The 144,179-nt window shown below is 43.8% G+C and overlaps 2 protein-coding genes and 1 pseudogene across 14 annotated transcripts; all 3 read left to right on the top strand.

Annotated features, from left to right (window-relative positions):
• Positions 1-23,683: 23,683 nt before the first annotated feature.
• Positions 23,684-95,224, top strand: IL1R1 (interleukin 1 receptor type 1). Of its 13 annotated transcripts, none has more exons than XM_026488343.4 (14): positions 23,684-24,162; positions 27,180-27,278; positions 46,418-46,507; positions 71,683-71,837; positions 74,501-74,567; positions 77,306-77,540; positions 77,649-77,838; positions 79,196-79,364; positions 81,513-81,578; positions 86,644-86,761; positions 87,743-87,894; positions 90,107-90,247; positions 91,036-91,203; positions 91,952-95,224. In XM_026488343.4, the coding sequence occupies exons 5-14, from the start codon at positions 74,507-74,509 to the stop codon at positions 92,368-92,370; spliced, it is 1,719 nt and encodes a 572-aa protein (XP_026344128.1). In that variant the 5' UTR covers positions 23,684-24,162; positions 27,180-27,278; positions 46,418-46,507; positions 71,683-71,837; positions 74,501-74,506; the 3' UTR covers positions 92,371-95,224. The 13 variants fall into 13 exon arrangements, with proteins under 13 accessions (XP_026344128.1, XP_057164954.1, XP_057164959.1 ...); XM_044378954.3 differs by lacking the exon at positions 46,418-46,507 and adding an exon at positions 28,821-28,971 and having other exon boundaries at positions 23,809-24,162; XM_057308971.1 differs by lacking the exon at positions 46,418-46,507 and having other exon boundaries at positions 23,690-24,162; positions 27,180-27,282; positions 71,687-71,837.
• On the top strand, positions 83,446-85,527 carry LOC123000300 (small ubiquitin-related modifier 1-like; annotated as a pseudogene).
• Positions 95,225-106,728: 11,504 nt separating the features above from the next.
• Positions 106,729-141,242, top strand: IL1RL2 (interleukin 1 receptor like 2). The gene is given in 10 exon segments (XM_026488431.4): positions 106,729-106,914; positions 107,750-107,984; positions 110,445-110,640; positions 116,486-116,645; positions 120,525-120,599; positions 127,624-127,753; positions 128,523-128,659; positions 130,360-130,503; positions 139,163-139,324; positions 140,857-141,242. Coding segments are annotated over 10 exon segments (1,683 nt in total). The 5' UTR covers positions 106,729-106,856.
• The last annotated feature ends 2,937 nt before the right edge of the window (positions 141,243-144,179 follow it).

Genomic DNA, 144,179 nt, shown 5'->3' with positions numbered 1-144,179 from the left:
GGATGAGTGCCGGTGAGAGAGCCCAGAAAGCTCCCTGATTCTTCTACCATGTGAAGATACGATGAGAAGTCTGCAACTCAGGAGAGAGCCCTCATCTGATCGTACGGACACTCTGACCTCAGACTTAGAGCCTCTAGAACTGTGAGAAATAAATTTCTGTCATTCATAAGCCACCCAGTTGGTGGTTTTCATAAAATTTTTTTTTTATTTGAGAGAGAGAGGAAGAGAGAGCACAGAGGGAGAGTGAGAAGGTGAAGCAGACTTCCCGCTGAGCAGGGGGCCTGATGCGGGGCACAATCCCAGGACCCTGAGATCATGACCTGAGCTGAAGGCAGACGCTTAACTGACGAGCCCCCCAGGCGCCCCCAGTTTGTGGCGTTTTGTTACAGCGGCCTGGACAGACTGAGACATTCATTGCACAGATATTTCATGAGTGTTTAGAGCACTGTTCTAGGGACCATGGTTAAAATATGGTGAACATAGACAGGTTTCTGTTCTCCTGTAGCTGACATCCTGGTGGGGGAGATAGTTCATAAGCAAATAAAGAAACAAAAACTCACCTGGGGACCGGAAGTGTCCGTTAGGCAACATGGTTCTGAAAATGTTGGCGTGGAAAGAGGGGCTGTGGCCGCCAGTAATTGGAACAGAAACAAAAATTCAATCACTGAAAAATTTCTGCTATTCGTTCCTTCCCTCCGCCCCACCCAGGTATTGACAGTTTAGAGCAGACTGGTAATGATGAAAAGGGAAGTGTGGTGGATTTCTCAGAAGTCCATGGTGTGACTCCTCCACTGCTCTTGTCACCCCTTACTGGGAATTTTCACAAAACATCAGTGAAATGGCTTATAATTCTGAGCACGTACGAACCACCCTCAGAACTCTTTCTTGGATGTCAGATGGATAAAATATTGCCTCTTTTATAGCCTAGATCTCACATCCTCTTGCCATTCCAAGGCAGGAGATCACAGTGCTCCCCTTTTGAAAAGCCGTGGTTTGTGGTCAACAAATCTCTACGCTCAAAGAAAAAAGGAGAGGCAAAATGCAATCCTACCTTATCCAGTAAAAAACTTTTTATATGGTTTCATTCAGCCTTCCTCAGAACCCCCTAAAGTCGGTGTTAACTGTATGGTGAGAAGATGAAGGAGCAAAAGGTCAAGTTGACTTGCCAAGGTCAAACAGCTTATAAGTAGCTCAGTCAATTCTCAACCTAGCTGTCCCACTTTCAGCCCCATGCTCTTTTTATTTGATCAGTGATGACCAGCACATGGTCCCCAACTTCACCATGAGACTTGAGGTTTGGTTTTTGAATTTAGTTTTGGAAATGTTCAAAGAGGTTCACACATTAAGAATTTCACTGGCCATCTTAATTACCTACTGCTGCGTAATTGCACTCCCTGCCCAGTCCAGTGAAACCACCCCCAGTTTGTTTTCTCCCCTGATGTTGTGGGTGGGCTGGGGTCAGTCAGGCAGTTCTGCTTCACGTGACGTCAGCTGGGGCTGCAGTCGTTGTGGGAGCTTACTTTTGCTGATGGGGGTTCAGTGTGGTTCCCTCACACGGTTGGCATCTTGGTGAGGACAGTGATTGACAGGGCATCGCTTCCCACGTCGTCTGAGTGTCTCTCTGCATGGTCTTCCATGTAATTGCTCCCTTGGCATAGACTATCTCTTACACAGTAACTCAGGACTCTTGAAAGTACAGAACTAGAAGCTGCTGGGTGTTTGTGAGGTGTTGGCCCGCAGCTGGCACAACACTTTCCCTGCTTCCTATGGGTAAAGCATTCACACCAGATGCAAGCAGAAGGAAAACAAACCACCCCCTCAAAGGAGAGGGTGACAAAGATCTGCAGCCTTCCTTCGTCCACTGCCATGTCTCGTCAGGAGTGCCCATTTTCTCACTGACAGGCTGCTAAGTGAAAAGGTGGGAATTTTTTTCACAATGGCATTCAATAACTCAGAGTCTGTAAAGTTCCTTCAATGGAAAATTATATGGAAATTGAAGAAGAAACTTCTCTAAAGCAGGCCCTGAAATAGATGACTCCAAGATGACCCAAGTAGGTGTTCCGGTATCGTTGGTTCAAAGGCAATGCGAGGATTCTGCCAGGTAGGAGAAGCTCTTTGCCATCCACAGAAGGGTTTAAACCTTCCTGGGTCTCCTCCCACGTGACTGTTGGCGACTCACGACATGTCTACACACTCACCAGGTGCAAATTTTCAGTACAAAACCACCCCACACATTCCTAATTGTCTACTACAGTTTCCAGAAGTGTCCCAAGGAGGCCCAGAGGCCATAGATCGATTTCTTCACATCTTGATAGGCAAGAATGGAAAGATAGGTTTTAGCCTTCAGAATTTATTGGGGGAGATTATCAGAGCCATTTACATTTTTACCAGTAAAGTGTTGACACGATTGGCTTTAAGAAGCTCAATCCTGGCACTATGGGTAGCGGATGACAGGTGCCCAATCGTGTCAATTACAATTAAGCAGGCCCTATAAACTTATTACAGCCTAATATCAAGAGACGTTATACCATTTCATGTATAGTATAAGAATCTGATAACACTTTCATTTCTCTCTACCCAGCTTTTCTGTGGTTAGTATCACAGATTTTTTTCCACATATTACAAGCCCCACAGTACATTGCTGTTATTTTGGTTCAAACAATTGTTTTTTAAATAGATTTAAATACTAAAACAATCTTAGGTATATTCCTATGGAGTTGTCATTTCTGTTGCTTTTCTCTCCTCTGTGTAGACCCAGGTTTCTATTTGATATAATTTTCCTTCTGCCTGGAGGACTTCCTTTAACGTTTCGTGTACCGTAGGTCTGCTGGTGATGAATTCTGGCAGCTTTCATGTGTTTGAACACAGCCTCATTTCCCCTTCATTTTCAAAAACAATTGTAGGTTGACCGTTGTTATTTCTTTTAGTGCTTTAAAGATATTCGTCCAAGGTCTTCCCCTTTGCATCATTTTTGATAAGAAATCTACTGTCATTTTTATCTTTGTTCCTCTGGCAGCTTTTAGTTTCCTCTTTATCACAGATTTTAAACAATTTGATTATGACATGACTTGGTGTAGTCTTTTTTAGGCTTCTTGTGCTAGGGGTTTATTGCATTTCTTGGATCTGTGGGTTTATAGCTTCCATCATATGCAGAAAATTTGGGACCATTATTTCTTCAGATATTTTTTTCTATCACCGCATTCTGCCTCACTTCTGGGCTACCTGCTCTGGGGACTACAATTACATGTGTATTTGGATACTTCCAGTTGTTCCACAATTTATCAATGCTCTGTTCATTTTTTAAAAAAAGATTTTATTTATTTGTTTGACAGAGAGAGAGATTGCACAAGGAGGGGGAGCAGCAGGCAGAGGGAGGGGGAGAAGCAGTCTCCCTGCTGAGCAGAGAGCCCAACGTGGGGTTTGATTCCAGGACTCTAAGATCGTGACCTAAGCTGAAGGCAGATGCTTAACAGACTGAGCCAGCCAGGTACCCCTATTTTTTTCTTTTTTTTTTACAATTTTTTAAAGAATTTATTTATTTTTGAGAGAGAGAGAGAGACAGAGAGAGAGAGAGCATGAGTGGGGGGAGGGGTGGAGGGAAAGGGAGAAGCAGACTCCTCACTGAGTAGGGAGCCCGACATGAGGCTCAGTCCCAGGCCCCTGAGATCATGACCTGAGCCAAAGGCAGACACTTAACTGACTGAGCCACACAGGTGTCCCACTCTGGCCATTTTAACCCAATTTTTTTCTCCCTGTTTTATTTTGGATAATTTTTATTCCTATGTCTTGAAGTTTATTAAATATTTCTTTTGCAATATCGAATCTGCTGTTAATCCTACTCATTAAAAAAATTCAGACATGATAGTTTTCGTTTCATTAAGTATGATTTGGATCTTTAAAAATCTCTTTCATGTTTCTACTCAATATGTTGGATCTTTAGCGTCTCGAACATGTGGAATACAGTCATAATAACTGTTTTAATGTCCTTGCTTATTAATTCTATAATCTGTGTTGTTTCTGGTAGTTTTGATTGATTGACCTATCTTCTCATTGTGGGTTATATTCTCCTGCTTCTTTGCATGCTTGGTAGGTACAAACATTTTTTTTATTTAAGTAGAATTGACACATGATGTTACATTAGTTTCAGGGGTACAAAATAGTGATTCGACTTCTCTATACGGATGCTATGCTCACCACAAGTGTAGCTATCATCCGTCACCATACAGTGCTATTAAAATATTGACTACATCCCCTATGCTTGGTAGTTTTTGATTGGATGGTAGACAGTGTGAATTTTCCATTGGTGGGTTATACCTAACAGACATATACAAAATACTCTACCCAACAACAGCAAAATATGCATTCTTCTCAACTGGACATGGAACATTCTCCAGGATAGAATATACATTAGGTCATAAAGTAATCTTTTATACATTTAGAAGAATCAAGATAACACAAAGTATGTTCTCCAATCACAACAGGATAAAATTAAAAACAAATAAGAGAAATTTAGAAAGTCCCAGAAGTGTGGAAATTAAACAACACAATCCTAAATAATGAATCAAAGGAGAAATTGGAAAATTCTTAAAGATGCCAGAAACTGAAAACACAACATACCAAAATTAAGAGATAAAACTAAAGCAATACACAGAGAGAAATGTAGGAATGTAAATGACTACATTTTAAAAAATCTTAAATAAATAATCAATTTCCCACCCTAAGAAACTAGAAAATGAAGAGAACATAGAATCCAAAGCAAGCAGAAGGAAGTACATAGTAAAGGTTAGAATGGAAACAGATGAAATAGAAAATTGAAAATGAAATAGAGAATATCAACAAGACCAAAAGTTGGTTTTCTGAAAAGTGGGCAAAACTTTGGTTAGGAACTTCACATCAAAAACTAGGGAGGTACTGTATGGTGACTAACATAATACAATGAAAAAATATTAATTAAAAAAAAAAACTTTGGTTAGGATGACCAAGACAAAAAAAAAAAAAGACTTCAATTATTAAAATCAGGAATGAAAGAGGTCACTTTACTAGTGCCCTCACAGACAGAAAAGGTATTATAAGGAAACACTTTGAACAGTTGTATGCCAATAAATTAAAGAACCTAGATTAAATGGGCAAATTCCTAGGAAGGCGTTACCAAAACTGACTCAACAAAAAAGACAATACAACTAGACTTCCCGCAAAGAAAAACCTGCAAAAAAAAAACTTCCTGCAAAGAAAACTCCTGGCCCACATGGTTTACTGGTGTTCCAGTGAATATTCATTTTTACCAAATATTTGAAGAAGAATTAATGCCAATCCTTCAAAAAACTGCCAAAGAACAGATGAGGAAGAAACACTTGACAACTCATTCTATTAAGCCCATATTCCCGTAATACCAACACAAAGACATGATAAGAAAAGTAAAATGAAGATCGGTATTATTTATACGTACAGACAGCAAAATACCAGAAAACCAAATAGAGCAACATTTAAAGGCCTGTATACCACGACTAAAGGCGATTTATTCTAAGAATGCAAGGTTGTGTCAACATCCAAAAATCAATCGGCGTAATACACCGTATTAATGGAATAAAGGATAAAACCACGTGATCATCTCAGTAGATGCAGACAAAACAGTGAACAAAATACAGCACCCTTTCATGATAAAAAGAAAAATCAACAGGCTAGGAATAGAAGGGGATGTCCTTAGGTTGGGAATGTGCAACCTTGAAAAACTCACGACTGACATTATACTTTTTCTTTATTAAGATTTTATTTATTTATTGGACAGAGAGAGACACAACGAGAGAGGGAACACCAGCAGGGGGAGTGGGAGAGGGAGAAGCAGACTTCCCGCTGAGCAGGGATCATGACCGAGCGGAAGGCAGACGCTTAACAACTGAGCCTCCCAGGCGCCCCACGACTGACATTATACTTAATGGTAAAAGACAGTTTCCTCCCTGAGATCAGGAACAGAAGGATATCTGTTTTTACTGCTTCTATTCAACATTGTACTGGAAATGCTAGCCAGACCAATTTGATCAGAAAAACAAACCATTCATATGGGAAAGGAAGAAGTATCTTTATTTGCAGATAATTTTAAAGAATCCACAGAAAACTGTTGGAACTAATAACCAAGGTCAGCAAGTTTACAAGATACAAGATAGATATACAAAATAATAGTATTTTATACAGTAACACTGAAAAGTCTGAAAATGAAATTAGAAAACAATTCCATTTCTAATAGCATAAAAAGGAAAAAAATACTCAGTAACATTTAAAAGAAGTATAAGACCTGTATACTAAAAATACAAAACATCGTTGAAAAAAGTAAAAGGAGACCTAAATAAATCGAAAGACATCCTATATTCACAGATCAGAAGACTTAATATTTTTAAGATGGATATAATTCCCAAATTGATCTGCAGATTTATCATAATCTGTATGAAAATCCAAGCTGCCTTTATTGCAGAAATCGAGAGGCTGATCATAAAATCCATATGGAAATGCAAGGGATTCAGAACATCCAAAACAATCTTGAAAATGAAACAAAAACAAAGTTCAGTGACTTACACTTCCCAATTTCAAAAGTTAGTACAAAGTTACAGTATTCAGTGTGGTGCTCTCAGAAGTCTAAACATAAAAATTAATGAAAGAGAATTGAGAGTCCAGAAATAAGCTCTTACATTTATGATCAACTGACTTCAACAAGGGAGCCAAGACAATTCAGTGGGGAAAGAACAGTCATCTCAAAAAATGGCCCTGGGACATGTGGATATCCACAGACAAAGAAAGAAGTTGGCACCGCTACCTCACACCATATACAAAAATTAACTCAAAAGTGATCATAGACCGAAATGTACAAGTAAGAATGATCAAACTCGTAGAAGAAACCACAGGTGTAAATCTTTATGATGTTGGATTGGACAATAGTTTCTAAGTTATGACACCAAAAGCGCAAGTAATAAAAGGAAAATAGAAAAGTTGCACTTCATCATAATAAAACCTACTGTTTCTTCGGAAAGTGAAAATATAATCCATGGACAGGAATAAAATATTTGCAAATTATATATCTGATAAGAAACTTGTATCCATACATAGAAAAAAAAAACTTTTACAAGTTAACATAGAAGGACAAACAACCCAGTTAAACAAAGGGCCCAGGATTTGAACAACCATTAAACAACCATTTGAATAAGCCGATGAGCACTTGAAAACATGCTCAACAGCAGTCATTAAGGACTGTAAATCAAAATATAATGAGATGCCAACCCACATCCACTAGGATGACTAAATTGTAAAAGAGAGGTAATAATAAAATGTTGGTAAGGATGTGGAGAAATTGGAACACTCATTCATTGCTGGCCAGAGTTCACTGAGATACCTAAAATAGTTTGGCAGCACTCCAAAATGTTCAACATAGAGTTACCATGTGACTCACTAGTTCCACTCCTAGATATATACCTAACATAACTAGCAACACAAGAACCCGTTCATCAATATTCACTAATGTTCACTAACCTGTAACCTGCTCACTAGTGTTCATAGGAACGTGATTCATTACAGCTAAGACGCAGAAACAATCCAAATGTCCGTTCACTGGTGACTAGACAGACACAGTGGGCTATATCCACACAACGAGTACTCTTTGGCCATGATAAGGAATGAAGTCCAGACTTGCCCCACTCTTCATAAGTAGAGTGTTCCTAAGAAACCTTCTGTAAGCTGCAGTGATGTAAGGGACAGAAGTTACCATATCATTACAGTGAAACATCTCATCGGATATCTTTTGCTTAGTGAAAACAGGTATTAATGTCTTTTGTAAAAGCCAGTAGTATTAAGTGAACTTTCAGATAGCAAGGGAAATTTATAGTATGGTACGTACTACGCCGTGGATGAACTTTGAAATCATTATGCTAAGTGAAAGAAGCCAGTCACAAAAGGCCACATATTGTTCGATTCCATTTATATGGAAAGTCTGGAATAAGCAATTCAGGGAAACAGAAAGTCGTTCTGCAATTGCCAGGGGTGGGTGCAATTTTAAAAGGGAGAATTTCATGGTATGCAAATTATATCTCAATAAAGCTTTGCTGGACAGATGAGTATCTGAGAATACCTATTTCTAAATGCAGAGGTTTTTAAAAAAATCCTGTAGAAATACGCTGCATTAGTTGAAACTGGTTGGGAGAATTGGAACCACACCCAATGGCCTATCTGGCACTCTCCCAAGAACCAGAAATAAAAATCTGTCCTACAACCTACCAGAGCATCAGTCAGTCAGTCTGGCTCCACCATACTTTCAGCCACTGCCCGACACGTGATCAAGTTTTTCATAGTAGAATACAAATGAAGATTGAGTTAGACTCATTGTACCCAGGGACAGGAAATAACACTCCTTCCCCAATCTTGGGTCAGAGGTTTGGGAAGCACCTCAGCTGCCCCTGAGTAATCCAGCTTCCTGCCAAGGAAGAAAGCCAGAGATCTTGCCACCCCTGATTAGAAGGCCAGGGCTCATTAGACATGAATACCACCTTGATTGTCTGGTGAAAACGAGAGTGGACGTGCCGGCAGGTTACAGCTACCCCAGAAGTCGTAGTAAGGGGGTCAGGTGGCTGGTGGATTTGGGCTCACTGGACAAGGGTGGTTCCAGGGGCTCCTCTCTTGGTTATCTCAGGGACTGTACTAGGAACTGCCCATCCAGTCACTCATGGTTATTAATAGCCCATTTCCCTCGGACACTGTGGGAATGCACGAGACAGAGAAAATGCAGTCTGGCCCTTAAAGAAGTGAAAATGTGGGTCACAGAATGTTCCAGTTCAGTGTGTTTCAGACTTCAGCCTATCTCAGAATCACTGGAAAGCACAGATTGTTAGGTTCCCCCCCCACCCCCTTACAGAATTTCTGAATCAGCAGATGTGGGCCAGATAGCCCACCACCCTGCCATTCACACACACAGTTTCTTCTTTCCCCCCTCCTTTGGTTTCTTCTTCAAATTTTCTTCTATTTCTTTTTGGTTTTATAATTATCTTTGTTCTTATTTACCTCTCCTGTAATGTTATTTCTGGAAAATTTCCTTTCACACGGTCCATTCTGGCTGAACACATGAGAGAAGAAAATACTAATTGTATCTTCTCAAAAATGGTTGCCATGTTTGTCCTGGAGCAAGGATGTTTAGTGCATCTGGAACGCTTTGGATCAAAGTGCATTCTCCAGGTTTTCAGACGTCATTGATTCACTTGATGCACAACTTTGGAATCAGGGTAGACTAAGCAGCTTCCTGGAAACGGTGCCATGTTGATCCCACGCTCTCCGCCATAGGCAGGTGATAACAGAGGTGTTGGTTTTCCTGCTTTTTCCTCTTCACCCTGACCAAAAGAGCCCCTGGAGACAGAGTCCTAGTCTCCCTCGCAATTCCATTTCTATTTCTCTCTCTTGACCTGCTTCGAGTGAGCGTGCCATCAGTTGGGCTGTCTGTCAGAGAGATTTAGTGTGGGGGGCTGTTTGGTCAGTGCAAGGGAAAGCTAACGGTCCGGCCTCTAACACTGTCTGGCTTTCAGAGATTGTTAGGGTTTTCCAATGTCTTTCCTAACTAACCCTGTGCTGAACATGGAGCTTTCCATGTGCAGAATGACTTCCACCCAGGAGCTGCAGTCAGGGGTGGGGTTTGGACCAGGGTCCGTTTCATGAGAGAACTGGAATGATGTCAGAAGCATCGTGAGGCTTCGCAGGGGCCGCTCCCGTGGGACCAGGGGCTTCTGTGGGGCAGGCTCATGAGTTAGCACAGCGGTAACTGCTGACTGGTTTCTGAGGACACGCAGTCCTGCCCTGGACTCCGAGAAGTTCTGCCGCTGCATCAGGACAGTAAGCTTCGTGTGCTGACTCATTTCCACAAGTTAGAGAGCACTTTCTTTCAGTGGGTGTTTGGAAAGAAAATGCAAAGTAGATATAACTTTCCTACCTGTCAGCTGCTGACTTATACTGAGGGTGCCTAGAATAGAATCTTTTTTTTCTTTTGGGTAGCCACCTTCTCCTCAGCTGCTTTGGTCCCCAAAGTGCTGCGGTCTGGAGTGATAGCATCTCCTTGTGTGTAATCCTACCAGTGCCTTTTTTGATCAAAGACATGGAAGTTCTGAGCGGTCGAGGGTAGTCCCTGAGCTGGTCTCGGCCCAAGCATACGGGCTCTTCCATCTCAGGCTACTCGGGTCCAGTGCCTGAGGGAAATATCAGAACAGTTGAATAGATCTGAGCACTACTGATGATTCATTTTTTAACTATTTTCCTCAAGTACCTGAAACCATAGTTACCAGTTATTTAAAAACAATGGTATGTAGGCTAGTGCTTGAGGTTTGAGCATGGCCATATAAAAAACCCTGACCAGGAAAGCCTATTTAAATGAAGACCAATTAAATTAAACACAGCCCATTGATGTTACAGGAGAGTGTCTAGAAGAGTGAACTTGCTCAGCCGCATGAATATGAGGTTCAACAATTTCAAAAACTTTGGAGCCATTACTGTAACCAATCTGAAGGGTTCACCACTTGGGGTATGTCAAATTGAACCCAAGGAAACGAGGAAAACAAAGAACTCTTCATTACATGTTCTATAAGTAAGGAGACCTATAAGTAAGACTCCCTGTGGGACAGGTAGCGTATTCTGTGTTTCTAGGGGGCGGAGGTGGGGGTGCTTGCATGGAACTTTTGGCTCAGTCGCCCGTGTCTCCCATGTCAACACGCTAGTGCATGCATCGCATGTTCTAAAAATGGCGGACAGCTCCACCCGTAGGAGATCTCCGTGTTACAGCGAACTGCAGGCTCACCTCCGGGGGCTTCTGCGCAGGCCCCATCTCCAGTCTGGCTGAAACTGGCGCGCATGGGAGCTGTCCGCTGAGACAGCTGGTTGGGCTGCCCCTCGGCCGGGACGCGTGATGCCGCAAAACAGCACATGCCTTCCCTGCTTTTGTCCCTTCCCGTCCTCCCTTCTGCTGGCAGCATCCAGCCCTCTCACTTGAATAACTTTCTGCTCTATCTTAGCTAACGTTATCTCTTCAAAATCTGCTTCTGACTTGCTCTTTCTCTCTTCCCCTTCTACGATTAATTATATGTTAGACCCTTTAAGTATGTCGCACATGTCTCTTGTGCTTTTTAAAAAATTATTCTTTTTTCCTATTCGTGCATTAGTTTAGACATCTTCTGATAAATTGTCTCTCAATTCACTGACTCTGTGTGTAATTAGTTGTTAACCCATCAATTGCCTTTTTTTAAAAAGTTTTTTAAAAGTTTATTTATTTATTTGAAGGAGGGTAGGGGAGAGCGGCAGAGGCCGACTGCGCGCTGAGCCTGACGCGGGGCTCGATCTCAGGACCCTGATCTCAGGACCTGAGCCGACAGCAAGAGTCTGACGCTTAACCGATTGTGCCACCCACGCACCCCATCATTAATTTCTTTCTTATTTCAAATATTAAAGTTTTTAGTTTCAGACTGTCTATTGGATTACTTTTTATAGATTCCCCTTTGTTGATATTATTATCCTTTTACCTACTTCGGTCATATTTTTCTCCATCTTCTTAAATTGTATTAATTGTGGTTATTTCACAATCCTCATCTGTTAACCATCGTTTCTTGGTCATCTGTAAATAATTCTGTTGTCTGTTTTTTTCTCTCTTGATCATTGGTCATCTTTTCTTGCCTCTTCAGTAAGTTTTAATTTTGCCAGACAACGTGAGCAAGAGCAGCGTAGATACTTCAGATGTTATTATTTCTCTGAAAGAGCTTCCTTTTTTGTTAGGCAGCTGAAATGAGGTGATGGTTATCTCAAACCAATCAGGATTTGCAGCTTTAAAGCGACACGTTAGCCCCTGGCTTACCTAGGGGTGTCATGATTGAGGCTTTTCTGGGCTTTTCATAAAGAGCCTTGTGAGTCTCTGTTTCCTTAGCCCTGAAGAATTGGGAGATCCAGATATGCACTCGAGAGTCATAGCCCTATTCTCCAATGTTCGGTACCATACAGAGTAAAAATCTGGCAAACACCTTGAGAAGAAAACAGGTGACTCTAGCAGGTTTTGATTTGGAATTACTTCAAAACTCCAATAGATTTCCCTCTGCAGTTGAAAAGTTTTCAGACCCTGTCCCCAGCTGCCTGCCTTACTCAGGCCTCTGCAAATGTTCCATTTTGCACACCAGTCATGTGTTTGAGATCCCTCATTTCTAAACTGGCAGAGCTGTCCCACACAACCACTAGAAGCTTTGCTGGTTTCTCTTTTCCCCAGCGGTGTCCTCTTCCTGGGCCAAGCTCAATTCTCTGCTTGCAGATAGAATTGGTAAATGTCATTAGAGAAAAAAGTGGTTGGCAATCATAAGCTCATATTCTAATTGTTCTCCACTCCCTGAAAAAATTTTCCAACTCCTTATTGCTTTCTCAGCTCTCTGATGTTTTCGAAAATACAGCTACTTAATTATCTCCGTATTTGCCCAAATACTGTGGCAAGATCCCTTGTATCTCTTATCTAGCACATCAGAAGTTCTTGACAATGTTATCTTGATATCCATTTCCAACTGATTATATAAACCCTGTGTTTCTCGATGTTCTTTAAAACAATTTTTTTGGGCCTTCCTTATTCATTTCCTCATTAATGAGTTCAATAACATTTTGGCCTGTGCTAAAAATGGCATTGGAAATTCTACTTTGCACACCACATATGAACTCAGAGAACGGAGCACAGGGAAGCACACTTGCAAGATGAGTTCCTCTAGAAGCGGAGAGCTCACTCTCGAAATCTGGGATTTCTCCGCATAATGGGACACATAGGAGGAAAGCAAGAGGAGGCTGAAGTCAAAGCTGACGTCTGAGACAACGGGGGTTGGAATGGCGCCCAAGGCAAGGTGTGTTTCCACATTCCGGTTCCAGGACTAGGCCTTTGGCAGACAGACTAGACTATCTTGTCAATATGAATTTATTCAGGATCAAGTGAAGTTTTCCTAAGATGCCCTTGGAAAACTCGGAGTCCAGAAAGGGAGATGACTCTACCCCTGAACCAAAGGTACATAGAGATGTCTCTCTGTGACACATCTTAGCCTGAGAGCCTTTTGGAATGACGGGCTGAATGGTAATTGGTTTCTACCTTTTATGAAGAGGTTGATGAGAAAATAATATTGGGTATGACGGACTTGTTTGTGATTCCAGTAATGCAACGTAGCACCTATGTAGGGATTTAGGGTTCTGTGGCCCCAACTGCCCGGGTGGGTGGTAGTTAAAGGGGGTCAGGGAAGGGAAGAGTTGAAGACCAAATGAAAAAAAAAAAAGAGCATTTATTCTAAGGGACAAAAAGGAAAACGCTCCTAATTTAATTCATTTTATTGAGAAGGCTAGCAAAACCCTATAAAACTCTTGTGTGAAACAAAACAAAACAAAAAACTGAATAAAGCAAAGCCCCCTTTTTTTCTTTCCAAGTTTTTATTTAAATTCCAGTTAATTAACATACAGGGTAATATTAGTTTCAGGTGTAGAATATAGTGATTTATCACTTCCATACACCACCGGGTGCTCCTCCAAGTGCTCGCCTTAACCCCATCGCCTATCTCACCCATCCCCCTGCCTCACCTCCCGTCTGGGAACCACCAGGTTGTTGTCTCTAGTTAAGAATCTGTTTCTTGGTTTTCCTCTCTTCCCACCTCCCCCATGATCATTTGTTTTGTTTCTTAAATTCCACATATGATCATACAAATCATATGGTATATGTCTTTCTCTGACTGACTTATTTTGCTTAGCACAATACTTTCCAGTTCCATCCGTGTCATTGCAAGTGGCAAAGTTTCTTTCTTTTTTATGGCTGATATATATATATATATATATATACATACATACATACACACACACACATACACATACACACACACATATACATACACCTTATCTTCTTATCTATTCATCAGTCAGTGGACATTTGGGCTCTTTCCATAACTCGGCTATTGTTGATAACGCTGCTGTAAACATCGGGGTACATGTATCCCTTTGAATTAGTTTTTGTATTCTTCGGGTAAATACCTAGTAGTGCAATTACTGGGTCATAGAGTAGTTCTATTTTTAACTTTTTGAGGAACCTCCATACTGTTTTCCAGAGTGGCTGCCCCAGTTTGCATTGCCACCAACAGTGCAAGAGTGTTCCCCTTTCTCCACATCCTCACCAACACCTGTTGTTTCTTGTGGTTTTGATTTTAGCCATCCTGACAGGTGTGAGGTGATACCTCATTGTACTTTTGATTTGCATTTCCCTGATGATGAGTGATGTTGAGCATCTTTTCATGTGTCTGGATATCTTCTTTGGAAAAATGTCTATTCATGTCTTCTCCCCATTTATTTTTTTTTCTTTTTTTAAAAAATGAAACCACATGGCACTCAACATTTTACTCATTTGACAGAGAAAGAGAGAGAGAGAGAGAGCACAAGCAGGTGGAACGGCAGGCAGAGGGAGAGGAAGAGGGAGAAGCAGGCTCCCCGCCGAGCAGAGAGCTCGACAGGAAGCTCCATCCCAGGACCCTGGGACCCTGACCTGAGCCGAAGGCAGACGCTTAACAGACTGAGCCACCCAGATGCCCCTCTTCTGCCCATTTCTTAACTGGATTATTGTTTTTTGGGTGTTGAATTTGAGAAGTTCTTTATATATTTTGGATACTAACCCTTTATCAGATATGTCATTTGCAAACAAACAAAAATCTTTATGCAAGATAAGGCACGCTCTATGGCTAGAGCAATTGGTCAACGAGGCCTCCATGATTACCCCAGAAAAGCTATTATCCCATTCCTACCAAACTTTGAATGTTCATTGTTACTGGATAGTCAATCTAGGAAATGGCTGCATGCGGTACTACATTCAGAGAGAACAATCTAGGACCCGGATCCATGAATGCAGGTCAGTGTATGTGTGTGAGGACATGCGGCATTTACACTTAAACAAGTGATGAAGGTGACTTAACCAAGGTCCACTTTGCAGCATTTCCCAAGAGTTTAACCTTTAGACTTGACCTCCCTGCTCTACGATAGTGTCCTTTCGCACTGCCACATCATTGCACCGGACATTTCCTCTGAGAGTCACATACGTCCAATTCCTGCATGGCCAGCAGTGATGTTGCCAGTTTTTTGGTAGTAATGATGGGGGAAAATAAAATTTCTGTTGTGGTAAAAAGAGGTTGCAGTAATGATAAAGAATGAAGGAAAAGGGGGCGCCTGGGTGGCACAGCGGTTAAGCGTCTGCCTTCGGCTCAGGGCGTGATCCCGGCGTTATGGGATCGAGCCCTACATCAGGCTCCTCCACTATGAGCCTGCTTCTTCCTCTCCTACTCCCCCTGCTTGTGTTCCCTCTCTCGCTGGCTGTCTCTATCCTGTCGAATAAATAAATAAAATCTTAAAAAAAAAAAAAAAGAATGCAGGAAAGGACACCGATGAATCCATGAGGAAGAAAAATTCTGCTTGTTTATAAATTCTGTTTTATCTGATGAAGTTTTACTCCAACATTGTTTTCTTTAAAAGGAGGAGTCAAGGGGTGCCTGGGTGGCCGAGTTGGTTAAGCGTCTGCTTTTGGCTCAGGTCATGATCCCAGGGTCCTGGGATGGAGCTCCATGTTGATCGGGCTCCCTGCTCAGTGGGGAGCCTGCTTCTCCCTCTCTTGCTCCCCGTGCTTGTGCTGTCTCTCTCTCTCTGTGTCAAGTAAATAAATAAAATCTTAAAAAAAAAAAAGCAAGAAGGCAAGAAAGGGGCATTGATTATTTTTAAATTACAAAATACTCAAAGTTTACAAAGGGATAAATGTAATGAATAAGGCCTTAAATTAAAAAACCTGCCCCCATGAACCCACCAAGTAATCTGAGAAATAGAACATTATCGATGTCTTTAAGGTTTTCTGCATGCCCTTGCCCCTTCCCACTTTAAGACTGCAGTTAGAACCCGAATTTCTCATCCCAAGTAGGGTCTTTTCTCCCTTGGCAATAGGTAGGGGAGAATATCATAAATATCTTAATAAGAATCATCCCTTTAGACACATAGCTCTCAAGTTTCTTAGAGAGGAAGTTTGAGGGGAAGTGGAAATAACACTTCTAAAGGAAGAATTACTTAAAGTAACTTTAGGGAACACGATTAGTCAAGATTCCTCCACATTGAGGGAATTGGAGATGAAGTAATGAAACCGAACTGATTTTTTAAGGAGAACTACTTGTTACAAAGAATAACAGGGCTTGAAATTGAGTCAAGAACTGAGTATAGTCCCCACAGCGTTTTGTTAACCAATAGGTCCGTTTGCACCTTTTTATTTTTGTGATTTCTAGGACTAAAACCATGTTGGCGGTAAGCTGGAAAATAAATGTGTTTTTGCTCATGAATTCTTCATCTATGAGGATTATAGGCATAGTAAACATGGAAAATGATATTTTCCGGCTACACACAGACCCCCTCCCAAGGCACTTCATAATGGCTTCTGATGTTAAGTGAATGAAAATAACACACGAGCTACTGACTTCCTTGCACTGAATGCAGTGGTGTCTGTGATTCCTGTAAGTATGAGCTACACGAGTGCTCCATTGGTGGTGACTAAGCCTTTAATGTCATACTCTATAGATTTTTAAAGTTTTTATTAGAAGTAACACAGACTTTGGGTAAGGTATCTGCAACATACAGAAAAATCTGAAAAGGAAAACAATCCTAGATTATTGACAATTCCTTCTTTCCCAAATACCCACTGTGAAGCCATGGAGGTGTCCATCCGTCCAGACTTTTAAAATGCAATGTGTGAATAAGATCTGTTTCATTTTTAAATGTAAAACAAAGAGTTGTAAAGGGAGCTAAGACTTCAAAGAAGGGGAAATGTGTCAGAATAGGAGGTGGTATGCATTACGTGATAATTTTGTACTAAAAATGATAATTATGGAAGCCATGTAATAACACAAAAAACTGCTTGTGATGTAATGTTAGATCAAACAAGATTACGAAGAGGGGCACCTGGCTGGCTCAGCTGGCAGAACATGACTCTTGATCTCAGGGTCATGAGTCAAGCTCCATGTTGGGCACAGGTTACTTAAAGAAAGAGAGAGAGAGAAAGAGAGTACAAAGACACAGGTGCATAGAAAAAAGAGCAGACGGAGATATTCCAAAATGCTAATAGTGATTGGGAACTAGGTGGCAAGATCATGAAGGACTTCTTATTTTTATTTATTTATTTATTTATTTATTTATTTATTTATTTATTATTTTTAAAAAAGATTTTATTTATTTATTTGACAGAGAGAGAGACGGCCGGCAAGAGAGGAACACACGCAGGGGGAGTGGGAGAGGAAGAAGCAGGCTCCCAGCGGAAGAGCCTGATGAGGGACTCGATTCCAGAACGCCGGGATCACGCCCTGAGCCGAAGGCAGACGCTTAAAGACTGAGCCACCCAGGCGCCCCAAAGACAGTGAATGTTTTATTCACTGGAAGAACTGGAAACTGTACTTAAAGTTCACACAAATGTACAGCTAGAGAGAAAATGAGGAAAGGAGTTAAAGTTTGTAGATCTAAATTCTAGACTTGGGGGGCACCCGGTGGCTCAGTCAGTTAAGCGTTCAACTCGTGATTTTGGCTCAGGTCATGATCTGCCCTGTGTTGGGCTCTGTGCTGAGCTGGGAGTCTGCCTTTCTCACTCTCTCTCTCTTCCCCTTCCCCCACTCGTGTACTCTCTCTCTAAAATAAATAAGTAAATCTTAAAAAAAAAAATAAATCCTAGACTTGGATTTGCCCTTACTAGCCCCTGTTTCCTATTTCAGTGTGTGAGTGATGAGAAAATGTCCTGCCTAACAGGGATTTGCCATTAGAGCAAACCAAACCAAACCAAAACAATCCACAAACTGAAAGAAAAATCAGAGGGCCAAGAAGAGATGGTGGAAGGGAGTCCTGTTAGATAGTCATGCCCACCTTTGTTTGAGTACTTCAGGGATGGGGCACACACATCATCTTTGGATTTGGCCCATTTCATTGCTGAGAGCTCTATTGTTACAAAGGTCTTTCTTATATCGGCCTCCAGAACTTTCTGCCCCATTGTCCTGGTTCCATCTCTGGGGATACCTTGGCCCTTGGCATGGCCTGATGGTTTCCAGGTGTGTAGCTATCAATCCCCTTGGTTTATGGGCCAAACAGGGGAGCCTGGATGGCCTTCTCAGGCCAGGAAAGCCCTCGTTATCATTTCGTCAGCGTGCCATGATGGGAACATGTTTAGAAAACACTGTTCTGGAGATTGATCTTGGGAGTGACCACCTTCCGTTGTGTTAGAAGTCATGCTTCTACCAGGGCAGCTAAGCATGCAGTCTCTGATCGCACTCAGGATTCATGGAGGACGTCTCAGTCAATCAAAATCCCCCACAGTCGTTTGGTTTTGTTTTCCACCAGTGCTTCTGCTTTTTGTGTGTCCTGGCCTGTACTTACAAAATTAGGTTTGGGAAGAAAGAATAGAATTTTACATTTGTCTCTGTTAAATTTTGTTTTGTTAGATTGGCCCTGTGGTTCCCTCCTAATGGGATCTTTTGGGTTCCTGATTTACTCACTCAGTGAATTTTCAGTCCATTCTACCTTGGGGTTCCCCATCTTGTAAACATGCCAGCTTTGCCCTTAGGCTGCAGGAACTTGCACTGGGCCTGCCAGCTCTGCCTCCAGCCTCTAACTTGGCTTTGTGACCTTCTCTTCTCTTCCATACATGGCCTCTGGAAATATTACCAGGGTCCACCTCTACAATTTCTAGATCTTTTTGCCAATGCTCACTGGCTAAATTTTTGGCTTCAGATTCTTCCAGTCTGCTTTCTAATCTTGAATTTGCTTTTTTGGGGGGGAGATATATTCCTCCCAATCCTCCCTCCACCCATTCTCCTCTACTCTTGACTTACAACCGGTGGGTCACCCATGACCATGTGTACACCCAGCCTGGCTGCCATTTTCCTAGGAGGGACCAAAGAGGGCACCTGAGGTTTTCCACTGGAGCCCACTCTTCAGGTTGACCCATTTGTCATGGAGCATGGGTGTTTATGAAAGTATCCAGTTCTACCAACTGTATTCTTCATTTTGCTCACAAGGAAGAGGTTTGCAAATGCTTTCATGAGCTCTCGGTTCGTTGAGTCTGCAGAGCTCTGCATAATCTCCCCATCTATCACCCCATCGAACAGATCGAATGAGCCTCAACATGTTTGGCTCATTCTTTGTCAATTCATGTTTTCTCTTAGTGATGATGGTTTCATTAAGTGCTAAAAGACTAGCTCTGTAGTAATTCATCTAAAATCTTTCCTGGTCACTAATTTGTACTTGCAAAATCCCTCCGACCCAGTGATAGATGAGGAAACTCTCTGGACATATGAAGCAGTAAAGGATGGCATTCTCCTAAGAGGTTTGGTAGGAAGCTGGAAGACACCATGTGACTTGGTGGTCTGGAGGGGTCATGGGGACAATCTGATTGTTTATACGTCGGTTGCCTGGAGCAGGAGTGAAATCAACATGCAAGTATCAAACCAGATTCTCCCAGGGCTTAACCACAAAGGTTACAAGGCGGCCATTTGGCATGATGTGTTAATTTTCCTGTTTAAAGGAACAAAGGTTAAATTAACAGAATGTGTCACTGGAAGGTAGTTCCGAGATCAGGCAGACCAGCGCTCCTCAAACTGAAATATGCACATGAGTCACCGGGCACTTTTATTAAAAATGCAGATTCTGATTTAGTAGTTCTGGGGTAAGGGCCTGAGAGTCTGTATTTCTGACCTGCTCCCTGGTAATGCTCTTGGCCTATGGCTACACTTTATGTCACAAGGACTTCAATTACAATGCTTTTTTTTTTTTCTTCCAGATGTAGAAACTGAGGTCTAGAGAGGTGTTTTCCCCAAAGCCGCAATGATGAAGTTAAAGCAGTTTCTTTCATTCAGGTCTCCTGGGGCCCAGGTCAGTGTCCATTTAATTGCAAAATTACTGGACTGTAAAACAGAGGTTTACCCTTTCTTAAGGACTCACAACCTACGGCCAGAGAGCCAAGGTTAGATTCCAGGTATAGCCATGCTTGCACACAGACACACACCCACATGCACACACACACACACGTGCTCACACTCAAAGATAATGCATCTCTCATCAGTTGTGATGTGTAGGAAACACATGAAATACAAACACATTAAAGATATTCTTGAATGCAAGTCAATTCTGAAGGTGTAAACTTTTTCTTAAGAATATTCTGGGAAAATACATGAGTTGTTTCTGACTTCTTAAGTATAAATACAGAACATTCTGGGGTTCTACAGAGACCGTGTTACTGATAAAAATGTGTCATAATGACGTTTTCTATAGTTTGAATAGTAAAAGCTCTGGCTCAGTGAGTTCTATGCTCTAACATTTATAATGGACCCTGGAGTTTGGAGATTTTCCATTAACTTCTGGTATTGAATTTTTGTTGCCAACTATGACTATTTGTTTTTTTGAACTCCGCGGAGGAACTAAGCAACTGAGAAATCCCAGGCAGAAGCGTGTGTGTGTGTGTGTGTGTGTGTGTGTGTGCTTGTGTGCACACATGTTAACTAAACATTGCAGATTCCTGACATTTTTTTTCTCCTTCCTGAGAAGTGAAAAGAGGAAGGGAGAAGAAATTGTCTGGAGTGGAAAAGAGGGTCAGAAAAATCCTTGAAATGAAATCTCTCCCCTTTACTGGAGGTTTAGATAAGATGATAAACTAAACCAAGTAAAGGAAAATTGGCGTCACAAACTCCTATTTTGGGAGGCAAGTACCTATGGTGGGTTAAGCCCCTTGTTGCATCTGCAGCCAACTATCTACGGGATAGGAAGCTTCTTGAGGTCAAGGCTGGGTCTTTTTTTATTGATTCCAAAATGCTTAGAAGAGGGTCTTGCATCCAGTGGGAGGCCAGAAGCATCTTTGGAATGAAATATCATTCATCTTCCAGCATCAATCACTCCTGGCCAACAGCCCTGGAAGCTGCTAGTGTGTTTTAAAGAGCATAACAGCCATGTCTGGGAGCTCATGAGTTGGTGTTTGTCTGGAAGTTGCAAACCACAGCTGACTGTGGCTTCTCCTCTCCTAATTGGCCTCTTCTTGTCCACCCGGAGTCTCTCTGATGGCATTCTCTCTTTCTTTATGGGAGGAAAGAGTGGGAGGAGAAGGAGGAGAGTAAAGAGGAGGAAGAAGGAGTCCAAGGAGGAGGAGGGAGAGGAGCAAGGGGAGGAGAGGAGGGGAAGAGGGATGGAGAAGATGGAGGAGTGGGGCAGAACTGAAGGCAGAAAGATGGCAAGCTGCTTGTGCCGAGGAAAAGGGGTCAGCCTCCTTCCCCTGAAATGCCCCTCTTCTAGCTCCCCAGCCACCACTGATCTCCGGGAGTCCGTGTTAGGACACTTTGAAAACCCAACTTGGCTAACCCGGCAACACCAAAAGATAGATGTTGGCTCTCATCACTGAACATTCCAGAGATAATATGGGTTGGATCAGTTTTTAGCACTTTCTTTGTAGTTCTCTGGAAACGTGTCCCTTGAGCGTGGGCTTCATTCTCAAGCTCATTTCTGTCATCTTTTTTTTTTTTTTTTAAGAATTTATTTATTTATTCGACAGAGATAGAGACAGCCAGCGAGAGAGGGAACACAAGCAGGGGGAGTGGGAGAGGAAGAAGCAGGCTCATAGCGAAGGAGCCTGATGTGGGGCTCGATCCCATAACGCCAGGATCACGCCCTAAGCCGAAGGCAGACGCTTAACCGCTGTGCCACCCAGGTGCCCCTCATTTCTGTCATCTTAAGAAGGGTTTACCTATCAGCCTTAAGTGGATGCTTCCTACCATTGTCAGCCTTGCTCTCACCGGGCTGTCCCCGAGGCCTTGCTAGGGCCAGGAGGATGCCGTGCACCCACACACGTGCTCACGCTCAAAGATATTGCATCTCTCATCAGTTGTGATGTGTAGGAAACACATGAATTACAAACACATTAAAGATATTCTTAAATGCCCTGTTGTGCCCATCTCACGATCTCTCTGGAAGGAATGGTGGGATGACCCTGGTTGGCACAGACCAGTGGGGCCAACCCCAGAGTTGGGGATGGAGTTAGTCCCTCCAGGCTCATGTCTACTCCACATGGGAGGGAGGGTGGCAAGTTCACTCTGTGCTTTGAGGGTCTTCTCAGCTTTCTCACTGGGGTTATGTCTTTAACGATCTGTTGATTTACCAGATGGCCTAGACCTGAACACTCACAGTTGAGATAGGTTTTAAAAATGTCAGCAAAACTATTGCAGGAATGTTGCCTTAAACCCCAGGACCGTTCTGCTTACTCTTAATGTTAAAATCCCTGCCCGTGGCTAACGTAGAACATTTGGTCTGTCAATTAAACCTCATTAATCTGCCAATTAATCATGGCTGCTTGGTAGTCACCAGAATGGGAAGGCATTCCGGACACCCTCTAGAGAGAATACCAAAGAGTGTGAGGAGCATACGTTCCCTTGTCCCTGAGTACATACGTTCCCAAACAGACAGCACTGATCCGGGTAAGACGTGAAGAGCAATGCCAGAGGGGCTCATCTGGGCTCCACCCTGTCTGGGTAAGGGATCTGGAGGAAGGTGTTGACTTTTTCTACACGTTTCCTAAGATGGGATAGGCTGGTGATGGGTAGTAAGGAGGGCACGTATTGCACAGTGCACTGGGTGTTATACGCAACTAATGAATCATCGAACTTTACATCAGAAAATAAATAAATAAAAATAAAAAATTATAAAAAAATAAAATAAAATGGGTCTAAAAAATTTAAATGTGCTAGAAAAATGTCTGACACCTAATAAGCGGCCACTCTTCTGTCTGTTGTTATCACCGAGGCACGACGCAGGTGCGGAGCGGGAAGAGTCACCCCGGGATGCAGTAAGGGGCGTAGGCTGCAGTAATGGTGGTCACGATCAGAAGTATGGGGAGTGGGGCCGCGAGGAGGGGGATGCTCGTGGGGGCGCTGTCACATGCGCGAGGACAGGAGAGGTAGCGGGAGGCTGGTAGCACAGAGCATGTGCAGACGTGAGTTGGAGCAGCATCTTCTGGAGTCCGTGGGTGGCCCTCCAGAGGGGCACAGCCCAAGGGGATCCTGGGAAGGGCAGTGGGAACAAGGCAGAAAGGCATGTTGAGGCCAGCTCGTGGAGGAACCTGAAGGCCAAGAAGGGAGGTTTGGTCCTGCTGCAGATGTTCGAGCAGCACTGTGAAAAGCTGGACACCCCGTGTTGTGTGGAGAACATGAATCTGAATTCGGGGCATAGGAGGGGCCCACAGAGAGCAAGTAAAGAAGCAGAGCGGGACAGTACCATCTCTGGCTCGCTCTCTCCAGAGGCTCTGGCTACAGCCCTCCCCGCCCCTCCTGCCTGCCACTGATCATTAGCCCGAGCCCAGGGGTAATCAGTGGGTCTCCCACCTCCAGGACACTGACAAGAGACCCTGGCAGTGTCCCAGGGCCTGTGGCAGGCGAATGGGCACATCACAAAGGGGCCCGGGGGCTGCAAGGGAAAAGGAACTGAAAGGTCCTCCAGGCTCTTGTCTGTGGCTATCGTTACAAGAAGGATCGGGAGGTTGGCAGCCGAGGGAGAGGGTGGGAGTCCCCAGTCCTGGCCTTGACCCATCGGACAGTGGGACCCCTGCCAGGCTGGACATGCTGGCAAGCCTTGCCTGGGTCTAACACAAAGTCACATGGGGATAGAGACACAGGCTTGTGAAGCATACGATGCGAGTGTGCGGTAAAGCGTGTTGGTATTTCGTAAGGGTTTGGCACGTTTTCGGAATGATTCTGGCTGTCTGCCCAGCTTTGAGTTTCCTGTTCATAGCTCCCCACATGTGTCACGGCTGAGGATTAAAGCCCCCATAGGTCTGACACAGACGTCACTCAGAGTCTCCTTTCTTTCAGCCTCCGTAAAACTGGGTGGGCTGACAAGATGTGAGGGACACTCTCGTGCTGCACGGACCAGACCCAAAGCTCTTTGGAAAAAGAAAAGAGGAATTAGCAAGTCTCTCCAGGACTGACTTCAGAATGCACTTTTGTTTTTAAGAACCAACGTCGAGTCAGCTGACTTATTTGGGGGAAGAAACGCTGTGGGCTTACCCTCAGAGTCACCGCCTTCTGCAAGACCAGCCATCCCCGAATGTCCCCACGATGAAGAAAGGAGATGGTAAGATGATTAATTGCCCTTCTGGTTTTTGTTCCCGTATTTCCCCCTCGTTTTCTCGTTGCTTACTTCTCCACGGATGAAAGATTTAGCAGCCACGAATGGACTTCGAGAAAACTGAGCATGTTATGCTGTTTGTTGAAAACAAGATTTTAAGGATTTCTTGGACTTCTGTGGCTCTGTAGGCATATTTCACCTCAAGATGTGTCTGTGAGTCATATTAAAAAATCGCCTGTGATAATGTATGTTTTACTCTATGGAATATTAACTAGGAATGATATGGGAATATACTACTTATAAGCCACAAATAGTTGCATGACTTTTGGTAAATTGTGCGGTCTAAGTGAAGGGTATTATGAATGAGAATCTCTTAAAAACATTGTTGCTGATGTTAGAATTCAGACTGATTTGAGCACTTCCCATTAAGCTTTGCCGGTTTGAGAGGGGCACAATCTGGCCCGATGTTTGGCTGAAGGCATTGCATTTCTATTAACAGACACCCATGGGTTGCATTCAAAGTTAGAATGTGTTGTCCTAGCAAGGCTTATATGTGCTTCCTCCAGTACAGCTTAAAATGTCATCTTAGAAGCACAAGCATTTTTTTTCCCCCCGAGGCTTGACAAATGTTACACCCAGAGCTGTAAGGAAAACTCTCAGAGGAGATGATAAACATTGTCCGGTATTTCTCTATTGGACATGCTTGACTTCCATAATCCTGTCAGTAGCATTGCTGTGGGAAAGAATCAGAAAATGGGACAGAATCTGGAAGATTAAAGATAGGAAGTGAGAACACAAAAAGGAGAGCAAAATGAGGTTTACTGTTCAATTCGGTTCAATTCAATTGACAACTCCTGACTTTTATGCAAAATGCTGGTTGGTGCTGTAGTGAGGAGGGCATGGGGAGCTGGGTTCGGGAAGGATGTCTCAGATGGTGCAGCCGGTTTGTGAATCCTGTTACCTGCCCACGGGCAGCTGGAGACCACCGCGCGTGCTAGAGGCCAAGGGAGGGTTTATGCTCCCTGGAAGCGTGTGGATCTGTTGGGGAAGGGAAGGAGATAATGCTGCCCACAAGGAGCAGGGAGCACTTCTTGAGATGAATTTAATCTTCCTAATTCTGGTGATGAATGAAGAGAGATGCTTATGGCCTTTCTCAAGTCAGCACGGGGTTGCTAATCTTCTAACCCACAACACCTTCTGGGCACACGCCTGCTTACTCACTTAGGAGAAAACCTTGCTGGGCATGGTCGAGGAACGGCTGAAATTCACTTCTAAAATATCCCTTGCAAAACTAACAGGACTAGCACATCCTCATTGTCAGAAACAAAATAAAGGACATATAGATCAGTAAATAAGATGAAAGATAAAAATCTATCACTGTGGGATCAGTGCTAATTTCTTTCTACAGAAGATATTTGATCACATTATACAGAGAATTTATTAAGTCATGTTGGTAGATGTTTTCTATTATCAACATTACAAAACTAACATACTTATAATGAAACCTTTGCGCCTCTTCTCGATTATTTCCTTGGACTATATTCCCAGAGGAAAAACCGTAGGGTCAAACGGCATAGCATTTTTGAAGCTCTCGATCCCTGCCACTAAATTTAATCTAGGAAAGTGCTATTAATTTACACTCCCTCCAGCACTGTATGAATACCATCTTACCACACTTTCATCAACATCGGGTTTTTGTTTTTTGTTTTTTGTTTTTTTAATAAATGTGCTAATCTGATAACTGGCAAAGATTATTTTGTTGTCTTGATTTGCTTTAAGGGAACACTTTGTAAAACCTTTCTACTTCCTATTCTGCCCCTTTGGGTTCAGTTTCTTGTCTTTTTTGGTTACTCATATCAAAGCAATCATTTCTTACAGTAACTTATGCCAACCTAATTTCTGGGGACTTTGACCTCATTTGATGTCTCTCACCAGGCCTGCGGAGAGCGTGGGGAATAGGCTTTTGCTCTTTCTACCATTTGAACAACGCCGGGCAAAACTCAGTCTTTATGATTTTTATTTCCTTTTTGTCTATAAAATGCAAAGATAAGGACTGACTTTTCATCCCACCACATGACTGTACTGGGAGCAGAGATGAGACAGAGAAAATTTCTTTGAATAGAAAAACAGTGAAAAATATGAAACGGTACAGTTACGATTGCTGTCATTATGAAGTTTATATTCTCACCTTATAAAGTATTTATGTTTGGAGAGTTACATGCTGAGATTTTGGCAATGTGTTCTAATTCTAGACTTGGAAAGTGTGTGTGTGTGTGTGTGTGTGTGTGTGTGTTGCAACATATTTCTTGGTTCTTGGAGTCAGCACTAGCATTCAGTGTGTTCTAGGGGCACATGGAGATACTGGAGATTGAAGACGGTTTCTATTCTGTTGCTTACTAATCTCATTTGCATGCAGGACCGCATGCTTCTTCTTATATTGCATTGTTGTTGACCACTTGCTTTGCTCAGTTCCCCTTCTCAAAGGCGGGACTTGTTTCATGTGTATTTCTCTCTCTAGGGCCTGGTCTGGGATCTGATACTGAGCGGGGGCTCAATGAATGTCTCCTGACTGAGTCCACAGAAGGGAGCTAGGAACATTGTTACCTAACTCTGCAGGGAAAGGAATATCTTAAGAAGGAATCACGGAAGATTTTGAAAATGGAGATTTTCTGGGGCAGATTGATGATTTTGTTTAATTTTGTTTGGGTTGATTTCTGTTTTTATTGAATACAAACCAAAGGTAGAACCAGGAAAATGGAGATCACAGACTTGTAAGTGCAAGTCTCATGAACTTGGTGTGAGTATGAAATGCTTTACAGGGGGGTACAGGGTTTCATTCTGACCCCCAGTTCAGTGCTAGGCTGTTAGAATCAGAACCAAACTGATGCTTAGCAATGGCTTGAACTTGGTACCGAATAAATAACAGTGATGGCTAATACTTAATCGAGCACTTGACTATATGCGAGATCCGCTTCGAAGTGCCTCGGGTATGACGTAGCCATTGTTATGGTCTTATTTTGCAGAGTAAGAAGCTGACGTACAGAGAAGTGATTTTCCCGAAGTCACAGCGGCAGTCAGTGCACAGCTGGGAGTCACGACGCAGTCTTACTTAGAGTGCACAGGTTGGTGAGGGTAGGGTTGACTGAACTCTAGAGACAATGGCACATAGGTTTGGGACCATTGATGATGTTTGTACTGTTCACTCGGGTATATAGTCACCATTTATTGAGTTCCCACTAAGGAACACTGATCTGGGTTCTTACCTCATTATGTCTCATCTGTTCACAACCTTGCAAGATTGGTATCATTACACCTGCTCAAGGACCAAACCCACTGAGACTCTGAGCGGCTCAGTAAGTGGCCCAGAGGTGATGAGCTAGTGATGAGAGATGCCCATCAATCTATACCAAGTCTGTTCAACTTCCTAGCCTATGTGCTGCACTGGTCCGCACAGCTGAGTGCTGATGCGCTTGGTTCTTCATCCAAAAGTGCTAAGTCCAGTTCTACATTTGGAGGTACTGGGCCTAGAAACTCAACCAATGCATCCCCTCACTTGGGGATTGGGGGAGGTGGGGTGCTCTGCCTTTGTTTCTCTGAATCTGTGTAAGCCATTGTGAAATGGTACCTGATTTTCAGGCCAACATTCCCTGGCAGGATTATCCAATTTATCATCTCATCCTAGACACGTTAAGTGTTTAATATTTGGGGACCATCCTTATATATTTTAACCATCGAGCCCCCAATTCTGTACCAAGAATGTCCAAAGAACATCTCCAGGGAGGATGGGACAGAGTAAGGCAAGTTCTAGCTTGGGAGAGGGGGCTGGTTCTCTTTTCTCCCAGGAAACTTACCTATCTTCTCTTCGATTAGTTGTTCCAGTTAGAAGATGGGTATAAGAATATAATTTAAAATAGCATTTTACACAATTTGCTATTAAACTTTTCAGTAAGATTTTGGAATTTTAAAATATTTTTTAACAAGGGGCGCCTGGGTGGCTCAATTGGTTAAGCATCCGACTCTTGATCGCAGCTCAGGTCTTGATCTCAGGGTGGTGAGTTCGAGGCCCATGTTGGGCTCCACACTGGCCATGGAGCCTACTTAAAAATTTTTTTTTTCAACAAAAAACATATAGTTTGTGTACATTTGAATAGATCACACACAATTTAAAAGACTATTCAGTGAAGTTCTTCCTCTCCTTTTTTCTCAGACACCTCTTTCCTTCTCTCTCACCAACAAGTAGCTAAGTAACCGTTAATAATTTTTTCCATATTTCCACACTGTATTAGGGTTCTCCAGAGAAACAGGACCAACGAGAGATAGATACATCAATATCCTATTGGTTTTATATGTAAAATCAGGCATATCATTGGGATATTTTGAGAGAGAGAGAGAGAGATAAAGAGAGAGAGAAAAGAGATTATAAAGTATTGTCTCGTTTGGAGGCTGAGAAGTTCCATTATCTGTTGTCTGCAAGGTTGGACCCAGGAGAGCAGGTGGCACAGTTCCAAGGCCCGAGAGCTGTAGGGCCAAACGTGTAGACTCTAGTCCAGGTCTGAAGGCATGAGAACCAGAAGCACGTAGAGAAAATAGATGTCTGAGCTCAAGTAGTCCTGCGGCGTCAGTTCAACCTTTCTCTGCCTCTTTGTTCTATTTCAACCCTCAAGGAATTGGGGGATGCCCACCTGCACTGGGGAAAGCCATCTGCTTAATGCAGTTCAAAGGCCTGTCTCTTCCAGAAACCCCTTCGCAGACACACACCAGCTACGTGGGCTCAGTCAAATCGACACATGAAATTAGCCATCATACACACTAAAGGTGCGTGCGTGTGATCTTCCGCGCCCTGTTCCATATCTGCGTCTAACGAGGTGCATTTTTAACCTTTCAGTGGACTCGTAAGTTGTTTGCAATCTTTCGCTATTACAGCCAGTGTTGCAATGAGTAACAGCCTCGCCTGTGTCATTTTGCAGGAGTGCAAACAAACGGGTTGATTGGCTAAATTCCTAGAAGTGGAATTGCGAGTCAAAGACTTGGGCATTTGTGATTTTGATATGTATTTCAAAACTGCCCATCCATCTCCCACCCGGTTATACTAAATAATACTTCTGGGAATGTTTGAGAGCATGTTTCCCCATGCACTTGCCAACATAGTATGCTAGCCAACTGGTTTTTATTCAACTCTTGAGGTCCTTCGGGGGACGAGGTTAACTCAGTGTGTTTTTAAAATTTTCATATCTCATTTCATGGTGGAGGTGTCTTTATTTAGACTTTATTTTTTGATAGCAGTTTTAGGTTCACCGTGGAATTGAGGGGAAGGTATAGAAATTTCCCTCTATGTTCACTCCCCCATTATCAATATGCTCCCCCACCCCAGAGCAGCTCATTAGTTACAACGGATGAACCAACACCGAGGCATCATTATCACTAAAGTCCATGGTTGATAGTAGGCTTCTCTCTCAGGGTTGTGCCTTTCACGGGCTTAGACAAGCATATAATGACGTACATACATCATTATGGTATCATAGAGCGTTTTACTGCCCTAAATGTCCTCTGTGCTCTATCTGTTCGTTCTCCCCACTCCAGCGGACAAGCCCTGACAACTGCTGGTCTTTTTACTGTCTTCCTCGTTTTGCCTTATCCAGAATGCCATATACTTGGAATCAAGCGGTGTATGGCCTTTTCAGACAGCTTCTTTTATTCAGTAGTATGCATTTAAGTTTCCTCCATGTCTTTTCATGGCTTGATGGTTCATTTCTTTTAAGCGCTAAAGAATATTCCACTGTCTGGATGTGCCCCAGTTATTTATCCGTGCATCCACTTAACAGTATGTTGGCTGCTTCCAAGTTTGGGCAATTGTGAAGAAAGGTCCCATAAATAACGATGTTCGGGTCCTTGTGTGGATGTAAATTTTCAACTCTTTTATGTAAATGCCAAGGGGCACAGTTTCCAGATTGTGTGGTAAGTCTGTTTTTGGTTGTGTAAGAAACTAACTGTCTTCCAAAGTGGCTGTGCCATGTTGCATTCCCGCCAGCGATGAATGAGTTCCTGGTGCTCCACATCCTCGCCAGCATTTGGTGTTGTCGGTGTTCTGGATTTTGGCCATTCTCATAGGTGCGTAGCGGTATGGAGATTGTTTAAAAAACCGCTTGTGATCATAACTTTTGGTTCGCTCAGTAATTGTGTTTTGAGGCCTTGCTGGGGGTCTAGCCATGGGATGCCATAGTGGGTGAGGGTGATCTGGCTGCTGCCTGCAAAGGCCGCACAAAGCAGCTGGGCGGTAGCGTGTATTACATCCATAGCGATTAACACCAGGAGCAAGACAGGCTGGTGCTAAGCTGGTGATGACGAGCGAGATCTGTCTTCGCCTGGTGGCGGGAGTCCTGGTGGAGGAGGAGGGTGGGTTCTGAGGCACACAGGTGGAAGGCGGAGGGAACAGTGGTGCAGAGCCCTGTTGGAGGAGCAGAAGATACGTACAGGGCTGGCCAAGTGTGTGGGAGGGGGGTTGGAGGTGAGCTTGGAGACAGGGCAGGGAGCAGACCACCATGGGCATTTGGAGCCACTGTCAAGACATTGGATTTTATTCTGGATTTCAGGTAGTTAGTCATGGGCTGGAAAGAGGATGTCAGAGTCTTTAAAGTCTTACCCACATAGACGGTAAATGCTCACCTGGATGATGGACGTCATGGGGAGAAGTCATTGTATTTGCCACAAGAGATAGTGACATGGGTGACATCTGGTAGAGGGCTGGCTGGCACCCAGGGTACCTCATTTTCTTGTCCAGCCCTGAATTCTTGTGTGTGTGACAAGTGACAAAAGCTCAGTCTAAACATGGCCATTGAGACATTTCACAAAAAACACATCTTACCTCTCCCAGAGATAAAATTCAGCTTACAAAAGCCTTTCTCGTTTGTTATCTCACACCTTACTAAATTAACTGATCGTTTGGACAAATCGTTATTACGCGTCCAGTTTGGGCTAAGCCCTATGCACGGTGCCCCTGAGAAGAAGAGGAAGAGGAGGTGGGAGAGAAAATAGAAAGATTTAGAAAATGAACAGCAGCTTATGGTTTAGTTTCAAGACCGAAACAAATGTCAACCACCACAAGGAAGGCAGGAAAGAAACAGCAAAAAAGCCCTGCCACTTCTGGGTTCTAGATGAGAACTCTGGCCTTGCAGTGTGGGCCGTTCGCGTGCCCTGAAGGTCTGCTTAGCGCTGGGGAGCCCTCCGGGGACTGGAGCTTCTCCTATATCCTTCCCTGGAGGTACAGGTAGGGTTACTATTCTAACTTTAGAGGTGAAGAATCAAGAGCTTTCCTCAAGACCACTGAGTGGGTAAGGGGCAGAGTGAGATTATCCCCTCAGCATTAATGCCCTGGCTTTCTGTGGGACAGAATAGAGCAAATTCCTAAGTTTTATTCCCTGGGGAAGGCCCTGGGAAGAGGGTTTTTCTCTAGTATGTATCCTCTTTCACTCTGGTCCCTCTGGTTCCATTCGTATGGGGCTGTTTAGCTGATAGGTCTGCAGTACTGGCAGGGCCCTGCAGAAGGGGTGTGGATGGACCACAGCCTCAGGAAAGGCCTGATGGTAAGGCTTGAAGCCAAGAAGTGCTTCCATCTTGTGAAGAAACACAGGGGACCAAGACAGAGATTGATGATTGAATGGGCGTTCAGGTAAATCTCCATGGCACAACTGGTCATTTGTAGCCAGAGCAGAGTGGGGATTAGTGTGTGTGTGTGTGTGTGTGTGTGCGTGTGTGTGTGTGGCATCTGGGATGAAGGCTCCAGGAACAGTTGGCCCTGAAGAGGAGTGAAGTGATGGATGCAGGTTTCTGTTGACATAGGAACATGGAGGCAGGAAGCAGGAAGGCTATGAGGTCAGTTTCTTAACTCAAGCTCAGGAAGCTTCTCCTCCTGGTCCAGAGAAAAGAGGGCAGGGTTTGCTTCTGAGAAGAAGAACTCCTCAGGTGAGTTCTAGGCACTCAACCCAGATAGAATTGTCCAATCGGAGGCAACGTGGGGTAGGGGATTGTTAAGTGAGAACGATGGGTAAGAAAGACAGCAAAAGGAATATTCAGGAAAAAAAAAAGTCAGAAACATATTTGTAAAACTTGAAATGTGTCTGTGCTAATTGTGATTGAAATAAATATTTTAGGATTCCTAGATGTTTAGGCTTTTGGTTTTCTTACATCTATGTTCAGTCAGTCCATCACAATGGCATGGTTGGCTTTAAAGACTAAAATTTCAGAAAGGATTTTAGCAAGTTTGATGTCTGAAGCCGTCAGGCATTCCTGGAATGAATGGATGAACGAACGAATGAGCGAATGAATGAATGAATGACATTGCTCTAGGACTAAGTGATGGCATGTTTGTGTCTTTTGTAGAAGTCCTTCTCTTTTTATAGTTTGAGGGGGATTATTGGACGTGAATGTGCTTATAAATTGTCCCGTCTTGTTTCTAAAGATGCCGAACCTCTTGACAATGGGTCCCTTCTTGGCTGAAGTCAGCAGCGTTGCTTCGGATGACTGTAGCTGCTCAGTCATGCTTGCCAACAGCCTATGCCAACATGGGCCACAAAACCAACACATTCCAAAGCCATGAGTGCACCCCCCAAAACTGATGTGGCTTCCCTAATTCTATTCCCGGAGTTAGTGAGAGGGTAGCACTTGACTGGAAATCCTGGGACAACTTTTCATAGATCTTTTATTATCTGCAACTTCATTTGCCGGCCTCTTGATCTCTTTGCTGTAGGCTGACTAGCAGCCCGTCTGTCCTGGAAGTACCAACAACGTCGCACCCTGCCGCCCCGCCCCGATCCGTCTCCTCCTCATGATTGTTGGGTGCTCTTTAGACGTTAGCTGTGTTCCTTACACAGGTTTGGACCGAGGGAGACAGAGACCCAGACACAGCAAGTGGTTTCTCAAGATGGTAGTGGGTGATTAATGGAATCAGGATATGAACACTTGTCTGTTGGACTCCCAAACTTCTTTGTATTTCATTGTGCTGAACCAATAGGAGAACTTGAAGAAGGGAAACATGAGTTTATGGAATCGTTCTTTTTAGATGTAGTTGAAGTTTAGTCATATTTTTATGAGTATTGACATTTTTCAGAGTTTGTTCACAGGAAGCATGTGATTAAGGCTCCCTCCTTCTACCTCCAATGGGAATTTATCATCCAAACTGGCACATGCTATCTGTAAACTGGTTTTTTAAAAAGGTATTATGTGCTAGGTTTATTTTCTACCTTCTGAAATGATCAGTGGATAATATTTAAACTAAAATCAATACAAATGAAATATATATATAATAGTAAAGTACAAATTAACTTGATAGCTATTTCTCTGGAATGATTCAACAGATGCTGCCCGAAGTAGGTGGGAGAAACCTGGTTTTACAAATAGTATCATCTGTCCATTAAAGAAAAATCTGTATATCAAAAAGGCAACTGATAACAGGTATTGGCAAGATTGTAGAGAAAAGGGAAGCCTTGTGCCCTATTGGAGGGAATGTAAAGTGGTATAGTTACTACTGAAAATAGTACAGAGGTTCCTCAAAAAGATTAAAGGCAGAACTACCAAATGATCCAGCAGTCCCACTTCTGGGTATATATTCAACGGAAAGAGAAACAGGATCTTGAGGAGATATCTTCACTGCCGTGTTTATTGCAGCCTTATTCACAATAGCGAGGGTATGGACGTGACCTAAGTCTCCGTCAACAGGTGAATGGATAAAGAAGATGTGGTATAAATATGCAACGGGATATTATTCAGCCACGAGAAAGAAGGAAATCCTGCCACATACAACAGCACAGATGAAGCTTTAGGGCACGAGGCTAAAGTAAAATAAGCCAGACAGAGAAAGACAAATACTGTATGAGGTCACTTGTACGTGAAGTCTAAAAAAGTTGAACTCAGAGCAACAGAGTAGAGCGGTGTTACCCAGGGCGGAGGGGAAATTCGAGGGAAGTGGAGAGATTTTGATCAAAGGATAACTTCCGGTTATGAGATTGACAATTTTGGGGATCTGAGGTACAGCATGGTGATTATGGCTAATATACTGGATTACATACTTGAAAGTTGTTAGGAGAGTGGATCTTAAATGTTCTCACGGCAAAAAAGAAGTGGTAACTATGTGTTGGGTCGGAGGTGTTAGCTCATGCTACGGGCGGTGATCATTTTGCAGTATATGAATGTATCGCATGAACACCTTGTACACCTTCAACTTACGCAATGTTGTATTGACATACATATTCATTATTCAGTTATATTGATCTACATACACATCTACGTATAATGTAGCTGGGAAGGCAAAGATACATGGGATTTCTTTCCTAGAAGAAAAATACATGATTATAATCAGTGGTGGTAGAACGTGTGCTTGGATTTCGTTGATTTAAAAAAGCTCATGTGAACTTGCCATGATACCTTTTTTGAATACATTTCCCTCAAGGATTAAGCATTTCTCTAGATTAACACCATGGGTTACTGAGCTGACTCACAAGGAGAAAGGGAGATTACAGTTTTGCTATTGTAATAATGTGGGGAATTACACCCAACATCACTCACCATGCTTGAGTATTTATCATTAACCTCAAATTCTGAGATTTATTTAACTGCAAGATCAGAGTTCTAAACTTCTTTTTCCACATTGAAATTGTTAAGAACCTTGGTAAGACAATGTGACGAGTGTACAGAGACTACGTTTACGGGACAGTGAAAAATGCTGGGGGTGGGTGGGTGGTGGAGACAGGTGCTTCCTTAGGTCTGGAACTGATGTCCAAATTATATATTATTGTTTTAGGGAAACCTGTTGTGTGTCCCTGAGGCCGAACTCTCTCTTCTTTGCCTGGCCACAGTCTGCTGGGCCCTGTAGAAAATGGGTTTTGCTGCTGGGGTTGGTCTGGGGATACAAAAAAGTCACCAGGTGGTTATGCCATGCAGCTGGTATAACGTGGGTTGAGAACCACTGACCTGGGAAGTAGACAGCCATAAATTCAGTAAATTACCCGAGTAAACAAGAAGCCGGCTAGAACAAGGCTGTCCAGAGCGATTGCCAAATCTTCCCTGCTGGGGGAATTTAGGTCCATTTTCCAGAAAACCTTGTCCCCAGAAGTTAGCAAAGCCTCTCTCTGTCCCGTCTGTGTGGTTCGAATTTGCTAAGGCATGGTGGGCATTAGTCGTGTAAATGTAGCCACTGACATTTATTTGGCAAAGATGTAAATGTCTACTCGGTTCAAGCTATAATCAGTCAGAGAAAGAACCTACCTTTAAGCATTTGAGTATCGGTAGTGAAGAGCTCATGTAAGACGAAATTGGGGGTTGCCAGTGCCATCAGAGGCAGGGAGGTGAAGCCAAGGGTTTGGGGGGAGTGGGAGAGAGTCCCCCATTTCCCCTGGTCGGAGGGGTGGGGAAACCCTAGAAGGCTCCTTTGGAAGGAGTGCGCAGTATTTGGTGAGGACCTGGAAGGGTGGGGAGGAGCACCTGAGCTGGAGGAGGAAGGGTGACATTCTCCAGGGAGGGAAAGAGGGAGCCCCTGGGGAAGCTGGCAAGGAGGCAAATGTCTGCAAAGAGATAGAGTCAGGGCAGAGCAAGGTGGCTCTAGGACCTGAAACCGAGGGATATGGCTTCATCCCAGGGGCAGTGGGGGACCCAGCACGGCAGGCTTTGACCGCCAATGTTGAAGCAAAGGGCAAGTAGGGGCTTGCCTAGTATTACTTATTCAGCTAACATGGATCGTTCAGAAGAGAAGTGTGTTTTGGTCGTTACAACCATCCGTTTTGATGAGGTGAGAAAGAGCCCATGTAGGTTACACAGGCCGGTTTTGCATTGACAAGTGGGCGTATTGCATTCAGATGGTTCAGACTTTTCTTTTATCTCCTTTTCTCTAACTTCTACGGCTTCCTTTGTTCCTCCCCAGTCCTCCGGAGGAAGAAATTTAAGAACTTCCTCCTTCCCACCCCCCCAGCCCACCCCACCCACACGATCTTGTCTAAAGTAGTAACAGTGAAACTCTGACTATAAAAAGATTAGGTATGTTTCCCTTGAGATTCTTTGGAGTGTATTGCTTCTTGGGAAAAAAAAAAAAGAGAGAGAGAAAGAACAGGGGCATATGACTCGTGAAGGTGACTGGGTAGACGATTTTCTGTGATTCGTCCCAACTTTGAAAGTGTAAACCACAATTTGTAAAGTCATGAACAAGAGTCGTCTCTCTATAAAATTTAATATTAGCATTCCATCCAATTACACCTTGTTCTTGAAGGGATAAACTTTAAGCTCGTTGTCATTTCTGGGAATATGAATCCGAACTTCTACACTAATCAAGAATAATGAATCATGGAATTTTACTTCAAAAACTAGGAATGTACTGTATGGTGACTAACATAATATAATAAAAAATTATTATAAAAAAAGAAATATTTCATTCCTCAGTAGTGAAAAAAAAAAGAAAAGATTAGGTATGGCCATTAAGAAGTTTGATCGTTAGGATGGTATTTACTTAACAAATTGGGGCCACACTGACTGTTAAGTAAATACAGCGACTGCTTTTTTTTCTTCTTTTCAAAATACAAAAATAAAATGTAAAGGTAACCTAGATTTTGGAATAAATGGTCAACACACTTCTGCAAACGATGTTTCTGTATTAATTTTATTGCATCCGAATGCTCTTCAGTGTATTTTGGGAATTTTATTTGTAAGGAAGTCTGTAAGAGCGGCTCGTGACTCAGCCTAAGAGGGGAGTAGACATCACTCTCCCTACAGTTGAGATCACTTTGTCTAAATCTGACTTTAAGGTTTCAAAAAGTATTTACTGAGTGCTTTGCATGGGGTTAGACACATTGGAGGATATAAATAAGTGAGTAAGTAAATAAATAAATAAAATGGTCATTGTCCCGAAACCTCTTGAGTTTGCTTTTTTCTCCCTTTCTCCCATTGGAAGAAAAGGAGGAAATCAGGAAATCATATTAACAGACTTTCTATACTTGATCCTAGTGTGTTTATGACCAGGCTACATTTATTTTGTTTGTTTCAAATTTTTATTTAAATTCTAGTTAGTTAACGTAATGGTGTGATCTTGGTTTCAGGAGCAGTATTGAGTGATTCCTCACTTACCTGTAACACCCAGTGCTCATCTTAACAAGTGCCCTCCTTAATCCCCATCACCCATGTAGCCCACCCCCCCACCTCCCTTCAGCAACCCTCAGTTTGTTCTCTGTAGTTAAGAGTCTCTTATGTTTGCTTCTCTCTCTTTTTTCTTTCCCATATGTTCATCTACTTTGTTTCTTAAATTCCACATATGAGTGAACTCGTACGATATTTGTCTTTTTCTGCGTGACTTATTTTGCTTAGCATAATACTCTCTGGCTCCATCCATGTCGTTGCAAATGGCAAGACTTCATTCTTTTTTACGGCTGAGTAGTATTCCACTACACACACACACACACACACACACACACACACACCCCACATCTTCTTTATCCATTCATCAGTTGATAGACATTTGGGCTTTTTCCATAATTTGGCTATTGTTGATAATGCTGCTATAAACACCAGGGTGCACATGCCTTTATTATCCTTTGGGTAAATACCTAGTAGTGCAATTGCTGGGTCATAGGGTAGCTCTATTTTTAACTTTTTGAGGAACTTCCATACTGTTTTCCAGAGGGGCTGCACCAGTCTGCATTCCCACCAACAGTGTAAGAGGTTCCCCTTTCTCTATATCCTCGCCAACATCTGTTGTTTCCTGTGTTGTTGATTTTAGCCCTTCTGACAGGTGTGAGGTGCTATCTCATTGTGGTTGTGATTTGTATTTCCTGATGATGAGTGAGGGTGAGCATCTTTTCATCTGTTGGCCATCTGTACGTGTTCTTTGGAAAAATGTCTATTCATGTCTTCTGCCCATTTTTAAACTGGATTATTTGGTTTTTGGGTGTTGAGTTTGATAAGTTCTTTATAAGTTTTGGATAGTAGCCCTTTATTAGCTGTGTCATTTGCAAATAACATCGCCCATTCTGTAGGCTGCAAAGGTTTTGTCGACTGTTTCCTTTGCTGTTCAGAAGCTTTATATTTTGATGACGTCCCAATAGTTCATTTTTACTTTTGTTTCCCTTGCCTCCGGAGACATGTCTAGGAAGAAGTTGCTACGGCTGAGGTCAAAGAGGTGGCCGCCTATGTTTTCCTCTAGGATTTTGAAGGTTTCCTCGCTCATATTTAGGTCTTTGCTCCATTTTGAATTTATGTGTATGGTGTAAGAAAGTGGTCCAGTTTCACTCTTCTGCATGTGGCTGTCCAGTTCTCTGAGCACCGTTTGTTGAAGAGACTGTCTTTTTTCCATTGGATATTCTTTCCTTCTTTGCTGAAGATTAGTGGACCTTAGCGTTATGGGTCCATTTCTGGGTTTTCCATTCTGTTCCATTGATCTATGTGTCTATTTTTTATGCCAGTACTATACTGTCTCGATGACTACACAGACTACATTTTTCTAGATAAAATTTGCATATCTCTATTTTCTTATTGTTCTGCTTCTTATTGTTCTCATGTTAATTTGTTATCCCGTTGCAATAAGCGTTTGACCCAGTTTGAAAGAATCTAGTGATAAATAGGGAAGGGGAAAAAAACCACTTTAACAAGATAATGCTTATTTCCACATGAATCTTAGATACATGACACAGTAAATACTGTAAAGTCGTAGTTTTAACATCTTGGTTTTAAATATTGGGCAGTAATGTCCATATCTCATCAAACCGCACATCCAGTTTAGGACGGGGAAGACATCTTGACTCCACACTTGAAATCGTAGCACCATCTCCACTTATCTCTGGGGGACCAAAAATAACGACGCAAAGCACCTACATGTGCCAACCACCACAATAAACACTTTACCTGTGCTTTCACCATCCTGGCAAGGTGACAGAGGGGCACTCGAGCTGCTGTAGCACATCTGGAAAGAGTAGACCTGGCGGCATCTTGGCCTCTCTTATTGGTGGGTTAATGCTGTTTGCGGCATCCCCATGCATGGTCGGTCCTTGCTTGGCTCTCTTGTTGACGTCACAAAATCAAGTGGGTGCATGTATTACTGTGAGTTACCTCTGACCTCCCAGACTATTAAACAGCCACCGACATTTCTCTTCAGTTACTTCTGTACTCAAAAAACTGTCTTTGAGTCTCCATCCTAACTTTCTTCTGGCATGTTCCCCGCTTACTTGTTTATGTAGGTGAGTCTCACCTTGTGACTCAGGCACTTGAGGCAGCTTACTGTGTGTTTAAATGTGTGTCCCAGTCTGTATGGCCTCTCGGGGGTGTGTAACACGGGCTTCTCGGAAATGACCTTTGTGGGTGGGGGACACTGCTGGGCACAAAACATTTACTCTGTTCTGGACACTTGAGTTTCAAGGGTTATCCTCACTTATTAAGACTTTGGAAAAGCGCCAAAGCTGCTACTTCCTGGGAGTTTCCCATCAAATTCAGTCCTCTGGCATAGGAAAGAATGTTTTGCAATGTATCAAGAAAATATATATATACACATTGCTCCAAATAAGAGTACAACTCTGGAAGCAAAGAAGAAATTTGCCAGAAGATAATGGTAAAAACCGTCACGTCGTGCTGAAGTTAGGTTGGACCTTTTTTTCAATAACTCAAGCATACCTAATTACAATATAAGCTCCTTACTGCGTTTCAGAACCATGCCTTTGTCCAAGGAGGGTTTCCCTTTGTACTCTCATGTGAAGTTGGAATATTTATCATGGAAACCACACTGAACTTCCTTTGGTCTACCAAAAATTAGAAAACAAATTGTATGCAGTTAGTAGGTTATTGTTTCAAACATGACTGCATCCCATGAACTTCTAGAACTGAAATCCGGGTGACACAGCTTCACAATGCAATCGTAACATTCGTTTAAGCCCCAGGTGTTGAGGAAGATGTCAGGTACCCCCGGTGTAGATGTCCTTCTCAGTCCGGCAGGGACAGAGTTTGGCGTATTGGTGGGAATGACATAGTAAGTGTTGACCATTCGCTCTTAGCTGTGCAGGTGGATTTTAGTTGGAAATCACTCTCATGGCATAAATCCCTTCACAGTGCTCTGTAATGGCTCCTTTGGCAATTCAGGTGACAAATGGTTTTGTCTGAACGAGCTCAATCGGAGTTTCCCCTGAGGTCTCAAATCCGTCAGTTATCAGCTCAGTATAACCAGCTTTCACATGCTTATTCGACTAGATCGACCTTCCTCTCTATCATGTGGGCCTTCATGTGAAAATACGTCAGCACAGAGACTTTGATGTGTGTGTGATGTGAGCGTGTGAATATTGTGTGTGTTTTATGGGTTTGGGGTGTGTGTTGTATGAATGTGTTTGTGTGTTGTGTGTATATTGTATGTTGTATGGCTGTGTTGTGTGACTATTTTTCATGTGTCATGTGTGTTGGTGAGTGTTGTGTGTGAGTGTATATATTATGTGTGTGTTGTGTTTGTCATGTGTGTGTTGTGAATGTTTTGTGTGTTGTGAAAGTTTCATGTGTTGTGAATGTTTTCTGTGTTGTGCCTGTGTGCGTTGTGGGAGTCCCCAGTGCCTGGCATGTATTTTAGAGGGCCTTGGTAAATATTTGTTCCATGAAGGAAGGACATAATTCCTTCATAATTCCCATGAAGCTCACTGTATAAGCTCACAGTTTGGACTGTCAGTTCTTTGAGGAGAAGGTCTATCTCCTGTTCATTTTTCTGTCCTTCAGTGTTATTCTGAGGGAGGCAATGCTGGTGTAAGATAAGGAAGTGTAGGGGCTCAAGTGGGAAATACATACAGTGTAGCTGGCGACAGTCTTGCTCTCAAGCTCAGTCTTCCTGAGGCAGACACATTTTTCACATTCACTTTCTCATATACTATGTAGTTTCCTTCTTTATTACGTTTACTCTCTATTGTCTGTCTGCAGCCTAGAGAATGTAAGCTCCATGTGGGTAGGGGTTTTGTCTGATTTCCTCCCAGATATATCCCAAGTACCTAGAACACTGCCTGGTGTGTAGCCTGGGCAAAATAACTATTTACTGAATGAATAAATGTAAGAATAGATGAGTTCCAGCACGTTGGGTCCAAGTCAAGGTTTTTAGCCAACACAGGTGCTGTCCCAGTTACAACTTAATTTCAATCTCAGTAAGTCTTGGTAGATGCCTTTGAGGGTTTCTCCCTCTTGCTTTTTTCTGGTCTTCTCCCTAAGGTTGATCTAACACCAATGGCGATTGCTTCCCATGCTGGCATTGTGGAGGGGACCCCAACCCAAGCCGGCCCTGGCGAGATGTCTCATTCTGCTTGGTTGATGGTGGCAGCCCTGTCCTTGGGTCCCTGCTGCATTTTGTCTACCGTGTGTCTGTTGTGGTGTGACAGGTGTCACCTGAGTATGAGCCATCAAGCCACCCAGTGCTGATAACTCTGAGCCTTGCCATTGCTGTAGATGTGAGGCCCCTAGACTCCATCCAGCCTCCTGGCGTCAGGAACGCTCAGTGGCTTGGCTCCACCCACTCTGCTAGTGGCAGCTCGCTCCTTGGCTAGCCGGAAGCCGGGTCTCACTCTGCACCCACCTTCTCTGAGGGAATTGCCATCTATCTAGGCTACCTCAAGGGGAAGAGGCCACCTGCCCTCCGACCATAGGGTTCTGCTCCCCTTCCAGTTGTGACTGTAGGCGCTGAGCTCTTGCTTTCGCCTTTTTCTGTTTCTGTGGGCTCCTCCCAGCAGCTTCATCCCCTGCCCAGCTGTGTGGTAGGAAGTCTCCACCGCCCCAATCTAGCCCTGCTTATTAGTCTTTGGTGTATGGGTCCAGTCCTCCTCCCTGACTTGTAAGATGCGAAGTCCAGTTTGTGGAGTTCCAAATAAATCCCTTTTGTCTCTCAACAAAGCCTGGCACGTTTTTTCATCACATTTTAAGGTGCACCTTGCAATAGATGATAGGTCATAGTTAATTGGCAGCATTTTTTTTTCCCTTTCTATTACACATATTACAATGAATGACATTTTAGCTTAGGCTGTTGCCTGGTCATGGCCTTAGACTCTATTCTGGAGTTCAAAGATGAGCAATACCTTCTTTGTTGTAGCCTCCGTCTTCCTCTTCCCAAGGTAATGGGTGCCTCTTCTTCAGAGGTATGAAGCCACTGGACAAGCAGACGCGAGGAGTGAACCGGAAAGAATATGGGTCGAGAGCTATGAGGATGGCCACTCTACCATCTCCTGTGTTACCCTTGTCAGACCTTTCCCTGGCTCAAGAGTGAGGGTAGCAGCTGAGTGTTCCACTGAGATAAGCTCACTCAAAAACCTTCCATATGGTCAAGAAATATAAATCCCAGTACTTAGGATCACTCTCCGAGTTAATATAAATGGGACTGGAGCAACTTAATGCAATAGATTGACTTCCATGCTATACCCAGGAATGCAGCAAAAGAAAATATGCGTCCATCTCAAAGAAGCCCAGTCTGCCATAGAGCAAAGATATAAGGACTCCCAGACAAATGGGGCAATGCCCACCCAGGCCATGGGCCAGTCACAGCCCCTGAGAGGTCCTGGTGTGGGAGCATGAAGGCCCCCAAAACAGATGCCATTAAATACTAGAATAACCCCCCTGTCTGATTTCTTGATCATTCAGAACACTTCTGATTGTATCTTGGTTTCTCAGTGTGCCCTTCCTGGAAGAAGAGAATGTGTTATCAGTAAACATTGCCTTGTCCCTTTGGCAGTCCTTCTCTCTCTGTCTCTCTGTCGCTCTCTGTCCAGAGTCCCCTCTCAACAGCGAATGAGTGGACACGAAATAGGGAAGAGCTTAATCTTGCAAAAACAACCAAATCTAAGACTCTATAAAAAAAAATCTGGTAAGAATGAGGGCTGCCAGCTAGATGTTGATTACAGGCAATAGGAGTTGGCAACGGCAAGAGCCCTTGGCATGTTTAAATGAGTTAAACTTGCTCAAGCAGAAAGGAAGAAATTTAGTCAACATTCATAAGTGCCTCTGGGAACCCAAGGTCAGGGAAGCCTCCTGGCTCCTAGAAGGGCCGAACCAGCCTGGGGGTGGGGGTTGTCTGTCAGCGTCTGAAGGAGTCCCTTTTCATTTTGTCTCCACTTCTCGCTGGTCTCTTTCTCTGAAAACTGGCTTTCTTTGCTTCTCTGATTCATATGGAGGAAACCGTGGCCACCCTGCATCTCCCAAAGGCGTCAAAAGGAGAATAAAACCTTTGTTTTGACTCCATCCTATGACATTTATAGAAATTAGCGCTGTGTATTTCAGGCTTGATGCAAAATTCTTGGGAGAGAGCGTGTGCGTCTTCCAGCTTTGGGTCTGCTGAATATGCTCGGCCCAGCCATCTGTGGCTAAGAGCATCTCCCGAGGCCCATACCTATGGACTGGCAGCGGGCGTCAGGGAAGTTGGTTTACTTTCCTGAGAAATAGGGGTATGTTATGCACTGAGTAGACACCAACCCAAAGACATCTATATAAGTACAGGAAGACTGAATGCACCCTTGAGTTAAATATGCAAGTACGTTTAGTCTATTTCCTTAAGGTGACATTGCGTCCCACTCTGAGGTGTGGTGATTCAAAGGATGATATGATGTAATGTCAGAATGTCATCAGAGACATTTAACCACGGATATACCAATGCCAGGCTACCCTTGTTACATTTGAAGTTGTGTTTTTTATCTTGTTGGGAAAAGCATTATGAAGCCCCCTTTCAGAAGCAAGCTGAGTTTTCTCGTAAATACATGTAGCTTCTTTAGAATGAAGTATTCCCAGAATTTCATGCTGAAAGCTAATATGAGTACATCAAAAGCATTTACCACAGTTAATGGCAAACAAAAGGGCCAGGGGAGATATCTCACATGTGTGCTTTACATATATGCAACAATAAAATGTTATGGTTGAAAATAATCTGCACTAATACAATTCCAAGAAAATCTAGAAATACGAGTAGACTGTCTTCTGTGGATTGCTCTTGGTTGATGGAGAGCAAGGAAGGGGACTTGGAAGAAACTGTAGTAGGAGAGGAATCAGGGAGAGGATGGAAAGGGGGAGAAGGAGGGGAGAGTGAGGCGAGGTTTTGAGTGAGGTTATCTCAGTGGAGCCCTAGATGCTACCCTCACTACTGAGCCAGGGAAAGGTTTGACGAGGGTAACGCAGGGGATGGCAGAGTGGCCATCCTCATAGCTCTCGAGGCTGATGGCTGGGAGGATCTCCTGGAGGCTCTTTCTCAGCTCCTCCCCAACTATCTAGAACCCGCTGGTCACTTAGCATGTGCTGTGTTCTCCCTGCAGAGCGACGTGGCAGGAAAACCACAACAGAGGATTTACTCTTGCAACTTCATCGTCTCCACGTGCGAGAATAATTCTGAGCTGAGACTTAGTTTGGCACAGACAATGGTTTTTTTCCCCCCTCGGTTGTAAGTCTCAGTAACCTTATTATGGTTACTTGGACTGAGGGCTTCCTGAGAAAGTCAGGGGAAGAGTTTCTGACATGGGTTGAGGGCAGTCACAAAGGTGAGTTCAGAATTAAGTCACATTTAGCAGCCAGAACCCACCTGGGGGCACACAGGTGAGAAACGAGAATAAGGGAGATGTTTAAAAAGGCGAAGCACAAAATGTTAAGAACTTTCAGCCTCCCTGCGGCACTTAGGGCTCCGGAGTGTCAGCCAGCCTGGTTGGGTCAAGCCTTTCTCATGGTTTGGGGTGTAATATTTCAAAGCAGGCTCACAAGGAAAGCTGAGAGGGTCTCTCACGGGTGGGGTGGGGGGCTGCCCGTGAAAAAAAGACCTCTTTTGTGATGCTTTGGATGCTCCAAAACTTGGAATTTGAAATGGTTTTCCTAGAAGACTTGTCATTGAATAGGCCACCAAGTGGGCTGAAGTCAAGGGTGAACAAGTAGACAACAAGGACGAGTCAAAGATAGTAGTGATGTCGTTTCCAACCAGTAGCTTTGTTTCGAGGGATGAATTAGATGGTTTTGATCAGTAGTTCTTAACTTCAATGGACTTAATGCTGTTTTTCTTAAAAAATATTTTATAAATGCCCTCTACTATTCTATAACGACAGATAATATATCCTACCTACATATGATATTAAAAATTTAACTATGGGGCACCTGGGCGCCTCAGTCAGTTAAGTGCCCGACTCTTGATTTTGGCTCAGGTCAAAATCAGGGTTGTGGGATCGAGACCCCCATAAGCCTCCATGCTCAGCATGGAGTTTGTTTGAGATTCTCTCTGCCGCTCTGCCTCGGGCCCTCCCTCCCCCATTCTCTCTCTCTAAAATAAATAAAATCTTAAAAAAAAAATTTAACTGTATTACCCTAACCATGACGTGAAGGAGAAATGAAAGTTATTCCACATTCAGTTCCATATGTGCGGACATGGGTCTGACCGAACCAGAAGACACAAAGTAGCTGTCCGATGCATGCAGGGATGCACAGAGATGTCTGTAATGTGGCAGCTGAGAACACAGATGGAAACAGTCTGTGTCTCCCTGGAGATGCCTTCGATGATGTGATTTTCCCCAGTGATGAACAAATCTTTCTTAAAGTTCCAGAAAAAATAAAGTTCTACTTCCCCTCAATTTTTGTGGTAGCTGCATCTCCAGAAAATTGAGTATATCTTAAAATGGCACAAAAATTACTCACTGCTTCTATGGAAAACAGAGTTAGGCTCCAGGCTCAGGTTTTACCCACATTCTGGTCTGGTGGGATATTTGAAAGTTTTGGAGGATGGAGGACATTTTGTTGTACAGGGCTGTCCTCGGTATTACAGAACCTCTAGTATCCCCCACTTCTGTCCACGAAATGAAGCAGCCGTCCAAAGAGACAACCAAAGTATTTCCACGGCGACTTCAGACTCCCCTAGGGCATGCTCCGCCCCTCCGAGGACCCATTATCTCATAATCACGGGTTGGAAGAGCCCTTGCGGGGATTATTGGCTAACAGGTGTTGATCTGTGGAGCAGTTGGTAGCCCTTTAGTCATACGGATTTCCAGGCACCATCTGTGGTGAGATTTTGCTCAGAAGTAGGGCTCTAGAACATGCATGAGACTCTGGTACACAGCCAGATGTGGGGCCCACTGACTCAGCTGTCTCTCTATCTGATTCATGTGGCCCCTTTCCCATATCTAGGGCCAGTGGCTATCTAGTCTGTGTTTGAAGGAGGAGGGTTTGAACATCAGTTCTCTTTCCAGCCCACTTATTAGTCCAAATGCAAGCCATGAATTGGAACAGTGGTCCAAGTTCCTATGTAAATCCCTTTTCTGGGTCCTTTCTTGTATAGGCAGCCTGGGAGATGGTTGATTGGTGATTCGGACTTCAGCCTTCTCTGCTCTGCTCATTCCCATGTTCAGACCCCCGGACTTCATCAAGGGTGAGAAACACTTTGCTCCGGGTCTCCATATTGTGAAGTTCCATTGGCTGAGTCCACTCCCCACCTCCCTTAGAAGGATCGAGGACAGATAAGTTGTTTTCATGCTAACAACCGGCATATTCATGGCTGGTGCCTGGTGAGACTAAACAAAAATGGTGAGAGAACTAGAACTGGTTGTGGAAGAGTTGGGGCAAAGAAGATAAAACATTGTTAAATGGAAGGGATGAAAAATACCAGAATCAAGCATGCAAGAGCCTTCAATGTGCAGTTAGGTGATTCATTCATTCAGTAAATAATTGAAAATGCACCCACTACATGTCAGGCTTTCTTCTGGACAACGGCAGTACCACAGTGAACAAAACAGACCCAAGCCCTACCCTCATGGTGCTTACATGCTTGGAGGCATAGACAGTTAAGACACAAGGTCGCAAGGTAATAGAGACCGTGAGTGAGATGATTGATATGTGCTCTGAAGCACCAGGAGGGACCTCACATAGGGTACAGGTGTGTGTGCACACTCGTGTGTGCACGTGTACATGGGACATCCGAGGGCTTCAGCTACCTCTTCGGCAATGAGGTGGGGAATTTCTTTGGCAATAGTGATTTGTTGAGTAGTGGAGAAAGAACAGGAAAAAGATATTGCAGTTGTCAAGACAGGAAATGATTCAAGTTTTGGTAGAACTTTTTAACAATGAAAAATGAAGAGAAACAGAGCAACTTTGGCATGGCTCTAATTGAATTTCTGAGTTTACGTAAGGAATGTTGAGAAACTTCTGGTTGCAAACTGACCTTTTGTTTGTTTTAAGTGCTTCATTATCTTTGAGGACTGCTTAGATTTCAGTGCCCGATATCTCCTCACGATATTGACAAAATGCATTGTCCTATCGCCCAGAGACCAAGTTCTTTTACATTTCGCGCTTGGTTACTTGAGGCTTGCGTGTTTGTGCAGAAATATCCGGCTTTTAAAATGTGGTTTTGGTTAGTGTTTTTGGAATGAAGAATTTATCAGCGGTGGTGACAAGTACATATTCTTTCAGCGAGAAATACTGATGTACTCTTTACCAGAAACTCCCTATTCGAAAAAATGACATCACATTAGGAGTTTATGCCAAATAAAGCTTCTGTAATGTTTGCTTGTTTGCATATTATTCAGTTAAAAATCTTGTCAGGTATATTCATTATTTGTGATTTTCTCAATAACTCTCTCGTGTAACTGGGCAGGTATTTAATACCCATTTCACAGGTTCAAAGATCCTGACTAAGTTACCCAAAGTTAACTAATGCATGGCAAATAATGATCATTTCTATTATTGACTATGTATTAGACCATGCGTAAATGCTCTTTACATATTAACTTATTCAGTCCTCACAATAACCCAATAAAGCAGGTCCTATTAATAACATTATTTTACCGTCAAGGAAACAGAGAAGTTTAGTGACTGGCTCAGCACCACACAGCTAGTACATGAGAGAGTTGGGATCCAAGCTACGGCAAGCCAGCTCCATTGTCTACACTTGTAACCACTAGGCTATTCTCCCTCTAGTTGTGGAAAGCAAACTTCCCATATTTTAGGATGTTTTTTTACTTTACAAACAATAACACCACAATAGTGATAAATGGCAGGGCAGTGGAAGTTCGCAGTGTGGATGGCAAAGACCATTAGCTTTGGAGAGTCAGCTGAGTCCACATGGGGTTATTCCACTCCCTGGATTATCTTAGGCAAGTTCCTTAAGCTTTCTGTTTCTGTCTCTAAAGCAAGGGGATAGTGACACTGTTCATAGTGTGGTGAGAAGAAATGTGATGTCCTAGTAAAGCACCTAATTTACTATCAGACACGTAATAGGCACTTGATAGTTAACACATTTCCTTCATCAGTTATTAGGCATGGGTCAGATGAAGAGTGGGACCGTTACGGTGAAGTAGATTGGAAACAGCACTGGCAATTTCACAAACCCTTTGAGAAATTCGGGGTAGGGCTTGTACTGCCTAAAAGAGCATTTCAGACTTCAGTGATGAGTTAAGACCCAGTTCCTTGTGGGTGAAGCTTATAGGGGCTGCTGTTCTGTGAGTTATCATTTCAAAGTCTGGGCAAAAGATGAGGCAGCTGGTGTTGGGGGTGATTCTCCCTTCCGACTTCTTGATCTGCTCTTCGTCCTTGGTCCTGGGAAGATACTTCCATGAAGTACACAGCAGTCTCTGTAAGGCTGCAAAAGCTTTAGGTAGAAGAGAGGTTCTCAGATTTGTAGACTAAGGACCGCTTTATGCTCTGAAAAATAATTGAGAACTTTAAAGAAATTCGTTTATGTGGTAAACTCTATTGATTAGAAATTATTAGAAATTAAAACAAATTAAAAACTAAAATTTTGTTGATCATTTAAAAATAAACATAAATTCATTACCTATTAACACAAATAACATTTCTTTTACAAAAATATACTTTGAAAACAAAAAAAAATGGAAAAGTAGCATTGTTTTACATTGTTCTGGAAATCTCTTGACTATTGGGCTCAACAGAAGACAGATGAATTCTCATATCTGCTTCTGCATTCGATCTTTGAGATATACATCCTGTAGCCTCTGGAAAACCTACTGTGTACTTGAAAAAGAATGTATCTGAAGAAGACACATACCATCTTTGAATCATTATCAAAGTAGTTTCGACCTTAGGGACCTCTAAGAGGATCTCAGAGACCTCCGAGAACCACTAATATAAAATATTTTTTCTTTTTAACAATTTTTTTTGAACACTCATGGAATTTCCATTCAACTTCTCCCTCCTGATACCTGTATTCAACCAATCACAATTGCTAATAATTCTTCCTTTGAAATTCCTGGGTTTGGCAACCCTGGAGATAGATAACTTGGTTCTTTGGACTTTATATGTCTTCCTCCCACCTTCTTTTCTTCCTTCCTCCTTCCCTTTCTCCTCCCTTCACTCTTCTTTCCTTTCCATTCCCTGTGGCACAACCTTGGTCTCTCTGACTCTGGAACCCATCAGTTGCCACACTGTCCTTTACCTGACATCAATCACAATTTACTTCCTTCCTCAAAAGTCTTGGTCTTGGCTAACATTTATTAATTCTGGGTTATGTTTTATAAGTATTTCAAAAACGTTTCCAAACAACATTGAAAGGAAAAATTTTTCGAGATGTGTAAAGAATTTTAGACATGTTCGTGGCCAGCTGTCATGGAAACTCTGGAAACTGTGTAGCCAGGTTCTACTGCCAGCAAGATTGACTAATAGGGTCTGGATTTACTTCTCACCATAGACAACAAAAAAACTGTATAAAATACATGAAACCAGGGTTTTTAAGACTCTGGACCTCAGCCATTTGAAGGCCAGGAATCCCTGAGAGATAGGGGGAAAAAAATGAGATGAGCCCTACGATCGCTCCTGCTTAGAGATTGAGAGAGCTTCCAGGCTATGGAAGAGTGTCCAGCCACTTCCATAGGGAAGGGAGACCCAGGAAGAACTCAGCAAACTTCCCAGCAAACTGAATTGAGACAGAGCTAAGGGCCAAGGGAGCCCAAGGTGGCTATAGTTCACAGGACGGACACCAGAGAGGGGAGAGCTGCAACGAGGAAGAACTTCAAGTCTGCAAGGCGTTCCCCTTAAGAGCGTAGCAGAATACAGATGAGCGTATGTGTGAGGGAACTGAGGCCAGAAAATGAACCTCCTACTACTACGGGAGTAGATGAAACAGCAGACAGCACACAAGGCCAAGAATGATTTCCGTTCCCACCAGCCAGACTGGAGAACCTCATAACCTGAAGGCATTTCGCAGAGGACGAGGATCAAGTGCTTCAGCAGTGGGGCAAGATGAGCCCCACACTGGATGCTGCCCCGGCCCTGCCTAACGAGTTGTAAAGGCAAGACCCAAAATAATTGAAGCACTTCCGAAGACTAAAATGCATCCTCCAAAATACCTGGCATCCAACATGTTAAAGTTCACGATGTTTGGCATCTAAAAAGAAATTACTGCAATTGCAAAGAAGTAGAAAAATAAAAGGAGGAGAACAATCAGTCAATCAAAACGAACTGAAAACCAATACAGATGTTAGAATTAGAGACCAAGACATTTGAACAGTTATTATAACTGTATTCCATATGTTTGAAGCGGTAAGTAGAGAATTGGAAGATGTTAAAAAAAAAAAAAAAGACCCATCTCTAACTTCTAGAGATGAAGACTGCAGTGTCTGAGATCAAAATATACTGGATGAGATTAACATCAGATTGGATGTTGTGGAAGAATAGAGTAATGAATTTTAATACACAGCAATAGAAACTATCAAAATGAAACAGGAGATAAACAAATGAACAAACAAAAAAACAGACGTGTCAGTGAACTGTAGGACAATTTCAAGCATCCAATTACACACATAATTGAAGTTCCCCAAATGAAGGAGGGGTGACGGAAGAAATATTTCAAACAATGGCCAGAACGTTTCCAGATTGGGTGGAAATTACAGACCCATTGATCCAAGAAGTGCAATGAACCCTGAGAAACACAGAGAAAAATATATTGCATTCTGTGATAATCAAACTGCTTAAAACTGGTGGTAAAGAATAAATCTTAAAAGCAGTCAGTGAAAGAACACACAGAAGAACAAGGATGATCAGATGGCAGATTTCTCACAGAAACAATGTAAGCTAGAAGACTTTTTGAAGCATTGTCTCTAAAGCACTAAAAAAAAAAAAATACTGTCAACCTAGAACTCTATACACCATGAAAGTATCCAAACACAAAGGCAAAATTAAACTGCTTCAAATGTACAAAACCTGAATTCATCACTGGCAGACCTACACTACCAAATATTAAAAGCAATCCTTTAGACAGAAGGAAAATGATGACAGCTGGAGATCTGGAGCTATCTAGAGGAATGAAGAGCCCTTGAACTGGCAATGAAATCATGACTTAAATTTCTTTAAAAGAAAATTGCCTATTTAAACAGAAGTAGTGATAGTGTGGTGTGAGGTTTGTAATACATGTAAAAGTGCAATGAATGACACACATAGCTCAAAAGCCAGGCAGGGAAAGATGAAACTATAGTATTATAAGTTTCTTTTTAAAAATTGAATTATAATTGACATACAATATCATATTAGTTTCAGGGGTACAACATGGTGTGATGATTTTATACATTACAAAATGATCACCTTTACCCTCTGTCACCATACAAAGTTATTACAATATTATTGACCATGTTCCCTATGTTGTACTTTTCATCCTCATGACCTACTTATTTTAAACTGGAAGTTGTACCTCTTAATCCCCTTCATTGTTTTACCCACCCCAAACCCCTCCCTGTGACAACCACTAGTCTGTTCTCCATATCTCTGAGTCTGTTTCTGTTTCTTTCTCTCTTTTTTAGATTCCACATACAAGTGAAATCATGTGGTATTTGTCTTTCTCTGACCGACTTATTTCACTTAGCCTAATATCCTTTAGGTCTACTCATGTTGCTGAGTGGACCTAGAGGATGGCAAGATTATATTCATTTCTATGGCTGAATAGTATTCTATTGTATACTTATCTCCCACATCTTCTTTATCCATTCATCTGTCCATGGACGCTTGCTTCCATATCTTGGCTATTATAAATAGTGTTGCAGTGAACATAGGGATGCATAAGCCTTTTCAAATTAGTGTTTTTATTTTCTTCAAATAAATACTCAGAAGTGAAATGGCTAGCTCAGGTGACAGTTCTATTTTTAAGTAAGGTTTTTACATGTGGAACTAGATATCATTTGTGGAGAAATTTTCAGCACAAAATGCCTATTTAAAAAGGCAGAAAAGTGTTGGGGTGCCTGGATGTCTCAGTTGGTTAAGTGTCTGACTCTTGATTTCTGCCCAGGTCATGATCTCAGGGTTGTGGGATCTAACCCTGCATCGGGCTCCATGCTGGGTGTGGAGCCTGCTTGAGATTCTCTCTCTCCCTCTACTCCCCTCTCTCTAAAATAAATAAATAAATGAACAAATAGGCAGAAAAGTGGAAAATCCATGTAACTCAGCCTCCACTGTAACTAGAAAAAAAAAAACAGATGACACCCGAAGGAAGCAGAAGATAAGAAATAATAAAGATCAAAGCAGAGAGCGAGGAAATAGGAAATACAATAGAGAAATCAATGACACCAAAAGCTGATGCTTTGAGGAGAGCAGTAAAATTGATAAATCTCTGGTCGGTATGATCAAGAATAAAAGAGAAGACAGAAATATCAATTATCAGGCCTTATGTAACATCACAGCACTACACAACAAATATTAAAAGGATAATTATGCTAAGTGAAATAAGTCAATCGGAGAAAGACAATTATCATATGGTTTCACTCATATGTGGAAAATAAGAAATGGTGCAGAGGATCATAGGAAAAGGGAGGGAAACTGAACGGGAAGGAATCAGAGAGGGAGATAAACCATGAAAGACTCTTGACTCTGGGAAACAAATTGAGAATTGCGGAAGGGGAGGTGGTTGGGGGGATGGGGTAACTGGTGATGGACATTAAGGAGAGCAAGTGATGTAATGAGCATTGGGTGTTTTACGCAACTGACGAATCATTGAACACTACATCTGAAACTAACGATGTACTATATGTTGGCTAATTGAATTTAAATTAAAAAATAAGGGGCGCCTGGGTGGCGCAGTTGTTAAGTGTCTGCCCTCGGCTCAGGGCGTGATCCCGGAGTCCTGGGATCGAGCCCCACATCAGGCTCCTCCGCTAAGAGCCTGCTTCTTCCTCTCCCACTCCCCCTGCTTGTATTCCCTCTCTCGCTGGCTGTCTCTCTTTCTCTGTCAAATAAATAAATAAAATCTTTAAAAAAATAAAAAAAAAATAAAAGGAGAATGACAGAATATTAGGAATAAAATTATGCTAAAAGCATGGACACTTACATGAACTGGATAATTTCTTTGAAAGACACAAATTACCAATCTCACTCAGGAAGAAATAGATGACTTGAATAGCCTCCTATCTATTAAAGAAATTGAATTTGTAGTTGAAAATCTTCCCAGAAAGAAAACTCTGGGCCCAAATAACTTCCCTGGAAAATTCTACCAAACACTTAAGGAAGAAATAATATAATTTCTGCCAGACTTTTCAAGAAAATTGAAGAGGAATAAACACTTCCTGACTCATGAGTTCTCCCCAAATTTTTGAGGTTAGCATTACCTGGATATCAAAACCAGATAAGACACTACAAGAAAAAATAACTATAGACCAATATTCCTTATGAAGAAAGACGTTAAAATTCTAAACAAAATACTAGTAAATCCATTCCAACAATATATAAAAACGCTAATACATCATGGCCAAGAAGGCTTTATTCCAGGAATGCCAAGTTGACTTAGCAACGGGAAGTTGAGAAATGTAACTTATCATATTAATAAAACCAAAAAAGAAAAACCTGTAATGATCTCAACAGATGCAGAAAAAGCATTTGACAAAATCCAACTTCTATTCCTGATAAAAATTCTCCGAAAGTAAGGAATAGAAGTGCACTTCCTCAAGCAGATAAAGGGCATCTGTGAAAGACCTACAGCTAACATCATAGACTGGAGGCTTTCCCCTAAGATTAAGAACAAGGCAAGAATGTCCACTTTCCTCACTTCTATTCAGCGCGGTACTAAAGGATCTAGCTGGCATAAAAAATCAAGAAAAGAAATAAAAGTCATTCAGATTGGAAGAGAAGAAGTAAAACTGTCTCTATGTGCAGAGAACACGGTGGTTTACATAGAAAATTCTAGGAAATCAATAAAAAGCTACTAGAACTAATAAGTGAGTTTTGTGGATCACAACATCAATATGCAAAAATTGGTCATATTTCTATATACTAACAATGAATAGTCAGGCATTGAAATTTAAAAGCCATACCCTTTACAATCAATAATATCATTTCAATATTATTGACATCATTTTCGTATCAGTAATATGAAAAACCTCGGGATAAATTGGAAAGATGTACGAGATCAGCGTGTGAGGTGGAAGCGATGGGGGCACTGTTCTGCCCTTGAGCCCACCCTGTGCCTGCACTGTTCTTGTCTGTGGTCTCTGCTCCCCGCCCTGCCTGGCTTGGGTTTCTCTCTCTGCAGATACGATTTCAGAGTCTTTCCCAATCGCTGCTGTTTACTGGGGCCTCCAGGTACCTACTTCACTACTTCCACATAGAGAGCAGGGAAAGTGGAGAAAGTGCTTGATACTTCCTAAGCATTGTATTTTATTCTTGACTTCCTCTCCTTTTCCTGGGACAGCATAGGGGAAAAACTCTCTTCCTAGGGCTTTTCTCTGCATTCCAAATCTTATGCACTTATGCTCGTCATGCTCTTAGGAAAGCCTGGACTCTGGGTACCACCTATGGCTCTTCTCCTTGGGTGCCTTCTCTGAGAATGTTTCTCTGTGTCATTATTTTGACGTCCAGATTGCGAAATCGCCAAGTTACTTGACAAGCACATAGTTAATATGTCAATGCAGTAGGGCAAAGCATTGTGAATGATTTTTTTTCTTAAGAGAATAACAAAAAGGAATGACAAAAATGTAGTGTGGTCAGATTTTACAATGCTAACATAATTGTATTTTAAATATTTGGTTTCTCTGTCTCTCTTTTTTTAAATTGGAAAGTAATAAATATCTTGTTGTTGATTTTATGACCTTGTGACTGGGGACGATAGTGTTGCCTCTGCAAGGTATCATTGTGGGTGCAACAAAAGTTTGGGGTGACACTTACCATAAAAAAACTTCTCTGCACTCTCCTCCTTATCTGGTCGGTTGACGACTTCTGACGTTCAGGGTTGTACATGAGTATTTTGGGACAGGGGATGGAGAGAGATCCGCCCCTTCCCCATACATCGTTCCCATCCTTGAAGATCTTACATCTATTTTTAGTAGAAAAATAAAAATATAGACATGAAACAGTTACGGACAGAGCATTATATTGATGAATGTAAAGTAATTACCAAAAAATGAGCACAAATAGAGAGAAAACATGTGCTCTGTTATGATTTAGCTGAGCAATGAAAGATAGACTGAATGATGACATAGCTGATTGGAAGGAAAGAAGAAGGTGTGAAGAAGATTCTTGCTTAGGTATAGATTTAAAATGAGCAGATTATTTATTTTGGATGAAAACTAGCTTGCCAGAGAAGGACTCCTAGTCCAGAGGCCTTGAATTGTCTAGACTCTACAGTAGCAATGTCCAATAGAACATTCTGCAGTGATAGAAATGTTCTGTGGCTGTGCTGTCCAATATGGTAGCCGCTACTGACATGTGGCTGTTGAGCTCCTGAAGTAAAGCTAGTGCAACTGAGGCTCTGAATTCTTAATTTCATTTAATTTTTTTAAAGATTTTATTTATTTATTTGACAGAGATAGAGACAGCCAGCGAGAGAGGGAACACAAGCAGGGGGAGTGGGAGAGGAAGAAGCAGGCTCCCAGCGGAAGAGCCTGACGTGGGGCTCGATCCCATAACGCCGGGATCACGCCCTGAGCTAAAGGCAGATGCTTAACGACTGAGCCACCCAGGCGCCCCAATTTTATTTAATTTTAAATAATTTAAATAGTTTCATGTTTCTAGAGGTCCCGTGTATCGGGTAGCACAGATCTAGAAGAATACAAGAGGGAGTCCTTGGGCCCACCTCCTGAGGGCTGCACATAAGTTACACTCAGGGGACCTTCTGTGTCTCCTGTCCAAAGTCTGGTCTAGTCTGGATCCTAAATCTTTTATGCCATTTTTTTTGGAGAAACGATATTATAGGCTTCTACTGTTGTCACTCTCAGGAGGACTCGGACGCCCAGCAGCACTGGCCTCCTATGAGAACAATACCAGCTAAGGTCTAGACTGTAAGCTGAGCTCATGAGGTCTAACTATCCCAGAGTAGGAACAGCTCAGCACCCACCACCCGGGCTCCTAATTCAGTTATTTTCTTATGAGGATGCAAGAGACAAAGAAGGAATCAGTGGTATTATGGCCTCTTCTCTCAACCTTTGGACTCAAGACAGGGAATTTTCCCAGCTCCCATCCTCTCTCAGGGCAGTCATGGGTAATAGTAATTCCTGTTCACCTGCTGCTGAATTGTCACCAAATTGTTTATTGTGAGGAAAAACAAAAGAATGGAACAGGTGTTAACCTAATCTTTGGACATTAAGAAAATGATTCAACAAATATGGCACTCTTGAGTCTCGCCAGATTTTTCTTTTGCTTCTATTGCCAAAAGTAGTGGCCTGCTCTTTACTTTTCCAAGTACCCTTGTCTGTAGAGGCTTACTTCTCCTAGGTCGCTTTATTTCTTGCAAAACCACTGAATAACAACACTAGAAACTAAAGCATTCTTGCAGTTAGCACCTGCTGAGAAGTACAAGGGTATAGCTACTTCTTTTACTCAAAATAGCATAATCAAAGCTAAACCTGTTTGACTATCCCATAACTCTCATTTTCCCTTTATTTGCTGGTGAGATAGTCATAATCACAATCTTCAGGAAGTCTGTAACTGGGCAGTGGTCAGAGGTGAAGCTGGAGGAAGGAAGCTAGGTGTCATTTTAATTCAAAGAGACCTTGCATGCTCGGCTGACTCTGTATGGTACAGGACAGGCCAACAACATGACACATTCCTGAGTAGGGTCATTGCTTTGTTTACCTATTATTGTGTCACAAACTCAGTGACTTAAAACAACGTATTGTTTTGTTTTTCATGGTTCTGGGGTTGATGGGACTCAGCTGGATGGGTCTCCTTTGGGGACTCTCCTGCGGATGTGGTCAGATAGCGCCTGACCAGGGTTGGCTGGCTTCATATCCAACATGGTGCTCTCCCATGGTGGGAGTTGGTTCTGGCTGTCAGCTGGGGCTGTGGACTGGAGTGCCTCCATGTGACCTCCATGTGGTTTAGAATTTCTAAAAGTATGGCAGTCTCAGGATAGTAACACCTCTTACCTGACAGCTTTGGGCACCAAGAGTGAGTGTTTCGAAAATTCTAAGAAGAAGCTGAAAGGTTTTTAATGATATGGCCTCTGAAGTCCCAAAGAGTCAATTCCACCTCATTCTATTGGTTGAAATTGGTTGAGTAAGGCAGTGAGACCATCCCAGATTCAAGGGGAGGGAAATTAGATTTCACTTCTTGATTGGAGAAGCAAAGAATTTGCGGCCATCTTTAATCTACTACAGTGATCCTATGAAAAGGGAACCATTTAGAGAAAACAAATGTGACAGTGATGTTTGGAAAGGATTGAAGAATTGAAAGGCTGCAACATGAATCTGGATTTTGGAAGGTGCTTGTGGAAAAGAGAAAGTGACAAAACATAGAGACAAGTTAACAGAAACTTGCAGAGAACGAAAGATGGTGGGATGGTGCAGAAATACCAGGGAAAGCGTTTCAGGCAGGCAGTACTTCCGTTATGTTTAAAGATGAGTTTAAGGAAGGCAGTGCTTTTGTTATGTGTCTTGCATATGACTGAGGACAAAGGCATCAACAAGCCGTTCTCCGATGATGTGGAAAGCTGGTCCCGGCTGCCTTTTGGATGGTGATGGGTGGTTTGGTTATTGGTGTTTTGACTTTCATGTGTTGAACTAGTGATCGAATCAAGATCCGGCGTAGAACGAGGCCACCCGTCTGGTTCCGTTAGGGGCAGCTGTTCTTAGAAGCTGCTGAGTCTATACATCTCTGGAACTTGCTGTGCTGTTTCTGTGTTGTTAGCATGGAAAAAAAACCAGGTGCAAGAATCCCCTTGCACTCAGTTGCTTTCACTGAGCAAGATTAAAGCTGCAATTAGGACAAGAAGTTGGCAGGGCTGCGGGCCTCGTCCATCTTTTCGTCCTCCTCTTATAAAGGAAGTTAAGAAATAGTTTATCCCCCGAGGCAATTTTACGATATTCTCCACTTTCTCCTCCGCTCCCATCTCGAGTTCACATGCAGCTTTCTGACTGGTAAAGGTCTTGCAAAATCAGAGGAATTTGAATGGGAAGACGATCAGAGAAACCCACGTATAAACTGCTTAGAGAAAGGGACGGTATTGAGCCAATTAAAACTGAGAAGTGGCAGTGGTGGGAGGTACTAAGAGACACAGATTGAAAAAGTGGTTATTTGGAGGTCAGGAGGTGGAAAATGTGTGAAAGGAACGCAAAACGAGGCTGTGGAAGGAAGTCCATGTAGGACAGCGGTTTTTAAATCTCTCTCAGGGAACACTGTGGTTCTGTGAGCAGTTACTGGCAGTTCTAGAAATAACAAAAAATAGGCGTAGCAAGAATCACAGAGGCCCTGTGTGCAAAGATGTAATTTTATTTTCCACAACGGAAGGCAACTTAGCCCATGGAGCCTCATTTCCATTTCTAGCGCCAGAAGAGAGAAATCTTGCCAATTCAGAAGTGCTTAGTCTCCACTGGTTCGAGACACGGTCTCCTCTATTCAGAATCCTTCCCTTTCCCAACCCCTTTTGTCCTTCTGGACAGTAACTGGGGTTCTTTGGGGGTGGTGGAGGTGGAGGGCATGGACTGCTCACAGCTTGTCCTGGTGTCTGGGGAGGGTTTCTGTCCATAGACCATTCCCTGGACTTAACGACCCCAGCTGGGATCACGCTTGCCCCGGCGTCGCCAGCTGCAAGGACTGCCCTCAGTGTTGGCCTTCTTACCCCTTAGCAGCCCCTTTGGAGGAACTGGGGACTTGGGACACTCTGGGAGTGTTGCGTCACCGTTTGTGAAACAGCCCGTCCTCAGGCCCCAGGCAGCTCTACTGTCACAGCTGCCCCTTGGCAGGGACCACTCTGGACACCGGGCTTCGCTATGATGGTCCTAACGGACGATGACACCACTGATGGTGTCCAGGGCTTTGTTTCTTGTGCATTATTAGATACTTCTCTCAAAGAAAGTCCTGTGATTTGAACAGCTTGACAGGAGGGGCACACACTGAAAATCCTCAGGGGAGATCGTCTCTCTCTTTCTTCTTAAAGTAGAATCCACGATGGTCCAGCATGGAGTCCAGCTCGGGGCTTGAACTCATGACCCTGAGAGCAAGACCTGAGCTGAGATCAAGAGTCGGACACTTAACCGACTGAGCCACCCAGGTGCCCCCAAATCCTCAGGGGAAATAGTCTCTCGAGAAAGGTGATCTGGGGGTGGCAGACAGCCAAGTCTTCCAAATGCTAGGGGTCTCAGAGATGGGAGGGCAGTGAGGGGGACACACTCCAGACTCTGGATGTTATTTCCGTTTCTTATAAGTTTTTGTCAAATACATCGGGCATCACCTTCATGAAGGGATATGTCTCACACTGAAGTACACACTTGCATTCAGAGCATTTGCGTGGTGCTGAGACCGGAGTAGACAGGGGTGACAATCTCAGGACAGGTGGACCTAGGGAATGAAACAAAGGGAACAGGGAGTCAGGGAAAGCAGTCAGCACGGCTGAGTGAGGGAGGAGGTGAATTCAAGGTGCCAGATAGCACAGTGGTTAGAGGTGAGAAGGAGAGGTCTTCAAAACCCATCCTCATACTAGAGGGGTTTTGAGCGTCTTATCTGAGTCTAGGGGCCCATGTGTCTCGCAGGATGGTTGGGGTAGGGGTGGGTGGGAAGCATCAGAATATAAAGAAAAAAACAAGGAAAAGTATAATTTTAATTTCTATGTGATTGTGCAGACCAATTTTACTTTCTACTTGTAAACTGTTAAAAAACCTTCACTATATAATGGTGAGATATGTTTATATTCGCCAAAAATGCTAGTTCTGCAGCATTGAGCCTGGCCCGCTTGTTTTAGCTTTCATTAACCGCTACTGGGACTTCTGGTGCAGGATTCACAGTAAGGCCATCACGGTGGGGCCCTGGGCCTAGAGGAACCGTTATCCCCAACCCTGGCTGTGTGTTGGAATCACCTGGGAGTTTTAATAACACTGACATTTGGGCCTCAGCCCCAGAGATTTTCGTGGGATTCATCTGGGTGTTAGTGGTCCAGATCTCTGTCCTGGTGATCCTAAGCTTTCAAGAACCACACTCTAAAAAGGAATACTAAAGAGATGGGGACATCTGATGAATTCTCACAATACCATGTTACTGGCCCCAGAGTTGAGCCTGCTCCTTGGAGAAAGAAGGAACCAGATACAAGCGCTGAAACCAGATAAAATTAAAAAAAAAAAAAAAGAGAGAGAGAGAGAGATAAAGAGAAATTGTCACCACACTAGGCCACACGGCAGCATTAGAACTGATGAGTTATTGCTGCTGGTTTCTTTATCTGGGCCAGTGGACGCCGGGGTTATCTCAATTCTTGGTTTTCTGACAGAGATATCAAGGGATAGGTTAGGGAAACGAGCACTCGCCCAGCCTGGAAGGGATATAGGAAGGGAGTGTGTGAGTTCTGTTAGGAAGGAAGCCATCATTGTCTACTCGGTGTCTGCTCAGAGGAAGACGGCTCATTAGGTCCTCAAACCAAGTCTGAGTCCAGTCACTTGCTAGGGGCACAGAGTGGAAAGGGAAGAGCTGCTTCCAAGCCCTTGGCTGTTGGGCTTAGAGCCCAAGCCAGCCACTGCTGGTACCTCAGCCTCCTTCCCTCCACACACCAAGGTCCACACAGGACCCTGGCCATTCACTGCTTTTCTCTGAGTACCGGTTCTCATGTGCAAAAGGAGTGGACGGGAGTAAGTGGGTTTGAAGCTGAAAAGAATACCTGGTCTGGCCAAGAAGTCTGGTATCAAGACTGTCCCACCTGTAAGCTCCTTTTTCATCTGGGCACTAACAATAACAAACAGCAGGTGACTCCTGTGTTAACCAACCCCGTGCCTGGCGCTGGTTTACAGTATTAATTTATGTCATCTCCCCATGAGAGGGGTGCTGCTATGATCCCTTTCACAGAAGAAGAAACAGAGGTACCGAGAAGTTAGTGAGTCCTGCAAGTTCGCAAAGTCAGTGGGAAAGAGCCGGGGCCAGGCCTCCAGTGGCTGATCCACACTGTCTTGTCTCCTTGGCTGGCGAAGTGTGGGACCTGAAAGCCCAGTGGCGGGTGGCGAGCTCGGTTCGCCCAGCTCATGCCCAGGGGCCCCGCAGTTGGGCGGTAGCCAGGTTGCGATGTCCAGGTGAGTCGTCCCAAGTCACTTCGGGTGGGACCACCGTCGCTGCCCCTCCGTCGTGCGGGGACCCCGGGTCCGCGGGGCCGCGTGGCTCAGGGCAACCCGGCTCCTCGGCTCCTCCGGGTAGGGCGCGGGGCACCCGGCCAGCTCGCTCCCTCCCGGGCCCAGCCCGCCCCGGCGTCTCCGCCCGCCCCCGTCCGTCCCCGCCCGCGGCGCCGGAGCCCCAGTCCGAGCCGCCGCGCTGCAGGAGCCGCGCCCCGCAGTTCCCGGGCGCGAGGGAGGCGCGGCTCCTGCTCGTGCCCGCGCCCGGACCCCGGAGCCGACCAGCAGCGCGCGGCGGCGGAGGCGGCGGCGGCGGCGGCGGCCGGGAGAGGCGGGAGCGCGGTCGGCCGGCGCCCCCCGGGAGCCCGGGCATGTGATCGCCGCGCACCCGCGCCCCGGAGCCCCTCGCCCCGCTCCCGGGGCGCTCGCCCCGCCGCGCTGGGCCCGGGGCCGTCGGGGCTCGCCCAGGTAGGAGGAAGCCGCAGCGTGCGGGGCTGGCTGGCGGGGCGGCGGGGGGGGGGTACCCGCAGTGGCTTTGACACCTTCTCCCCCCTCCCCCCCGCGCCGACCGCGCAGAAAGCGTCCTTCCTCCGTCACCCTTGCTTGTCAGTTTGTTGTGAAAGAAGGTGATGGCGGTGAAATCTGTGGGTTTTTGCTGTTGTTGTTGTTCCTGCGTGAAGCCGGAATAATGGTGGTTCAGATCCCTTTGCGGGGGAACTTGTGATGGTCCTGGAGGGTTGTTCCAGGGTGTGTGTGCGTGTGCGTGTGTGTTTGTGTGCGTGTGTAAGTAAATTGCTTCCAGGCCTTTGAATCCGGTCAAGTTCAACTGCTTTGGGAGTGTCCCTCTCAGGGGTTTAGGTTCAGAGGGTCAGTCTGGTCAACAAGACTAGGGACGAACGGTCTACGCAGTGGAGGAGGGTAACTTGTGCCGTCCCCCCGGCCCCCAGGGAAAGGCTGATGCTGAGTGTAGCTACAAACAGACATGCAGAAGACCCTCATTCACAACAGGCAGGGCCAGTGCTTCACAGTTTATGCGGCCCTTTACGTTTCTCTTTTATCCCCCCAGCAGTCTTGTGAGAGATGCCCCTATTATCACTTTCCTTTCCCAGCAGAGCAAAGCAGAGGCTTAGACAGGGTGACTAACTTGGGGGACTGGCAGCCAGAAGGAGAGTGAGCCCTCTGCACTCCAAACCAATGCCTTCTGCTTTCTGGCATGATGGCTCCCGTGGTCAGTGCCTACCAGGGCTTTCCCCTGGGTGCTACTGCGGGTGGTGACTCCTGCCAGGGGCAGCTGTCCCCAGTGATTCCCGCTGGCAGGAGACGCTCATCAGATGGGGGTGTTCTGGGGTTTTAGCTCCACAGTCTAGGAGCCGAGTAATGGACGTCTCCGCAGCTGATGCCATGGAGAAAAGGGGAGCCGAGATCCATCCATCATTGGAAGGTGCTGGCTGGGTTAGCCTGGCTTGGTACAAGCTTCTGGAAGGTGAATGTATCAAATGGAACTCCATGACTAGTGGTAAACTGAGGGGAGCTGGGCGGGGGTGCAGCGTGGGGGAGGGGAGTGCTGGGGAAGTTTGCTGGCCCTTTCCCCACCCAGTTTACTGTGCAGCTGTGGGCATCTTTTTCTCTCTTGACTGCTTTTAATTTCTGATTTAATATTCTATTTAATATTCTGTATTCACATCCTGTATTATGTTTTGTGCTAAACAAAACGTGGGGCCTTTGGGATGGGATTTGATGAGTGAAGAGACGTGGAACCCCTTATTTATTTTCAGTCTTACCTGGCGAGCTGCCACCGTACTGCGTGTGGGGCAGCCCTTGCACCTGTCCACCCTTGGGTAGCCTCCATGTGCTTCCAGAAAGGATGTTTGACCTGAATTCTCACATGACCTTCGCATGGCTGAGCTAAACCCTCCTTTTTTAATAGGCTGTACTCAGCCTTGCGTGGCATAATGTGGCAAGCCTTTCTTTATGGCTTTTTTTTTTTTTAAATAGCATCTTTTGAGTAATTCTTTTACTGTTGGTGAAACACTGTTTAAGATCAGATCCACTTATTTATTTAACAAATGTTTATTGAATATCTACTATTCCAGTTATTAATCCAGGTAGAGGATAGAGCAGTGAATAGGATAGATTCAAATCCCTGCCCTCTAAAAATATGAATCCTCTTGGTGAAGTCTCAGGGCAGTCTCTCTGCATAAGAAGGTTCTTTGAACTTTGCCTCTTTGGATAGGGTGTGAGCACCCTGTCTGCCCACAGGCAAGACACCATTCAGTGTCTCCAGTGGAGAGGCAGGAAGGTCACGGACACAGATACAGCTCCACGGTTCCTAAGGATTGGCAGTGAGATACACCCTAGGGCTCGGCTGTGCCCTGGGGTCAGGGAAGATGGAAAGCGTGTGTTTGGGATGCATCGGTGGGAGATGGGCATCCACCTGGAAGCAGGTAGAGATGTTGTCAGCAGAGCATCTTACTAATCAAAGTGGCAAACCTGGACGATTGCAGTGAAACTACCCTAGCACAAGGGCTAGGCAAGTACAGAGCTTCTGCTACATGAGGGACCCAGTGTGAACTTGCCAGTTCACGGACAGCCGGCATCAGGAGGCACTGGGACCCACTGGCCGTGGTCCAGCCCATGATGTTCCCTATCGGCCGCTGTGCACAGGAACTGGGTTTGTGTTTTCCTTTCTTTGAGGTTTCGAGGTCATCAGGCCGGCTTGCGGGATCTGTGCTGTCAGCAGCTTTGTTCCTCGCTCCCTCCACCCTTGCCCTCGCCTGCTGTGACCCCAGGAAATGTGCGGCAGTCTCCGGGCCATGCTTGGCACTTGGGAGCGTGGGGAGGAGCCCTGGCCGCAGAGTGATCCCGCCAGATGTTGAAAGGGGTTGGGGTTTCCAAAGGTCCCTGGTCACCTGCATACTTTGAACTCTGCGCTGTCTCCTCTTCTCATACACGGGGCAGAGTGGCAGAGCCTTTTTTTTTTTTTTTCCATTCCTACCTGTTCCAGAAAGGATTTATAAGATGCCATAAATTAAAAATCAGATGAAAGAAAACCAAGCGTAGAGATGAAGTGGTGCCTGCAATGAGTCTAGAAATGTGGCAAACGTAAACCTTCATGAACTATATATTTGCAGAGTCGCCAAGTGGGGCTGCAGACACAGAGGTAAGCTGGTGCCCCAGCCTTGCCTGCACCTTAGCATTGCCTGAGGTGCTCGGATGAGAAATGGCAGGACTTGACCACAGAGCAAACAAACCAGCGTCTCTGGGGGTGCGCCCAGACACTGGTATTTTTAAAGCCCCCGGGCGGTTCTAATGTGTAGCCAGTGTTGATGACACTGATGTACTTTCTTGGTGGCAGTAGGAGAGGGGAAACCTGCTGGGGCACAGCCGTCTGTGTCTTCAAGATGTAAAGGAAGTGCTCAGGAGAAGTAAAAGAATTCCTGGGATGGAGAAAAGTGGGACATTTCCCCTGCAGGTCCCCATTTAGGAGGTGCCAATTTTAGGCTGTCTCTTGAAATGGTTCCCCATTGCCAGTGCAGTTGGGTAACCAAGTTTCAGCTGGACTTAGGGTGCTAGTAGGAGATGGGGGAGGTGGCCTGTGCACCCCGAGTTCTGCATGTGTGGCCTCCCAAACCAGAGAATGTAGGGACCCCAGCAGTTATAGCCCATGACTCCTGACCCTGAGTTCCATCAGGAGTTACATGCTGTCACTTCAGCCAGTGCTTCTCAGCTCATTCAGAACCCCCTACCCCCTTTAATGCAAATATTTGCAATTCGGAAACGATATACTAAAACTTACCTGCAACGGAATTTCCAACTAATCAGTATAATAGCTAGATGTAAAGAATCACTGTGTGGACGGATGCTTGGGCAGAGCCATACTAGACCCCAGTGAAGCCACTAAATGTGTTACAGAGACTGGACTACAGGGTCGCAGGGGATGGCTCCAAGTGTGGTCCGGGGCAGAGGCATCCTGGTGGGGATCCAAGTACCCCTGAATGATGAGTGACTTTTGCTCAAGGTCTAAGGTCTAAGCGGTAGTCAAAACCAGTCCTCTCTGTTTTCACAATAATCGCATTCCTGGAAAATCCAGTAGGTCTGAAAAGTGTGCCAACAATATATATTCTGTGTAAGTTCAGGGTAGAGTTAGGCGCTAGGCTCCCCAAATGATAAATGACATGCGCAGCTTGGAGGTCCTGCAGGACAAGAGACGGTCTTTACTTTGCAGAACTGCCCTGTGTTGTTCTGGAAGTGACTCCAGCACTCACTGCTTCATTGTGATCACCCCAACTGTCCCCTTCTCCATACTTTCATAGCAGCCATACCAGCTCCTTTGAGAACCAGGGGTTTCCCCTCATCACTTGGTAGTAAGTGATTAAAGCCCTAATACCACTGTGCGCCCCGACCTCGCACGGCGCGGGTGGTGGGGAAGCCAGCCAAACGGGGTGCACTTGCGTTGACTCTTACGGGGCATATTGGTGGTGATAGAAATCAGAACGGTGGGGCCGTGTGCTGTGAAGGGTGGCTAGTAAGGGACACAAAGGAACTTTAGGGGAGAATAGAAATGGTCTATATCTTGATGGGGTATTCCTGGGTATAAGGTCATCACAGTTAATGGAACTATACACAGGTATACTGTATTCCTGGGGTATACAGTTGTCACAGTTAGTGGAATTATGCACTTGACACTTACTGTGTGTTTTACTGTACGCATATCATATCTTGGTAAAAAAAAAGCCAGAGGAGTGAGGACAAATACAAATTTGTATAGAGGGTGTCTAGTCCCCTGTGACTACCTGGAACTCTCACTTTGAGAAACAGAGCTGTTCTTGCCGGACTGGCGGGCAGTGCTTGGGGACAAGCCCTGGGAGGCAGGACTCAGTATGGAGCCTTTGGCAAGGAGCCGTGCCAGAGGGCTGACAGGGTCAGGCAGATCATTTGAGAGGGGACGAGGGATGGGAGAGCAGAGCCTTTCCCACCGCCAGGTCTGGTTGCTTGTGGTCCAGGAGCCCTAGCAGGTTCGTTGTGGAGAAAGGGACACTGTTACAATTCAATCCAACCATCAAGAGGAGGCTTGGGTCTGGCCCGTTCCTGTCTGTAGCCCTCTGGTGATGGTAATCCCGTCCCTCTGTGCCTTACTTTCCCCTTTGCTGTGAAAACCCACGTGAAGCCACCAGTCTGGTCGCTCTGTGCCTTGTAATAGCTGAACAGCTTAGACTGCCTAGCGACACTCGAAACCTCTGTGGCTATTTTTATCTCCATAGCTCTGTGCATGATAGCCTCTGATGATTAAAAAACTTTCCTTGCCTCATTTGTGCGAGTCAATAAGCCAGATGAATCTGCTGTGAGCCAGGCTTTTGGATCGCCTGATAGGAAGATCGCCAAAATGTCAGTGTTTCTCAGACCTTCTGAGATGATGAGTGTTTCTGTGTCCGCCGTCATGGGAGTGGTTTTGTTTGCTCATAGTTCTGTATAACCTTTTCTCTGGAGGAAAATCAGGGACAGCCATGCGGGACGAACGCACGGTGGGGTTTTAGGATGTGGGGGGCTATGTGTAGCTCATCTCTGCAGAAGGGAAACAGTCGTAACATACCGTGGTGACCCCCAGACTCCTTGGGGACATCCTTGTTCTCCTTCCCTGTCTTGAGTGTGGAAGCATCTTGGGGGCCTCCTCAGTGTTAGGGCGAGATTGCTCTGTCTGGCCCCATGGGAGTGACGTTGCGTGGCCCTCATAGTTCCATTTCCCACGACTGGGACCGGGAAGAGATGATTGTTGTCTGTGTACGGCACTGCCTCCCAGATTTTCCCACCAAAGGACTCCTCTTGAGAAATGAAAAGTAAATGCTCAATCTAGCAGTCCAAAGTGGCTCACCTTAAGGGCTCTTTCTTGGATGACTCATGTTTTACCTCTGGGAGATTTTTCTTTCCATTTCATGTGTTTCCTCTAATATAAAAATGACTCTGCCCAGAAAATCCTTGAGTCAAATCAGTACCCCAGGAAGTTCGACTCCGAGTTCCCTGGCTGTCTACAGCTTCTCCTTGGGGATTTGCAGATTCTAGATTGAGAAACAGGGACTTGTGTAAGTCCAGAATGCTAAAGAATGTTCCACAGTCACGTGGTTCTGTGGCTTTATGAGTAAATTCCTTTATGCCTTGTCTTGAAAACTGACATTTTTGGTCTAAATACTGGAGACTGATTCCGTTTGAGTCCTTATAACACGTGAAGATCATAATTACAGGCTTGATTTTGAGACCGTGCCCGTCCCCCATAGGTGTTCATAATGGTTCTCAGCAGAACATGGAGGTTGTGCGAATTCATGAGCTGAAGAGCCTGCTTTAGTCTTCGCTTCTTTCAGGGACTATCCACAGTCCCTTCTCAGTTGTCGTCAATTAGTCGGAGCCTGATTCTCTGAATATTTCTCTGTTGTGTCAGATATTCATATATACGCATGGTGACTAGTGTGTGGGATGAGAAGTCGTATTGAACGATGCTCTGTATTTGCGAGGCCCTCAGTGTGAAGAGTGAGCCGGTATGAGGTGGAAAGTACCAGTAGGATTTCCGTTTCAATTTCAGATGCGGGGCCCTTCAGGTCCCTGGAAGGAAGAGGAGGAGGAGGCTTCTGCCGCCGTCTTCTCTCTCTTCTTGGGTTTCTACAGACGTGTGGCTGCTGCAGAACTTTCCCTCGAGCCAGGCGAGAGAGCTCCCATCCAGGCCCTGTACCTGGGAAGGTTCCGCGATGCTTCTCAGCAAGGCTCGTGCCTCAACAGGGCCAGGAGTCTGTGGGGCTAATAGGATGTGCCTCGTCGGAGCCTGTGCCCACCAGCATGGCCATAATCTGGGTACCCGGGACCCCAACAGGCTGGGCAGAGCATGCACACGGGTCTCTTGCTTAGGTCATCCCCCCGCGGACTCCACGGCCGCTGTGCCTCCCTGGTCTGCTGAGTGGCCCGGGCTGGACGGGCTGGATGTGTGATTGGGATGTCTACCTGTATGCACGCTCAGGGCCCCTCGTGATATGTGACCGAGCTGGGGGGCCATCGAGGCAGTGCAGCTCGGAGGGTGACGTGGGCAGAGGGAGCACGAGGCACGCCGGGGGCTGCTCCGTGCAGATGCTGCATGGGACAGCGCAGCGTGCCCTCGGACCCTGCTCCCAGAGCCACGTGCCTGCCACCCCCTTCCCAGAAGTGGACCCACGCACCGCATGGGCCTTCCTGAGGTCTGGGGCGTGTCTGATGCGTGCCACCTCTCTCCTGGGCCTGGCTTCTGGCCTGGAAGGCAAGACACACAATGTGGGGGAATTCCTCAGGAATAAGAAGGAAATGCCTCAAGGTTGTGGGAAATTCTTCCAGAAGAAGAAGGCGTTAATAGGTGCACCATGGCCACAACGTGGGAATCACACCCCCTTCCCTCTGCACCGGGGCCCTGGGCCCTGTGGAAGCCTCTTGGGTTCTGGTGACTGGCCCTCTGCCCCCAGCTGTCACTTTTCCTGTGTCTGCACAGGGAGCGGGGCTTCTGTTGGGGGCCTGTGCATTCGTGGTCCATCTCTGCTTCTGTAGTTGAGCTCCTGGTGAAGCTGGCCGTGCTGGGTCTAGTAGGACATTGCTGTATGCCTCACGGTCACATTTCCACGTTCTCTCTAATAAACAAGAGGCTTCGCATGTATCCGCCGTGTGCCACAGAGCCATGGTGTGTACCGGTTTCCAAATACGTCATCATCACCGAAAAGCAAGGGGAACTGTACTTGGGAAGTGCACGATGGCTCGCTTTTTCATGTGATTGTCATAGAAAGCTCTGCTCCCTGTTCCCACCCCGGTGCCCTGCAGTGAACGGGCCAGGTTGCTAGGGGTGGCGGGGCAACCAGCCAAGGCCACAGTCAGGCCGGCCCCCTTCCTCCGTCGGGCGTCAGTACCTCAGTACACCCCTGGGCTGCTGCACCCCAGCTGGAATCGGTTATGGAGGGGATGGTAGGCACGGCGGGAAATTTCATATGTAATCCAGACATCGCTGCACCTAAGAGTAGGAAAGGAGCCGTGTGTTAATTTATTGAGAACATTAATCCTTCCCCCTTCCTTCATCCTTTGATTTTATGTGGAAAATTCATTGGAACAATAACACAGTGGAATAAATTTATGACATTTTTTTATTGTCATTACTTTCTAAAAATATTTTGAATTTTACTTGTAAACCAGCTTCAAAAATCACAGCCGGTTTTGCTCAGTCGCCTCTGGACAAGGGAGGTTGACTTAGCCAGTATCCCTTCTGGCGGGAATCGCGCTCAATGTCTGGTCCTGCTCCTTCTGCTCTCCCTCGGCGTCCTCCCTGGCTTCCTGGCCATGCAGCCTTTGTGAAACCCCTGAAGTAGTAATCTTCCTTTTCCAGTGTGGCTTCCAGCCCCATTACGGTTCCCCTCGCATTTCTCTTTTCTGACTCACACTCAGTACCCATATTCTATCCCTTCTCCCCCTTGATTCGAGGCCAGGTTTTTGTCCCTGTGTGGTTTGATGTGAGATGTCCGGTAGATGAGTCCCTCCCTCCCTCCCTCCCTCCCTCCCTCCCTCCCTCCCTCCCTCCCTCCCTTCCTGAGCTCTTACCACAATGCAAGATGAGTAGGATGGGGCCCTCTTCACAGGAGTATGGGAGAGAGAGACGATCTTCTCTGTACCTTTCTGTCCTGGCCCAGGTAGGGGAGGCCAGCCACCAGGGGAGCCCTGGGTCCCAGAGCCAGAGGTCTGAGGCACCAGGGACTCTGGGCCCAGGAGAACCTATGTGACTTGATGCTCCTGGCTGTGGAGGAAGATGGTGTCTACATGGGGCCCCTGGGAGAGGCCTCAGATCAGAATCGGCTCAGAGCTGGTAGGATGTCACGGAAGAAGTGGGCTGACTGGAAAGGGTAGAACCAAGTGCCAGGCCTGGGAAGCACCGTGGAGGCGCCGCGGAGGCAGAAGGGCAGCGTGCTTGCAGATGGGCAAGGAGAAGAAACCGTGAACCAAGTAGCAAAGGATGGGAAGAGGAGACAGGGTTATAAAAGTTCTTTTAAAAACTTTCTGGGGCAAAGAGGAAGAGGGAAAGTGAAGTGGTTTGGGGGACTTGGGAAGTCAACTCTGCAAAAGGTTTCCTGGACTTTCCAAATAAATTCATTCCTCTTGCCCATCCTTGTCCCCCTCCCCACCCTATTCATTTCTCTGACATTCTCCATACCAGTACCCCCAAACTGCGCTCATTTCTGGGCCGCACTGACAGAGCTGGGGAGAACACTGTGATTCTGGCAGGGGACAGGAAGAACAGGGAGTCTTTGATTTTGTGTTACGATTCATGAGGATAAGCCTCTGTGCCACTGACCCCTTAATGTCATACTGTGTACCTTCCCATAAACCTAACATGAATGATCAGGGGCTCGTTAGTCCATTTAATCTAAGCAGAGTGTTTGGTGTTGCATTAGTCAGGCTATTTTATGGATTGGACATTAGAAGGCCTGATGCTTCAGCCTTACCAGCATTGCAAAGGCCTAAGGAAATGATTCAGACATGAAACAAATACCAGACTCCGAAATATCAAAAGTAAACTGTAAAACCAGGGAATGGATGGTGGACTGTCTATAGGACATCACCAGTAGGGCACATCCCAGCTCAACTTTTTGGAAGTTCTTCCAGGTTCTGTGATTTGGAATGCAGGTGTAGTGATATGCTTGATAGAAGGAAGCCTGAGGACTCACGGTGTGCCTGTTCTTATAAAGGGCCTGTTCATTTCTCCCCCAGCATCTGGTTCTTTCTCTGAGCTCTGTTCTCCAAGCGCATAAAGTGGCGAGATGCCCATAGGTGGTTCCACCTTTCTGCCTCGCTGGGTCCAGCAAAGTGCCAGGTTACGTGCGTTTGTTCCAGAAGAGATGGTGGTTGTCAGCCTCTTGGTATTCCTCACCCCCCGCGACTCGACTTTCTGAAACTATTGTCTCAGAGGACAGTGGGGCACAGTGCTCTTTAAACGGGTGACTCACTTTTGTCAGCTTGTGTTGGTTGTTTTTGGACACTTCTTGAGGTGTGTGCAGCGGTCGGTAACTTGAAGCTTCCTCATTCCAGCTCGTACTGGCGTGTATGCTTCCTTCCCCAGGTAGACTCGCCCCTCAAAGATGCTGATTCCATCCTGAGAAGCAGGACCACTTCACGCAAGAAAGGGCCATCTCCAAGGTTACAAGGCTGCTTCCCCCCCGGCGGGCCCACCGGCCTTTTCTCACAGACGGCAGGAGTCTCCAACCTCAGCTTCAGGTGATCCTGGCATACTTCTCACTGCGTACAGAACATTCTCTTTGTCCGTACACTTTCCTTTGGGACAGCTGCATGGTTTTATCTGATTTCTGAAGGGGTCTGTGGCCACACCAAGGGCCACTGCTCACCCACTTTCCCAGGGTCACTTACCAATCACTACGGGTATGACCTGTATGCCGATGGCTCCCAATACACTGTGTGCTGTTCAGTTCCAGCACATTCCAGCCCTGTGTCCATGTCACTCAGCTTTCAGCTGACACTCGGATTCTCTATTTCTGCTGGAGGCAACACTGCTAACTAGCTGGCCCCAGCAGACCCAGGCCCAGCGGTACCGTGAGTGACACTTTGGGCATCTCCTCGGGCTGTCTGTGGGTTCTGGAACCTGTCCCTCTTACCTGGCCCGGCCCTCGCTGGTCCCCATCTGAGTGAATCGGGCTGCTGCACCCTAGACCCCCTTTGTCACCCCTCCTCTTGCTGGCCTCAGAGCGAGTCTCGGATACACCCTCTCTCTGTCTGTCCCTCACTGCTGGCTGGCTCATGGCCACATCCTCTCTCATCTGGGCCCCCTTTCACAGCCATCCGCTCTCCCTGCTTACCCTCGTGTCTCCAGTTTATATTCCACACAGGCGGCAAGATTTCTATGAAATCTGACTGTCTACCACGCTGCGGCTTAACCCCTTCAAGTGGTTCTCTTTGTTGCCACCGGCAAGTTGCAGTCCCCACTCCGCAGCCGGGCTCTGTGTTCTGGGCCCTGGCAGTCTCCTCAGCTCTGCTTCTTGGCTTCCCACGTTGGGTTATGCTCCAGACCTGCATGGGACTGGTCTCCTCTAGGTGCCCCCCACCACCTCATGACGTTCCGGTGACCCTTCATCCAGGAGCCCTGTCCAGGCTGAGTTAGGGCCCTGGGTGTTCCTCTCCCCACAGACACCCCTGCATCGGCGGAGAGCTCTGCGGACCCGCCCGCTTTCCCCACTGGCTGGTGAGCTGCTTGAGCCAGACCCTGGGTCATTACTCCTGCTTGTTCCCAGGGCCACGTGTCGTTGCAGGCGTGTCGTAGATAGCCAGTATCTGATTGTTGAATTCAGCAGTGAATGAATAAAGAGATGAATGGATAGCTGGAAACATTTCACCAAAGCTTGTACTTATCATCAGCATGGGGGTGATTATAATAGCTAACATTTGAAGATGACCATGTGCCAGACGGTTCTACACCCCTCACACGTGACAAATCATTTCACCCTCGGTAGCTGTCAACAAAAAATACTGCTCGTATCATCCCCATCTTGTCGAATGGGGAACTGAAGCACGGAGGCTGAGCTTTGATCCTGTGCGCCCTTGACAGGGTGTGTGGGACACATCTGTGATCACATGGGGCTTATGCCTAAATTGTGGCCATCTTGAAGCACAGCTTCTTGTTTAATTATTTTATTTCATTTTTTTTTGGGGGGGTCTCTGGCACTAGCACTCTGCCTGGCTTATAGCAGAACACGGATGCTGTTGAGAGACTTCCTCACTTGGCCCCCCTTTCAGCTATTGGCAGTGCAAGTCTAGTCAGGTTGGCCATCATCTTTGGGATTTCTATGTTGTTTGGGGGATCTAGTGGGGTTTGTGTTGATTTTTGTCAGGAGCATGGTTAGTTTAGTCTCGGGTGTATCTTCACCTCCCTCGCTTCCACTGTCCTTCCTTGGACACATGACCCTGACCCCATCTCATGGCCTGGAGCTGATCCCCTTGCCCTAAGGTTCTGGGGACTGATATGGATTCAGAAGGTCCCCTGTTGAGAGGAAGGAGCCATCCTCTCCCCTGCTTTTTTTCAAAGCATTTCTGGGGCAGGCGAAGCAAAACCTGGACCCAGGGGCTTGTCTTCCATGTTCTATAGTCTGTCAGAGTGGGAATGGCTCAGTGATCATCTGACTCCATGCCCACTGGTACGTATGAGGGAACTGAGGCCCTGGGAGGCGTTGTGTCCAATATCACACTGCCCTGCGGTGGCAGGCCATTAGCCCTGGACTTGTAACGAATCAGCATTTCCCTGTAATTAATTCAGAATTATATATTGAGCTATAATCTCAAGTATAAAACTCGCCCTGGCACCTTCCATTTCTTCTCCCATGCTTAGTAATCACACAAGTCAGGTCTTGTAATTGCATGAACTAACAGCTGGCGCTGTTCACTTCATTTCCTGGTGTCTTTGTATTGTTTCAGATAAACTAACACGAGCAGTTGGTTGGCCTGGAACTGGCCATTGGGAAATATTTTAACCCTTTATTTTCTGCCTCTCTGTCACGGAGCCTTAAAACACACCCCCCCACAGTTACAGAAAGAGCCAAGAAGCCAGGCTGCTGGACTTCTTATTTTAATAATCTAAGTATAGTTTAAAAGTAAATGTGATAATAACGCAATTCATCTGGGTGAACTTGGGAGACGGCCAATTTGCGCGAATAAAATGTCAGAATTACAGGATATTTAAGGAGTGCAGTCTTACTGCTGTGAGGTAGGTCCCCAATTCTGACCGGAAGCGGGATCCCGTTGACGTAGGGAGACTAACCCATCATTGTGACTTGGGGATGAGGCAGGTGGGAGTTAGTTTATATGGTTTTAGAGAGTTTTCTGGAATAGTAGTGTTTTTATTTTTGTTTCACATCCATTCCTCTCTTTTCCAGGAGAATATGAAAGTGTTACTCAGGCTTGTTTGTCTCATAGCTGTACTGATTTCTTCTCTGGAAGCCGGTAAGTTAAGCATTTCCTCGTGTTCTTGTCTGCTGAGAAACCTATTACTTAGAATACATGAAGTACCTTCCCTGACAGAGTTATTTCTTTTCCTCGCCTGTTTCTGTTGAATCCCAGAATAGCCAGCCTCCTTATCACAGAACTGTACTGTACATTCTCTCATTTACGGATTGGGAAACTGAGGCACAGTGAAGCTAAGAGCCCAAGCTCACCTAGCTAGTGTCAGAGAAGGAGCTAAAATCCAGGCCTCCAATGTCAAGGACAGGCCTCCTCTGACTTTGTTGCTGATTGAAGAGTGTGATAGGAGATCCTGGCTTTCATTCAGAAGAGGCGTTCAATGTAGTCATTATGAACCCACAGCTGAGAGCCATCAAGAGATAGTTCTTTGCGTTTTTGTTTTTGTTTTTGTTTTTTTTAGTCTGGCTTCTTTCAGGCAGCATAATTATTTTGAGGTCCATTCATATTGTATAAATGGATAGTTATTATTTTATTACATGGTAGTTGTCTATTGTATATCATCATTTAATAATCCATTCACATTTGATGGACGTTTCAGCATTTCTAGTTCTTGACTATTCAGAGTAAAGGTGCTACGAAAGGTAGCATTCAGGTCTTTGAATGGACGTATATTTTCATTCTTCTTAAGTGAATACCTGAGAGGGAATGGTTGGGTCATATGGTAAGCTTATATGAAACTTTTTAAGGACCTACTAAAGTGTCTTGCAAGCAGTTATACCATTTTATACCTCACCAGCAGTGAATGAAAGTTCCACATCTCATCAACACCTGATATTGTCAACCTTTTCAATTTTAATACTGAAAGGAGTAATATCGGTTTGTAGTTTAATTCCATTTCTTGTTAATGATAATGAACTTCTTTTCATGTGCTTTTTTGCCATCCATATATCATAATTCACTTTATCTCCTTCGTTTGGCTTATACTAATGGCGTGTGTTCTTTAAAATAACTGCTCTCAGGCTTATGGTATCCATCTTTAACTTACTGCTGTCTACTTTCAAGTGAGACTATACTGTTTCACATATACTATAAAAAACTTACAACAATATACATCTATTTCTCCCTTCTCAAAATTTGTCTAATTGTTCCTATACATTTTACTTCTTTATATGTCATAAATCTCACAATACTTTTTTATTTTTGTTTTAAATGTTCAGTTATCTTTAAAGAGATTTAATAATGCTGTGGCTTGAGGTTCACTAATCTTTTTTTCTGTAGTTTCAAATCTGCCATTAATCATATCCAATGTATTTTTTAAGTCAATATTGCAGTTTTCATCACTAGAAATTTAAGTTTTAAAAAAAATCTCTTTTATGTCTCTACTCAACATGTTTGATCTAGTATCTTGAACAAATGGAACACTGTAGTAATAACTAATTTAATTTTCAATGTATTAATTCTGTCATCTGGGTCATTTCCAGGTCAATTTTGATTGATTATTTTCTTCTTTTTTTAGAAGATTTTATTTATTTATTTTAGAGAGAGAGAGAGAAAGAGTGTGAGCACAAGTTGGGGGAGGGACAAAGAGAGAGGGAGAAGCAGACTTCCCACTGAGAGGGGAGCCTGATGCCGGGTTCGATCCCAGAACCCCGAGATCATGACCTGAGCCAAAGGCGGGCACTCAACTGACTGAGCTACCCAGGCACCATGAGTTTTTTCTTCTTATCATTGATTGTATTGTCCCATTTCTTTGCACACCTAGTAATTTTTGATTGAATGCTAGACATTGTAGATTTTACCATTTCGGGTGCTGGGTATTTTTGTATTACTAAAAATGTTCTTGAACTGTTCTGCCACAGGTTCTAACTTGGAAATAGTTGATCCTTTCAGGTTTTGCTTTTAAGCTTTATTAGTCAGGATCAGAAAAAGGCTTATTTTAGGCCTAATTTGCCCCATCTACAGGGTCAAACCCTGTGGGTACCCTACCTGATGTTCCATGATTAATGAGGTTTTCCATTCTAGCTGTAGAGAACAGCAGTATGTGCTCCAGTCAATATTCACTCTAACCCTTTTGGCAATTCTCACTCTGGCCTTGGGTTGTTTTCTTATGTGTGGTGCTCAGCTGAAACCTTGAGGGAGACCGTATAGATCTCCCCAACTCACTCTCTCTCTCTCTCTATCTATACAGCTCTAATCCCTTTGCTACTCTGTCTTGCAAACTCGTGGTTTACCTGGATTTCCAGCTCTAACTTCTCCATTCAGAGAGAATCCTGGGCTTTGCCTGTGTTTCCTCCTTGCAATGTCATGACCTAGAATCTTTCTCTAGGCAGTAATTTGGGAAAATTGTATGGCTCACCTACTTTGTTTTCCATCTTTCTGGTATTTCTGTCCTTTGTTCCTTGATGTTCAATGTCTTGAATATTGTGTCATATACTTGGTCCGTTTTTTCAATTGTTCAGGTGGGAGGGCAAATCCAGTCCAGTTTGTACTGAAGCAGATCTCTCTCCTGCTACATTAGCACCAACTTTTAGATGAATAAAGAGGGGATGAGAGAGGTTAAATAACTTTCTCAAGGGCACACAGATAGTAAGTGCCACAACTGGATTTGAATATCAATCTTTCAGACTTCCAAGATGATGCTTTTAATTGTAAAGCTGTTAAAACTCATATATAATATGAATTGATGTATTTTGTAATTGATGTGTTTAAATGTCGATATTACATTAAAAAACGTGGACAGATTTCTCACAGAAATTGCTTTCTCTTTTTCCCTTTTAAAGACATGTGTGAGGAACGTGCAGAACGAGTAATTTTAGTTTCATCTGCATATGAAATTGATGTTCGTTCATGTCTTCTTAACCCAAATGAAAGGAAAGGCACTATAATTTGGTATAAAAATGACAGCAAGACTCCAGTATCTATGGAAGTAGACTCCAGGATTCACCAGCACGAAGATAAACTTTGGTTTGTTCCTGCCAAGGTGGAGGATTCAGGACATTACTATTGCGCCGTAAGGTAAGAAAGGAATCAATACGTTGCAGACATGTGTTCTGTGTGCCTGCGATAGTTAAGGACAGAAACATCTTAAATTGTGCTGAATTCACCTATTTTGGTTTATTTTAGGAATTCAACTTACTGCCTCAAAGTTAAAATCACTATTAAGTTTGTACAGCATGAACCTAACTTATGTTACAACACAGAAGCTATATTTACACAGAAACTACCTGTTGCAGCAGATGGACAACTTGTGTGTCCTTATATGGAGTTTTTTAAAGATGAAAAAAATGGCTTACCTGAAATGCAGTGGCATAAGGTAATTTTATGTTAAATATGATATTTTACTTTTCCAGCAAATAAAATTGTTTTCTATTCTAGACAGTAGGGTAAATCTGCAGAGTACTTTTTCATTTGACGTATTGTTTGCTTTTGCATGGTGACACTGAATAGGAAATTGTTTTTAAAGTTGTGAGACTGCGTACATTTAATTTGCAGGGTTTTTTTTTATTTTTGTAAAAGATTTTATTTATTTGACACAGAGAGAGAGGGAGAGAGGGAGCGCACAAGCAGGGGGAGCAGCAGAGGGAGAGGGAGAAGCAGGCTCTCTGCTGAGCAGGGAGCCCGATGCGCGGCTTGATCCCGGGCCCCTGGAATCATGACCTGAGCTGAAGGCGGATGCTTGACCGACTGAGCCACCCAGGCACCCCTCAATTTGCAGTTTAATGAAAGTCTTACTTTCTGTTACTTTTATTTAATAAGATAAAGTTGAGAAGAGGATCGTTGAAATAAAAGCTGTTTAAAGATAAGGCTGATTATAAATTTAAGGTTGTTGAGATAATATATAATATAAAATATATATAATTATATAATGTAATCATATAATATATAACAATATAATTATATAATTATTATAATATATTATAATAGCATATAATATATATTATGTTTATTAAATATTAAATTATTTAAAAATATTAAAATAAATTAATTTATATATAAAATATATAATAATGTATAATAATATAATAAATATGACATATTTATTATAAAATATATTGGGTTTTTGTTTTATTAAAAATAGTAAGTGGTCCTTAAACAACTGAGTGGTTTAAGTAACTGTCTTAAGAGTGGATTGGCTGGCATTCTGTGGAACACGTCATGTTTTGGTAACTTTGATCTCCTTAGTTTGTTGGAACTTACATGGGGAATCATCTTGTAGAGGTTAAGAAATACAAAATAAATACTATCAATGTGGAAAAGAAGTACAGTGTTACTAAGAAACTATGGCTTTAGCATCTGTCCTCAAACACGTTTTTCTTGCAAAGTAAATTTGTCTTCACTTGTCTTCAAAGTGCAAAGCTCGTAGGCATAAAGATTTAATATCCTGGGAATATAATTGGGACTATTGCCAAAAAAATACTATATTAAAACTTGTATGCAGGGAACATTGTCATATATATTCATATATGTGTTCAGCTTGTGATCATGTGTCTGGTGCAAAACAGAGGAGAAATAAACAGGTGTATGATGATTATTCTTGTAAATGTTCCTGAGGTTTTCAGTTCATATATGTATAAACATCACACGCATAAAACATTTGCCAATGAGAAAAAATGGTAGGCGGGGAAAATCATTAATTGGTCTTAATACTTCCTTCCTCTCCCTCTGTCTAGGATTGCAAACCTCTACATCTTGACAATATAAACTTTACTGGAGTGACAGATAGACTCATCATAGCAAATGTGACTGCAGCGCATGAGGGGAAATATACTTGTGGAACATTCTACACGTACTTGGGAAAGCGATATCCTATTACCCGGGTGATAGAACTGATAACTATAGGTGAGTCCTAGCTCCAGTCCTAGGAGTTTGAATCTGGGAAGGCCCAGAAACCATGATTCTAATATTACCTTCATTGTTCAGGGAGGAACTAAACCCAAGAGAAGCTTGATGACTTGCCAAAGGTCGCGTGGCTTTAGCTTTTTTATGGCTAAGACTAGGTACATGTTTTGCATTCCTGCTTCAGATGCAGTGCTAATTAGACAGACAGTAAGAGCTATGTTTTCCAACCGAAGTGAGAGGCTTGTTCGTTGCCATGGCTAAAGATGGTTCTTCCAGAGCGCTCTGGGGTTCCCTGTGACTGGTGTACGAGGAAGGGCAGTTCTGAGCGCTTTCGCTTGGGGAGCCTGAGTGTCCAGCAGTTAAGAACATTGACCGGATCTTGTTGGGTTGGACGCTGATGGGCCTTGGAGTATGTTGCATTCCCAGAGTGCGCTCTACCTACTGTTAGCTTCTTGTTAGCTCAGTTACTTTCCCTCTCTCAGCCTGTTTCCGCCTCTGTAAGATGAGCCAACCTTCCAAGGTTGCTGGGGAGATTAGAGATCAGGTATGCTCAGCTGGTGATCATGTGCCTGGTCCAAAACAGAGGAGAAATAAATAGGCGTAGATAATTATTCTTGTAAATCTTCCTGAGGCTTTCAGTTCTCTATGTGTGACTTTTTTTCCCCCCCAAAATGACATTGCCTTTGAAAATATATCCCGGAAATGAGTTGAAAGAGAGGGGGGATTGAACTTTGAAGTCAATCATGTGATACTTGGGGGGTTTGCAGTTTGAGATTTTTTTTGAGCCCTGCCCATTGTTTGTCTGGTGGAGGACTCCTGCTTATGTACCTGCAATCATATTAAAATAAAATAAAATAAACATCTTGGACCTAAAAAAAAACAAACTATATTTCACCTTAAAAGCTATTTTACAAGAAAATGCACTCCTACCAATTACCTGGCGTTGGGCAGAATGCTCAGCCTTTCTGTAAATAGTAGATTTTGTAAGCTTTCAGTAATGAAAGAAGAGTTACTTTAACCAGGACTTTAAAAGTTAAAGGGGCCTTATTAGTAATGCTGGGGCAACAGGCATAAATGGGGACCGTCTCAGGTAAACCCCAAATATGATCACCCTACATATAGCTAAGTTTTCTCAATTCTCTCATAATTTATATTTTTCAAACATTAATTTTATTGAATCAAAATGAATTCCTTGCCCAGGCCCTACAAGCATCAGTGAATTATAATTTTCAACAATCCTTAGATCACAGCCATCCTGAGTTTTTAGCAGCCTCTCTCTGGCCATGGGGTAGCTCTGGTTTGTCTTTCTTGACATACAGCAACCAGACCAGCAGACAGAATTTTAGAGAGAACCAGGGAATTTTTTTTTAATAGGTCAAATATGGTGTAAATACTCTGTCTTCTTTTCTGATCCCTTTTATAGAAATAAATATACTTCATCAGAGAAGAGGGCATATTTTGTTTATGTAAAACAGATTCAAAAATATTAATTGAGCATCTACTATACGCCAGGCACTGTTCTAGGTATACATTAGGGAGCAAAAGAGACAAGATCCTGCCCTGATGGAGCTTACTCTTTTTTTCTTTTTTCTTTTTTTTTTTGACTGTGGTGGAATATTCTGGGCGTTCCAGTTCATAGTTTCTCAGCCTTGGCCACAGATGGACCTTTGAAGTCAATCTTCTTGTAAATAAAACTCAGATGAATTTCTCTTCTGCCCTTTTAAATAAATTCTGTCAAATCGCTTGGCGTTCCACTCTTGGGTCATTACTACAATTACTAAATCCAAGCGGGTCTAGTGCCCGATGGTCTGTCCGCTTAATGCTTCATCCGCGGAAGTCCTTTTCCACAGCTGTCCTGTTGCTCCTGATTCGCTTCGAGGGACGCACCTGTCTGGAGTCCTGGTGATGGGTGTGTTTGTAGCACCAAGCTCGATGGGTTGAGCAGGGCCCAGGCTTGGCAGGAGGTATTCGTGGTTTAGCTTCTCCCTTCACCTCTTGCCTTCTGTCTCCTGCCGCATATGCTTTGGGCAGTCGGGGGAATAGCTGGCCAGCCACCACGTGGTGTATCTTGGTACGTTTTACTGTTGTCATCTGTTGAGATTCTGATCTGTGAGAGACTAAGAAGCCCTGCGGATGTTTGTCTTTCAGAAGAATACAAGCCCGTGAGGCCTGTAATTGTGAGTCCAGCTAATGAGACAATGGAAGCAGGTCTGGGTAAGTGGGTTCCCATCACGCTATGCTGAAATCATTATTTTGAACTCAAGATTAAGATACACTCTCCCTTTACTACACATAACCGAAACCATTTACTGAATAGATCTAGAATTAGTGAGAAAGTAGCACCAATTATGTCTTTAAATGTTCCTTTGGATTTCCTGCCTCTCTTAGCAGAAATCTAGCCATGTCTGATTTGCCCACCCTCGCTTTCCCATGGATGCTTATTACCCATGAAAACATCAGCCACAGGCTAAGTTCAACAGCACTAGAAATGAGAAATGTAATTTATCTGACGGGCACGGGATGGATTTCTTAAGACCAGAGCTAAGCTTTTAGACTGAAGGGTAAGATAACAGACCCAAAAGGACAAGTATTTTTCTAGAATGACCATTAAGACGAGTGAAAATTTTTTATTTCAAGAAAAAAGACATAATCCTATAAGCATTTAGACCTACGCTATACAATGGAGTAGCCATTAGCCATATGCAGCTATGTACATGTAAATTTAAATTAAGTGAATTAACTAATTTAGCTCAATTAAAAATTAGTTCTTCAGGCATATTAGCCGTATTTCAAGGGCTTACCAGCCATATGTGACCAGTGACCACTGTATTAGCACAAATATAGAACATTTCTGCCGTCACTGAAAATTCTCTTGAAAACCACTGGTCCAAACATAAAAATAGATTTTCGTCTCAGAGGATCAAAAGCCAGGCTGGCGTGCAAAGTTCCCTTCTGTAAAAGTCAGTGCCTGAAGACAGTGAATAGCTGTACAGAGTTTAGAAGTAAAAGTTTGTGACCAACGGATTCTGTACTTGGCCAAGTTGTTACTCACCGTGGAAGGTAATATAAAGACATTCCTAGACGGAAACCAACAAAGATGTGAAAACTCACAATTAAATATAGGCCAATAGAATCTAGAGCAGTGTTCCTCAACCCTTTTTTCCCCTCATTAATGCTCCCCTGTAGAGCCTAAAAAGGCATTTCCCTCCCCCAATCCTTTTCCCTTCTTCAGTTTTAATGCCACAGACCTATTGTATATCCGTTGATGTACCATGGCACTTGGCACGGCCACAAAGCATTGCAATATCTACGAATTTCTTGCCCTCTCCCCAAGAACCACTTTTGGCCCTGTTGGCCATAGCTTCTGGGAACAATTCATATTCTAGTGGGGTACATTTAGAGCTCTGAAGTTCAGGTGACACTGATCTCCAAATCTAAAAAAATAGCTTCATATTAGGAAACAATTATTTTATATATATTTTATATGTTTTTTGATGTATCACGTTGACCAGGTGCACACATCCCCCTGTCATATGATGATGCTGAAGGGTGTCGAGCAGGCATTTGCTGAGATGCAATACAAATTACCAGTGAAATGACTTAGAAAAATAGGAGCTGGGGGCTGCTTCTTAAACTTAATAAATAACATCGATTCAAACCAGTAGTCACTCACATTCTTAGTGGTGAACTACGATAGTGTTAGATGTTCTGCAGGCATAGACCCTCAAGGCAAAGACGCCCAAATAACCAGCATCACTTAACATATTCTAGAAGTGCCCACTTGATACAATCATACATAAAAGAACCAAGGTATGCTTACTGTAAGGGAGAAAAGGACTTTCTTATTATTTCAGATCATATAATGTATGTATTACTCTCAAGAGAATTACTGGGGAGAAGTTAGAATTAATATATTATTAATTGGCCAGATATAAAATTAATGTTCTAGGTGTAGCGGAAGTCCCTTCAGCTGCGGCGGTGTGCTGTGGGGAAGAGATGGATTTGTAAATCCCCGAGCGAGGTCCTGCCTCCCTGAGGCCACTACTGTGCCGAGGAGACTGTGGGTGAAGCCATCATCACTATGTCTGACCAGGAGGCAAAGCCTTCAGCTGGGGACTTGAGGGATAAGAAGGAAAGAGCGTACATTAAACTCAGAGTCATTGGACACGGTGGCAGTGAGATTCACTTTGAAGTGAGGATGGTGGACGACACAGCTCAGGAAACTCAGAGAATCATGCTGTCAAAGACCGGATGTTCCAGTGAATTCACTCAGGTTTCTCTTCGAAGGTCAGAGGACTGCTGACAATCACAGTCCAAGGGAGCTGGGAACGGAGGAAGACGTGATTAAAGCTTATCAGGAACAAACAAGGGGTCCTTCAACAGTTTAGATATTATTTTTATCTTTTCTTCTTTCCCCTCAATCCTTTTTTTAGTTTTAAAAATAGTTCTTTTGTCATGGGGCATTCAGGACGGAACTGGAGCCTGGCACCTCACGTCCTTAAGACATCTGGGGATTTGAATTCTGGTGTCCGTTAGCCGTTATCATTTGTTTTCCTGGTGCTGAGGTTTGGTGATGAAACCTCGGTGCCCTTCCTGTTGCCCTCTCCTTTTGACAAATTATACGCGTGCACAGAGGGGCCGCCTTGGCCAGGACTGCGTGTCTTCAGGCTTGTGGTGGTCAGACTCAGCGATGCTCGCGTTGGTCACGGCTTTCCGATTGGCCCTGATGGTCTGACACGTGATTACCTCCCTCCTGGACTTGTGGCTTTCAGTGGGAGACGGAAGTTTCTCCGAGACCCGAGCTGTGGACAAATGGCCTTTCCTTAACTTAAATCTGCTTTTAAAATCTGAGGGGCTGGCCCCACAGTAGAGAAATATCAGGCTGGAGTCGAGGTGGCTAGAGATGGTGAGAATAGGGACTAACTCCAACGATGGCTTTACTGAAGAGAAAGCATTTTAAGATTAAAGAAAAATCTTGTCAGAAGATCCCCGAAAACTTGTGATTTTCATAAGTAGTTAATAAAGGTATTCATGCCGAAGTGTATACGATGGAACACTGCTCTTTTTTATTTTATTTTTACTTTTCGGCCTGGGGATATGGGTTTTGAATGGACATTGTCTATACCAACTTCATTAAAGTAAACAAAATAGTTGTAAAAGCAAACAAATAAATACAGTTGATATTCTAAAATGGTAAACTTGTTTGGCAATAACCAGCTAGAAAACATAATGGGAAAAGAGACCCCATTTGCAACATGTCGTAGAGATGTCTATAAAATTTCTTAGCAAAATCTTTCAAAAATATATAGGATTTATAGGGGAGAAAAAAACACAAATTCTGACCTATATCTCAGGAAAATTGAGACTTAAAGCATACATATCGACAAAGAGTGGAAGTGATCTTGTTTCCAATGGGGAGAAAACTGGTTCTTAGTGGAAAAAAAATCTAAAGCAATATACTGTACGTCTGTGGTATTAAAAATTCATGGGAAGGGAGGCCATTAGGATAAAAATGTCTTAAAAGGCTCCAAAGGGAACAATAATGAAAAGAATCTTGAGAAACACCGATTTAAGGAAAACTGTAATAGAAATGTATGTTTTTTTCTTATATGGAAAACTGGAAATTGTAAAGATAGCAACTCTGATTTATAGTTTTAATGGAATTCCAATAAAAATATGAATGGGCTCAACAGTTGGCAAGTGGTTCTAAAATTCACCCAGGAGATTAAAATGATGAGATTATTAAAATAATATTGGGAAGGAGCTCTAAATGATACTAACATTCACCCTACAACTGCAGCAATTAAGATTGTGGTACCATTGGCATCAGTATACCCATTCAGCTCAACCAGGAGAGTCCCAAATAAATAATTTATTTTCTGATAAAAGTGGCATTACAAATTATTATTCAATAAGTGGTTCTGAAGTGGTCAATCAGCTATTTGGATAAAAGCGTTAAGTTAAATCTCTCCCTCACAGTTGCTAACACCATACCCAATTATATTCTAGACAGAGTAAAGAACTAAACCAGTAAAACAATGAAAACGTTTTATATACCTCGATGGAAATGTGCACAGATATTTTCCTGATCTGGTGGCAGAGCTTTAAGAAAAAAGTCGTGAGAACAGACAAAACAGAAATTTGATCAAATAAAAAATAAAAATATCTACACCCAAGAATTTCCATAAACAGAAATAGAAGGAAAGCAGTGAACTCTGAACGGTATTTGGAATCGTTTTCATGTATTATAAAAAGTTAATATCCTGGATGAATAAACCCACACAGCAGTGAGGTTAATATGAGACTCAGTTAAATACTAGACAGCAGGCAGAACAAGTAGTTCTTAAAGGCAAATGAATACTAAACTTCTAAAAGACGCGTTCATTCACCATGATTTCAAGAAACACACATGAAAATTTAAATGGAAAGTTTTCTTCTCTTGTTGGGCAATGACCAAAAATATTTGGAATGTGGGGGCTTGGGGGATAGAAGGCACTCATCAACACGGCTGGACAAAGTGTAGATATGTACGGTCTCACTTGGGAGAGGGGGGCTGGCTTTTTAAATTTGTATATCTCTTTTTTTTTTTTTTTTAAGATTTTATTTATTTTATTCGACGAGATAGAGACAGCCAGCGAGAGAGGGAACACAAGCGGGGGAGTGGGAGAGGAAGAAGCAGGCTCATAGCAGAAGAGCCTGATGTGGGGCTCGATCCCATAGCGCCGAGATCACGCCCTGAGCCGAAGGCAGACGCTCAACCGCTGTGCCACCCAGGCGCCCCTAAATTCGTATATCTCTTCATTCTACTTCCAGATTCAAAGTAGTACTTCAGGATATGTACCATATTGATGTACAAGAATGGTCATTAGAATATTCATTCTAATAGTGAAAAAAATTAGAAACAAATTGAGTTTAGCAATAGGAGAAGCGTCAATCATAGCGTTATCTGTATTGTGGAATACTGAACGGCCATGAGACAGTTTTGGAAGGCCGAGCCCGTGAGCTGGAATTCCCAGCCTACAGTATTCACAAATAGTAGACAGTAACACGCCATTTTTACAATTGCATGTGAGAAACATTGCGTGTGTACACAGAGAAGATGAGGGATAAGATGCGTGAAGTTATTAATCACGGTTATCTCCACGTGGTGGCTTGAAGGGCAATTTTTCTTTATCTTTGTGTTTTCTATAATTTAAGATTTTTATTCAATGGCCATTTATTAATCTGGACAGATCAGATCAAAGTCAGTTGCTGTGATTAAAACTACATTGCTTTGCAGGATCCAAGCTACAGTTGATCTGCAATGTCAGCGGCCACATTAGTGACTATGTCTACTGGAAGTGGAATGGGTCATCGATTGACGAAGAGGACTCAGTGCTGGCAGAGGACTATGTACCGTAAGTATGCTAAAAGCCACTTTATGCTACAGAGAAGTTTTGGTATTAAATTCATGGCATGAGGGGCGCCTGGGTAGCGCAGTCATTAAGCGTCTGCCTTCGGCTCAGGGCGTGATCCCGGTGTTCCGGGATCGAGTCCCACATTGGGTTCCTCCGCTGGGAGCCTGCTTCTTCCTCTCCCACTCCTCTGCTGTGTTCCCTCTCTCTCTGGCTGTCTCTCTGTCACATAAATAAATAAAATCTTTAAAAAACAAAAAAAAACAAAAAAAACAAAAAATAAATTCATGGCATGAAATTTAGACAACCTCGATGGTTTAATTGGATAGCAAAAGTTAGTTGATTGGCCCTTGACCCTTTGCTGCCCATACTGAGTTTTGCTGAGCTAAATAGGATTTATAAGATCTTACACCCTTCAGGTAAAAATGTAATTGTGATGTGAATTCCGGACCACTTGGAAGGCCTTCTCTTGGATTTGGGTAAATATTTACAACATTCCAATGAAGCAACTTTCTTGAATTACCCTTCATGTTATTCTGTGTTTTAAACAGTTTAGGGAAGACTCATTAAGTGGGACGGAGAATCGGGCACGCCACCTCTCAAGTCTCTAGTGGCTTTCTGTTTCCTCTCTCGGGATCAGCTCCTGACTCCTTAGCATTCTCCTTGGTCACCTGCTCCAGTCTCCTCCTGTTTCATGTATTCTTCTCTGTGCCCCCATGGCGACTAGAATGCACATCCATCTTTTTCTTCTCGGAAGCTGGTAATTTTCCTTTATCTCTGCTACTGAGTCTTTTACAGACAGTGGTCTTTGGGCTATAAAATCTCAGATCAGCGTTGCTAACAGCCTGACCATCATCCCTGTGCGTAGGGCTGGTGATCATTTCTGCCACAATTCATATGGCAAATAAAGAGGTGAATCATGTCTATGTGTCTCAGTTGTAGTTTTACTGAAACAACTTCATTCATTCTCTCTCTTTTGAGCAGGGTGGAAAATCCTCCAAAAAGAAGAAAGAATACAATCATCACCATTCTTAATATTTCAGAAGTGGAAAGTAGATTTTATCTACATCCATTTACCTGTGTAGCCAAGAATACAGAGGGTTTAAGTTCAGCATATATCCAATTAATACATCCAGGTAAACAACAGAATACGTGAAATGCAGTTTTGGTTTACTGTTGCAAGAGTCTATGACCTTGAGGTCTGCAATGCTGTTTCCTCTGCCTGGAACGCTCTTGGATTCCTCTTAACCTGGCAAACTTCTATTCTTTCACTTGTCAGCCGAGCTGTTTCTTCTCCTAGGAAGCTTTCTGTCCTCTTGCCTGCCCTTAACAAGCTCTCTGACCAAACAGATGAGGTTAGTGCCCCTGTTATATACTTTCAGAGAACCCTATGTCCCTGTCACAGTATCTGTCATAATTAGTTTTCTTTACGTGACTTAAATTCTGTGACATTGCCGACCAGGTATCTTACCGATCATTCTATTTCCAGAGCTAGTAGTGACTTAAATCTGGCATGTCATAGGTATCTGACGAATATTTTTAGGTAAATGACAGCATAATGGATGTAGAGGGGAATCCTAAGTATCCACTTCTCAGAGAGGATGTCGGAAGTTACTGGTTTCCTTCCATTATATAATCAAACACAATATTGAAAAGATTTGTGACCTATTTTGATTATTTGTAGTTGAATTAAATATAGGGTATTTATGAATGTGTACATGGAAGAAAATTTAAAAACCTATAGACAAATTGTTAGAATTAGTAAATGAATTTAGCAAGATCACTAGTCTCTCTCTATATGTAAATACATACATATATGTACATATAGTATTTCTATGTATGTCAGTAAATACCAACAAATAGAAATTAAATTTAAAATATTACATTTACAATAGTGTCAAAAATTATCAAATACTTCGGAATAAATCTGGCAAAGGCTGTTTCAGACCTCCGTGATACAAACTGAAAAATGTCATTGAGATAAATCAGAGAAGACCTAGATAGGTAGGTATAGATAGATAAGTTCATAGACTGAAAAACTCCATATTATAAAGATATCAGTTCTCCCCAAATGAATCTTTAGATTCAAAACAATTCCAGTCAAACTTTCAACAGTACTTGTGCAAGTATGGGTATGTGTTTGTGTGGGTGTGTTGTTGTGGGCGGGTTTATTCTAGAAGTCATGTGGAAATGTTAAGGGGCGAGAATAATCAAGGTGGTCTTGAATAAAAACAGCAAATCTGGAAGATTGACACTACAGGTATCATGATCTTGGGTGAAGCTGCCATAATTAAGGCTATCAACGTGAACTATGCATTGGCCCAATTGGATATTGGTCTGGAAAGTGGTATATATCTTGATTCCTATTTCATAACCAAATCAGCTGCAAATGGATTAAAGACCCAAATTGGGAAATTAAAGTAATAGAGCTTTGAGATTCTCTTTTCTGGATGCCTCCGTGACCCCTGACATTTAGAAGGCATTTTTTTCTTCTTTCTTCTCTATACCGCACCCCCTTACCTCTCCTTCCCCTTGCTTTTCTGCCCCTCCTCCACTGTAATCATGGGAGGGAGTGAAGCTAGGAGAACGTGGAAGAGTGACACATTCTGTATGGCATCCTTAAGCCCCTTCTTTCCTTTCCCCCACACTTCAGCTTTCCCCACTTGACTCTTGTACCTCCAGAAACTTCTGGAGGCTTTTGAGTGATTTTGACTTGTTTTACTCTGAAGTGCTCTATCCTATGGGCTTTGGCATTCTTTCTGTGTTATCGTATACAGTGGACCCTTGAACAAAACGGGAGTTAGGAGCACCAACACTCCTACTCCCAGTCAGAAATTCGAGTATCACCCTGAGTCCCCCAAAACTTGACTACCGATAGCCTGCTGTTGACCAGAAGCATTACTGATAACATAAACAGTTAACACATATTTTGTATGTTATGTGTATTATATACTGTATTCTTACAATAAAGTAGGCTAGAAAAAAGAAAATCTTAAGAAAATCATAAGGAAGAGAAAATACATTTACAGTAACTGTATTGTACGAAAACTGCGCATAGAGGGACCCATACAGTTCAAACCTGTATTGTTCAAGGGTCAAGTGTATTGTAATATTTAGGTGGAAATTTCATACAGCGCACCTCAGTTTTATACTGTATCAATTCTAGATGGCTTTGTACATTAGTATGCTTTATTAAGTGATGATAACGAAGAGGTTAACCTTATCTGGGATTTGGAATTGCAGACTAATCCCAAAAATGGTTCCTCTGGGACGGTAATATTTAACTTGGTATGTCCAAATTTTTAATTCTTTTCGTTCTAACATATTTTTTCTTCTTCTCCTCTCTAGTGCCCGATTTCAGGAAGCACACAATTGGTGTATTTGTCATGTTAACAGTGATAATTACATGCTCTGTTTTCATCTACAAAATCTTCAAGGTTGACATTGTGCTTTGGTACAGGGATTCTTGCTATGTTCTCCCCAAAAAAGGTACAATTTTGTATTCTATGCAATGTTTCCTTTTTGGAGAGAGGGGATAGTTAAGAGTTGTAGAGGATAACTGAGAGGGTTTTTACTTACATTTTAAAATGAAAAGTGGCCTATACAAGAATAGTAGTTATTCTTATACATAATTATAGTTTGGGGACTGAACAGACTGAATAGCGTTGTTTTCCAAGTTACTGCTTTAGTGTTCATGATGGTAAATAAACAGGCATTTAGAGCATTTGTTTGCAAATCCAGCTTGTATTTCTCTGCCCCGTTCTGGTTAAGACATAGGTGACTAACATAATATAATAAAAAATCATTATAAAAAAAAAAAAAAGACATAGGTGACCCTATGGTCTGCCTTCAGAGGAAAGAAATGACGATTTTCATGCATCTGGGAAACTCTCCCTTTCTCTTCTGTTTAAACCTTGCAAAAAAAAAATTAATACTACAATAATACATAAAAGGAAGATTGGATAGAATTCAGGGCTGAGACACCAGGGAAGACGATGAGACCAGGGAGCTAAGGATAGTTCCCAGACCAAGAGGTAAAAACCCTCTGCACGTGAGGGGCCATTCAGTAATATAAGAATACTTCACAGTGAGACACAATACATAGAAACTTGTAGGAGAGGACCGCTTTAAAGAGTTACTGTATTTTTAGTATTGCTGCCTCATTCGTACCCTTACCCACACAAATTAATAATTCATTCTGAAATGCACGTTCGGGACACTGACTTTACCCAATGCCTTTTCTTTTGGATCTAAGTATTTTACATTTTCCCCTCTAGCTTCAGATGGAAAGACCTATGATGCATACATACTGTATCCAAAGACCCCTGGGGAAGGGTCCACCTCTAACTCAGATATTTTTGTGTTCAAAGTCTTGCCTGAGGTCTTGGAAGAACAGTGTGGATATAAACTATTCATTTATGGAAGGGATGCCTATGTTGGGGAAGGTGAGTGCGTCGTGGAAAAAAGGAAAAGTCTTTGTTGTAAAAATAATTGCTAAAGTTAGGTTTCATCTTTCTAGAAGAACTGTGGCGTAGGTAAACAGCTTTGGCAGTTTTAAGAACCTCCTCGGTGGGTGTGTGATGACGATTTTCACAGCTATTAAATGCAAAGTACTTACTTTTCTTGTGTTTTGCTGGCACAAGAATTAACTAAGTTTTATTTAGTTTTGGGAAGCTTTACGAGTAGTTAGATCCAATAGTTACTTTATAGCTGAGACAGCAAAAGAGGAGTGGAAGAGATCAAAAAGTTTAAGGTTTTAGGATTTCTACCCCAAGTATTCTGAGTCCTAAATGAAATATTCAGCTTTTGTGGGTCAGGTTTTGAGCTGGTCTATAAAACTGGAAACTTCTTTCATTTTACTTAAGATGAGAAAAAAGAAGGGGGCGCCTGGGCGGCTCAGTTGGTTAAGTGGCTGCCTTCGGCTCAGATCATGATCTCAGGGTCTTGGGGTCGAGCCCTGTGTCAGGCTCCCTGCTCAGTGGGGAGTCTGCTTCTCTCTCTGCCCCTCTCCCTGCTCATGCTCTCTCTCTCTCTCTCTCTCATGTAAATAAATAAAATCTTTTTTAAAAAGGATGGGAAAAAGAGCATTAGAAGACAAAAGGGTTGGGGTGGGAAGAACCTTATGGGGTTTTGGTTTGGGAGAGAATAAGTATTAATCGAAATTTTACTTTTGCTGTGCTTCTTGTTTTTCAGACATTGTTGAGGTCACTAATGAAAACATAAGGAAGAGCAGAAGACTGATTATCGTTTTGGTCCCGGAAGCATCAGGATTGGGCTGCCTGGGGAATTCTTCTGAAGAGCAGATAGCGATGTACAATGCTTTCGTTCAGGATGGAATTAAAGTTGTCCTGCTTGAACTGGAGAAAATCCAAGACTATGAGAAAATGCCAGAAACCATTAAATTCATTAAGCAGAAACATGGGGCCATACGCTGGTCCGGGGACTTTAGGGAGGGATCGCAGTCTGCAAAGACAAGGTTCTGGAAGAATGTCAGATACCACATGCCAGTCCAGCGGCAGCCACCTTCATCCAGACCCCAGTTTCTGTCCTTGGCCACAAGGCCAGACTCTAAGAAAACGCTGCAGAGGGAGGTGCAGGTGCCCCTCGGGTAGCAGGGAGAAGTGTGGCCCAGAGTTCCTTGGGTGACTCATGTCTTGTGGCCTTGCAGGCTGGGCTGTGCCCCCACTGACTCTACAGTCATGAAATGCACCTGTAGCGTCCCTTATCCCTGAGGTCATCTGGAATCGGATTGTTAAGGGAGCAGAATGCGGTGCCGGTAGCAGGGCAGCGCAATTCAGAACCGAGGGCTTGGAAACCCTTTTAGAAGGCAACAGATGCCCTGTCGGAAATGTGTGAACTGCTGAGAACAGGCACTGGGACCGCAAATGAGAGGGAGGAACAAGCAGGAAATATTTAGCATCTATAAACGGTTTTATGAAGTTGTCTACAGTCCAGAGGCGGGGCTGTGGCCCAGTCCGGGGACTGCCCGGTCCCTGGCCCCCCCACTGGCTTCCCTTGGCAGTGCTGCCGGCAAAGTGAGACTGGTATTTCACAGAGTGGGGTAGAAGTATTCTTGGAGAAATTTCCATTTGCTTCGCACTTTCCGCAGGCATCGACAGCCAGCTGTCCGTTTCCAAAGACCGAATTTCATTTCACAGACCTTTAAAATTCTCATTTCGGTGAAGAAAGGGATTCTTCAGGATTGCACATTTTTGAGAAAAAAAACTTAGCTTTCTGCTGGAGAGAGAGAATTTCAGAAGCAGGAGTAGCAGAGCCCTGATCCAGCTCTGCATGCTTCCCCCCTGCCTGGAATGACCGTTCTGTCCTACCTTCCTCTTCTGGGTTCCACTTGACTCGTGGCTTCTTTGGAAGGACAACTTCCAGGTCACTTCCTCCCTGTTCTCTGTCACACACCTGGCCCGCGATTAGCTGTCCTTCATGAAGTGCTGCTCTGAGCTTCCCCTGCTCTTACTGCGGGGCTCCTCCTGGTTGGGGAGCTAAAGCCCGATTCCCCCAGTCTGTCCGCACAGCCATTCCCCTCACTGTCCTGCTCTGTGGATTCCCGGTCAGCCTCAGGTACCTTCACGCCCACCCCTAGTACTCCCTCTTCTCTGCTTCTCCTTCCTATCTCCTCTGACCAGAATGCCTTCTCGAATTTTCTCCAGAGTTTTATGAAATTTGAAATTTACTCCAACTCTGTTTCTCTAAGAGATTTCCCCAAGAAGCTGCCCTAACATACCTGCTCTCTCCTCTCAGGCTGACAGCACTGAGTCTGTTGGCTGTCCCTTTGCGAGAAGGCTGTTCCGTCTGTTCCCTGCCGGGGAGGCTGTGGGTGCGTCTCTCCTTGTCAGGGTGCCTTCACAAGTAATTTGCCCACCTGACGTAGATTTGGGTAGGGCTTTCTTGTTGAAAAAGGTCCACAGATTATCATATTTAAGTTTTGCAATCACCCTAATGTTATAGAGAAAGCAAGTGACCTATTTTTAAAAATTATGTTCTTCGTGCTGTCAGACCTAGGGCTCACAACAGGGTTGCTGGCTCCGAGTGTAGTGTCTTCAGCGCTTGACATCAGGTCAATAAATGTCCCCTTCAGCCTTACCCCTGGCACTTTTGTGAGAAGAAATGCTTGTTCTCTAGAATGGTGACTGAGGCCAGGAAGGGTTTCATTTAAGGAACCAAATTCTAAACTTCGGAGTGTTGGAATTCACAAAAACTATGGTTAGGTTTGTGAAAATTATTTCTGCTTTCATATATTCTTTCCCGAAAGGTAAATATTTCTTAGTGAATTAGAAATGAAAGCAAATTGGTTTTTTGGTATAGGAAACTATTTTTTAAAACTTGATAATAGTCCCTAGAGAAACCCCGAAAACTGCAAAGCCAAGTTCACGTGCCACTTGTCCCATTTTAAACGTCGATGAACATGGACGTTTTTTATATTTTTAATGTTTTTTATATTTTTAATGTTTAATGTTATGGGTGAACACAGACCTATACAGTGTATTCCCCTCCCCCACAGTGATCAGAGCTAGACAAGAACAGTCGAATGCTCTGCCTCTTCTCTTTCCACCTGCTTTCTCTTGGATCCGATCCGGCAGCGTTGAGTAAAAGCACTGTTTTGGAACTGCTGGTTGGTTGTTTTTTTTTTTTTTTTCTAGAAAGTGCCTAATTTTTATTTGTCAGCGCACATGGGGTAGGGTGTGAAGATGTCATGGTCAAAAGGCCTATCAGATGTTTAACACCTATGTTGCTGATGATTTTCAGTCTGTCATCCATAAAACACACTTGCGTGTGTAGTGCCAAGAGAGCGAATTCCGAAACTTCGACTTCGCAGCAAAGTTGGCCAGAAAGCAAGGAGCGGGGAGAACAACCAAGAGTTACCAGTGGCATTGCACCTGAAATTTAGGGAGGGACAAGAATCAAGGGATTTGCCCGGGACCAGGAGAATCCCCAACAGGAAAGCTCATGTCATGGTGTCACTCCCAGTTCCCAGGGGAGGATTCCGGAGGAAGGAGCTACACTCCTAGTTCTCTGGGAACTTCCTTTGTTTTATTGTTTTCCCTGAAAACCTCTTTTAAGCTCTTCCTTTCAAGCCTTCCCCATTAATTAGATTGTGCTGCATTATCTGATGGTGGTATTTTTTGTCAGCCTAAATGTTTGAAGGAGAGTTTGCCAACAAAGCCTTTGGCTTCCAGGGGTGAAAACTGGCCTAGCAGAATTTGTATTTTCCTCCTCCCACCCCTCTTTGTGTATTTGTGATAAAAGAAAAGGTATTGAGCCATTTTTTTCCAGTGGTATTTTTGATAAATTATATTTTTACTGGTTAATAATGAAGGGTTTTTAGAAACTTGTTTGTACAATTGTGAGCAGATACCAAGTATTTTTATATAAAACATCAGTCCGTGTCCAGCATGTATCACTGATCGATGGACTGAACTTATTTTCCAATAAAATTGGCAAAACCTGGTACTGAGTATTCTCATGAAAATCTGTTTCTGTGCCGGCCCGGTCCTGGGCTTACCCAGCCACGCTCCCAGCTCTGATGTAGGGTGAAGACCCCTCTGCCTGGGGAATTCAGAGGCCACAAGCCGACCGGTGAGCCCTGAATCCCACCTGTGGCCTCAGCGGCAGTCCACTTGTTTGCTTACTTCCAAAATGGATTAAAATGTGAGGGTTTTTTAAAATTATTAATCCTTTACCAGTCCAAAAAAGAGAGCAACATTTGTACGGACTTTTTCACATTTTACAAAAGGTTTTCCGTTGATGTTCTCCTTTGACCCAGAAAGTGAATAAAATCGGCGAACGTGGTGTCCACAGGGCAAGCTTGCGATGCTCCCCAACTCCAGGGATCGGAGAGCCAGGCACCGTCGGCGCTGCTCTGCTCTGACCTCACAGCCCTTCTCCCGAGCAGGTGGCTGGGGCGGCACCCGGGGAGCAGGCCCCAGGAGGCAGGTGAGCCGGGAGTCTGAGGGCCCACTCTAGGTCCTGCCTCCTCCTCGGTGTGCAAACTCGGACAAACTATTTGAGCCCCAGTTTCCTTACCTATAAAATGGGTATAATATCTCCTTCGTAGAGCTGTGCAAGGATTAGAAAGTTGAGGTATATTCTGCGGGCACTGTGCCCAGCGGGTCCTCAGGAAATGGGAGCTTGGTTAGTAACAATTCTCTGAATAAACCTGGTCATATTAGAATCTGCAAATAGAATGGAATTGCATAAGAGAATCTGCAAACCAGAAGAGGCAGCTGACACCGGGAGGGGGCAAGTCAAGCAATTGGAAAAATAAAGTGCAAACGCCCAGAGAAAGCTGTGTGATGCGGAGGCCAGGAGCCCTCCTCCCATCAGCCCTGGCCTGTGTTCTGTGTCACTGAGGGCCGGTGACTGACGTTCAGTCACACTGACCCTCTGCTGCCTGGGGGACTTTAAGGGATGTCTGGTTTCTAAAGAAAGGGATTTCACACGCTCCTGAAGGATTTTTCCATAAAAAATGAAAAAAATGCAAGAATTTCTGAAAATTTCAGGATCAGCTATCCAGAAAACTTGCCTATACAGAATTTCTCACTGGAAAAATTCAGAGAGCTTTTCACCAGATTTTGGTTAATTTACCAGCGAAAATATGTATTTTTTAGCAAACAAAAAAAGTCAATGCTAACCACCATTAAAAAACCATTTAAAAGTGGTGTTTTTTTTGTTGTGGTTTTTTTTTTTTTTTTTTTTTTTTTTTTTTTTTTTTTTTTTTTGGTCATGAGGATTTTTATTCGCTTTACTCTAAGGAAGTAACTTCCTTAGAGTAGGGTTTTGGTTTGCTTTGCTTTTTGTTTGTTTTTGGTCTTTGGAAATGTTTCTCAGTCGGGGTGCTACCTGGTGGGAAAAAATCCCCAAGTATTAATTCCTACATGGTCACAGGTTTGAAGCTAGAACAAAGCATTCGGTTGTTTTGTGCCTCTGTTTTCTCATCTGTGAAATAGGACTTCCTGTGTTTCAAGGTTTTTATATGTGGAAAGCCTCTGTCCAGCATTTGAGAGAGAATTTCAAGATATATTTTTTAAAAATTTGCCTTTTGATCAGATAAAACAAAAAAAAATTCATTTATCCCAAATGTATCTTTTTTAGATTCTGGGGTTTTGGCTGTGGAGGGAGAGGAAGACATATCATCCTTTTTTTTTTTTTTTTTTTTTTAAGATTTTATTTATTTGAGAGAGAGAGAGAACAAGACGGGGGAGAGGCAGAAGGAGAGGGAGAAGCAGGCTCCCCACTGAGTAGGGAAGAAGGCATATGTCTTGGACTTAACTTCTAAAAATGATAATAGCTTTTATTTAATCCAGTTTTAGCAAGTCAGGATCTGGTTTGTTATTTTTAATGTACACCTGACGCTGGAACAATGCAGGTTTGAACTGCATTTGAACTGATGCTCGTTCCAGGATCAACTGTAGCAGGTTTCCCAGATATTAACTGAGGGACTTTTAAATATAAGTATCACAGAGTTATAAAATCAGATTTCCTCAAGCTAATTTATCAGAAGAAAATCTTTTCACCTTTGAGGCCAGAATCTGTGAGCATGGTGAGTTGGGCTTGATGTGAAAGCACAAAAAGGTAGCAAGTGGCAAGAGAAGGTTCTGGAGTTGGAATGGGGCCAGTTGTTCCTTTTTCACCAAGATAAGATGCACAAATGGATCACGACAGCAGCCAAAATTCATAAAATAGGAAAAGTAGATTACACATAAAAAATGCACATGGGGAGACAGGTGAGAGGGACCTCCTTTTGGTGCACCGACATGTATTTTTCATATGAGTGTGTGTGTGCGAATATTAGTTTTAGGGAAAGGAAGAGTTACAGGAAACAGAGACACTATCTAAAGTGAGTATTAATCTTTCAAAACAAAAAACCACGTTCATCTTAACACACATAGCTCAGGTTTTGGCCGATTAAAGCACACAGACCCTGTGTGTTCACCTCAGACCTGCAGCCCCAACATTAACACAGCAGTTAGGAGATTCGTAGCTGTGAGACCTGGTGAGCCTGTGCCACTTGAACCTCGACCCACAGGATGCTGTTGACTTCTCTAGGCCACTCTGATGTACTCAGAGTGAAAGTCAGTGAAGCTTGTTTTTCTCAGAACCTTTGACCTGGAAGTGATCCCAAGTGTCACTGGGTTCACCCTTCTCGGTCTGGGACGCGAGCTGCACTGATACCATTCCACAGGGTTCCCCGGTTTTCCTTTCACTCAATATATCCTGAGAGCGAGACTCCCGTGACTTCATTAGTGGGGGGCGGGGGCATTACATGCGGAACAGCTCCCGAGGGAACCCACTTCTGCTTCCGCCCTGTGTGGTCAATCCTGTCTGATGGCGGCTCCTTTTTTTCTCCTCGGCCATTTTACGTCACTGGTCCTGCTTAGCCTGAGACAGAGTCCAGCCTCTCACCGCCTTCACAGCTGTGCACAGTGGCCATCTGCTTGAACACTATTGTTAGAGGACATCCGGAATCATGCCTTCTTCGGATTTCTTGTTTCCTAAAACTGGACTCCATGTCCTCCCTCAAATTCCCAAATGTAGGGGAAATATTTTTGCTCTCAAGTTTACTTTTGAATTGTTTTAAAAGTGCCTCACATTATACTGACACTGAGAAAATTTCAAAGTCAGAAAACACTCCAGCCATAGTGAATAGTGTGAAGAGAAAGTACTTCTGGAAATGAGCTCCTACTGTAGAAAGTCTTAAATCCCTGACTAAAATATCTGCTCTTTATCATTCAGAGATGGTATAGGGGAATTATCAGAGATTTTGGGTGAAAGGACATTGGGCATAAAGTTGGCTGGGGGACATGGTGATGCTGGGTATAGGGAGTAAGAGTTTAGGGAGGCTGTTAGCAGGTGGAGATAATAATCCCTTTGTGACTTGATGGTATTAGAACCATTTTTCTTAGATGAAATTTTTTTAAAACCCCTTTTGTATTATGGAAACAATATTGGTTTGAGAGAATGCAGAAATTTCTTCTAAAAAGTACATGTAAGTAAAAAGTCACCGATGACCTTACAACTTAAAAAAATTACTGACTTAAAAAAAAAAGATTTTATTTATTTATTTGAGAGAGGGGGGAGGAGCAGAGGGAGAGGGAGAAGCAGACTCCCTGCTGATGAGAAAGCCCAACTTGGGGCTCAATCCCAGGACCCTGAAATCATGACCTGAGCCAAAGGCAGATGCTTGACTGAGTGAGCCACCCAGGCGCCCCTAATTACTAACATTTTATTGTCTTTCTATTGATATAACTGAGATCATTTAATATGTGTGGTTTAATCCCCCTTTTTTTAACTTAGTAAAAATATTTGCCCATGTTACTATTATTTGAAATGTGATCTATGAGTGATGATTAAGCCTATCAAATGGAAGGTCCATAATTTAGCTTTTCTGCTTTGTTTGGACACCCAGATTATTTCCAGTTTTCAGTCATTGGGTGTGAAAATGAAATAATCAACCTTGCCGAAATATCTTTGTCCACTTCCTTCATTATTTGCTTAGCATGGATTCCTAGAATTGGTGAGCCAGGGGGCACTGGACCTTTTCAGATTCTTCGCTAATTGATTTTCACAGAGACATTTGCTCTGCCTTCCCACTGGAAGTATGTGACACTGAAAATACTCATTTTTAAATCTTCGTCAACTTGATAGACAAAAAGGGTATCCTTTGTGATAAATATTTATTTGTACATTAAACAATTCAATCAAAAATTTCACTTAGCATTGACAGTTCCTGGGAGGATGCAACCCTTACCCCCAAATTCTGTAAGACTCTCAGCTAATCAGCAAGAGGGCTGAGAATATAGCCCAGATGTTCTGACTCCCAGATAAGTGATCTTTCTAACTAATCGGTGTTAACAGATGACATTGACTAGGGATAAATGTAAGACCCTTCACTTGCAATAAAGGAAATGCATAAGCCCAGACACAGATAAGATGGTTTAGCAGCAACAAAAGTGAAAAAACTATTTAGAATGTTCATGTACAGCAATTCTAGATTGAATGAATGAGCAACGTGGGGGCAAGAAGAAGCCAAAATAACATACAAGTCCAGCCAGACCATAGGGGATATTGACACAAGTGTAACATTTAGAATTACAGGGATGAAGTTCCCATGTCCTCCATGTTTCAGAGGCCAGGAGACAAGCCAGCTGCTAAGTGGCCTTGTGGGCTAGTGGAGTCTCTGATGTGAGGTACTTGGTCTAGAGAGAAGGACCATTGTAAAAACATCAGCAACATTAGATGTGTGGCAATGTGGAAGACTAGGTTCTTCTTTCTATGGACCCAAAGGGTATAAAAATAATCCCTAAGTGGATAAGATTTCCTCCTCCCATTTGGAAGGATTGATTTGCTAGTAGGCCTACAATTTGGAAAGGGCTGCCTTGGAGAGAATGAATTCTTCCCAGTCTAAGCTAAGCAGGGATATGAAGAAATCCGAACACCAGATGTGAGATTAAACCAGGTGATGTATAGCAGGTGTTTATGGGGGGCGGGTGTGTGGCTACGCCTGAGTCAAGTCAACTGGTGCTGGGTGGGTGTGGGGCATACTGTTATGGTTGTGTGTGTGTGTGTGTGTGTGTGTGTGTGTGTGTGCAACATAAAAGTCCTTAAATTGTGAGGGCTTAAAAGTGTTGATTATTGGACCAAGCAGTGCCCCATGTATAGGAGGGTACATATTACTCTACTCAAGAGAGAGCTGAACTGTAAGGTCCATTCCAACCCTGTGATTTTGTGATTCTCTGAATCAGACTGAAGATAGACTGAAATTGAGAAAGAACAGAGAGACATTCATATATAAGCCAAATGGGTCCCCATATGTTCATTTTCACCATCATTGACCTAGACCTAGCCACATCACCTCTTTCTTAGCCCACTTCCTTAGCCTACTCCTTAGCTCCTACCTAGGGCCATGTTTCTACTCTTGCTACCCCTCTCCTCATAACCGATTCTTCATGCAGAATCCAGAGTAAATTTTTTTCATCTTTTATTGAAGTATAACATACACTTGGAAAAGAGAACATATGGGACCAGCTTCATGAAGTTTCACAGACACAATTCACCCATGCTGCCTCACCCAAATCGAGAAAGGAAGATGCCCCGCACTGGAACACCCCCATCACGTGCCCCCTCAAGACAGTTACAGCCCCCGCCCCAAGGGAAACCACCATTCTGACTTTCAACACATAGATTAATTTTTCCTGGTTTTGAAATTTATGTAAGTGGAATCAAGTAGCATGACATCTTATTTTAAATCTATTTTCTTTTGCTTGACATCATGTATATGTGAGATTCATCTGGGAGATTCATCCGTGTCATTGCTTGTATTTGTACGTAGTTCCCCCTCATGGCTCTACAGAATCTCGTTGTATGAATCTGCTACACCTGTTTTACCTGTTCTGTTATTGTTGAGCATTTGGGTAATTTCTAGTTTTTGACTGTTACAAATACCACTGCTGTGACTATTTTAGCAAATGTCTCTTTTGTGAACATATGCATGCATTTCTCTCCAAAGTGGATTTCCTGAGTTAGCTTCAGAAGATACTACCAAATAATTTTCCTAAGAGGTCATGCCAATTTGTGCTCCCACCACAGCTCCAGTTGTCCCACATCCTTGTCAACACTTAGTAGTGTCGGTTTTTATAATTTTGGCCATTTTGATGGGCTTTTAATGGTCAACATGACATTTAAAAAAATGTAAATAAGATTACATCTCTTTTCTGCTTTAGACCTTCTAATAGCTTTTAATTTTACCTAGAATAAAATCCAACCTTCTTTTTATGGTCTTTGGGCCCGTGTATGGTCTAGCTCCAGCCTACTCTGTGACTTCTTTTACCCATAGTTCCTGCTGATTCACTCTATTCAGGCCACAGTGGCTTCATTTGTGTTATTTTGAAATGTGAAAACTCTCTCCTCCTTCAGATTTTATACTAGCTGTCCCTCCTAGAAGGATAACTCTCTCCCCAGAGCTACTTGTCATCCCTTGGGCCTCAGCTACGGGTCCCTTCTTTAGTGAAGCCTTTCCCAACATTCTATCATTTCATCATATTTCATATCCTCTATGGTTCTCACCAACCTGAAACCATTTCTTAGCCAGTGATTCTCTCATAACTATTGTCCCCCTACTCCACACACCAGCTACTGGACTGTAAGCTCTGAGAGGATCTGTCTTCTCTACAGCTGTTTCCAGCATTCAAAATGTCTTCCTCTTCCCAAGGGGGGCTGTGTGAACACTCAGTGAGTGAACGAGCTGATCATAGAGCCTGGGGGAGAGGGCAGGAACAGGACCTCAGGAAACCAAAAGCTGTCACCCTGCTGCTTCCTCCGTCTCTGGAAGTTCATGTCATCCCAGCAACAAAAGCCTGCCACCGCGTTGCCACGGTAGATTTCAAGTCTCCCAGAGAGGACAAATGTGAGACCGTAAGAACGTGAAAGATAAAGAGATCTGGGCAGAACCTCCACCCCTCACCCCAGCCTAATCTGGGTTTCAGAGAGCATTTGTCCATTAAACGTGAACCTATTTCTGCTTCATTCTCACTGGGAAACGTTACATGCAGGTTCCGAGCAGCGGGAAATCGTTCAATATTTAACCAGAACACAAAAGGCACTGCAAATTATTAACATGCTTTCGTATATGAGACCTTGAATAAAAGTCATCGCCCTGCCGCTCTTCTGTAGGGACCACATCCTCGTCTGAGGAGCGAAGAGAGTGAAGGTAAAATTCAACCAATCTGAACTCAGCAAGGCCTCCATCACCCACAGACTGTGGCTTTACACCTGTTCTCGGGATGTGGCAATGAACCTGTGGCGGAAGTTTTTCATTTTATAAAACAAACAAAACAAAACAATTAAAAAGAGTCCTTTACCATGGCTTGCGCCTAATGGCATAAACTTCCAAGAATGTTCCCATTGCGAAAATGTCTGCAATTGGGAAAGGCTTGCGGAGGAGGAGTCAGTGGGAAGATAAGGATAAACTCTACGCTCATCAAATATCTGATGCTGTCGGGCAGTCTGCGAGGAGGTTTTTACAAACGTCATCTCTGCAAAGTGGGTCTCATCATCCCTGTGTTATAGATAAGGGGCACCGCTGGGGTCTGAATTCCCGGTCAGGGAAAGGGCAGCGAGACACATCTGTGCCTCCCTTTGAGGGCAAACACAGGACACAGCAGAGGTGGGACTTAATGAGTTCTCTGCAAATTGACAAGATGAAGACAAACAACCAGGTAGGTGAAAGGGCAATACACGCAAGAAATTCACAGAAAGACACACACATGGCTAATGAACACAGGCGAAGGTGTCCCATCTTACTAGTAATTAGAGAAAGGTAAAATCAAACCATGAGATCACAAGACAGCTTCTACATCATTGGGCTGGCAAAACTGGCAACATGGCAACATGTCTGTCTGACATTCCAAATATTGACAAGAACACGAAAGAATGAAACTCTTATCCTCTAAAGGATGCTACTGTGGAGAAAACGAGGGATTTTTCTAGTACAGTCAAAGATGCACCTACCCAAAGATGCTGCAGTTTTACTCCCTAGATAACCTCTCAAAATCCACACAAGAGAACATTACAAAAATCTTGACCGCAGCACTGTTTTTTTGTTTTGTTTTGTTTTTTTGGGGTTTTTTTAGGGGCGGGGCTGCAGGGAGAGGGAGAGAGGGGGAATCTTTTTTTGTTTGTTTAAAGATTTTATTTATTTATTTGACAGAGAGAGACAGCCAGCGAGAGAGGGAACACAAGCAGGGGGAGTGGGAGAGGAAGAAGCAGGCTCCTAGCAGAGAAGCCTGATGTGGGGCTTGATCCCGTAATGCCAGGATCACGCCCTGAGCCGAAGGCAGACGCTTAACCGCTGTGCCACCCAGGCACCCTGAGAGAGGGAATCTTAAACAGGCTCCATGCCCAGTGCGGAGCCTGTCTCGGGACTTCATCTCACAACCCTGAGATCATGACCTGAGCCAAAATCAAGAGTCTGATGCTTAACGAACTGAGTAACCCAGGCATCCAACCACAATACTATTTTTAAGAGCAAATATAAATTTGAAACAATGTCCAAAAGAGAAGGATACACAAAATGCAGCATATTCCTACAATGGAGTATCATACAGCAGTGACCTTGCATGAACTAGAACTATACTTCTCGAAATATTTGCATATCATACTTTATATCGCTTAAGGGATACACACACACACACATCAGAATGGTAAGCGCTAAATAGGATAATGAGTTTGGGTGGTGGGAGAGACACATATACGGAAACATATATACAGAATCACTGATTTCTGAGGCTGGGTCTTGCTTACATGACTTACGACTTGTTTTGAATTACTTAGCTGTTAACTATTGCATGATGCACATTTAAAAGGAAAATTTTAAACGTGAAAATCAGAGAAGAAGAATAAAGTGATTGAATTCAGGAAGTCCTGCATAAAACAGCAATTTTCCCATGGCTCTAACAAAGCAAGCCAAGAAGCTCCATAAATAAATTGTTTTAATTTCTTCCTCCCCTTTTCTCATTAGCAGACAATGTTATCGGGTTTTTCCAAACTTTTAAGGTAATTGAGAGCTTGCAGTAAATGTTTTGGTTTTCTGTTGTTTTTAATTGTCAGGTTTATAATCCCGCCCCACCTCCACCCCCTATCAGTTCTGCCTTCAAAACTATGTGGTTTGTTCTCCCTGTATCAGGAAACACACTTGGGAAAGGAACCATCCCTGAAAGTGTAAGTTTCCGGTCAGAGCCTCACCAACAAAAGGAAATACCAGAGATGTTCCAAAAGGGGTGCTGCAGGGGGGGCTGGGGCGGCCTGTCGAAATTTCATAAGCTTTGGGGCAACTATACTGATTGGACTTGGCACTCATGCCTATACTCAAACTATAAAAAAATAAGATACTACCCAAATTTGTTCATAAGGTAGAAACTGAATCAGACAACGAAGATTAAGAAAAATTTGGAAATAACTTTTGACACCGCTTATAACAATAGTTCTGTATGTCAATCATTTGACAGTTTTCATAGTAACACCTTTGTTTTGTTTTGGGTGGGGGCTGAGCCTGGCAAAATGTGTCTGTGCAAAGGAACCTCATTTAATGCTGATGTTAGGGGAAAGTAATAAAGATCTCCATTTATAGCTTAACAAAGGGGTCCTCAAAGCGTGAGAGCCCTAAGCATCCCCAAGATCTGTGAAATCGAAACAATTTTCACAATAATGTTCAGACCTTGTCTTTTTAATTCTCATTCTCTCACCTGAATATAGTGGACTTTTTCAGAGGCTGCCCAGCATGTTACATCCTAAGAGATTTGGTACAGAAGAAGGTATGAGAATCCAGCCGTCTTCTCTTAAGTTACATGTCAAAGAGATTTGCAAACACTAAGTAAGGGGTATGTGGTAGTATGTACAATTTAGTTCTATGTACAATATAACTTTTCCCAATAATTTTGTTTGTTTTGGAAAGTTCAGTTATTTTTCATAAGATGTACACTATTTATGACAACATTTATGTTAAGTTTCTAGTTGTTATTAAAAATAAATAAGAACATAAATGTTTTACATGCTCTCCATTTTAATTTCTAGTATAGTAACTATGGACAGACGTTACCCACATAAACAAGCACTTTGGAATCGTCAATAATGTTTAAGATGAAGAAATGGGCAAACAAACCACGGGCTTCCAGCGAATCACAAGAGAGCACGGCTGGTAATGTAGTTGCGGGGCTCCTGTCCTGTTCCTGTGGTGGCTTCTGTTCTCACGGTCTCTAAAACCACAAAGACCACCACACAGAGCTTGGCTGGCAATCTGCTGAATGGAGATGACATTTTATATATATTTTCTAAGTCCCAGTGCCCTGTGGGGATCTCTCTGGGGGTGTTTCCTGATGGCCAGGGCAACAGTCCTGGTTGATCTCATCTTATTTGGAAATTTCAGACAGGACCAGACTTCAGGATCACACTGGGATGTCTGCTTTACAGAAATTGACAGCGAGACTCATGCAAATAAAGGCTAGTCCTTGGAAACCATTTGGGATGGCTTCCACTTTGGGGGCATTCTATATAGGCCAAGCAGGGCATGTGACCACTGCTCAGATGGGGCTTGGAAAGGGAAGAATTCATTTGCGGCGACAATTCGGAATAGATTTAAGCAGACATGACGGCCCATGAAGACTTGGTAGCTGCCAGAAAATCAGGTAACACGCCTTTAAACCCACTTCTCAGTGTGATGCCACGGGTCCTTCCTACGCAACCCCTGGGGCAAGGTAGGTCTGCCCTGCCCACGATGGCAAGGGAGTAGCCTGGTGTGGAAACGCCACGCCTGGGTTCAGTGCCGGTCCGCCGGATTCTCCATTCTCCACGGGATCCCGCGAGCTGCAGCCCCGTCGGGCAGGTAGGCACCGGCTGGGAGTGTGCGGCTGAGCCAAGCGGGTGGGGCGCCGACTCTGAAAGGTGTGGAGGGAAAGAGGTGCCTGGCAAACATGTGCACGACCGACCGGGAGGCCAGAGATCGGGACTCCGGGGCCGCCCCGGACCGGCTAGGCGACCTTGGGGGAGCGGGTTCCGGGCGAAGGTGTGCAGCTCCCGTCTACCTGCCGGTCCGGGGGCGCTCCGGCTTCCTCTCCCTTTTCCTGCCGGCCTTTGCCAGGTCGGTCTAAGCTGGCTTCTCCCAGGTGAGCCGGTGGTGGGGGCTCCGTTTGGACCGTGGGGCCCAGGAGGACCCGGAGGCTAAGGACGCGCAGGTGAGGCTATACACGCCCCAGCTCGGGCGCGGGACGCAGACAGTGCCTCGCTGCCAGACGGAGGCGGAGGCGCACCCCGGGCTGGGGTCCTCCTTTCTGCAGCCACCCTACCAGGACTGTCTGGCCCCGCGCCTCCCAACCCCTCCCGCGGATCCCTCTCCAGCCGGGATTCTGGAGGTCGGGCGGGGAGGAGGGAGTCTTTGGGGGCACGTCGGGTTAATGTGGGGCCAGAGTTGGAGGGCTCCCCACGAAGAAGGGAAGGCCAGCGGCCTGGGTTAGAATCTCTGTGTTCAGTGTCCCCGCCCCCGCCGTGCCCCATCTCCTCCCACCTTCTCTCTTCCTCGTAGCCCAACAGGGGGATGCTGGCCTTGCTGCTCTGCGGCGTGTCCCTCGCGCTTCCACCCTTTGTCCAAGCAGGTACGTGCGGCTGTCCTCGGGCCTCAGAGGCCACCCTCACCTACCTGCCTCCCCGAGGCTCTGCGAGAGCCCCTGTGAGCCCCCCCCCCGGGGGGGATCGCAGGACACCCGAACCTTGCCTTTCGGGTACACTTACCCCAGGGGACCAGGCAGAATTCCGCCGGAATGCAGAAATGGCAAGTTTCCGTTCCCAGCATCTGAAGCTCAGCCTCAATGTCACCTTTGAATTTTGAGGTGACTTTGGGGGGGAGTGGGGGTGAGGAATAGGCAAATTTGGAAGTCTTGAGTCAAAATGCTCAAATGGATATTATACTGTTTTATATGACAGAGGGTCATTTTATGACCCAGGGTAAAAACACCGAAATCATCAACACAACAGATTTCTTCTGAGAAGAAACAACAGTTTCTTCAATGCGATTCAGTAGAAACGAACTTTAAAATGAGCAAATTTTTTTAACAATCCTTTTTTGGGATGGTATACTCACACCTCTCAGTGAAGACAGAGTGAAATAACCGGGAGGCAGGGCAGAAAGAAAGGGGGCAAGGAGGGCTCAGAATAGGAATTTCACTCGGAAGGAGGAGGATGAAGGGACTCAGGGTCTTAGAAAAGACTGGACAGAGAGAAATCTTTCCAAATGGGGAGGATGAGTCAGTGTGTTTTATGAATACATCTGGAGGACTTCCAACTCAGCAGACTATTTTAGACACCTCCCACACTGAGGAAACTCTCCAGTAAAATTTCACGTTGTCTAGAAAATTAAAGAGGCATTTGTTAAAACTAATCATCAATAACACTAGAGTTCTCTTTCATGATTTTCCCCCTTTCTTTCCCTAGATGCATGCAAGGACGTTAGTATGCAAAACGAGGCGCCTTCAGCAGGCCAGCCTTTTGCTTTCAATTGTACGCACCCGCCACTAACATCTGGGCAAGTACGGGTAACATGGTATAAATACCCTAGCAAAAGCCCAGTATCCAAAAACACACAGTCTAGAATTCACCAGGAGCAAAACTGGATTTTGTTTCTCCCCCTGACACAGGAGGACTCTGGGATCTACCAATGTGTTATAAAGTAAGTTACTCATTTAAAATAGAATTCTCTCTCTCTTTCTCATATATGCATATGTAAAAATATATGTTATAATGATATACGCGTACAATTCTTTTAGGAAAATTCTTAATAAACTCTTAATAAATGTAGAAAATTCAATGAGAAGCATAAAATAGAGTTTTATCATTATTACCAGACGGTTTCCAGTGAACATACTTTAAAACAGAACAGATTTATAAAGCGGTTGTTGGAACATGAGATGCATCTTTTCCTGTCGAAATGAGGCCACAAGCCAGACCACTCAAAAACCTGTTTGTCCCAATGTCATTGCTACCTTCTTTCTGGGAATTCGGGAAGTACGTGTGACAGGTGGCACGACCAGATAGGAATAAACCCCCCTTGAGCACCTTGTACGGTCCTTGTGATAGGAATGTAACAGTGACTCCGCACCAGCTACGTTCCAGCCCCCGCGCGGAGCCCTGCGCTGGGAAGTCGTGTAGGCCAGTGACACAAGTCTGGTGGGAGACAGTCGAGCCAGCTGGGGGCTGCGGTGAGCCAGAGAGCTTATGCCCCACCAAAGGCAGGGGTCCATTCAGCTCAAGGCCATTTTCCGATTTTTCAAGGGAACCTGGAAATTGTGTGTGTGTGTGTGTGTGTGTGTGTGTGTGTAGCTTTTCGATAAGCTTTGTGTGTGTGGCTTAAATAAAACACATTCGTGGATAAAACTTGCCTAAGGGCCTCAATTTTGTTACCTTCCCTAACCGACGTGCTCCTCCTTAATAAATGACTTGGTAACCCGAACCTTGGTTTTCCTGTCTGTAAAATGGAGGTCATGCCAGCCTGATGGAGGTGAAGGGACATTTAGTTGAGACGATGTGCGAGATTCGTACTCCGGAGGGTGAGTGCGGTCTCCCTCTGCCGCTTCGTCTCCGTGGTCTTGGCCTCTGCGACCCAGTGGTACAGGAGCGGGAGTGGCCGTGAGCCCGTTTCCTGGCTCCTTTCCGGCTTCTCTCACCGTGTCGGTCAGGGTGCTGACATCTTGTGGGGTCTGCTGTCCTGCTGGACTCGAGGTGATGAAGTGAGAGAGCTGGAGACTGTATGGCACACAAGTTCTTCTGGATGTCTAGGCTGGCTTGAAAACACTGAAATACTGTGGAACAGGGAAAGAGAACCTTCCACGGAAGGTAGACACAGATGCTGTCTGTCATGACACAAACACGAGCTCTCACCAATCTTTCACGTTCAGAGACGATACGTACTTAGTAAACGGTATATTGTTACTTTGAAGTAATTTCAAATTCACGCCAAATTCGCAGGAATAGTATAAAGAAGTCCCATCTACCCTGTATCTAGATTCCCCTTATTTAACATTTTGCCACAATTACCTTATTATTCTCTCTCTCTCTCCCTATGCGACTGACCCCTGAACAACATGGGTTTGATGTGCACGGGTCCACTTATACACAGATATTTTTTGATAAATACAGTACATAACTATAAATGTATTTACTCTTCCTTATGGTTTTCTTAACATTTTCTTCCTCTAGCTCACGTTATTTAAGAATATGTGTATAATACACATAACATACGGAATATGTGTCAGTAAGGCTCCTAATAAGGAGTTCAGTGTTGGGGGAGTCAAAAGTTCTACGCAGAGTTTCAACAGTGCAAGGGATCGGTGCCCCTAATGCCTGGTTGTTCAAGGGTCAACTATATGTGTATATTTACATGCAATATTTTTTTCTAAACCATTTTTTCCAAAACATCGGAGTTGTATGCATCATGTTACGTTAGCCTGGAGTCATTCAACATGCCATTTGCTGTCAACAAGAATACTCCTTACATAATCACAGTATAGTTATCCTACTCAGGAAATTGAACCACCACACAATATTTTTATCTAATTCCCCATTCATATGCTACTTTTATCAATTGATTCGATTTTTCTTTATCAATTTTTTTTCTTTCCTTTCCGGGAGAGGGTCCAATCGGGCCTCATCAGTTGCATTTGGCTGTCATGTCTTTTCAGTCTCTTTTCATCTGGACCGGTTCCTCGGTCTGTTCTTCATGCCATTGACATTTTTAAGGAGCACAGACGAGGAGTTTATATACCAGCCCTTCACTTGGGTTTGCCAGATATTTCTTCACGCGTAGGCCGAGGTTGAGCCTTCTCGGCTGGAATAGCACGGTAGCAGTTTGTGTCCTCTTCCGACGACACACTCCAGGGCTCGCAGTGTCCGTCTGCCCCTCACTGGGCTGCGCGGCCTGATCCCTCGGCTAAGGTGCTGTCCAGCGTTTCCACAACAGAAATACTGTCCCCTCTCTTGTAATTAGTGATCTGTGAGACGCGGCCCACCTTGGCTGAGGAAGACGTTTGCACAGTATCTTGGTGATGAGCTGGCAAGACGTGAAGAGGAGCGGCTTCCTTTGCTTTTGTGGTTGTTTGACTTTATGGGGTTTCGATGTGCCATTTTCTTACAGCAGCACAAACACCTGTCACCGAATCCGCGTGAACCTCACTGTGTTAAGAAAATACTGGTGTGGCATTTCCGGAAACGGCCCGCTGATTTTATCAGATGAATACAAGCAAATATTACATGCTGGAAGGGACGGCAGTCTCACGTGTCATCTGAACTTCCCACAGAGCTGCGTTTTGGATTCACTAAAGTGGTATAAGGTAAAAGACAAAATAATTTTCCTATCGGTCTTTTTCTTCTTCTTCTTCAAAACTGACGTGCGTTTGAGTTTACGTTGGATCTTTTAAGGCAGAATTGGTAAAGAGATTTGTGTTCCTGACATAGCTTTGTCAGCCTGTTGCTATGGAGAATTTTACCCTGCTAATTGTTGCTTTCGAAATTTATGGTTATGATAGCTTTGTACTATTTTGTTTCTTATATTCACCATCTCCCCACAATTATAGTTTTCAGACTATCCTCGGTTATTCTTTTTTTTTTTTTTTTTCTGAACAGCTTAATTCATTTATTTGTTTGAATGAGTGCTACATGCCCAGGAAGTTTCTATTGAATAGGTAGATGGCTTTCAAGTTCTTTCTACCTTTAGTATTTTTCGTATCAACTATTGAGCTAATGGAAAAATTACACAGGCGTTCATTTAATGTGTGTCAGGATGTATAATAAACACCCGGCATATTCTCTCTCATTATACTCTGATTAGCATTGGCTCCGACTACAATTTAATCATTAACAATACTCCTGTTCCAGGGGGCGCCTGGCTGGCTCAGTCAGTGGAGCATGTGACTCTTGATCTCGGGGTTGTGAGTTCGAGCCCCACATCGGGTGTGGAGCCTGCTTGAAGAACAAAATTCCCTCATAGTATTTCTGTTCTGTCCAGAGGGTGTTGGTCGCCAGGCCACAGTCCCCTCAGCCTCAGTTGGCTCTGACTGTGGCATTACCCATTTTCCAAGTCCCACTTTGGCCTTCTTGGTATGGTGAGTCTCTGTTCCTTTCTTTGGCTTTTATAGACTCTTCCTCAAGCATCCTGTCTCCCACCTTGCAGGCTTACAACCATTACCCCCTGGCACCCATATTAAGACTCTCTTGACAATAGGACTCTTCTGGAATTGTTTTCTTCCTGGCCTGGACCTGTTATGGTCATAGGTTTAAAAGCACTTGACATCTGTAGAGAGGTAGATTTTTAGAATCAACTTTGTTACTACCACAGTGTTAAGAAGGATGGATTTTTTTTTTTTTAAGCACTTGCTTGAACTCATCCTCTACTCACTGAATCAGATTATCCATGGGTGGCGTTCAGGCATTTTCATTTTTAAAATAATGCTCAGGGGCGCCTGGGTGGCTCAGTTGATTAAGCATCTGACTCTTGATTTTGGCTCAGGCCATGATCTCAGGGTCATTGGATTGAGCCCCATGTCAGGCTCCACGCTCAGTGGGGAGTCTGCTTGAGATTCTCTCTCTCCCTCTGCCCCTCCCCCCTCAAATAAATAAATAATTCTTTTAAAAAAAGATTTTATTTATTTATTTATCAGAGAGAGAGAGAAAGAGCACAAGCAGGGGGAGAGGCAGGCAGAGGGAGAAGCAGGCTCCCCACTGAGCAAAGAGTGCAATGCAGGACTCAATCCCAGGACCCTGAGATCATGACCTGAGCCAAAGGCAGATGCTTAACTGACTGAGCCACCCAGATGTCCCAATAAATAATTCTTTAAAAAAAATAAAATAGCTGCTCAGCTTAAGAAGGCAAGAGGCTAGCAAGTTCAGCCATATAAAGAGGTGAGATCCTTCTGAAAGTGTCCACCTGCTCAGATTCGGTGACCCCAGTTATGGCTCTATTTTTGCTGCTATCTAGTTCTCAGACCTTGAGTTCCTATTTGGGCTTCAGTGTTTTCTTCTATCAAACGAGAGAGTCGGAATCAAGTCTTCGAATATGTAGAGCCTATTATCTGCCTGCAACTGTGCCAGGAAATGCTTCCTGGAGGAGGTGACCATTGCACTGCTTCAAGAATGAATAGCAGTGAAGCCGGTGGGGGGCAGAAGGAAGGATGCTAATTAGAAAAAAAAAAAACCCAGCAGGCACAAAGGTTATCAGGTGAGAAAGAGAATGGTGTTTGGGGGCATTGGTTAGAGTTGGGGTCCATATCAGAGTGGAGTAAGGGGATGCTAGGAAGTAGACCGTGTGTGCTAACCTACACATAGCCTCTTCCCCACTTAATGTATGTCAGTCACACTATTAGGGTAATGACAGGCCCAGCTTCTCTATGTGTCAGTCGAGTCCTGTAGGCACTGCAGTGAATACATCGGAAGGGCTTGAGAAGGGCGGCATGTGGACCATTGAAGCTATTTCAGAAATTCAGTGAATGAATGGGGACCATGTAGGAGAGCGTATGAAGTAGAACTGATGAATGAAGCAGGAGAGAAGAGTCAGTGGAGGGAACTCACTCCTGGTGGCCCCTCTCCTCTCCGCTAACTGGAAAGGGATGTTAGGCGGACATTTAGAAAGAGCAGCAGAGGTGAATAGGTGAATGAGAGAGTCAAAGGCAAAGAATTTCTAAGGTGAGGACCACGAGTTGGTAGTGGTGCCAAGACACATGTCGATGTGATTTTCTCCTATAGTGCTCATCGGGTTGTAGGCTCGTAGGAGACGGATGACGGAACTGACACCGATGGGGTTTTGCAGGCTGAATGTGCTGGAAGGATAAAGGGCAACAGTTTTGAGGAACTGAAAGGGGGTGAGTAAAGTAATGGCCACAGGCTGGGAGAGGAAATGATGTCTGAAGGAAAGTGACCACTTTATTTATTTATTTTTAAGATTTTATTTATTTGACAGAGAGAGAGATAGCCAGCGAGGGAGGGAACACAAGCAAGGGGAGTGGGAGAGGAAGAAGCAGGCTCCCAGAAGAGCATGGAGTCCGATGTGGGACTCGTTCCCAGAACCCTGGCATCACGCCCTGAGCCAAAGGCAGACACTTAACGACTGAGCCACCCAGGCGCCCTGAAAGTGACCACTTTACAACAAAATAGAGGAGTCCAGGGGACTGGTCCAGGATAACACAGAAAAATGAGTTTGAGAGAAAATGCAGGTAGAATAGTATAACGAACACGATGGATAGATGCTTACTGTCCGCGGTGAGCCTCTTTAGACTAGAGGCTGTACAACTACAAAACGAGAGCAGAGCAACCCAAACACACCCCGTACTTTCCCAGAGTTGCCCACAGCTATGATGCAGTTTCTGCAGCCGGCTTCCCCGGGAGGCTTAAGTGAGAACGGCAGACCTTCCTGCTTTTCTGCTAGACAGCATGGACGTGGGGATTTTCTGCAGTGGGGTTCCCGGGCCCGGACCCGGGAGCTGAGAGGCAGTGCCTATGCCTTCTGATGTCGCTGTTGGAGTGGCTTCACTAGGGGTGGCATGGCCTCACACACCCTAGCTGCATGGTGGCACCCCTGGTCTGTGACCAGCAGGTGGTGGGGATCCCCACCTCATCGTTGTGGCGGAGGGGAGCAGGTGTCCTGTGAGCTAGGTCCGCAGTGCGGTTCTGGCTTAGAACTCACTCCCAGCATACTTCTTACAGCTTTGTGAGCACCTAATACCCCTGTGTGGGATCCTTTTCTGCCTAAAATAGCTAGAATGCTTTTTGGTTTCTGCAACTCAATTCAGTCGGAGGGACATAGCCTCCTAGATTTGCTTTGAAGAGTAAATGAAATAATCTGTCCACTATGCTGTTAGTTCAGTGTGGGTACATAGTAATTACTTGATAAATAAATACCAGATATTATTTGGTTAAAATAAAGGAATGGAAGAGAGGGAATCGTAAGAAATGATAATAAGAATGGTATATTTGTTTGTGGGAATTTAGAGACATAGCAGTTCTGGATCATGACCAAGTCCAGCTTGCAACTGGGAGAATTGGAGACCCAGAGAAGTAGAGGTGGTCCTTGAAATTGAGGTGTTATGGAGGAGAAGGTTCAGGTAATATCCATTCTCATAGATAGTGAAGTATTCACATTTAGAAAAGCAGTGATGTCTCCATTTTTTTTTCGATTCCAAATTTCTTCTCAAAACAATGATTTCTGTGCACATCTGTATTTGCTGAGATCATTCTCAAAGGCAAATGTAATCGTGTTATTCCCTTGTTGAAAAAACTTCCATGTTCATCCCCTTGTCATGGTCTTCTGTGATTGGGCCCCTGGCTGCCCGACCAGTTCTATCTTCCTCACTCTCCTATAGGCACTGCACCCTTAGCTGGGCGATTTTATGTCTCCCACCAATGTACGCGCTGGGTCAAAAGTGTTCTTCTTGGTGACTGAGAGACAAAATACATTAAAATATTGGCTGCTATTACTATTAATATTTTAAGTTTAAATCTTCTTAATGAGATGTTGCCCACAAATTTTTAAATAAAAATCAAGGCCTTCTGAGAATTTAAACTCTTAAATGATGCCCTGGTGGATTATAGTAGGAGCGGTCTTAGTTACTGTAAAGGGACAGAATGGCGCTAAGCTATCAAGGCTGGGTTTTAATATGATTAATTATTTGTACATCTTGAAAGAAAGAATGAGTTGATCGGAAAGGGACTGGTCAATGATGGAAACATAGAAGGGAGGCCCAGATATCTCCCCTTTCCAAGCTCCCTCCACAGAAGTTTTCTTAGTCAAGGACTCAATGCTTTTTGTTTGTCTCCACTCTAAAGAAGATGGCATCCCGTTATTGGAACCAGATGCCTTCACCTGACTCTCACTAGTAATTCCCATTCTACTTGGTAAGCAATTGTCCAATTATAACCGGGTTTCCCAAATAGGGAATAATGTAAGCCTTCTAGAAATTCTCATTGTAAATAAACAAATACTCATTCCGGCATGATTGAGTTTCCTCTCCCAAGGTGGATCCATTCACACTGTTCAGTGGTAAAGAACGGGCTCTGGTGCTGAGCTAGCTACAGCTGACTCGGTGAGAGAGCTGGACACTTGGGCAATTACATCTTTATTAGGGGTTATACGTGGGTCTTCTATATTAGGACTGTGAGCTTTCTAAGGACAGGGACTATGTCTCATTCCTGCATGACAGGGCCTCTCACAGCCTCCCAAAGAGCAGGAACCTGAACACTTGAATGAATAAATGGACTCAATAATCCAAGAACTCTGTAGAGTAGCACTTTCTGAAAAAAAGAGGAAACACGTTGAGAGAATTCACAAGTGGGTCTGTGAGATGGAAGAAGTGGCGATTAGCATAAGAACGTGAGCTTCTGCCAGGACAGAGACCTGCCCTGGGCGTGGTCGCTGAGGATGATGATGACGTGTGAGAAGGGCATTCCCAAGACTAACCAGGTCTCAAGTGGGTTTGGCGTGAGATTCTTTTTGTTGAGGCGGTGGAAGCACGGGTAATGTAACAAGTTATGTGACATCTGCCTGTAAGCCTCACCAGCATACTTTGACTGTTGTTCAGGCCTCCAAGCAGAATGTTCTTGAGGAATTATTTTGGACCTCTGTAAAGTCCAACCCAGTAGGTGGAGAAGGTGTACTTGGGCCTGGAACACAGCGGAAGTGGTCATTAATCGCCTGGGCTTGCGGTCTTGGCATAGGGCTTGGTGCCATGAGCTGGTGGTCCACTGGGAGGTATGGGCCCCTGTGGGTGGAGGGCATTCCTGCCTGTTCACACCCTCCTACCACACTCCTTTGTGGGTCCATGCAATCCTCCTCCATGCGGTCTGCCGTCCAGTTCACGTAGGCCTCTTTCCCCTCAACTTCCATTAGACTTAATATTTACAGCACTCACTGTAGCCTGTAACATAGTCTCTGTCAAATCTATAGATATCTATGTGTCTATCCTCTATCTATCTATCTATCTATCTATCATCTATCTATCATTTTTCTATCTACCTATTGATATCTATAGGCATCATCTTCAGTTAGATTATAAATTACCCAAGGTCTAGGGATCACATACATTTCTTGCATCTCCCCACGGTTCCTAAGATGGTGTTAACTAGGATTGTAACTGGTACACAAAAATACTCTTTGAATTAATTTATATATGTATATATTTTTCTATTTAGGGCTGTGAGGAGATTAAAGGAGAACGGTTTATTTCCTGGGAAACAAGGCTTTCCGTGAGCAACGTTTCGGCAGAGGATGGAGGGAACTACGCATGTCAAGCCCGACTGACCCATGCAGGGAAACAGTACACTGTTTTAAACAGTATCACTGTGCATATCGGTAAGTATGCTCGTACCCATGGCCTTGGCTTCCTCTTGGCTTTGGGTGAGATGGCTGGCTTTTGGGGCAGCAGTGAATCTTGATCTTGATTTTCTTGAAGGTTCGCAGGCTCTCAGACTTGCCATTGTTAGAATCAGAGGGTAGAAAGAAGAGGGCAAAGGGCATGAGCAGTTTCATTGCCTCATCTGGAAAAACAGAATACCCAACACCCTCAGTATGAAAATTGAATGAGAGCATGTATGTGAAGTGGTGCTGGGTGCGGGGTAAAGTATAGGTGTTCAGCTAGTGGTAGATATTACTGTTACTCTTATTTCCCTCGGCCGTCACTGGTGTGACTACTTTGCTGGGCCATTCCAGCTTTGGCCTCTCCTGCCCGGGGCATGCAGAGTTCAAGGTCTCCGGACTGGGCTCCAGGATACTTGATGCTCATGGGGTGTCAGTTCTCAACCCAGAGCAATCAGTTTGTTTGAACATATGACCAGGAGATATGAGAACAGATTCTTCAGGGTGGAAGGAACCCTAAAGATAATTTAACTTAAGCCATTAATTTTATAGAGACCCAGGAGGGGGTGACTTATGAAGCTTCCAGAGCTGGTTAGTGACAGAAACAGGGCCAGAACGAAGGCTTTCGGTGCCCAGAATGAGCATCGTCTCTTCTCTGCACGTTCAGCAAGGAGTTCTTGCTACATTGCCTTTTGCTCCTTTGTCAGTAGACAGTTGTCTTCTATGTCGACTCATCTAAATGGAAAGAACTGAAGACTGACTATTTGTTTGACTTGGACCATCATGTCTGTCACTAATTTCTGTCAGACTTCCTAGTCCTGGGTGGTACCTAACAATTTCCTGATGGTCTGGCTCATGTGTTCAGCATGGCTGGCTTCCTGCTTCCCACCCGGAACCCTTTAATTAAGAAAATTAATTGTATTACATTTTATGATTTTTATGCTCTTGGGTTTTATGTTACCTGTTATCTCTCCACATGTAGGCAAAGAATATCTTTGTCTTGTTCACAGCCGACTCTCCCACACCTAGCCCAGTGCCTGCACCAGACTACGCACAGACCCATTTATTAACTGAAAGAGTCATCACTATAATGCTTAGTTTTCCATTGGTAGCCGAAGGAATTCTTTGAAAGGCAAAATGAAGACGACCTCAGGAGGTCATTGGGGTCAATAGTCTATATTTCGTGTCGTCGCAATAAGCACTTAGTGATGATCTATTACGTGTCCCAATTGTTGGAACCCGATAATTAAAAACTTTAAAGAAATCCCATTGTTACCTCTATTGAGAAGCTCTCAGCCTGGTGGTAGTGGAGCTAGAGATATAAATGAATCGTGTTCACATTATACAGTAAGGATAGACTTGTAGATAGAGTTATAGATAGCGTCTGGGAGAACAGGAAAAGAATCAGAAGTAGACACAGGGATGGCAAGTAAATGGTCTTGGAAGGCTTCCAAAGTAAATGGGTTTTCAGCTGAATTTTGAAGGATGAGTCAAATTTTAGAAAGTGAAGAGTGAGGCAGGGCAGAGGGAATAGTATAAGACAAAGCACAGAAGTGTCTACTACGCATGGTTTGTATTGGAACTACAAGTAATTTTGTTAGAGCCGACGTTAGCATGAGGGAAGGAGTGGTGGGAGCTGAGGCCATGGAGTTAAACAGGGTCAAAGTTTAGGGGGCCAGTTACATGTAGGTTTTACCAGGCAGTCACTGACGAGCCCTTGGTTGCAGAGCAATGAGGCTGTGTTTGTGATGGACAAGACCAGTCCTGAGATGGTTGAGCAAGCGTTGAGGAGGGTCTTAAGGCCTGGAGGCCACTTTGGCAGCTTCTGCCATACCCGGTATTGATAAGACGGCTGATAATCTGAACTTGAGTGGAAGTGGCAGGGGATTCTTCTTCGGGCAGTAATTTAGTGGCTCTTTACCGAGTGCCTAATAAGGCCAGGTCCTGCGCTTCGCAGAGAGAGCATGAGAAGGAGGACGCAGCCAAGATCGAGGCTCTAATGGAGCTTTGAAGTCTGAGCTGGGAAGGGAGGCAGAGATAAGTCAGATAATCTGCTAGTGAGATGTGTAATTACCAAGGAGGTGAACTCCATGAGGGAATGGAAAATATGAGATCGAGCAGACAAGGACCTGTTGAGAAGGCAGAGGGTCAGGGAAAGCTTCCCGATAATAGTGATGCTGATAGTCAGGAAGCATTAACTGGGTGATGGAGTGGGTGAGATTTTTCCAGACTGAGGCAGCAGCCAAAGTAACAACACAGACCATGGTATGTGTAAATGATGGGAAATAGGCAAGTGGGCTGGAGCAATGCTGAGTGGGGGAGGTCATGCGAGGTAATGAGGTTGGAGAAGTAATCAGGGCCAAGAATTGGTGGGAACATGCATTCCAAAGCAGAGAGTATGGAGTTGATTCTGTGAACAGTGGTAAGAAGCCAGAGGAGTTGAGAGCAGGATGCACGATGTGACATACATTCCAGAAAGCTCAGTGTGGCTGCTGTGCACAGAAGGATCCCTACGGAGATAGGAGTGGTGGGTAGGAGGCAGGTACAGAAATGCAGGTGAGATATTAGGTAGGTACAGGCAACATGGTGGCACTGAAGATGGAAACATCTTCAATGGGTTCAAGTCATTTGAGGAGGTAAACCCCACAGGGGTTAGTGTTGGATTGAATGTGGGGTAAGGGAGGTGGCAAGGTCAAGGGAGCTGGGCCTTTTGGCATATGCAACAGACTGGATGATGATATTATTCAATGAAATAGTATAACTCTGGGAGAAAACTGGATTTAGGAGTGAGATCATGAATTTGGTCATGGGTAAGCTGGGTACTTGGAGGTGCTCATGTGGAGATGTCAAGTTGGCCTGGCCCTGGTCTAGAGAAAAGTCTGGAGATGCAACTTTCAATCCTTGGCCTTTATATGGTAATGGAAGAAGTAGATACAAATAAGAGTGCCAAGGAAAGACTAGAGAGTGGAAAATAGAGGGTTTAGCTGTGAAGAGGGAGGCACACACGGGGAATGTTAGGAGCTGAAATTAGTTTGGTTTAGTGATTGATAATTCGAAGAGGTGAGAGAAGAACTGTTGCTTAGAGTGACTTCTGGATTTTAGCTGTGATCTAGGAGGGCATCGCTGGCCGGTGATGACCTCTGTATGGGACACACTGAATTTGAATAGTTTGTAGAAAGTGCAAACAGTATTGTCATTATACAGGACACCTGTTTTTGCATTTTTCTAGCTTCCTTCTTCAAATGTCTCCATGTACCCCCCCAAATATAGAGGAGGCATGTGGGGCTAGCTAGGTGATTGCTAGATGCTGGAGGGCAAATGGGGAAAGGAAGAAGTGGAGAGAAACAAAGGGCTGGGAAGTGAGCATGAGGGAAGACAGTCTTAAGGCGGGGTGAAGGAATGGAAAGGCCAAAGAACAGAAGAGGACCAGATGTAAAGAATACGGAAAAGCAGGGATGGAGGATGGAACAGTGGGACCGAAAATGAAACATTAGGATCATTCTCTCTCTCTATCTAGGACCTAGACCAGAGCTTGGCTTAGAGCCACTGCTTACAAACTGTATGTGGATTATTAGGTAATGAGATTTTATTACACAATCTCATCAGTTTGTATTTATGCGAAATATAGAGTGGTGACGCGAGCTCTCCTGGCAGCCCAGCTTGTAGGGTTTTTCCTTAGCAATTCAATTATTTCTGGTTTAAGAATATGCATTTACGAGGCGGTAGTTCATCACGCCATGAGTTTTGTTCATTCGTTGACTCGTGTTTATTAAAGACCTGCTCAGTGTCATGTTTCCTTGCTCTGTCATTGGATAAATAGTTGGGAATGTATCATACATGATTCTAATGCAATTTCATGTGGGTATGATTTCTTAGCAGAAACAAATGGATATGCAGGAAGAATTCCTAAAATCATTTATCCAAAAAACAACTCAATTGAAGTAGAACTTGGTAAGTAAAATTATCGAAGCCATTGAAATCACTAAGGGCAGGTTAATATACATGGTTTAATATAAAACCAGTTAAATTTCATTGAATGTCTTGAAACTTGACAAAGCATTTTTAAAATTCATGTCAAAAAATGTTGGAAAAAGAGCAACAATAAGTAAATACTGGTATTTGCATACAAATAGAAAGATTAAAGCAACATAATAGAAAATAATAAGCGTATCTTAGAATATACCACAATTTAGTAAAAGAGATTTGTGACATTTAAAAATGTGTAGAGAAAGAGAGAATAGTATATGTGTGATATTAGTGTAACTTTTTAAATGTGAAGAATATATCATTCATTCTTTACCTCGTATCAGACATAAAGATACATTTTTGATGAATTCAAGAACTACATATTAAAAGAAACCCACAGAAGTACCATGAAAAACTGAGATAATTTATATCTAACCTCAGCATGATGTATTTTCTACACATAAAATCAGTGGAAGAAATCACAGAAGATTAAAAATTAGACTAATATAAAAACTGTAAATGTCTATATACGGGAAAAATGGTAAAGTTAAAATGTGAATGACAAACTCGGAGAGAATGTTTGGAATGGAGACATCAAAAAACAGGTTATGTCATCTCTGTACAAAAATATCAACAAATCAAGGACCAAGAATAGTCCAAATGAGTAATTCGCAGAACAAAAATAAAGACTAACAAAACATGAAACTACATTCATCCGCAATAGAAAATTGTACATAAAAACTGATACGTATCTATGAAATTTGTAAGGCTTAAAATATGTAAAAACCAAATGTTAGCAAGGATAATATAGAGAGTGTTCTAATACATTACTGGCCATGAATATGAGCCATCCCTTTAAAACATTTGTGTTTAAAGCTCTCAACAGTTTCCCATCTCACTTAGTAAAATTCAAAGTCCTTGCATTCCCAACATGGCCCTCCATGGCTGACTTCCCCTTGCCAGGGCCCACACTGGTAAGCTCCCACTTGATCACCCTGGGTTGCCTGCTGTTCCTGGAACATCTCAAGCATGCCTCCACCTCAGGGACTTTGTACTTGCTGTTCTCTCTACCTGAAATGCTCTCCCCCCCACAGCTCCATGGTCCCTTCCTTCACTTCCATCAGGTCTCTAATGAACGTCGTCTCACTTGACCACCACATTGAAACAGCACACCTCTGGGGCGCCTGGGTGGCTCAGATGGTTAAGCGTCTGACTTCCACTCAGGTGATGATCCTGGGATTGAGCCCCGCATCGAGCTGAGGGGGGAGCCTACTTCTCCCTCTGCCCCTCCCTCTGCTCATGCTCTCTTTCTCATGCTCTCTCAAATAAATAGACAACATCTTTAAAAAAAATAGCACACCTCACTCGCCATCATGCTCTGTCCCCTGAGCTCTCTCTATTTTTGGTAAAACACTTATCACCACCTCACATATTTTGTCTCGGTATCTCTAATTCTATTTGAATCGACGCTCCTTAGGAACATTCTTTTTTGTCTGGTTTGTTCCTTCCTGTATCACCAGTGCTCAGAACAGTTTCTAGAACAAAGCAGATGCTCAAGAAATAGTTGCTAAATAGCTAAATAAAGTAATGGACTGGTATAAACTTTGTAGAAGGAAATGCCATTGTGTATTCAGAAACTTCACAAATAACTTTTGACTCAGTAAGTTCTAGATGGTAAACCACATACAACAGAAACAGATCCCCAGGGCCCCGATATAGATAGATAGATAGATAGATAGATAGATAGATAGATGATAGATAATTAATTGTGCTTACTATGTTGAAGGAAAGAAAAGACATGATTGCAATTTTCAAAAGACGACTGCAAACTTTTAAAAAAAGACCCTATCAGATTCGAAAAAGAACAAATAAAATATCAGAATTGACAAGTACAATAACCGAAACCAAAAACTCAATAAAGGGTTTAATAGCATAGGAGACATCTGAAAAAAATAGTTACTAAATGAAAATATAGGTCAGGAGGAAATGCCTGGGTTTAAGCACAGAGAGACGGAGGAATAGGAACTGCAGAGGTTAGAGAGAGAGGACACCCAGAGCTAATGTGTATGTAATTGCAATCCCAGAAGAAAGGGAAAAGAGAAAATGGGAGCAGAGGCACTATTATTTAGGCGAGAATGTGAGAATATCCCAAACTGATAGACACATTATTCCGAAGACGCCGGAAGCTAAGGGGACTCGGCAGGACAAATAAGGGCAAACCTACACCTTGAGATACCAAAGTGAAACTGCAGAAAAGCAAAAACAAAGGAAAAATATCTAAAAGTTAGGGAGAAAAGGAAAAACAAACCCATCCTCTGTGCGCAACAGTAAGCCCACTGTTTGAAGTTTTGATGGAAATAATTGAGGTTGTCTGCTGAAGAAAAACGCTGCTAATTTTATAGTCAGTGAAAATATGACAAACTCAAAATGACAAAATTTGCCAACCACAGTCTTACACCAAAGGAGCTCCTACAGAGTTCTTTAAGCAGGAGGAAATGTTTCTAGATCGTGAATCAGCTATGTAGGAGGGAAGGAAGGAGCAAATGTTGGCATAAATATGGGAGTAAATCCGAATGAATCTTAACTGCACGAGGCAATAATGATGACGATTGTTCATGGACTTTAAAATATATATGAAATTAGAATTCACAACCGCGTTTGCCTGTTAAATGCAATTGCGTCCTAAGACTTTACACTCTCTTAGAAGAGGGTAGAAATAATCAATAATATCAGACTCCGATAAGTTTGAGGATCTACGTTTTAATATAGAGGGTAACCCTAAAGTAATAATAACTTTGCAAATACAGAGTTATATGGAATAATAGAAAATAATCAAGAGGAAGATAAGAAGGAATCCAAAAGAAAGAATTAAAAGACAGCAAGAAGGAAAAGACAGATACAGGACAGATGCTACAAATGGAAAAAAAAAAAAAGATAGTTGATTTAAATGTACATATGTCACCGATTACAGGATGGACTAAATACTCCAAATAAAGATTGTCATCCTGGATTTGAAAGAAGAAATCAAAACTCTGGGCTGTTTACAAGATGCTGGAAGAGAAAAGACTAGAAAATGATACATGGTATAAACACTAACCAAAAAAAATGTTTGTATAATTATACTAATATCAAAGTACATCTGAAGGCAGAATGCATTATTAGAGGTAAACAGAGATACTTCATAATGACTAAAAGTTCAATGGTGAACCTGTAGATACGTAGTAACATGGCCTTAAAAGTGTGTGTGTGTGTGTGTGTGTGTACACGTGCAGAAAGAGAGAAAGTTAGTTCAGGATTATAGGTAGAAATTAAGTCCACAGTAATAACGGAATACTATTATATATATATATATATTACAGATTAATATTATAGAGCCTTGAGCCTAACTACTACAGATGACACATTCTTTCTAAGCACAATGAAATGTTTAATAAAGGGACGCCTGGGTGGCTCAGTCGATTAAGTGTCTGCCTTCAGCTCAGGTCATGATCCCAGAGTCCTGGGATTGAGTCCCACATCGGGCTCCTTGCTCAGTGGGGAGTCTGCTTCTCCCTCTCCCTCTGCCCCTTCCCCCAGCTCGTGCTCTCTTTCTTTCTCTGTCTCTCTCAAATAAATAAATAAAATCTTTACAAAGAAATAAGAAAAAAAAAGAAATGTTTAATAAAATTGACCATATATTGGGCTACAAAGCTAGTCTCAACAAAATCTAACAGACTGAAATCATATAAACTATATATTCTCAGACCATAAGACACTGAAGTTGGAAATAAATAATAAAAAGACAGAACAACCATATAGGTTGGAAAACAATCAAATAAAAAATCCTCTAGATAGCTCATGGATAAAAATAGAAATCAGAAAAAAATTTGACAACGAATACTCATGAAAAGATTATACCGAGGCTGGCAGGATACAAAGATTCAATCAGAGCATATTTGATAGCTTGAATTAGAGAAGGAAGCTAGTTGAAATATCCATGAGCTGCACGCTCACCCCTGAAGACAGAAAAGGAGAAGCAAAATAAATCCAACAGAAATGGAAGAAACAAGGTGAGCAGTAATCGCAGAAAATAGTGAAACAGTAAATGAACATGCAATTGAGTGATTAACAGAGAAAGAAGTTTGTTTTTTGAAAAGTGGAATGTGATTGCTAACCCCCTGAATGATTAAGAAAAGAGGGAAGACCCAGTCTGAAGGAAAAAGAGGCCATCACCATAGATCATATGCACATGAAAAAGATCATAAAAGAATATTCTGGAACACCTAGTGCCAAACAATTTGAAAATCTAAAAAGAAATGGGCAGTTTCCATAAAAATCAGCACATAGGATCTGGCACAAGAAGATACAGATTTCAGAATAGACATATGACCAGAAATGTAAAATCTTACCACAAACAAATTTCTAGATCCACTTGGCTTTCCTGTGGACTCTACAAAGCACTTTTCCTGTGAACTCTACAAAGCACTTAATAAAGAAATTTGGTGGATTTAAACAAATTGTTTCACAGTAGAAAAAGAAGAAATAGTCATTAACTCATTTTATAAGGTCAGGAAAATCTTGACACTCTGACCCAACAAGGATGTTGTTACAAAGGAAATTTCAGGCCAATCTCATTCATCAACACAGATGAAAAATTTTAAGCACATTATTAGCAAATTTATTTTAATAGCATACCCAAAGGATGATACATTTCAGCTTAGTTGGGTTCACGTGAAGCAATGCTAAGTTGCTTCATGTTAGGTAAGTCTTTTTTTTATTTTACATTAACAAACTAAGGGAGAAAAAATAATACACTCATTGATACCAAAAAGCCACTTAGAACACCTGAACTAGGAATTTATTATTTAAAAAAAAAACCCTCTCTTAAAACTAGGAATGTAAGGGAATGTCCTTACTCTGATTTTTAAAAATCTATCTTTAGAAGCCTATAGAAGAAACAACAAACTCAAGACTGAACTATTAAGCACATTTCATTTGTTTTGAGGGAGATACAAAATCTCAACAGATTTTACTTTTTGCTGAATTTGATAAGTTGAGTAGAATGTTGGTATGGACAAGTAAAGGCTGAATAATAGTCAAGACACTTTTAATGAAAAAGGACTAGCTGAGGAGATTTGTACCATCAGATTTCAAGATTTATTAAAAAAAACACACTGTAGTTTAGACAGTGTAATCCTGATACAAGGATAGACAATGGGTTAGAATTGAAGGCCCAGAAATAGATCCACCATATAACCTCTTGATTCTGACACTGTTCTAGGGAAGGTGCGATCTCTTCAATAAGTGTAACTTGACAGTGGGATGGAATACAGAATAAAATAAAAACTTGCCCCCTTTCTCACACGATTTATAAAAATAATTTCAAATGAGTTGTGGATCTAAATATGGAAGTCATAATGATGCATTTCTAGAAAAAAATCCTTCATGATTTGGGGTAAGGAAAGAGTAAAATAATAAACACATACTAGTCAATAACTACTCTTGAGGTAAAATTTGGTTAGTACGACTACAGTAAACATAGGAACTTCTGTTTATTGAAAGACAAGTCAACCCTCCAGACGGCGAGACAGACCGGTGACAGTTTACCACAGAGGGCATCCACACGGCCAGTGGAGGTTTAAAACGTGCTGGAGCAGGGGCAGTCTAGGGCTAGCAGATTCAGTCCACGGTGTGATGTCACCACACACGCGTCGAGCGGGCGAAAATAAAGACTGACGCCACCACACACTGTTAAGTATGTAAAGTAGCGGGCGCTCGCCCACCCTGCTGGCGGAAGCGGAAATTGGTACAACCGCGTGGGAAAACGGTTCGGCGTCTCTTTTAGAGTTGAAGATACGCAAAACCTACGATCTACCCTTTTCACCGGTAGATGGGCCCGTGTACCGTCACGTACACGGGGGTGTGTGCGGGCACGTGTGTACCGGTGCCCCGGGGGGCGCAGCAGAGTGCTCACAACAGCCTTACGCACTGAGGCAAACGCTACCGCAATGCGGATGTGTGCGCAGCCGTCCGAGAAGTGCGTAAGCGCTAGTGGGTTCTCTTGTCTGAATGGAGTACAGCTCCGTGCCGCAGCACGAATGAGCATGACGAACAAAACGTGGGCTCTACGGTTCAAGCGTGAATGCGAAGGTGATGCAGTGTAAAGGAGGCAAGGGGCATGTGGGAGCCTTACAGTTCTGGCAGCGCACTCTTTTCCTGATGGGGTGAAGGTGGTGTGATGTGCGCTTTACGTTCACGTTCTATACGTTTTACTATACATGTGTTCTAGTTCGTGATTTAAACAAAGACCCCTTACGTCCACCGAGAATAAAGAAACATGAAGTAGACTGTGTAGAAATAAAATAATTTTTTATGTAGAGTGACTAGATGGACTATACTGGGCTCATGGAGCAAAATAAAATAAAAATAAAAGTAGAAAAGAAATAGAGAAGTCAAATAAAAATATAAAATTATTGAAAATGATTTGTGAACGTGCGTGGTGGAGTCAGGAGAGGGGTCATGATTGGTGAAGTCAAAATATCACTGGATTTGGAAATAGACAACCACCGTTCATGTCTCATGTCTTTCTCTCAGGTGTGACCTTGGGCAAGTCACCAGTCTATCTGAACTTTAGTGTTCTCTTCTGTAAAATGGGCATTACAGTACCTCCTCTTTCCTGAGTGTAAGGATTCTTTTGAAGATGGGAAGACTGAAGGAGATGATGTGTGTGAAATACTTTGTAAAGTTCTTTGCTGAGTTTCCCGAGACTGGTAGCAGTGTCTATGTCCCTGCTATTGCGGAGGGCATCGGCCAAAGCCGGTGATATGTGGCAGTGCGTGGCTACCTCTTTACAGGAGATGCCCTGGAAGGTTACTTGTCCCTAGGATCTCTGTCCCGGGAGAGAATAAAGTGGAGGAACGTTGACATCTGGGGTGAATTTTTGGTAATCAAAAGACACGCAAGGATATTGTATAGCTAATCACTTTTTTGTAGGCTTTTCATGTAACATCTATGAATTTGCTTTTCACAGGCTCCGCCCTTACGGTGGACTGCAACATCACAGACACGAGGGATAATACAAATCTTCGATGCTGGAGAGTCAACAACACCTTGGTGGACGACTACTACAGTGACTCCAAACGCATCAGAGAAGGATTGGAGTAGGTGCCGTGTTTTTCTGCCTTCCCTAAAAGCCGACAAGAATTTCCTCCCTTACATTATTTTGGGGCTAGTACTTCTTTTTTAGATGCTTCTCACTGACCCCTCATCACTCTTCTTGGCTTTGTCTCTCAAAGATCTCCCCCGCGCTCTGCAGGGCCGAGCCTCCGGTTCAGAGAAGTGTGAGGCCCATGTGATCAATCTGCTTACATCTTAGCTAGACAGATGAGGCGACATGTCAAGTCTGGGCTTCACGCCACAAAAGCCGTTTCTCTCAGCTCGTCCTTAAAGCCAGCCTCGTTCCTAAGTCGTTATATCCTGAGCCGTAGATCTTCAAGGCTTCAGTAGCAAACTTCAGACAGCAGCGCGGAGACTCTTGAGGGAAACAGGACTTAATCATGAGCTAATCGTGTGACAGAAACCGAATTTGGGGTGGTATAAATTGGGGGGCGTAAAGCAAGACTCACTAGTCAGAGGGCAGAAGAACTGGCGCTGGGCCCTGCGGGGTGGATAAGTTAGTGTGAGTGGAGACAACCAGGGGAAGGCTCTGGAGGGCCGAGGATGCCTTCTGTCACCATCCAGAAGAAAATGCAAATCTGTAATGGCCACAATCCATGCACCTCACTGAGCTGGTCCATGAAGCATGCTCAGGGTAACGCGATGGCCCGAAGTGTTCTCCGGAGAGAGAATTTTATTCTCTAGACTGAAGATGATGCACTGTGCTGGGTAACTATGACTCACGTATAAATAATTGGCTCCTTGCTTTTACAGATCCCACATTTTTTTCCAGAAACATATTTTTTACACAGTGAACATAACCTTCTTGGAAGTGAAAATGGAAGATTACGGCCATCCTTTCGTCTGTCACGCTGGCGTGTCGGCAGCCTACTTTATTTTAAAACTCCCAGGTAACGGCTCGATGGGGTACACGCTGTTCAGAGGATTCAAAACGATGACAAGGAGACACTTGGTGTGAGACAGCTCAACGATATTCAGTAGGGAAACTCAGCATTAATTTCTTATTTGGAATGTGATGGTTTTAAGCTCATTTCCAGAGCAGAGGGGGTCAGTGCTCCGGAAGGCGATGAGTGACCAACTCGAAAATTTCCAGCCGTCACTCCTGTCTACTTACCAGGGGCTTTATGAATCTCATAAATATTTCATGGCCTGGTCTTCTTATCATGACCATTGATCCTTGACGTCTATGCATTACAGGTTCCCAGACCTGAGTCCTCCCAAAGGGAGAGGCGGCATTGTTGCCCCAAGAGCTGGGGAAGGACAAAGAGAAGTGGAGGATGGGAGGGAAGGGCGGCTCCATCTAATAGAGGCTAGAGGCTCAAGCGCGTGGTCAGGGTCAGATCGGGCACCCGCGCACGGAGCCGACCCCCTTGGTTGTGCTGGGACTTAATCAGTGGATTGCTATTTCTGTTGACCCAGAATGTGTTGTAGTCATTGTGCTTTCTTGTGCCATTTCTTTAAAGACACACAGTAGTGCATAGGGATGTGTTTGACCTCAAACTGCTGGCAACGTGGTGTGACCCAGGGCAGGTCATGATAAACTCCTTAGGGAGTATTTAAAAAAAATGAGTGTGCTCTGGGGGGTTCAAAGAAAGGAGAGTTCCCCTTCTACACCCCCCCCCCCCGTATACACACACATAATGCACACCTTCTAGTAGAGACTGGAGCATCAGGAAGGGGCTAATGAAGGAAGTGGTGTATGTGGTGGGTTCTAAGAATGGGGAGACTTTCTCTTCCTCTGTCCTTCTTCCTCTTTCCAAATTCTCTCCTTCCTAGAGCCTCCTTCCGTGGCATCACTGGTTTGGGCTGTGGTAAAGGGAGAAAGCTGTGCTGTTCCTCTTCTGGGATGTGCAGGAGCCTGTTTTCAGGGACTTGACTTTCCAGGGGAACTGGTTCTGCTTCTTGGTCATCTCCCACCCACTGCTTTTGCCATCATTGCTCCGCCATATGTGTGCAAAGCAGAGCACGGGTAGACGCCCTTTCTGAGACTGTGCCTTGCAGACAGGCCCCCTGCCCAGACCTTGCTGGCACAAAGAGGGTGGGGGGTGTTTGGCTCTTGGCCAGTCTTAGGGAGACAACAGAGTTGGCTTTCAGGGGAGGCAGCTGATGGCTCTCTATTTATGACAGGCGTCCTGCTGCTCAATTTTGAGTGCCCGTGAAAGCAGTTATGACAGTGGAATAATCAGGAATGTGCAACAGAAGGTCTTCCAGTAAGCATGTTCAAGGCTCTACCTCGGGAGAGTCTAGCAGCGTTGGCTAAGGGAGACCCGGCCGTGTGTGTTTTGAGAGCAGTCCTCATGCCCTCGAGCCATGCGGTAGCCTCCGCCAGGAGCTAGGCTTCTGCCGAATTCCCCTCCCCAGCTTCCCAAGAGCACATTTGCTTCCTGAAATGCATGGGCCACACCAGATTATTCTACTCCCATATACCTATTATATTTAACTGTAACAAAATATTTAAGCAGTGTCCTCATTGACCTCTAACACATTTCCTTTGGGGATTTGTAATGTGATCTGTATAAGTCAAGCGCAGTGTTGACTCTTTGTATGATCATTATTATCGACTTATATCTTTATTTGCTGTCATTTGCAGCTCCAAATGTTCAAGCTTACTTGATAGGAGGGCTTCTCGCCTTGGTCGGTGCAGCAGCGTCTGTCACATACCTCTACCATGTTTTTAAGGTCGACATTGTACTCTGGTATCGAAGCACCTTCCATTCTGCCGGGACCAAAGAAGGTAAGTGTGGGTAACCACTGAGGATTGCCTCATACTTGGCATCCGCTCAGCCGTGTAACCCGCTCATCCGTATAACCATTGTAAATACACTTGATCGTATTTTACTAGCTTGACTTTCAAGCTGTTGGCAAATTGGGAGGAAGGACTCTCCTTGGAACTTCTCGTGCTTCAGGGAAACCATTGGTCCATGGCCACCAGCATTGTTCAGTCGAATGAGGCTCCCAGGCTAGTCGTGGCCGAGCAAGTCTTGGCTAAGGAGCAGGAGTGCATCATCTTCTGGGTCCCACTGTGACCGTTTTGGAGAGGTTCTGCTGCTCTTTGCCAGAGAGGACAATTTCTCCTAGAGTGACAAGGGGCTCTCCATCTGTGATACGTCTTCAGCACAACGGGCACTTGAGAAGAGTTTACATTATGGAGAGAGATGAGCTGCCCGTGGCGGCAGATCTTTCTAGGCCCTGTCCTTGGCGCCTGAAGGATTCAAGTCCCTGACTCACAAGGCTGGAGAGAGACCTGGGTTTGCATCTGGTTCTCCACTTACTCCCATGTGATCTTAGAAAGTATTGAATGCTCTCCTCTTTCTTGGCTATAGAATGAAAGAAAAAAAAAAAAAAACAAGGAAGGAAGGAGAGGAGGGAGGAGAGAAAGAAGGAGGGAAGGGAGATAAGGATGGAAGGAAAGGGAGGAAGTGGGGAGGAAGAGAAAATGATCAGAGCCTGCTTCACAGAGTATGGTAGGAGCAACTGAGTTGAAGTCCAGGAAAGCCCTGAGCAAGGACTTGGGGCAAAGGGGGCCTTGTAGTCTGAAAGCCAGCGTGAGCTGTCTCTGCCACTCTGCCCCGGGTTTCAGTTTGTTCTGTGGCACTCCCGTCCTGCCAACACATCTCAACACACAAATGCCTCAGTGCGATCCTGAAACTTTGAGGAACAGGCACTTCCCACCATTGTGGTGTTCTGTCTCGCTATTGTTTTGTTTTTCTTTTTTTTTCTTTTTTTTTTAAGTAGGCTCCATGCCTGGCATGGAGCCCAATTCGGGACTTGAACTCATGACCCTGAGATCAAGACCTGAACTGAGATCAGGAGTTGGACACTTAACCGACTGAGCCACCCAGGCGCCCCCCCCCCCATTGTGGTTTTTTAAACTCTGTGCTATTTTCTTGTTGTCTCAGAATGGTCATGATCTATTAAGGCCTTGAAAAAAAGTAGTCAGTCTGCTTTAATGTCCCCTGATTGGAGGGAAAGTTAATACATGGTCGGGAGAAGTCTGTGCACTTCACGTGCATGGAAATACCCACATTTGTGCCATTCAGGTCCAGAGACTAGCCATGAGGACTAGAATGGGAATTCAGGGAAGCGGGTGTCTAAGCACATGAGTACCTCCCAGTAAAAGGGCATTATTTCCACCGAGGGCCTGCTTTGCATATAAAACTCATAGTACAAGCTGTTGTCCATCTGTTTGAGAAAACAGGTGTCCTAACTTGGACTTTAGTCTAAGCTAAATTTCAGAATCCAAAATCGGCAGTCCCGTAGCAGCGTAGAAAGCAACACGTTCTTTCCTGAGGGCCAATTCAGTCGTGGACACCCGACTGTGCCTGCCCAATGCCACTTGAAGCCCCTCTTGTGCTGCGGGCCATTGGCTGGATGTGGGTTCTCTCCTTGGGGCTGCGGTGCCTGCGGAGCCCTCCTGTGGCCATGCTCCTGCCTGTGGCTGTGGCAGAGGAGACCAGTACGCCACCACTTGTCTTTTCTGACACACGCACGTGAGCAGTCCGATTTCTGTTTATTGACTGACTGGACACTGCGGGGACTTTAGTGGTGTTCCCAGATCTCTGGTCCTGGTGCGCGTCTCACTCCCTGACTCACTGGGACTCCCAGGGGCGTGCGAGCCGAGGGCTGGTGCCTGCCTGCTGGTGAGGTCGAGTTTAGCAGGAAGAGAAAAAAGGAATAGTGACTCACCCAGAGCAGGGGGAGCTGAGCAGATGACAGACTCAGGGAGCCCCACCCTCTGCTGAGACCGGGCTCCAGCCCAAATTCAGGCTGAGAATTTGGACATCGGGGTTCACAGTCAGCCAGGATTCTTCTTTTTTTTTTTTTTTTTAATTCAGATAAGTATTTGCGTACTTTATGACTAAATCTCTAATCTCTACTGCTCCATCTATGAGAACGATCCCTGTAACGTCTCTCTGAGTGTTGGCTTTGACCGTGAGCTGGTGATGAGACTTAAGATTTGTCCCAGATGCTATTTCCAGCACGGTGTCCTTGGGGGATATTTTCTGAGTTATTGGGGGGAACCTATGGAGTAAGGGGTGGCAAATACAAATGAAGAAATAGGCAAATTGTGTCCTTCTTATGATAAATTATTTCCCCAGCTAGATGAGTTACGCGTTATAACATGAGTAACAGGTGGGTATAACTCAGTTTTTACTGAGTCACCGACAGCCCTAATCCATGAGTTCTGTGTGTTCTCTAGTAAATTATAGGAGTTACTTTAAAAATTCTCCTTCCAGCTGTGCATGCGTGTACAAAAATATTAGAGTCAGCTTACACGTCTAGAGAGATTTGCATATGTCTCACCACCTTTCAAATAGGTTTGTGAAGAACATACATGTGAAACATACCATTTATGAAAAAAAACAAAGTAGGTATAGTGAACGGAGGGTAGAATGGTAACATAAAGCTTGGGGTGGAATTAATGACAAATCTTGGACACTTTTTCAAGATGAGTTGGCTTTAGAAGCAAAGGCAAAAGCAATGACAAAAGGCATTGCATGCTATTTACAAGTACACTTCGGTTGCTTCTGCGAGCACATGGCTTTTTCTGGGACAAGTTTCCAAGGAAAACTGTTTGTAGGGAGTCCTTATTTTTAAAGAGTGTAATAAGTGAATCTTGTCTACAACAACTTTCCTGTGGGAAATGTAGTAGCATGTTGAATGTGGCTTTTCTTCTAGTGTCTTCCATGTTAGGGCTAAAATGCCAAACCTCACGCAATGAAGTAAAAGCACTTACATGAAGGCCAAATTAATTCTGTCTGATTTTTCCATGGGTCCAGTTTGATTGGGTTTGAAATTAAGCAGTAACATAAAAAAAGAAAGCAAGGGGTTGAATAATCTTTAAGCAATCTCTCATAAACATGAATACATGCCAATAAAATTTTGTATTTCTGCTAACGGCCAATAAAGGCATATGCAGATGTTTTAACATCAAAATTAAGGCTGAATCTCCTCAGGAAATAAAAGGAGCTTGGCCAGAACCTAGATAAATGGTCTAGGTTTATCCACTATATAGAGACAGGCTGTGGGAGTATCTGCCAGCAGGCCATTTCCTTAAAAAACTTACTAGTAGGTCTACATCCAACAGTTTTCTCGGTGAAATGGACATTTGGGGGATGTGTGTCAAACTTACAATGATCTATTGCCATTCATTGTTACCTTCCCAACTGCTCTAACAGTTACTATGGCTGGGAAGCAAATTACCTCAAAACTTGGTAGCATAGAGCAGCCATTTATTTTGCTGATGGGTTCTGTGGGTCAGGATGTGAACAGGCATATTGGGCATGGCCTGTCCCAGCTCCGTGATGTCTGGGGACCCCGCTGGAGGACTGGCAGTTGATTTTGGCTGTCAGCTGGTGGCCTCAGTTTCTCTCCCCAGTGGCTTCTCTGTGTGGTCTCTTTGTGTGGGCTACTTTGGGCTTCCTCCCGACATGGTGATTGGCTTCCAAGGGCTAATGTCTCAAGAAGAAGAGAGCCAGGAAAAGCCATATTTTCTCTTACAACTCAGACCCTAAATCTCTAGTGTCAATTCTACTACATTCTATTTGTCAAGGCAGCTACAGAGTCCTAGTCAATTTTAAGGGAGTGGAAATAGATTCCACCTCTTTGAGGAGGGTGTGGTCAGTTCTGAAAGAGCATGTGGAACTGGAAATATTGCTGGGGTTATTTTCTTTAAAAATGCAGTCTGACACACTTACACAGGATTAATCAGGGATACGCTTTGTGACGTTTCCTCCTCCCGATTCTCATCTCAGCCACACCAGAGGGAGTGGTGGACTTGGGCTTGAATTAAGGCTGTGTGCACTTAGCAGCTGAAAGACTGGAGAAATAACATGGCCTTGTCTGTCTCCGCTTCCTTTCCCATAATCCAAGGATACAAATGTGCCCCTCACCGTGACTGTGACAGGCAAAGCTGGCAGGCAGTTGTCTGAGAGCACCCTTCAAAACCACAGGCAGAGGTGAAAAGCAAAATGGCCTCAGCTTGATTTTTTTGCTATGTTGGGGAATAAATGATGAGTTGATCATTTGGAAATGACGAGAACCCACTGCATTTTCGAGAACAAGCCACAAAGGTAACATTTCTACTCAAAAGCTTAGAAAGAAAAAAAAAAGATACCAAAAAAATTGGGAGCATTTTATATTTTGCTTTTCTAGAAGGTGAGAGTCCCTTGCTACCCAACTCCCTTCTGTCTCAGAGTCAGCATGGAACACCTGCCTGTTTGCACAGCATGGAACACCCACCTGTCTTCTCACACACCTCGCTTAAAAACAGGGGACATGGAACACTGTCAAGAGAGAGAATTCATTTAGCAAACATAGGTTTTTTTTATTTTTTTTCCTTTTTTTTTTTCTTTTTGTAATGAGAAGGAAGAAAGAGAAACAGCCCGAGAGAAGAGAGACACCAGTGGCAGGGTTTCGGGCACAGGTGGTGATGAACACGGATGTTTGCTGTAGTTTACAGACCAAGAAATACTGTATTCATTTGGGAGTCTCTGGTATGTGGTGAGGAGAGTACCAACCCAACCAACCCTTTATCATAAAAGGATTAAATAGTATCAAAATTTTAAGGAAACTTAATTCTTTTCTAAAATGTTTGAAAACATACAGCCTTTATGAAATCTTAAAAAAAATTTTTCATATATCCCCTGGCTTTAGAAAGTCAAGTGTATGACGTTAAATTTAATTCTGAAAAATATCCACTTACGGAGTGGCGGTATAGACTAGTAACATTGAAGACGTTACAGAAGGAGTTTTAGCTGGGTTGGGTTTCTGCAGACTCCAGACACAAATTACTCGTCCCTTTGGTACCTGCCTTATGACCCCAATTTATTAAAAGCTGAATCTGCTCATGATCTAAAACTTCTCTCTCCCCCACATAGATTTAACCTCCTTAAGCCTCTGTAAAATCAAGTTCGATTCAGAAATTTGGCAACTACCGATAGAGACTGCCTCTGTCCCAGGTCCTGCTCCAGGCACTGGGGGTGGAACCCCACCAAAAAAAGTCCCCATTCTCAAAACGCTTCCTTTCATGACAGGGCTGGGGAGACTGCAGAAGGGTGTGCATGTATGCAAATGTGTTTGTATTCCTATTTTCCACGGGATGGCTGGGAATGGTAGGCGGAGACTTAAAGGTTGTCATTAGTGGTTGGTATGAGAATTTGTGGAATGGGAAAAGGCTACACGTAAACTGGAAAGTTCTGGATGCATTTTAACTACAGATCTCCCTTGACTTACGATGGGGTTATAGCCCAATAAACTCATCATAAGTTAAAAGTATCATAAGTTTAAAATGCGTTCAACGCACGTAACCCACAGAACATTACAGCTTAGCCGAGCTACGTTTAACGTGCTCAGAATACTTACCTTAGCCTACGGTTGGGCAAAATCATCTAACACAAAGCCTATTGTAGAATCAAGGTTGACCGTCTCGTGTGATTGATTGAATACTGCCATGAAGGTGGAAAACAGCATGGCATATGGGTACAGGCGGTTGTCAGTGTATCAATTGTTGACCCTCGAGATGGTGTGGCTGACTCGGAGCTGTGGCTTTTTGCGCTGCCCTACATCAGAGAGAGGATAGGACTACATATCAATAGCCTGGAAAAGATCAAAATTCAAAATTCGAAGTAAGGTTTCTCCTGAATGTGTGTTGCTTTTGTACCATCATAAAGTCAAAAAATCGTAAATCGAAGTCGGGGACCGTCTGTACCATCATTTAGAAAAAACTAGAAGAATACAAGATTTTACCTTCTTTTTTTGGGCTCAGAGACGCCCTTCTTTTCAAGTCTGTTCAATCAAACAAAGTTCCATATAAAGGGAATAAAAAGGGATGGCTCCCGCTTGGGTCCCATTAGGTTGGCTGTGAATTTCCAAATAGCCTGGAGCTCAAAAAAAAAAAAAAAAAAAAAAAATCACATTCTCTAATGAGATGCTCACTCAAACCTTCTAGCCCTGCTAAAGTTTCTTACTCATCACAGGACTCTTGAGTAGAATGTAAACATCCCCCTTCCGTGCCCTTCTGAAGCTCTTCCCCTTCTTGGCCTCTATACCCTCCACTTCCAGCACCTCATTTTTCCCTTAACCCTTTAAAATCCAGGAACTGCCCTCCATCCTTTATGAATTTTCCCCAAGAGCTCCAGGCTGTGGGGAAGTTTTGTTTCTTTCTGTCTCTTCTGTTCATTCAGCCACGTTCTCTTGTAACGCCTCAAGTTTTCATTTCCAAGTCTCGGAACGGCCTTTCCAGTTACACCTTGTGTCATTTCGTCTGTACAGGGGTGAGCACAGTGCCTGTGACATGCGGTTAGTTGCTTAATAAATGCTTGGCTCCTTCCGGTGATGACGAAATGTGCTGCTGTGCTGGACTTCTCTGTTCTGCACAGCACATTCCTGGAGTCTGCTCAGAGGCTTGGTCTCTACAATGCCGTGTGCAATTGCAGTGACGAAATTCATGAGTGGGCGTGCATCACGAGAGACTTGGCCCGCTTTGTCTGGTGCCATCATGACAGTCCGCCATTGCACAGGGCACAGCAAGAGTGACAGTGATGGAGACTCCTGTTTTCAATTCTCATTTTCACCACGGGGACTGGTGGACTTAAGAGTCTAAGGACTCGGGTTGGAATTGGGGTTGGGTGACCTTGGAGAAGTGATTCTTACGTAATGGGTATAGGACCATCTTTCTCTAGGTCAAAGCCAATGGGATAGGAATATCAGCTGTAACTGACAAATCCTGGAGGTTCAATGTGGACGAATCTGAGACTTCAGTTCTTCAGGGGACCCAGGCATAAGGGGTTGAAACCACACTTTTGTGAGTTTTACCTCCAGAAGCCTGACTTTGTTCTGACCGTAAATATCAAAGAAAAAAATCTCCTCGTGCTTCCAGGAGGTGGGGGGGGGGGCGGAGAAAATCATTCTGAAATATCCTAGAGCACTCTGTTCTTTTGAACAAGGCTTGCCCTCGGGATAGACTAGTTAATGAAAGCCTTATCCAGGGTATTATCAGAGCCTAACCCAACCCCAGCCCAATCTAGCCATCATGCCCCACCTAAGTGGGGATAAAAAACTGAGAAATGCTTGTGAAGTCCTGAGTCACTAAAAGACAGATGTAGTCACAGGACCATAGAACTCGTCCTCTTCCTCCGCACCTCACCACCAGTTTACTAAAGGCCATGAAACATGAGAGACTATGGACTATGAGAAACAAACTGAGGGCTTCAGAGGAGAGGGGGGTGGGGGAATCGGATAGACTGGTGATGGGTAGTAAGGAGGGCACGTATTGCATGGTGCACTGGGTGTTATACGCAACTAATGAATCATCGAACTTTACATCGGAAACTGGGGATGTACTGTATGGTGACTAACATAATATAATAAAAAATCATTAAAAAAAACTGTAGGGAACCCCCCCCCCAAAAAAAAAGGCCAGTTTATAGCACTTTGTTTTACTGGTACATTCTATCCAGCTTTCAGGGAAAAATACAAGGCATATTAAAAGGCAAGTGTACAATTTGAAGAGACAGAGCAAACATCAGAGCCGGAAATGGCAGGGATATTGGAATTATCAGACTGGGAATTTAAATCATCCCCGATTAGTATGCCAAGAGATCTAAGGCATAAAAACAGATAGCATGCAAAACAGATAGGCGATGTAAGCAGAGAGGTGAAAATCCTAAAAAGAACCCAAAATAAAGCTAGCAATTAAAAAAAAATGTAACAAAAATGAAGACTGCCTGTGATGGGCTTATTAGTGGAGTGGACCTGGCTGAGCAGAGAATCTCTGGGCTTGAGGCTATCACACCAGAAACTTCCAAAACTGTAAAGCAAATGGAACAAAGACCGGGGAAAAAAAGAACAAAGTATCCAATGAGTATGGGACAACTGCAGAAGGCGTAATGTAACTGTAATGGGAATACCCAAGGAGAAGAAAGAGAGAAACGAACATGAGTATCTGAAACACTAATGACTGAGAATTTCCCCGAATTAATGTCAGACACCAAACCGCAATCCAGGAAGCTCAGAGAATACCAAGCAGGATAAACAAACAAAAGCCTAGGCATATCATTTTCAACTACAGAAAATCAAAGATAAGGAAAAAATCCTAAAAGAAGCCAGAGGGGAAAAAACACCTTACCTATCGTGAAACAAAGATGTGAGTTGCATTCAGCTTGTCCTCAGAAACTACGCAAGCAAAAGAGCGTGAAGTCAAATATTTAAAGAGTTGAGAGAATGAGAAGCCTAGTGTGGCAATGCTTGGCACCAAGGGAGCCAGCCGGGCACTCTGAAGTCATTGAACCCAAGGGAAAAGGACATCATGGTGGTAAGTCAGATTTTCGCTCTGTTAACATAAGAGAAGTTGGTAGGAATAATTCTGTGAGTTTACCCCATTTCCTTTTCAGATGGCAAGCTGTATGATGCTTATGTCTTATACCCTAAGCCTCAAAGAGAATTCCAGAGCCATGAGGTGGACACGCTGGTGTTGAAGATTCTGCCCGAGGTGCTGGAGAGGCAATGTGGATATAAATTATTTATATTTGGCAGGGACGAATTTCCTGGACAAGGTATGTTTCTAGTGAGGTGTAAAAGCCACGAATAAAAAGGAAAGGGAAATCTCTTTTCCTTCACTTTACAAATGGTGGGGTGGGGGGCTCTGCTCGCCTTCCGCATGGAACCACGGGGAGTCTCATGCCGCCTCAGCGCACAGCCCCTGAGTGGAGTTAGGACCAGCTCTTTTCTCTCTGGGGCTCATTCCTGTAACAGGATAACTGGGATTCCTGGTTGAAATAATGTGACTCTTACTGTGAGTAACGAGCTGTTGGTTGATGACAGCCTTGGCCAAGAGACTAAATGGAAAAAAGAGGTCATTTGCCCCCATGTCCTTGGGACTAACTGCTGAGTATTCTCCATCAGTTCGAATATGTAAATCAGCTCATGTTTAAAGATGATTTTTATAAACCTTAACTGCCCAGGCTTCTCCTACATAAATAAAATAGAATTTATTTACGTCTCCTGTTGAACAAGAGTATAGCTTTGGGCAATGCAGGCAACATCTCCGAACTTCACCGGTCTCATCTGTCAAATGGGAAGGAGAATGCTTCCCTGATTTGGGTGACAGAATGAAATGAGGTAAAACCTGAGTGGGGACCAGTATAGAGCTTAGTGCATATTAGACATTTGACAGATAAAGTTTCCCTCTTGACCTACATGTTTTCTTTCTTGGAACGCTATACAACAAATGGCTGAAATTTGAAATAAACATCCTTCACTGGTTGAGAGGAAACCAAGATTACTACTTTCTAGCATTTGGTAGTGGCCTGCTCTGGGTCATTTGGGAAGGTTGCTGAGTACTTTGGATTCTCAATATTTATTGAGCACCTGCTATGTGCCAGGTAATATTTTAGGCACTAGAAATAGAAAAATAAGCCAAAGAGAAGGAGAACATGAGCTTGGGGAGGTCAGAGTATTTTTCTATCCTAAGAATAAGGAGGATATGAAAGTTCATCTTTATTGCTAAAAATGACTAAGTTTCATCCATAGCTGGGTATTTCCAGAACTCTCCCCAAGAAATCATCAGGGGATGTTATTTAGTTTCAAGTTAGTCCCATAAATCCTGGGCATTTAACTAGCTACGAAGCACAAGAGGAAAATAGAAATAAAAATTCATACAACATTTGAGCTATCTACATTTTCCCTGTCCTTTTACAATCTATTTATTTTAAAAAATGTGGCCATCATCTAATACACACTAGACCTTCAGTGAGGTTGGTGATACAAAGTTAGGCACGATAAGACCCTTGTTCTGGGTAGGTCACGGTCTGTGGGTGCAGCCAGGGGGCTGAGGAAAGTGACTTATCAGCAACTAACTACGAAATAATATGACTTACAAACACGAAGGACCAATTGTTCAGGGAAAATCAGGAAGGTTTCACAGAAGCTATGATAAATGCTAAAAAAACCCCACTTTCATTATCCATTCCTGAGTGACATTCATTTTAAAGTCCGTGTGGTCTTTCCAGGGCGCATTTCTAATATTCTCAGAGATGAATCTAGACTCTTTCCCTCATGAGAGAGTGTGCACCTTCTTTATTTCCAGCTGTGGCCAACGTCATCGATGAAAACATCAAGCTGTGCAGAAGGCTGATTATCATCTTAGTCCCCGAATCCCTGAGCTTTGACTTGTTAAAGAACATGTCAGAAGAACAAATCACAGTCTACAATGCCCTCATTCAGGACGGGATGAAGGTCATCCTGATTGAACTGGGGAAAGTCAAGGACTACACGGCCATGCCGGAGTCGATTCAGTACATCAGGCAGAAGCACGGGGCCATCCAGTGGAGTGGGGACTTCGCAGAGCAGTCACAGTGCGCAAAGACCAAGTTCTGGAAAAAAGTGAGGTATCACATGCCACCCAAAAGGCCTCCACCCTCTTCTTCTGCCCAGCTGCTGGAGCACACGTCCTGACACCTCACGGCTGGCTAGTGGGGGGGCCAACATGGGGTTGGTCACCCGTGACGGAGTTGTCGGCATGGGGTGATTCACGGTTGGACAAGGATGCATTGCATTTGGGCCGTCGGCTTGAAGCTTGCCGTTGTGTACTTGTTGCGACAGGGCCTCTGTCTGTTGCTCCTTTGGATCAGGGCTCCTTCTTTAGGGAAAGATGTCACCTTTCCAGAAGGCCCTCATTCACTTATGGGCTCTGAGGAACACTCCCTGAACACAGAGCAGATGTAACATGTGAGCCCCTGGGGAAGGGAACATGGAGGATGGTAGTGGCAGTTGAGATGTCAAGAAGTTTGGTGCATGGTGTGGCACCCATCGGGCCAGAGATGGAAGTCAGGGGATGGCAGGAGGCAGTCCGTGGGCTTGGGGAGGGCTGGCAAGGAGAACCGCACTTTTTCGTGACCACGATCTTAGCACACTCATACTGAGAGCCACGTAGTGGTCACATAGATCAGTGGGGACTAAGTGTGGCCCCACTGGGATTGCCCATTAATCACCCTCCTGTAGGGTCCCAGCCTTGAAAGACTTGATCTGTCGAATCAAAATAAGTAACAATCCACTGGTTTTTCCAGCTGGCCCATGAAGGGTGGGATTCTGAGCGACATGTGAGAGAGCACACCAAGACGATGTGATTCTAGTCCATGTCAAACAGAGTAACCTTTCAGTTAGCCAGCGTCCCCTCATCACAGGTCCATCTATGATTTAACAAGTGTGAGGATTTTTGATGCTAAAAATTAGCAGTAAGCTTATCACTACTTTCAAAGACCCTGATCTGAGGAGCTTAGATAGAGTCCAAGTCTCTCATTCTGTGGTTGATGACATCAAGCCCTAACAAGTGGCCTGCTGGGGTCAGAATGTTTGTGTCCCCCAAATTCATACGTTGCAATCCTAACAGCCCGTGTTATGGTATTAGGAGGTGGGGCCTTTGGGAGGTGATGGGGTCAGAAGGGCGGAGACATCATGAATAGGGTTAGTACTCTCATAGAAGATACCCCAAGAAGTTCCTTGCCACTTCGGCCATGTGAGGACACAGTGAGAAGTCTGTGACCTGAAAGAACGTCCTCACTTGACCATGAGGGCACCTGTTCTCAGACTTCTTGCCTCCACAACTTTGAGAAATAAATATCTGTTGTTTGTAAGCCACTTGGCCTGTGGTATCTCGTGATAGCGGCCCAAGCAGCCTCAGGCACGGCCCTAATGAAGAGTCCATGGGGGCTGGAAGGGGGTCAGCCAGTGGGCAGAACAGGGGAGGGGGAGAGGGAGGAGGAGCAGGGGGGCGAGTTGGGAGAACAGGGCCCCCAGCATGCAGGAAGGAGCAGAGTGTATGGGGGGCAGAGAACAGGAACAGGTGGCATAGGTCCTTCTCCACAGGCTCCCGATAGTATAGACTGTCTGGTGGGATCTGAGGTGATAAGGAGCCCACTCCAGCCTCTTAGAATTTATGTTGCAAGGTGACCTAGCGTTACCCATTTCTTTGTCACTTATGCTGGTTCTCACTCAACATCAGGCCGCTCTTCATTTTATTTGATGGTTGCTCTTTACAGATTTTTTAAGTTGTGGTAAAATATACGTCATGCAAAATGTACCATCACAACCATTTTTAAGAGTACAGTTCAGTGTCAGTAAGTACATTCACCTTGTTGTGGGCCACCATCAGCAGCCTCCAGTTCCAGAACTTTGTCATCTTTCCCAATTGGAACTCTCTCCCCATTAAACACTAACTCCCTCTCTGCCTTGGCCACAGGCCCTGACAACATTCTGCTTTCTGTGTCTATGATTTCGGCATCCCTAGGCACTCACGTAAGTGGAATCATACAGGATCTGTCTTTTTGTGGCTGGCTTATTTCACTTGGCCATAGGTCCTTAAGATTCATGTGTAATCTTTACTTTTCGTTTCATTCTTCTTATGTAGTCCCCCCCTCCCTTCTTCTTTCTTCCCTGGGTGAAGGGTAGCAAGTATTGATTTTATTATGGCGACAAGAGACAACCATCAGAAGTAATAAGCTCATTAGGGTCCTTCTAATCAGATGTTCGTGAATTCTTTGCTTCTCGGTTTCTCTCTCCAACATGGGAGTCATGATTCCTCATGGAGAATTTGCCAGTTTAAGTAAAGGAAGTTGTTTCTCTTGGTGCACCCAGGAGCGAAGTGATGGCCACTGATGTGTTCCTCATTCTGTGCCCCTCACCCCTCAGTTTTCTCTCCTCTGCTTATTACTTGGAGATTGCCACTGATACTGGAAAAGTCTCTGTGGCCACAGCTGTCAGAGTGGCACTTTGCCCTTCGCTTTGTCTTATGTGGAGCCCATCCCCTACAGCCTTCCCCTTCCTTCCAAGCCCTTTCTCTCCAGAGGGTGAAGAGAGACAGAGCAGGCCCACGAGTCAGGAGACAGGGTGAGACCCTGGGATGTGTCATCTGTCAGGCTGTCCCCATTGCCTATGAATTTTAGAAAGAGATTCTGCAGGGTTCTTCAGTGACTAACCTTTTATAAATAAATGACTGTATCCACACAACACAAGTGGAGGCTGTCAGAAAAAAGAAAGCCATTCCATCAGAGGTACAGATGTTTTCTGAAACTCTATGGCTGATGGGAGGCCAGCCCTGTTGGTGAATTTCTTAACTGGAATGATTTTTTAAGTCAAAACTTCCTTCCCCTCCAATATGTGCCCTATGTTTCTTTTTGCCTAAAAGCACATGAAGGTATATGGATGTGTCTTAAACAGTAGAAAACCAGGGACTAAAGGAGATTGTCATATTGGAGCAAATTAACTCTGTTTTCAAATAAAATGCTTGTAAAGTTCTTGAAAAATAAAATAAAATAAAAGTATATAAAGGTATATTACTAATGCAATTACATTAATGAATTATGTCAGCACATTGTAATCTTATTGTTATTAAATATGTTTTGTGTCCTATAT

The sequence above is a fragment of the Ursus arctos genome, unplaced genomic scaffold (genome assembly GCF_023065955.2).
Source record: "Ursus arctos isolate Adak ecotype North America unplaced genomic scaffold, UrsArc2.0 scaffold_8, whole genome shotgun sequence".
NCBI classification, from domain to species: domain Eukaryota; kingdom Metazoa; phylum Chordata; class Mammalia; order Carnivora; family Ursidae; genus Ursus; species Ursus arctos.
The sequence above is the reverse complement of the archived record's forward strand: the minus strand, read 5'-3'. Positions and strand labels throughout refer to the sequence as shown.

Excerpts from the sequence above, each read along its gene's own strand:
- IL1R1 (XM_026488343.4), top strand. The coding sequence starts at position 74,507 with ATGAAAGTGTTACTCAGGCTTGTTTGTCTCATAGCTGTACTGATTTCT. Across the intron at positions 77,839-79,195 it reads CTGAAATGCAGTGGCATAAG|GATTGCAAACCTCTACATCT; the intron begins GTAATTTTATGT and ends CCCTCTGTCTAG. Across the intron at positions 81,579-86,643 it reads GACAATGGAAGCAGGTCTGG|GATCCAAGCTACAGTTGATC; the intron begins GTAAGTGGGTTC and ends ATTGCTTTGCAG.